Source organism: Oncorhynchus masou, chromosome 18 (genome assembly GCF_036934945.1).
Source record: "Oncorhynchus masou masou isolate Uvic2021 chromosome 18, UVic_Omas_1.1, whole genome shotgun sequence".
NCBI classification, from domain to species: domain Eukaryota; kingdom Metazoa; phylum Chordata; class Actinopteri; order Salmoniformes; family Salmonidae; genus Oncorhynchus; species Oncorhynchus masou.
Genome location: NC_088229.1, coordinates 54,110,699 through 54,225,441, shown reverse-complemented (window position 1 = coordinate 54,225,441; position 114,743 = coordinate 54,110,699). Strand labels below are relative to the sequence as shown.

At 42.9% G+C, this 114,743-nt stretch overlaps 1 protein-coding gene across 1 annotated transcript; it reads left to right on the top strand.

The window, feature by feature from the left end:
* Positions 1-1,643: 1,643 nt before the first annotated feature.
* Positions 1,644-93,090, top strand: LOC135559392 (zinc finger matrin-type protein 3-like). Its single transcript, XM_064993550.1, has 4 exons — positions 1,644-1,707; positions 67,858-68,006; positions 84,454-84,577; positions 92,960-93,090. Exons 1-4 carry the CDS (start codon positions 1,659-1,661, stop codon positions 93,088-93,090), a joined length of 453 nt encoding a protein of 150 aa, XP_064849622.1. The 5' UTR covers positions 1,644-1,658.
* The last annotated feature ends 21,653 nt before the right edge of the window (positions 93,091-114,743 follow it).

The window sequence follows — 114,743 nt, the reverse complement described above, 5'->3', positions numbered from 1 at the left end:
GTCCGTCTGTGCAAAGGCATCATGCACATAGGGGGCACGTGCCCCCTCAGATGTCTCCTGTTAAAAAAAAATATATATATATATATATATATACACACTGTATATATATATATATATATGTATAAAAAAAGATATGTTCATTTTTGTTGTTGTTTCTCTGAAATATTACTTGCTAGCTAGCAATTTTCTGAAGTTGGCTTTAGCTAGGTTCCCAATCTCCCAACCCCATACCTAGCTACGAAGAAGCCATTTCAGTTTATCAATAAAGTTAGAGTAGCTTGCTTGTGTATGTTAGCTGGTATGCCTGCTGGCAAGGTTGGTACACTTTAGAAAAGCAAGCAATTACTAAATGTACTGAATAAGACTTACATTTCAAAAAATAAACCACCAGTCAGGAGGAAACAGACAACTGAAGATGTATGCTTATAAATGCAGAAAAATAAACATATTTTTGACATAGATGTAAGAATAATGATTATGGCTCTAGATTGCAGGAAAAAGCTGTTCCAGGTGTTTCAAAAATGCCTAGCCCCGCTCCAGACCACCCCCAGCCATCCTCTTGTACTCTTTGCCCCCTCATATTTTTGGGGTGCATGACACCCCTGTGTGTGTGTGTGTGTGTGTGTGTGTGTGTGTGTGTGTGTGTGTGTGTGTGTGTGTGTGTGTGTGTGTGTGTGTGTGTGTGTGTGTGTGTGTGTGTGTGTGTGTGTGTGTGTGTTTGTGAGCTCTACACTCAGCTTTTATTTTTAGGGAGCCTTGTCGTTGGTCAAGCAGGGTGCCAAAGGACTTCCAGGGGAAGGACATAGCTAAGACTCCAAGTATGTTTCCACAGCACATCAATCACTGTCCGGCTGACAGCTGTCTCACACACACATGCCACAGCACACTGGGCAGAGCTCACACAAGCATATATCTGTGGCAAAGTCACCCACAGGCATCTGCTTTTGAACGTGGCCCAACAATTTGAATGAGGCCTACAAGGCAGAGGAGTGTTGGAGTGATACAACATGGTCAACATTTTCCCTTGACCCGCCAGCACATATATCTTCACAGAGTGACTGTTATTGGTGAGGGGTTAATAGTTGAAGTAAATATTGACAGACAGTGTTAGCTATGCCTGTAATTATTTAACAAATTTTTCCTTCAATTGGCCGCCTTAATTTTGTGTGGGATGAAAATGACCACAGATAAACAGAGTTTTTCCTTTGACCGAACTGAGATGGAGACTCAGATGTTTATTTAATGTCATCATGTGTTTTGAAGTTGAGTATTGAAATCGAAACATTGCTATTTCTAGATCTTGTAGATCTTGAAATAATGAGCCTCCAAATAGATATAGAGCACCTGTCCTATATAAGCTGTCCACAAATACATGTTACTAATTTTAAGAGTAGGCTAACAGAGTTGTAATATACATTTTAAAATGATAAACAACATACACATGCCATGTGTGACCAACATGGGCTCTGAGCAAAATTAATATCCCCCCCCCCCCCTTATAGTTGAATAGATGGAATTGTATCGTGCGTGCATCGGTTCAGCCTTGTTATGTCTCGTCTATGAGACCAGGTTAACCCGTGCCGCAGCGCGCGCCCATTAGCGTGGCTTTCTTTGCGCTCTCGTGAGACACAGCGGCGCAATCCGCAACCGGTAGAGCAATGTTCGGTACAAACGAACACGGAGCTATTTTGAAACAGTCCAGAGCAGGTAGGCGAACAATATATTACATACTTTTGCTAACGTATTGCCTATTGTTTTTGTGCATGAAGATAAAGCTCATCCGTTAGTACATCGACGAGTAGACTAGCCTACCTGTGGTAGATTAGCCGCCTATATGAATCTAAATCGACTTTTACATTCATGAGGGTTATGATATCGTGTAAAACTAGTTTACCCTTCTCTCTGGGAAAAAAAGTTTGTTAAACTGAATAGTCAGAACGGATACAATAGTGAGTCGTGGTTGGTGCGTTATTAATTCTGTCAACTTCAAGTAACGTTATGGTGCAACGTGATAGCACTCTGGAAATGCCGTTGTTGACACAATAATTTACTTCATTTCTAAAAGATTATTAATGTTATTTCATTACATAAGGAAACGTTTTTATGAAGTAAAACACATTATTTTGGTGATTAACACAAAGCCTATGTGTCTATAATGCCTGTGTTTTAACATGGTAGTTACACCGGCAGGTTCAGTGGTGGACAAAGTACCTGTCATATTTGGGTAAAAATAAAGATTCCTTAGTAGAACATGACTCAAGTGAAAGTCACCCAGTAAAATACTACTTGAGTAAAAGTCTAAAAGTATTTGGTTTTAAATATACTTACATTTAAAAAGTCAATGTAATTGCTAAAATATACTTAAGTATCAAAAGTAAATGTACACATTTAAATCATTTAAAATTCCTTATATTAAGCAAACCAGACTGCACAATTTTCTTGTATTTTTAATTGACTTCACATCATTTACAAAAAAATACATGAGAACTGATATTTTCTAGTAACAACATTACATTTACATTTTAGCCATTTAGCAGATGCTCAAGAGCAACTTACAGCAGTGAGTGGATACATTTTTGTATTGGCTCCCCATGGGAATTGATCCCACAACCTTAGCGATGCAAGCTCCATGCTCTAACAACTGAGCCACAAGTCACCATCAGTTGATTCTTGTAATGTCAATTCTGAAAATGCTTCCCTGTACCTACAGTTGAAGTCGGAGGTTTACATACACCATAGCCAACTACATTTAAACTCAGTTTTTCACAATTCCTGACATTTAATTATAGTAAAAATTCCCTATCTTAAGTTAGTTAGGATTACCACTTAATTTTAAGAATGTGAAATGTCAGAATAATAGTAGAGAGAATTATTTATTTCAGCTTTTATTTCTTTCATCACATTCCCAGTGGGAATGTTTACATACAGTCAATTATTATTTGGTAGCATTGCCTTTAAATTGTTTAAGTTGGGTCAAACGTTTCGGGTATCCTTCCACAGGTTTCCCACAATAAGTTGGGAGAATTTTGGCCCATTCCTCCTGACAGAGCTGGTGTAATTGAGTCAGGCCTCCTTGCTCGCACACGCTTTTTCAGTTCTGCCCACAAATTGACCCATTTGCGACCAAGCTTTAACTTCCTGACTGATGTCTTGAGATGTTGCTTCAATATATTTTTTTGTACCTGTGTCCTCCAGCATCTTCACAAGGTCCTATTGATTTGCACTTTTCGCAAATCAAGTCAACTTAGTGTATGTAATTTTCTGATCCACTGGAATTGTGATACAGTGAATTATAAGTCAAATAAACAATTGTTGGAAAAATGACTTGTGTCATGCACAAAGTAGATGTTCTAACCGACTTGCCAAAACTATAGTTTGTTAACAAGAAATTCGTGAAGTGGTTGAAAAACAAGTTTTAATGACTGTTTGTTGTTTACAACTGTGTTCCTTCCTCAGGGTGCTGAAATTCAGACTTTTAATTTAAAAAAAGATCGAATACAACCACCAACTTTTTCCTCATTTGGTTTGCTCAACTCAGCACGAATATACATGTGCCAATTGAATCTCAGTTTACATAGATTACATAGTTTACATAGTAACACACATTAGGTAAAATTCTGTGGTTGTATTTAATAAAAGTTTTTATTAAAAGTTTGAATTTCCACACCCCGTGGAAGGACCACAGTTGTACAGGAAAAACATAGGTACAGGTTAGCATTTAAAGAATTTACATTTTTAGAAGCGAATGGTGACTCAATGTCCCGCAACCAGTTACCAAAACTCAACTATGTATCAATATAAGAGAATGGAGTTGAGTGTTTCTCCGCTAGTTATAGGTGTGTATACAGTAGGATTACACATTGTTTCATAATAGCTGTAATACCTGGTTTTCCCCTGCTCAATTTCAAGGATTTGCATATAAATCCATATGAGGTGCCAACAGACCACCTCACATAACCTTTTGAGCTGTTTTCACAGAGGCTGCTAGTGGAGAAGACACACAGTCTACAGTGCTACAGAAACACTGCTGAATATTTCATTGAGCTTCCATTTGACAAGAAGCTCACATGAGGCCTATCAGGCCATTCCTCTTGCTTTTCCTTCGCAGAGAGGAGAGCTGAGCTAGGGCCACTAGATTCCCCCTCTCCCTGATACCTCAGATAATGGGCAAGAAAAAACATCTCAGGAAAACAATTAAGACTTCAGAGAGAAAGTTTTGAGACTGCCCAACGAGCCACTATCACATCGGGAACCCCCCCCCCCCCCTTTCCTTTATTTCCTTGTACTTAGCATTTGCTTCAGTGCAAGTGTGTAGTCTACCTATTAATTATTTTAAGGAAATAAAATATAGGCAAACGGGCGAATGATTAGAAAGATATACTGCAGTGACATAGTGAATAAAGACATTTATTTAAAGATTCTTATAGATAATCCCTGAAACTGAAACAGGGACTAGCTGGTTTCGTTTTTCCATCTGTGGTTTATTTATTAGAACCTTTTATTTCTTATCCACTTCTTAAGAGCACGGAAAGTAAAGGATAGGGTTGACTGTGGAACTCAAAAGTCAGACGGTAAGATTAGGGCTAGGCATCATCTCAGCTTCCATCCATGCACTTGCCCTCACTTATTTTACACCCTTCTGACTAAGGAGTTGTTGCATGAAAGTCTAATTGCGGGAACTGGCCCTTTAGTGTCATTGAATGCCGTCACTAGCAGTCACATTCCAGTATTTTATCTACATTGATATTTTAGGAGATGCAAACCATTGTTCAGGAGCAGGACTCTAATCCGGACACTTATATGAAATCCTGCTATGCCCTTAGACCAGGACTGCCCAACCCTTTTCCTGGAGATCTACTGTCCTGTAGGTTTTCAGTTTTCAGGAAAACCAGCCGCGAGCTGCTCAGGGGCGCGAGCCTACCAGAAGGGCTAAATGCCTTTTATGCTTGCTTCGAGGCAAGCAACACTGAAGCATGCATGAGAGCACCAGATGCGCCAAGTCTAGGTCCAAAAGCCTCCTTAAACTCTCTAGGGTAGGTGAGACGCTAACGTCCCACCAGGCCAACATCCGGTGAAACTTCAGAGCGCTAACATTCTAAATACTCCATTCGTTATATTAAACATTCTTGTAAACACATGTATCTTACATCATTTAAAATATGAATGTCATATTAATCCAGCCGCTGTGTCAGATTTCAAAAAGGCTTTACTGTGAAAGCAAACCATGTGATTTTCTGAGGACAGGGCCCCGCACACACAAGTATTACTAGCATTTTCCAACCAAGCATTAGCGTCACGAAAGTCAGAAAAAGCAATAAAATAAATCGCTTACCTTTGAAGATCTTCCTCTGGTGGCAATGCCAAGTGTCCTAACTACACAGTGAATGTTTGTTTTGTTTGATAACATCCATTTTTATAGCCTAACACAAAACATTTGTAACCCGCTGCGTCGTGATTTCCGTCTCATTCAACTTTGGACGAAGCATTCGTGGTAATTACACACACTAAACAAACATTTATCCAGTCATGGTTGGTTTCATTGCAATCCTCTGGTTGTTACTAACACAACCATACTTGATGGTTCTTTTCCCGGGACGTATTGACCAAAACAAACCGATTTGAAGACACCAATCAATGACCTTATTGCGCACCAATGGTAGGACCGGTCTATCGTTGATTGACTGTATTTTGTCCCAATGACCACTGATCATCTTAAAATCTAGATTGGAAGATAGCCAATGAGTTGAGGTAAACGGCAATATATAATGGTTATACGTTCGAAGACCAGCCTTTGTCGTAAACTCTGGCGTAAAAGAGGTTCATTCGCCATTGCAAATCCTACTTGACGGATCCACGAATGTTACGCATAGCCGTACATAGTCAATAGCATTTTCAGCAAGTTTATATGTTTAAATTATGGCGAGTAAATCAGGAAAAGCTAAAACAAAGTCTAGCTATACAGATTTAACCCAAATTATAGAGGAAATTGATATAGAAAGCGAGACTGAGTTGCTTCAGGAAGATGAATCTTTCAGTTTTGCTACCGGTAATGGACTGAGTTATGATTCTGTTATGGACTTAGTGGATTTTCAACTGCTGGGGAAGGGCTACAAACGGTTTGTGGACAACTTCTACACAAGCCCTACCCTGTTTACAGAGCTGAGGAAGGCGGGATGTGTGGGCTTGTGGCACCATTCAGACCAACAGAGTGGGCTTTCCAAAAACAAAGGTGAACGACATGCCTAAGCGGGCTGAGCGGGGTACCATGCAATGGATTTGTGAAGATGGCCTGCTCGTTGTAAAGTGGATGGATACCAGAGAGGTGGTCATGTGCACAACTATCCACAAGTCGTTCAGTGGCGATCACGTTGTCAGGCGTGTGGAGGACGGTAGCGGGGCATGGACCACAAAATGTCCCCATTCCAGCTGCTGTGAAGGACTACAACAAAGGCATGGGAGGTGTGGACCTGTCAGATGCACTGATAGGATACTACAATGTTGTTCACAAGACCATGAAATGGTACAAGACATCATTTTATTGACATTGTTGTGGTGAATGCCTTCATCCTCCAGAAGGAAATGGCCAAGAGCTGTGGGCAGCCCCCCATCTCACAGCTAGCCTTCAGGGAGCTGCTCATCCAGGAGCTTGCTAGCTACAGTAAGTCCACTACAGCACCTTCTGTCCCATCTACCTCTGTCCCTTCTGCTCCAACCAGTGGTGTTCACCTGCCCAGATTAATCTCTGCAGGCATGAATGTGCCTCAGGGCAAAAGGGCACAGTAGGGAGACGTTGTTGTGCCCTTTGTCACAGGAAATGCCCCATCACATGCACCACCTGTTCAGTAAGCCTCTTTACAGCAGAAAGAGACTGCTAAGGGCCATGGCACCAGCGGCACAATATTGTGTAGAGGACTGAGGGTCTTCACAATATTGTAAATAGAAAATGTGTAAATAGTTACCCTTGTTATTTGTTCATGTTTAATTATTATTATTTTAAAAATATTTTTTATATTATATATTTAGATATATATTTTTGGGGGTGTGTTAGAATAGCATTTATGTATTTTGTATGTTGTTCTTTCCTTCAAAATGTATCACTGTACCAATTCGGCCACTTGGATACATTTGGGTACATTTGTGTGGGACACCCGGAGGATGCTCAATGTCATGTAGCTCGCACATATTTGAAGTTATCTGTCTAAAACTTTGCTCAGCTATTCTTGCCATCTTATGTTCTTCATTCAAATCATCCCCAGCATCCTATCTGTATGTTTGGCTGTTCTTGTTCATTTGAAAGATGATGCAGCAACAATAAAAAACAGAAAACGTATGTTTATTTCCTTGTATTTTCTTCTACCAGATCTATTGTGTTATATTATCCTACATTCAATACACATTTCCACAAAAGTTAGAGTGTTTCCTTTCAAATGATACCAAGAATAAGCATATCCTTGCTTCTGGGCCTGAGCTACAGGCAGTTAGTTAGATGTTTCTAGGCGGAAATTGAGAAGAAGGAGAAGAAGAAAGAAGAAGTTCCCAAAGAAGTTAACAGCTTCTACCCCCAAGCCATAAGACTGCTGAACAGCTAGTCAAATGGCCAGCCGGACAATGTCATTGAACCTTCCCGTTTTTGTTTTTACACTGCTGCTACTCGCTGTTTATTACCGATGTATTGTCACTTTACCCCTACCTACATTACCTACTCATTCAAGGGTTTTTCTTTATTGTTACTATTTTCTACATTGTAGAATTAGTAGTGAAGACATCAAAACTATGAAATAACACATGGAATCGTGTAGTAACCAAAACAGTGTTAAATAAATCAAAATATATTTTATATTTGAGATTTTACAATGTAGCCACCCATCTCCTTGATGACAGCTTTGCACACACTTGTCATTCTCTCAACCAGCTTCATGAGGTAGTAACCTGGAATGCGTTTCAACTTCAGGTGTGCCTTCTTAAAAGTTCATTTGTGGAATTTATTTCCTTCTTAATGTGTTTGAGCCAATCAGTTGTGTTGTGACAAGGTAGGGGGGTATACAGAAGATAGCCCAATTTGGTAAAAGACCAAGTCCATATTATGGCAAGAACAGCTCAAATAAGCAAAGAGAAACGACAGTCCATCATTTCTTTAAGACATGAAGGTCAGTCAATACAGAGCATTTCAAGAACTTTGAAAGTGCAGTCGCAAAAACCATGAAGTGGAATGATGAATCTGGCTCTCATGAAGACCGCCACAGGAAAGGAAGACCCAGTCTTACCTCTGGTGCAGAGGATAAGTTCATTAGAGCTACCAGTCTCAGAAATTGCAGACCAAATAAATGCTTCACAGAGTTCAAGTGACAGACACATCTCAACACCAATTGTTCAGAGGAGACTGTGTGAATCAGGCCTTCATGGTTGAATTGCTGCAAAGAAACCACTACTGAAGGACACCAATAAGAAGAAGAGACTTGCTTGGTCCAAGAACACAAGCAATAGACATTAGACCGGTGGAAATTTGTCCTTTGGTCTGAGGAGTCCAAATTAGAGATTTTTGGTTCCAACCACCGTGTCTTTGTGAGACGCGGTGTGGGTGAACGGATGATCTCCGCATGTTTATTTTCCACCATAAAGCATGGAGGAGGAGGTGTTATGGTGGGTCGGTGCTTTGCTAGTGTCACTGTCTGATTTATTTAGAATTTAAGGCACACTTAACTAGCATGCCTACCACAGCATTCTGCAGCGAAACCCCATCCCATCTGGTTTGCTCTTAGTGGGATTGTCATTTTTCTTTCAACATAACAATGTCCCAACACACCTCAAGGCTGTGTAAGGGCTATTTGACCAAGAAGGAGAGTGATGGAGTGCTGCACCAGATGACCTGGCCTCCACAATTCCCTGATCTCAACCAAATTGAGATGGTTTGGGATGAGTTGGACCACAGAGTGAAGGAAAAGTAGCAAACAAGTGTTCAGCATATGTGGGAACTCCTTCAAGACTATTGGAAATTCCAGGTGAAGCTGGTTGAGAGAATGCCAAGAGTGTGCAAAGCTGTCATCAAGGCAAAGGGTGACTATTTGAGGAATCTCAAATATAAACTATATTTTGATTTGTTTAACACTTTTATGGTTACTACATGATTCCATATGTGTTATTTCATAGTTTTGAAGTCTTCACTATTACTCTACAATGTAGAAAATAGTAAAAATAAAGAAAAACCCTTGAGTGAGTAGGTGTTCTTAAACTTTTGACCGGTAGTGTACATGTACAAATGACCTCTACTAACCTCATTACAGAGAGTGTTGCCATGGCACACAAAACTGTAACTCAAGCCAAGTGCAGCCTCTCCACTCATCTACTAAGATAAAATATAATCTTCATTATCTTCATCTTCCCTTGTCCCCTACAAATGACCTTGGTCTGATACACCCTCAATACCCCAGCAGGGCTTTCAAATCTAAATCAGATCAAACCATTCCTGCAGTGGTGTGTGTCCTTCCTTGCTATTTGTGGAAGAGTTTCCAGCAGCAGAACCAGGCTATCATTCTCACCAAGGTGTCTCTCATCAGGTCCTTCCCCTGCCACCCACCCACTCCCTCGGGTGACACCATCATTTTCACCTGCCACTCGGTTGCCAGATTGAAAGTGGTGTTCGAACCTCCATTACCGCATGGTACTACGCGTGTGTCTCTACTGGGCTTTAGATGTGAAGGCAGCTGGGTCAGCTCTCTCCTGTGTCTGTCTATGCTTGAAAGGAGAGAGGTAGGCTCAGCGCTCGTTCTGCTCTCCTCCATGACCCTGCATATCCTTCATTCTACAGCTTGCTTCTCCTCCTGTCTTAGAAGCGTGTTCTCTCAGGCTGGATTGAGCTCAATGTGGAAAAACCATCTGCTGTGAAATTGAGAATAATCACGTGGAATGGGATTTGTGTGGAGCAGCTCTAGCTGGAGTCTTCAATATCATTTGACTCATGGCAGCACTGATGATGGACTCAGCCCAGGAGCTCCACAATCCAAACAAAAATGTCCTTTAAAATGTCGCCATGTTTCTCTCGTATTATTTACCAGTAGATAGGCTAGGTTTTGCTATTTTGGTATCAAATCTGACCATTCTGACTTATGATGATGCCAAGGAAAGCTCTTCAAAACCTAGACGTATTTATATGTTTTGTTGATCTTAGAATGCCTCATTGTTTACCTTTCTAACATAGTATGTTACTCGTTAAGTCATTGAGTCTACGAAATACGTATACGTATGTTCACCGTGCTCCCTGATGATGAGGGCTGAGAGGGCGTCTGCTCTGCATACGCTCCAGTTATCCCGTGATGCTTTGCGTTTCCCAGTCAAAGTTCTAGAGGGCATGATGTCGCTGTGGAATGAGGTGATGTGGGTGTGGTGGACTTGGGCACAGATGGGGGCACCACCTGTCCTGTGGCAGGGCCTAAATCCTACATTTGTCAGGGCTACTCACCACGACCGGTGCCCCATGGCAAGTGCCCCTTCAGACGGATCTCATGTCAGACAGTTACACTGCCCATCTTTAGCTCAGTGGGAACTGGTAATCCAGCGGATAAAAGCCCCAAAAGACTGTTGTGCACTTGTGCCCTTTTGCCTAAAATCATGAAACTTGGTACACTCATGCTATATTTAGGAACATTTTAATGTTTTCTCATGTACCATTAGCTATCAAGTAGTGGGGAAAATGCTTAAACAGTCACTAGCCTAATACCGGGAGGTATGGTATGGTCCTTCTGGTCAACAGTTCTAAATTGTGTGCCAGTGAATCATATCAATCAGGATGGTAGTTGTGTGACTAAACTGATGACATAAACCTGAAGATTTAGCCTAACAACGGTAGTGTTTTTGTCTTAACTTTCATGACTCTGACTCTGTCCCTTGCCAGCTTGTTTTGGAAGGCTGTCACGAAATAATGCTTTTCTACAACTTTCCCTCATAGGCAGTCTCTCTTTTGACCGACACTTTCAGATTCAGGCTTAAATCACCCATCAGAGAGTGCGAGGGGATGAGTGAAATACATTTCTTTGGCGGTGATTAAAAGTCAGCAGACAGCCAATCTGTCCCAGTCTCTGTGTAATTCTTCCTTTCAATTGATAACCATGACCTCTCCATGACTGCTCTGGAGTGGAGAGAGCCGGGCAAAGCATCCCCCCCACCCCAACCACACAGTTCTCTGTAAATCTCCAGCAAACTGTAATATCTCAAGCTGAAGAAAGAAAACACATATTTAAGGCTCTGTTGAGATGTGACAATTGGCAGGGAAAGATCAATAAATGGGTGAAATGACAAATTGACCAATGCTGGGCTGTGATTTAGCCTACTCCGCAGAGAAACTATAGTTCATTGGTCCTAAGCTGGGTTTACAGTCTACATGTTGGCTAGTTGATTAAATGGGTTCCTTTATCTCTCTTATTCACCTCTGATATACTGAACATCTCTGTAAATGAGTTTCCTTTTAAAGGTCAGAGTGATTTTCTGGTTAGTGAAACCCGTGGAATAACTAGACTTGCCCTCAAGAAAATACCATCTCCGTGTTAGGCCATATAAAATGTTTTAATATGTGTAGTTTGGCAATATGTTTGATTTTAGTACGAGTTATTGCTTAGTATTGACCAAGTTATTTCAAACAAAAAGAACGTTAACCCCGATAACACTGACTGAAGACGGTTTCATCCGAAGATGATTCGCTATCTTTCCATTTTTCCATGTGATGACTGATATTGTGCCTATTAACATGACATTCACAACAATACTGTATAGCCTACACACATACACTATATACAAAAGTATGTGGACATCCCTTCAAATGAGTGGGTTCAGCTATATCAGACACGCTCGTTGCTGACAGGTGTATAAAATCGGGTACACAGCCATGCAATCTCCATAGACAAACATTGGCAGTGGAATGGCCTTATTGAAGAGCTCAGTGACTTTCAACGTAGCACCGTCATAGGATGCCACCTTTCCATCAAGTCAGTTCGTCAAATTTTTGCACTGCTAGAGCTGCCCTGGTCAACTGTAAGTGCTGTTATTGTGAAGTGGAAACGTCTAGGAGCAACAACGGCTCAGCCGCGAAGTGATAGGCCACACAAGCTCACAGAAAGGGACTGTAGAGTGCTGAAGCACGTAGTGCGTAAATATCGTCTGTCCTCGGTTGGAACACTCACTACTAAGTTCCAAATTCGTCTGGAGTAGTCTAAAGCTTGCCACCATTGGATTTTGGACCAGTGGAAATGCGTTTTCTGGAGTGATGAATCACCCTTCACCATCTGGCAGTCTGAATAATCTGGGTTTGGCGGATGACAGGAGAACGCTACCTGCTCGAATGCATAGTGCCAACTGTATTCGAGCAGGTGCAACATAATGCCAAAAGTTTGGTGTAGGAGGAATAATGAGACCCATCAGTACCATAGCTGTTATTGCTAAGCAGAACCTCCGTATGTAATAGCAGAGCCCAGGCCCCAGAAGTCCACATTATTTTCCCACTGTGTACACATAGTACAGAGAGCCTCTGTGTTTGAGTCTTCTGGAAACACCTATTTTAACCACACCCTATGAGGTCGCGTCTCAAATAGGCGAAGGGTAATAGATATAGCTGTAGTTTGACCGGCTTGACTGCTAAGCCCCGACCCCTACAGTAGTAACAGATAAAACTACAGATTGTTTAAATTGCATGTTGGTGGGATACAGAACATGACTTCCATATTCCCTCGGGTGGATGGTGGGCGCAGGTTCAGTACAGCAGGCAGATGGATGGGTATTAAAGCGGGGTGGGACTTTACCTACCCTCAGGAGGACTGCTAGCCTGACAACCCATCCAATTCCTTCCGGCTAAATGCCATGCCCACTAGCGTTTCTTCTCCATGATGAGTCTGGATTTGCTTTCCTCCCTGACTCCTGTAGAATGCAAACACATTCTGACCATTCTGATTGGTTCCAGATGCCGATGGGTTGGGCCAGAGCTGGACTACATGACGACATTATCAATATTTGATACTCTGATTGGTTAGAGACAATCCAATCACTGATGAATTAGTTTTGTACAATGGGATCTGTATCTATTTCATAATTATTTTACCAACATTTTCACAAAATTCTCATTACCATAACAGAGTTGGGAATCTCAAAAATGTATAAACAAATCAATATTTCTCTATTTTTTGACATTGCTCCCCTAATGAAAAGACCTGAGTTAAACATAACACGTTCAAGTTAAATTATACAATTATTATACAATGGAGTAAATGGGGTATTTGAGAATAAAAACCTGATTCTGAAGGCATATAAGCAAATAAATGTACTTAAACTTGTGCTCATCTAAGGACTACTCCTCTAGATGATGCATCATGGGTTAATGCAACTTTATTTAAAAGCTGATTTTTTACAGGAACTTGAAAAGGTGTTACAGTAATGTCCACAGACACTGTGTTTGTACATAATAAATATTACAGATTAATGTAAACTTGAACTAGTATACAATTTGTATGATTTAAGGACAAACTACAGCAACCTATTTTGTGTTTTATTTAAATAAGTTAGGTTTTTCAACAAAATGTGTATATAAAATGACCCAAGAGAATTTGGGGTGAAATTGTACTAAATTCTGGAGAAAATGTCAAATGTATTTAAAATAGTGATTCATCGATATGACATTTTTGGCCGATACCGATATCTGATATTTTCCTTGCCAAAAAACCTGATACCGATAACCCGTTATTTAAAATTTTAGCGGCCTTTTAAGCATTCTAGTACAGTTAAATACAGTGGGGCAAAAAGTATTTAGTCAGCCACCATTTGTGCAAGTTCTCCCACTTAAAAAGATGAGAGGCCTGGCCAATAACAACAGTTTATCTCAATACTTTGTTATATACCCTTTGTTGGCAATGACAGAGGTCAAACGTTTTCTGTAAGTCTTCACAAGGTTTTCACACAATGTTGCTGGTATTTTGGCCCATTCCTCCATGCAGATCTTCTCTAGAGAAGTGATGTTTTGGGGCTGTTGCTGGGCAACACGGACTTTCAACTCCCTCCAAAGATTTTCTATGGGGTTGAGATCTGGAGACTGGCTAGGCCACTCCAGGACCTTGAAATGCTTCTTACGAAGCCACTCCTTCATTACCCGGGCGGTGTGTTTGGGATCATTGTCATGCTGAAAGACCCAGCCACGTTTCATCTTCAATGCCCTTGCTGATGGAAGGAGGTTTTCACTCAAAATCTCACGATACATGGCCCCATTCATTCTTTCCTTTACACGGATCAGTCGTCCTGGTCCCTTTGCAGAAAAACAGCCCCAAAGCATGATGTTTCCACCCCCATGCTTCACAGTAGGTATGGTGTTCTTTGGATCAACTCAGCATTCTTTGTCCTCCAAACACGACGAGTTGAGTTTTTACCAAAAAGTCTTATTTTTGTTTCATCTGACCATATGACATACTCACAATCTTCTTCTGGATCATCCAAATGCTCTCTAGCAAACTTCAAACGGGCCTGGACATGTACTGGCTTAAGCAGGGGGACACGTCTGGCACTGCAGGATTTGAGTCCCTGGCAGCGTAGTGTGTTACTGATGGTAGGCTTTGTTACTTTGGTCCCAGCTCTCTGCAGGTCATTCACTAGGTCCCCCCGTGTTGTTCTGGGATTTTGGCTCACCGTTCTTGTGATCATTTTGACCCCACTGGGTGAGATCTTGCGTGGAGCCCCAGATCGAGGGAGATTTACAGTGGTCTTTTATGTCTTCCATTTCCTAATAATTGCTCCCACAGTTGATTTCTTCAAACCAAGCTGCTTACCTATTGCAGATTCAGTCTTCCCAGTCTGGTGCAGGTCTACAATTTTGTTTCTGGTGTCCTTTGACAGCTCTTTGGTCTTGGCCATAGTGGAGTTTGGAGTGTGACTGTTTGAGGTTGTGGACATGTGTCTTTTATACTGATAGCAAGTTCAAACAGGTGCCATTAATACAGTTAATGAGTGGAGGACAGAGGAGCCTCTTAAAGAAGAAGTTACAGGTCTGTGAGAGCCAGAAATCTTGCTTGTTTGTAGGTGACCAAATACTTATTTCCCACCATAATTTGCAAATATCAGAAAAATAGCGCACTTAGTCGTGTGTACCGGGGCTCGACCAGTTAGTGAAAGCCAACATCACCCACGATAGAGAACAGTTGATTGTCAAGGGCAATGAATTCCATTGGCGTTAATTGATTTCGCCTTTGAGTTGTCTCACTGAAATGTTCTTACTCTTTCAAAAGACTGCTCGACTGGTTGACTACTCGATCCACACAGCAGACACTAGGTTACGAATGATGAGTTCCACGTGTAGCGCAAAATTTTACGTGGCCTCATTACGTCATGTACCTACGTTATAGGCCGTCATTGTAAATAAGAATTTGTTCTTAACTGACTTGCCTATTAAAATAAAGGTAAAATAAATAAAAAATAGGTATGCACGTCAGCTTTGACATCGGTTTTGGTATTTTTAGCTAATATCGTCCGATTCCGATATGGTCACCGATATATCGTGCATCCCTAATTTAAAATAAGAAACTTCCCCAAAAACTAGATATCTTTGTCCTCCAAATGACCGTTGAGGGTTCGCAGCACAAGGTGCTTGAGGTGCTCAAAGTACTTGAATTTGGAAACCTTGAAAATCTGAAATTTTCTCAAGTTGGTACTTTAAAAGTACTTGAATTAAAATGGGAGGAGAAACGAAAGTCATCAAATATGTTAATATGAAATATATTTGAAAAATGTATTGGTCATGCGAATTCATTTCTAGGCAGACTACCAGACTATTTCCTCATGTGTTTCTCGTTCTGGTTGCCAGTCGAGCTCGCTCATTCCACCCACACTGCCACTCAGCCAGGCAGGTACAAAACTGACTGAATAGGCGCCACCAAACGTTACATCTATAGTTAAAACGCAGGGTTTTGCCAGACCCATCCAGGGATGTAGTGGAGGGTAAACGCAACCTTTTATATGTGAAATAGCGTTTACTCAACCTTTTTATTTTGTTAATGATTATTTACTCACTTATTATTGCGTTGATCAATGCTCAGAAGGCTTTTTGATCTGAGTTCTAATCGCGCATACCTCTGCGAACGAGTAGAATCATGAATGAGTCATGTATACTCGCTATGTTCGCCTGTTCTCCCCCAGATTTGCAGTGTTATTAGCGCATTCAGTCACCACTTTGTCCGATGGGAAACAAACTACCTCAAAAAAATCAAATCAAATCACATTTTATTTGTCACATACACATGGTTAGCAGATGTTAATGCGAGTGTAGCAAAATGCTTGTGCTTCTAGTTCCGACAATGCAGTAATAACCAACAATTAACCTAACTAACAATTCCAAAACTACTGTCTTATACACACAAGTGTAAGGGGATAAAGAATATGTACATAAAGATATATGAATGAGTGATGGTACAGAGCAGCATAGGCAAGATACAGTAGATGGTATCGAGTACAGTATATACATATGAGATGAGTATGTAAACAAAGTGGCATAGTTAAAGTGGCTAGTGATACATGTATTACATAAAGATGCAGTAGATGATATAGAGTACAGTATATACGTATACATATGAGATGAATAATGTAGGGTATGTAAACACTATATTAGGTAGCATTGTTTAAAGTGGCTAGTGATATATTTTACATCATTTCCCATCAATTCCCATTATTAAAGTGGCTGGAGTTGAGTCAGTGTGTTGGCAGCAGCCACTCAATGTTAGTGGTTGCTGTTTAACAGTCTGATGGCCTTGAGATAGAAGCTGTTTTTCAGTCTCTCGGTCCCAGCTTTGATGCACCTGTACTGACCTCTCCTTCTGGATGATAGCGGGGTGAACAGGCAGTGGCTCGGGTGGTTGTTGTCCTTGATGATCTTTATGGCCTTCCTGTAACATCGGGTGGTGTAGGTGTCCTGGAGGGCAGGTAGTTTGCCCCCGGCGATGCGTTGTGCAGACCTCACTACCCTCTGGAGAGCCTTACGGTTGTGGGCGGAGCAGTTGCCGTACCGGGCGGTGATACAGCCCGCCAGGATGCTCTCGATTGTGCATCTGTAGAGGTTTGTGAGTGCTTTTGGTGACAAGCCGAATTTCTTCAGCCTCCTGAGGTTGAAGAGGCGCTGCTGCGCCTTCTTCACGATGCTGTCTGTGTGGGTGGACCAATTCAGTTTGTCTGTGATGTGTATGCCGAGGAACTTAAAACTGTGGATAGGGGGGTGTGGATAGGGGGGTGTTCCCTCGGCTGTTTCCTGAAGTCCACAATCATCTCCTTCGTTTTGTTGACGTTGAGTGTGAGGTTATTTTCCTGACACCACACTCCGAGGGCCCTCAGTGGCAAGTAGCAGAGAGACGCACGCCACTGACAGTTGGAGTTCTTTTAACATCCCTCGACTCTTGCAGTGTCAACAGACATCCCCTCCAGATTTGCAGTGTTAATAGCGCATTCAGTCACCACTTTGTCCGATGGGAAACAAACTACCTCAGCTCAGACCTACAGTGGCAAGTAGCAGAGAGACGCACGCCACTGACAGTTGGAGTTCTTTTAACATCTCTCGACTCCTGCAGTGTCAACAGACATCCCCCAAACAAACTCCCTCTGACTCTCGGAGAATGAGTGTACAATTGGTAAATAGTAGTTGATATTTCAGCCAGATGTCCATCTAGCTAGGTAGCTCAATGGCTCTGGCTATTAGCTAGGTAGCTAGCTATAACTAGCTGGCTTGAAGGATGAAGTTAGAAGTTAACGTTGAACGGAGCCTGACTTCAGCAGGAGCAATTGACTGAAATTAAGCGAACTATAATCAAAATATGGGCTACTATAAGTTCTCATAACAAAATACCTTTTCTTTATAGAGAGTATTGAGACAGACAGTGGTGAGTCAGGCTTCAATGAAGGAGGCAAAAGAGATACACAGAGAGGAAGCATTGAAGCAAGCAGGGAGAAAGGTTAGTAGTAAAGTGGTTCCCAAACTTGGGGTCCTGGACCCATGTGGGGTCCCCTAATATTTAAATAGGGACCCCTGATAGGGGTTTTAATCTTTTCAAACACATTAATAACTTGTTTCTCTTCAAATGGGTATAGAATACACCATTTCAGAGTCAACTAAGGGCATTTTACACTGTCAGAATTCACGTTCATGTCATTATGTGTTGGAACAGCCTGCGGGACCTAAAATTGAGTGAAATACAGTATAAAGACAATTTAAATATAAAGACAACTTAATATTATGTACACTGAACAAAAATATACAGTTGAAGTTGGAAGTTTACGTACACCTTAGTCAAATACATTTAAACTCCGTTTTTCTGACATTTAATCCTAGTAAAAATTCCCTTTTAGGTTAGTTAGGATCACCACTTTATTTTAAGAATGTGAAATGATTTATTTCAGCTTTTATTTCTTTCATCACATTCCCAGTGGGTCAGAAGTTTACATACACTCAATTAGTATTTGATAGCATTGCCTTTAAATTGTTTAACTTGGGTCAAACATTTTGGGTAGCCTTCCACAAGCTTCCCGCATTAAGTTGGGTGAATGGCCCATTCCTCCTGACAGAGCTGGTGTAACTGAGTCAGGTGTTTAGGCCTCCTTGCTCTCACACACTTTTTCAGTTCTGCCCACAAATGTTCTATAGGACTGAGTTCAGGATTTGTGATGTGATGGCCACTCCAATAGCTTGACTTTGTTGTCCTTAACCTCTCTGGTACAAGTGGGACGCTACCTCGACAACAGCCAGTGAAATTGCAGGGCGCCAAATTCAAAACAACAGAAATCCCATAATTAAAATTCAAACATACAAGTATTATTCAAAAGGCTTTACTGCGAAAGCACACCATGCGATTATGTTAGGTCAGCGCCTAGTCACAGAAAACCATACAGCCATATTCCAGCCAAGGAGAGGGCTCACAAAAGTCAGAAATAGCGATTCAATTAATCACTAACCTTTGAGGATTTTCATCAGATGGCACTCCCAGGACTCCATGTTAGACAGTAAATGTGTGTTTTGTTGGATAAAGTTCATCTTTATGTCCAAAAACCTCATTTGAAATCGGCGCGTTATGTTCAGAAATGCATTGTCTCAAACAAACATCCGGTGAAAGTGCAGAAATCCACATCAAATTACAGAAATACTCATCATAAACATTGATCTAAGATACAAGTGTTTCACATACGATTAAAGATAAACTTCTCCTTAATGCAACCGCTGTGTCAGATTTCAAAAAGGCTTTACAGCAAAAGCACACCTTGCGATTATGTTAGGTCAGCTCCTAGCCAAAGAAAACCTTACAGCCATTTTCCAACCAAGGAGAGGTGTCACCAATTTCAGAAATAGCGTTAAAATTAATCACTTACCTTTGATGATCTTCATCTGATGGCACTCCCAGGTCTCCATGTTAGACAACAAATGTTCGTTTTGTTTGATAAAGTTCATCTTTATGTCCAAATACCTCCGTTTTGTTGGTACGTTTAGTTCAGAAATTCAAAGGCACAATGCGCGCTCTCAACATCAAGACGAAAAGTCAAAAAAGTACAATAAAAGTTAGTAGAAACATGTCAAACGATGTTTAAAATCAATCCTCAGGTTGTTTTTGTCATAAATAATCAATCATATTTCAACCGGACAAATGCTTTGTCAATAGAAAAGGAGAAACAAGAAAGGTGCGCTCCTGATCACACGCTTGGCTCATGTCTGGAAATTTCCACTGTCCACTCATTGAATGTGCTGTATCTCCCTAATTTTTCAGAGTAAAAGCCTGAAGCAATGCCTAAAGACTGGTCACATGTAGAGGAAACCATAGAGATCGTGAACTGGGTCCAAAGGCTTTGTATGGTGGATAGGCTTTCAATGGAAAAACAGTCTTTCAAAATAATAATATTTCCTGGTTGGATTTTCCTCAGGTTTTCACCTGCCATAACAGTTCTGTTATACTCACAGACATTATTTTAACCGTTTTGGAAACTTTATAGAGTGTTTTCTATCCAAATCGTCTAATTATATGCATAACCTAGCTTATGGATCTGAGTAGCAGGCAGTTTAATTTGGGCACGCTTTTCATCCGGAGGTGAAAATACTGCCCCCTACCCAAGAGAGGTTAAGCCATCTTGCCTCAACTTTGGAAGTATGCTTGGGGTCATTGTCCATTCTGAAGACCCATTTGCGACCCAGCTTTAACTTCCTGACTGATGTCTTGAGATGTTGCTTCAATATATCCACATTATTTTCCTACCTCATGATGCCATCTATTTTGTGAAGTGCACTAGTACCCTCCTGCAGCAAAGCACCCCCACAACATGATGCTGCCAACCCCGTGCTTCACGGTTGGGATGGTGTTCTTCGGCTTGCAAGCCTCCACCTTTTCCCTCCAAACATAATGCTGGCGAAACAGTTCTATTTGTATTGCATTAAACCAGAGTACATTTCTCCAAAAAATGCAATCTTTGTGTAACGGCGTTCTTCGTTTGTTGAATGAGAGTCGGACCGAAATGCAGCGTGTTGGTTACTCAAGTTTTTTAATGAAACAAATGAATCGCGGTACATGAAATAACTGATATAAATAAATAACAACAAAACGGAACGTGAAACCTAATTACAGCCTATCTGGTGAAACTACACAGAGACAAGAACAATCACCCACGAAATACAAAGTGAAACCCAGGCTACCTAAATACGGTTCCCAATCAGAGACAACGAGAATCACCTGACTCTGATTGAGAACTGCCTCAGGCAGCCAAACCTATGCAACACCCCTACTCAGCCGCAATCCCAATAACTAAAAAACCCCACTATGAAATACAACAACATAAACCCATGTCACACCCTGGCCTGACCAACTAATTAACGAAAACACAAAATACTAAGACCAAGGCGTGACAGAACCCCCCCCCTAAGGTGCGGACTCCCGGACGCACCTCAAAACCATAGGGAGGGTCCGGGTGGGCGTCTGTCCATGGTGGCGGTTCCGGCTCGGGACGTGGACCCCACTCCATAAATGTCATTGTTCCTCCCCTTCGCGTCCTGGGATGATCCACCCTCGCCGCCGACCATGGCCGAATAGTCCTCACCCAGAACCCCACTGAACTGAGGAGCAGCTCGTGACTGAGGGGCAGCTCGGGACTGAGGCAGCTCGGGACTGAGGGGAAGCTCGGGACTGAGGGGCAGCTCGGGACTGAGGGGCAGCTCGGGACTGAGGGGCAGCCCAGTACTGAGAGGAAGCCCAGTACTGAGATGAAGCCCAGTACTGAGATGAAGACCAGCCAGGCAGTAAAATCCGGCAGATCCTGGCGGATCTGGAAGAGTCTGGCTGACTGGCAGATCTGGAAGAGTCTGGCTGACTGGCAGATCTGGAAGAGTCTGGCTGACTGGCAGACCTGGAAGAGTCTGGCCGACTGGCAGATCTGGAACAGTCTGGCTGACTGGCAGATCTGGAAGAGTCTGGCTGACTGGCAGATCTAGAAGAGTTTGGCTGACTGGCAGATCTGGAAGAGTCTGGCTGACTGGCAGATCTGGAAGAGTCTGGCGGACTGGCAGATCTGGAAGAGTGGCTGACTGGCAGATCTGGAAGAGTCTGGCTGACTGGCAGATCTGGAAGAGTCTGGCTGACTGGCAGATCTGGAAGATTCTGGCTGACTGGCAGATCTGGAAGAGTCTGGCTGACTGGCAGATCTGGAAGAGTCTGGCTGACTGGCAGATCTGGAAGGGTCTGGCTGACTGGCAGATCTGGAAGAGTCTGGCTGACTGGCAGATCTGGAAGAGTCTGGTTGACTGGCGGATCCTGGCAGACTGACGGCTCTGGCTGCTTCATGCTGACTGACGGCTCTGGCTGCTTCATGCTGACTGACGGCTCTGGCTGCTCCATGCTGACTGGCGGCTCTGGCTGCTCCATGCAGATTGACAGCTCTGGCGGCTTCTTGCAGACTGACAGCTCTGACTGTTCCATGCAGACTAACAGCTTTGGCAGCTCCTTGCCGACTGGCAGCTCCTTGCAGACTGGCAGCTCTTTGCAGACTGGCAGCTCCTTGCAGACTGGCAGCTCCCTGCAGACTGGCAGCTCCATGCAGACTGGCAGCTCCTTGCAGACTGGCAGCTCCTTGCAGACTGGCAGCTCCATGCAGACTGGCAGCTCCATGCAGACTGGCAGCTCTGGCTGCTCCAAGCAGACTGACAGCTCTGGCTGCTCCATGCAGACTGGCAGCTCTAGCTGCTCCATGCAGACTGGCAGCTCTGGCTGCTCCGAACAGGCGGGAGACTCCGGCAGCGCAGGAGAGAAGAAAGGCTCCGACAGCGTTGAATAGGCGGGAGACTCTGACAGCGCAGGAGAGGGAGAAAGCGCTGGCTGCGCTGAACAGGCGAGGCGCACTGAAGGCCGGGTGCGTGTTACTGGAACTGGTGGTACTGGATCGAGGACACGCACAGGAAGCCTGGTGCGGGGAGCTGCCATCGGAGGACTGGTGTGTGAAGGTGGCACAGGATGGACTGGACCGTGAAGGTGTACTGGAGAGCCTGAGAGCAGGACTGGCACAGGACGTGCAAGGCTAGGTAGGTACACAGGAGGCCTAGTGCGTGAGGCTGGCACATTTTTCACCAGCCGACTAACACGCACCTCAGGACTAGTATGGAGCGCTGACCCAGGTGCCATTAAATCCCCGACACGCTCCGTCGGACGAATCTTGTACCTAAAGCACCAAACTAGCAACTCCCTCATTACTCTCTCCTCCAATTTCCCCATTAACTCCTTCACAGTCTCTGTTTCGCTCACCTCCAACACCGGTTCTGGTCTCCTCCTTGGCTCCTTAAGATAAACAGGGAGAGTTGGCTCAGGTCTGTCTCCTGACTCAGCCACTCTCCCTCTGAGCCCCCCCCAAGAAATTTTTGGGGCTGATTTTCGGGTTTCGCTCTGCGCCGCCGTGTCTTTCTTTTCGACTCCATTCTCCTATAGTCCTCTTCGCACTTCTCCAGCGAATCCCAGGCGGGCTCCGGCACTCTCTCTGGGTCGGCCGCCCACCTGTCTATTTCTTCCCACGTCGTATACTCCAATCCTCTGCTGTCCATAACGTCCTCCCTTCGCTGCTCCAGCTGCCTGTTAACACGCTGCTCGGTCCGTGTGTGGTGGGTGATTCTGTAACTGCGTTCTTCGTTTGTTGAATGAGTCGGACCGAAATGCAGCGTGTTGGTTACTCATGTTTTTTAATGAAACAAATGAATCGCGGTACATGAAATAACTGATTTAAATAAATAACAACAAAACGGAACGTGAAACCTAATTACAGCCTATCTGGTGAAACTACACAGAGACAGGAACAATCACCCACGAAATACAAAGTGAAACCCAGGCTACCTAAATACGGTTCCCAATCAGAGACAACGAGAATCACCTGACTCTGATTGAGAACCGCCTCAGGCAGCCAAACCTATGCAACACCCCTACTCAGCCGCAATCCCAATAACTAAAAAACCCCACTATGAAATACAACAACATAAACCCATGTCACACCCTGGCCTGACCAACTAATTAACGAAAACACAAAATACTAAGACCAAGGCGTTACACTTTGTCCCCATGTGCTGTTGCAAACTGTAGTCAGGATTTTTTATGGCAGTTTTGGAGCCGTGGCTTCTTCCTTGCTGAGCAGCTTTTCAGGTTATGTCGATATAGGACTTGTTTTACTGTGGATATAGATGATTTTGTACCTCCAGCATCTTCACAAGGTCCTTTGCTGTTGTTGATTTGCACTTCTCGCACCAAAGTACGTTCATCTCAAGGAGACAGAACGCGTCTCCTTCCTGAGCGGTATGACGACTGCGTGGTCCCATGGTGTTTATACGTCCGTACTATTGTTTGTACAGATTAACGTGGTACCTTCAGGCGTTTGGAAATTGCTCCCAAGGATGAACCAGACTTGTGGAGGTCTACAATATTTTTATGAAGTCTTGGTTGATTGCTTTTGATTTTCCCATGATGTCAAGCAAAGAGGCACAGAGTTTGAAGTTAGGCCTTGAAATATATCCAGAGGTACACCTCCAATTTACTAAAATTATGTCAATTAGCCTATCAGAAGTTTCTAAAGCCATGACATCACTTTCTGGAATTTTCCAAGCTGTTTAAAGGCACAGTCAATTTAGTGTATGTAAAATTGTATGTAAAATTCTGACCCACTGAAATTGTGATGCAGTGAATTATAAGTGAAATAATCTGTCTGTAAACAATTGTTGGAAAAATGACTTGTGTCATGCACAAAGTATAGTTTGTTAACAGGAAATTGGTGGAGTGGTTGAAAAACAAGTTTTAATGACTCCAACGTAAGTGTATGTAAACTTCCAACTTTAAATGTAAATGCAACATGCAACAATTTCAAAGATTTTCCTGACCACTCATGTATGTAGTAAATAAGTAGTCAAACACATATTATTGAGTAGGTAATGATGAACAGTAAGTTTGTCATTTTTTTCACGAGGTTGTGGTGATATACTGTCATCTGTTGGCGACTAGAAACAATTGCATAGTAGGAACTATTACAAATTGATGGGTCTTGAAAATAAATTTTAGTGTGTGGAAAAGTACTTGAAAGTCCTTGAATTTGACCTGCCAATGTCTGTACAAACCCTGTGGTTTATTTTTGCAGATGCATCATGGTTTTGTAACTAAATTTGCTACAGACCTTTTAAAACTGGTTTCATGAGATTCCCCCTGTTGTCCTTCACAGAAATGTGAATGAGGTGGCTTTAGAAGGAACATGTGGTTGGTGCAAGCCACTAACCCACTTGGGCCATTTAAGATTAGGCCTACAGGTATTTTTGACAGCTGATTTTTTTGTATTTTTTAAAAGAGAAGGAAACTAATAACATCATTTCAGAAGGTGTTTAGGCCTGGGACACAGGGGTGGCATGACACACATGTATGTCCCCATCCTTTCCACCCCACTGTTTTTTATCTGTCCCTATACGACTTGAACATCCTACGCCAGTGTTTGTGAATGAGTGTGTGTGTATGTGTGTGTTTTTGCGTGGAAGAATCAGGACAGAAGGGGGTGGTTTAAAAGACTGTGTTCTCCCAAGTCCAGAGAATATGTTTTTTTCCCTCCCTCTGCAGATCTCTCGCCTACTCTAATACTCGACTGCTGTGTTTGTGTAGTTTTGTCCTGAGGGAAGGATGTGATGTTTTAATCCCTAGTTGAGTCAACTGTCATTTAGATTTAAAAATGAAATGGAGGTATTCCTGCAGTGTCGAGGTGAGCCTGCTAGGGTTAAAGCAGGGATGATCAGTATAGAGACAAAGTAGAGTCGCAATTCAACGGCTCAAACACGAGACATATGTGGCAGGGTCTACAGTCAATCACAGATTACAAAAAGAAAACCAGCCCTATCACAGACATTGACATCTTGCTCCCATATAAATGAAACAACTTCTTTGCCCGCTTTGAGGACAATATAGTGTCACTGACATGGCCCGCTACCAAAGCCTGTGGGCTCTTCTTCTCCGTGGCCAACGTGAGTAAAACATTTAAACGTGTTAACCCTCGCAAGGCTGCCGGCCCAGACGGCATCCCTAGCCACGTCCTCAGAGCATGCGCAGACCAGCTGGCTGGTGTGTTTACGGACATATTCAATCTCTCCCTATCCCAGTTTGCTGTCCCCACATGCTTCAAGATGGGCACCAATGTTCCTGTACCCAAGAAGGCAAAGGTAACTGAACTAAATGACTATCGCCCCGTTGCACTCACTTCCGTCATCATGAAGTGCTTTGAGAGGCTAGTCAAGGATCATATCACCTCCACCTTACCTGTCACCCTAGACCCACTTCAGTTTGCTTACCGCCTCCATAGGTCTACAGAAGATGCAATCGCCATCACACTGCACACTGCCCTATCCCATCTAGACAAGAGGAATAACTATGTAAGAATGCTGCTCATAGACTACAGCTCAGCATTTAACACCACAGTACCCTCCACACTCATCATTAAGCTCGAGACCCTGATTACCAACAATGTTTAGACGGCCTACATGGAGGAGGTGAGGACCCTCGGAATGTGGTGTCAGGAAAATAACCTCTCACTCAACATCAACAAAACATAGGAGATAATCGTGGACTTCAGGAAACAGCAGAGGGAGCACCCCCCCATCCACATCAACGGCACAGTAGTGGAGAAGGTGTAACGTTTTAAGTTCCTCGGCATACACATCACGGACAAACTAAAATGGTCCAACCACACAGACAGCATGGTGAAGAAGGCGCAACAGCGCCTCTTCAACCTCAGTAGGCTGAAGAAATGTGGCTTGTTATCTAAAACACTCACAAACTTCGAGAACATCCTGTCGGACTGTATCACCGCCGGTACGGCAATTACACCGCCCTCAACCACAAGGCTCTCCAGAGGGTAGAGAGGTCTGCACAACGCATCACTACCTGCCCTCCAGGACATCTACATCACCCGATGTCACAGGAAGGCCATTAAGATCATCAAGGATAACAACCACCTGAGCCACTGCCTGTTCACCCTGCTATCATCCAGAATGCTAGGTCAGTACAGGTGCATCAAAGCTGGGACAGAGAGACTGAAAAACAGCTTCTATCTTAAGGCCATCAGACTGTTCAACAGCCATCACTAACATTGTGAGGCTGCTTCCAACATACAGACTCAAATCTCTGGCCACAATAAATTGACTTATTAAAGGTATCACTAGTCACTTTAAACGGTGTTACTTTAATAATGTTTACATATCCTACATTACTCATCTCATATGTACAGTGGGGCAAAAAAGTATTTAGTCAGCCACCAATTGTGCCAGTTCTCCCACTTAAAAAGATGAGAGAGGCCTGTAATTTTCATCATAGGTACACTTCAACTATGACAGACAAAATGAGAAAAAATTGGTCACCTACAAACAAGCATGATTTCTGGCTCTCACAGACCTGTAACTTCTTCTTTAAGAGGCTCCTCTGTACTCCACTCGTTACCTGTATTAATGGCACCTGTTTGAACTTGTTATCAGTATAAAAGACACCTGTCCACAACCTCAAACAGTCACACTCCAAACTCCACTTTGGCCAAGACCAAAGAGCTGTCAAAGGACACCAGAAACAAAATTGTAGACCTGCACCAGGCTGGGAAGACTGAATCTGCAATAGGTAAGCAGCTTGGTTTGAAGGAATCAACTGTGGGAGCAATTATTAGGAAATGGAAGATATACAAGACCACTGATAATCTCCCTCGATCTGGGGCTCCATGCAAGATCTCACCCCGTGGGGTCAAAATGATCACAAGAACGGTGAGCAAAAATCCAAGAACCACACTGGGGGACCTAGTGAATGACCTGCAGAGAGCTGGGACCAAAGTAACAAAGCCTACCATCAGTAACACACTACGCCACCAGGGACTCAAATCCTGCAGTGCCAGACGTGTCCCCCTGCTTAAGCCAGTACATGTCCAGGCCCGTCTGAAATTTGGATGATCCAGAAGAAGATTGTGAGAATGTCATATGGTCAGATGAAACCAAAATAGAACCTCAACTCGTCGTGTTTGGAGGACAAAGAATGCTGAGTTGCATCCAAAGAACACCATACCTACTGTGAAGCATGGGGGTGGAAACATCATGCTTTGGGGCTGTTTTTCTGCAAAGGGACCAGGACGACTGATCCGTGTAAAGGAAAGAATGAATGGGGCCATGTATCGTGAGATTTTGAGTGAAAACCTCCTTCCATCAGCAAGGGCATTGAAGATGAAACGTGGCTGGGTCTTTCAGCATGACAATGATCCCAAACACACCGCCCGGGTAATGAAGGAGTGGCTTCGTAAGAAGCATTTCAAGGTCCTGGAGTGGCCTAGCCAGTCTCCAGATCTCAACCCCATAGAAAATCTTTGGAGGGAGTTGAAAGTCCGTGTTGCCCAACAACAGCCCCAAAACATCACTGCTCTAGAGGTGATCTGCATGGAGGAATGGGCCAAAATACCAGCAACAGTGTGAAAACCTTGTGGAGACTTACAGAAAACGTTTGACCACTGTCATTGCCAACAAAGGGTATATAACAAAGTATTGAGATAAACTTTTGTTATTGACCAAATACTTATTTTCTACCATATATTGCAAATAAATTCATTAAAAATCCTACAATGTGATTTTCTGGATTTTTTTTTCTCATTTTGTCTGTCATAGATGAAGTGTACCTATGATGAAAATGACAGGCCTCTCTCATCTTTTTACATTTACATTTAAGTCATTTAGCAGACGCTCTTATCCAGAGCGACTTACAAATTTTTAAGTGGGAGAAATTGCACAATTGGTTGACTAAATACTTTTTTTGCCCCACTGTATATACTGTATTCTACACCATCTACTGCGTCTTGCCTATGCCGCACGGCCATCGAGCATCCATTTATATGTACATATTCTTATTAATCCCTTTACATTTGTTTGTATTTGTGTGTATAAGGTAGTTGAATTTGTTAGATTACTTTATAGATATTACTGCATGGTCGAAACTAGAAGCACAAGCATTTCGCTACACTCGCATTAACATCTGCTAACAATGTGTATGTGACCAATAAATGGTTATTTGATTTGATTGAAGAGAACTCTATGCTACACTGTTTTTTATAGGAAGGTCAGGATGGTCTTGGTCTTGTTTGTATTACGTGTAACTCCAGTGACTCAAAACCACGACTTCTTTACCTCTTTTCTCTTTAATTTAGCATGGGAAAATAACAGTGCACTCATCATTACTAGGTTCATAGCAACCAATAGATACATACTTAATATGTAGCCTAGTAGTATGTTAGAGTGGTTTTCACATTTTCAACAGTAGTAGTAAATTCTGTCCTGTTGAGACATGTCAGAAGCACTTCAGTAACACATTTTAATCAGTGCAGCTGCAGCTTGAGGACCTCAGGTTTTTCAATGTTCAATTTAGCACAGGGACAAAGGGACATGTCTATTTTGAAGTTTATTTGGCCTCAGGGTGTTTCTTCTCCTCTGATGACTTTGCTTAGTTAGCACCTGAATTTATGTTTTGTCTTTCTCATTTAGTCTAACAAACATTTTGTTCTGAAAATACTAGGCCTACTTCCATTCCTTTTTATTAGACTTTTGTAGTTGATCCTTTTAGTTCTCTCAGTACCCATATGGGAAAAAATACATTTCAAAATATTTAAGCTCTTGTAAAACGTATTTCAAATACATGTAGATACATTTGCATCTTTGCTCAAATGCATGTAATGCCTGACAATATTCTTGAAATGCATGGCTATGACATCTGGTCTACAGGGTGGCCAAAGTGGTTCCTAATTCGGTTTCTTAAATGACACTTTACGTATTGATCAATATAAATAATTTTTGGGGCCACTAAGCCAACACTTTGGCAGTGATATCATGTTAATTGTGATGGTGCAAGGCAGTTAAAAAGAACATGATTTGAGTTTGAATGATCAGTTTAAACAAAAACTATACGTCATACAACGCTCCACAATATGCCAAAGTGTAGGTATAGGAGTGTAGGTCTAAACCTTGCGCTTCAAATGAGTGGTATTATACAGCTCTACAGTGGATGGTTAGCGGTGTTATGGTGCATTTGTAACCAAGTGGGAAGTGGGAATTGACCACATCTGGGAAAAATCCCTGATTGGCCCTCCAACTGGTAATTATTAGGTAGTTAAATCAGCCTTGAATCCCCTTGTGACAGGGGGAATGAAACCTTGTTGTGTGCAACAGAGAGAGGCAATTAAATGCATGTTTCACAAAAATTGTTGAAGGCCCAAAAACTAGATTTCCCTGTGTTTTATAAGTATATCCACACTGTGAGGCTGCAATAATACTGTGAAATTGTGAAAATTATAAAATTATGATAATGCCCCTTTAGTTTAAAGGTCCCAAACAGATAATGATTCCGATGTAAAATAGTCTGTATAGGGTGACTAAAATATCACCCATAATATTTTTGGGTATAGTAATGCTCACAATTTGATGGCTAACTACCAGGAAGTTTGAAAAAAACCCAGCCTGAGTGGATTGGGAGGTTATATTCATGAGCTCATCTTGACTGACACCTCTTTGAAAAGCCTATGTCAAGAAACTTGGATGCAGTGAGCTGTGTTGCAGTAAAATCATCTCAAGCTAATTTGGTGATACACAAAGCAACTCAAACCATATTGAAATTGCATCAATGATATAAAACAAATTTATACAGCTCCCGTTTGGCATATCTCTTGTGATGAGGTTCACAGCAGCACTGATGGAGGTGTTGACATGACAACTCCGTCACAATTTTGAATGACCCTTCCCCCCTTTTGTTCCATGTTGGCTGAAACGAGTAACTAGCTAACACCAGACACAAATGAAAGGGGAGACGTAAAAATACATGCATCTTGACCTTTAAGAGCTGTTTGAGAGACCACCTGAGACCCCCGGATTGTAATGCCAGTTAATGTGTTATGTTGTGTTCTTTTATTAAAGGTTAAGCTTCCCTGTTCTGTAGTCTTATTGAGACTATTCTTGTGATACCAAAGAGCCTACTAAAGTGTCATTGTTAAGAATAGTCATAATTTTGTGAAAATATGATTTGCCCAAATACATTTTAAAATGTATTTACCACATATATTGAAAATACATTTGTCCTTAAAAACATTCTTTCATGTATTTCAGAATGTTTTTTGAAGTACATTAAATACATTTTCTGATGCATTTAACATATATTGTGATATACATTTTACATACATTTATATATGCTGTACATCTGCTATTGCAGACCATTGATTTTCTACATGACAAAATAATAGGACACTGACGATGTGGCGGAGTAGCTTCTGAACATTCTGTACATTGTATAGTGACCCACTCAGGGAGTGTGTGTCGGTGAGAGAGAGAGAGTGAGAGCGTTGTTGTCTTGCTGTGAGTTTTACATTTCACTCCAAACCTTCACACTATGAATTGTGTCCCCTTGAGCATTCTGTAGCTATATTTGGAAAACAGATTCACCTTTGTAATTTTCAGTGTTTGGCCCAATGGGGCGGGCAGCAAAGTCAAAGTTGTGCTGAAGAATAGCATCAACAATGCCAAAAATAGATCTTGCTTTCACCTCGCCCCGTTTCTCTGGGTCTTTCCTAAATATTGCATTTTAGATATGGAACACTGAATGTGTGTGTGTGGATGAAATTGGATCTTTCAAAGGGGGTCAAATATCCACATTTCCCCTGTATTAGGCTTACCCTTCGATTAGTCACCCAGTTAAGCTGTCACTGTAAAATAATATGTAATGTGAGAGTTGTGCTGACTCCCTTCGTATCATTTCTGGCTGCCGTAGAGGACAAATCAATTCAGCAAGCTCAGGGATTATTATTATCTATATTCTTTTATTAAATACATTTGAAATTACAGATGTGAGAAAACAATGGTGGTTTGCTTTTGCAATATAGTCCTCTCTGTTTAAATGCCAGTGTTATATTTAGTGCCTTCAGAAAGTATTCATACCCTTTGACTTATTCCACATTTTGTTGTGTTACAGCCTGAAATCAAAATGGATTAAATATACATTTTTTTACCCATCGATATGTTTTTAGAAATGTTTGCACATTTATTGAAAATGAAATACAGGAATATGTAGTAACCAAAAAAGTGTTAAACAAATCAAAATGCATTTTATATTTGAGATTCTTCAAAGTATCCACCCTTTGCCTTGATGACATCTTAATGCTGAAGTCACCTGGAATGCATTTCAATTAACAGTTAATTTGTGGAATTTCTTTCCTTAATGTGTTTGAGCCAATCAGTTGTGTTGTGACAAGGTAGGGGTTTGGTATACAGAAGATAGCCCTATTTGGTAAAACACCAAATCCATATTAAGCTAGAAAAGCTCAAATCAGCAAATAGAAATGACAGTCCATCATTACTTTAAGACATGCAGGCCAGTCAAATTTCAAGAACTTAAAATGAAAAATTAAAGTGCAGTTGCAAAAATCATAAAGCACTATGATGAAACTGGCTCTCATGACGACCGCACCAGGAAAGGAAGACCCAGAGTTACCTCTGCTGCAGAGGATAAGTTCATTAGAGTTACCAGCCTCAGAAATTGGCAATTAACTGCACCTTTGAGTAACAGACACATCTCAACATCAACTGTTCAGAAGAAACTGCATGAATTAGGCCTTCATGGTCAAATTTCTACAAAGAAACCACTACTAAAGGACACCGATAAGAAGAGACTTGCTTGGGCCAAGAAACATGAGCATTGGACATTAGACCGGTGGAAATCTGTCCTTTAGTCTGATGAGTCCAAATTTTAGATTTTGGTTCCAACCGCTGTGTCTGACGCAGAGTAGGTAAACAGATGATCTCTGCATGTGTGGTTCCCACCGTGAAGCATGGAGGAGGTGGTGTGATAGTGTGAGGGTGCTTTGCTGGTGACACTGTCAGTGATTTATTTAGAATTCAAGGCACACTTAAACTGCATGGCTACCACAGCATTCTGCAGTGATATGCCATCCCATCTGGTTTGTGCCTAGTGGCACTATCATTTGTTTTTTGACAGGACAAGGACTCAAAACACACCTCCAGGGTGTGTAAGGGCTATTTGATCAAGAAGGAGAGTGATGCAGTGCTGCATCAGATGACCTGGCCTCCACGATCACCCTACCTCAACCCAATTGAGATGGTTTGGAATGGAGCCAAATACAGGCAAGTCCTTGATGAGAACCTGCTTAAGAGTGCAAACAACTTTAGACTGGGGGCGAAGACTTACATTCCAAAAGGACAATGACCCCAAGCATACAGCCAAAGCAACACTGGAATGGCTTCAGTTAGATGGGATTTGGCTGGGCCATTCAAATCATTGAGTGGCCCAGCCAAAGCCCATCTAACTTAGCAGAGCTTGAGAAAATCTGCAATGAAGAATGGGAGAAAACCCCAAATCCAGATGTGCAAAGCTGGTACAGACATACCAAAAACTGTAATTGCCAACAAAGGTGCTTCTACAAAGTATTGACTTAGATGTGTGAATATTCATGCTAATTAGATACTTCTGTATTTCATTTTCAATACATTCGCTAACGTTTCTTAAAACATGTTTTATGGGGTATTGTGTGTATACTGTGTGCACAATTATTAGGCAAATTGTATTCCTCATGATTAATTTTATTGTTGAACAAACACAATGCTCTCAGTCAATACAAAATATTATTGAACCTCAAACCTAAATGTTTAACAAAGGAAAAGTAAGTTTTGTCTTTCTCAGGGAATATATAAGTGTGCACACTTCTTAGGCAACTATTAGTGTGCAGAATTATTAGGCAACTAAATTACAAAAATAATTTTTCCCAACTCACTTGTTTATTCTAAATTTTTAGAGTAAGTGTAACAAATAACTAACACAAAAAGACAATTAAATAAAAATGTTGGCCTTTCAAAAATATTCGGTGACCAATATAGCAATCCTTCTTTTCAATAACTGACATGAGCCTTCCATCCATGGAGTCTGTCAGTTTCTTGATCTGTTCACAATCAACTTTCGCTGAAGCAGCAACCACAGCCTCCCAAATGCTGTTCAAAGAGGTGTATTATATTCCTTCACTCTAAATCTCACGTTTGAGAAGGGCCCACAAGTTCTCAATAGGATTTAAGTCAGGTGAGGAAGGGGCCCAGGCCATTATTCAGGTATCTTTGAGGCCCTTGCTGTCTAGTACTTGGATTCATGTAATGGAGCATTGTCTTGCATAAAGATCATGGCCTTCTTGAATGCTGAGGAATTCTTCCTGTACCACTGCTCGAAGAAAGAATCTTCCAGAAACTGGCAGTAGGTTTGGAAGTTGAGTTTCAGTTCATCTTCAACCCGAAAATGTCCAACTACCTCATCCTTAATGATAGCAGCCCATACCAGTACCCCTCCACCTTGCTGGCGCCTGAATCGAAGTGGTGCCGTGCTGATCCAGCCACGGGCCTCTCCATCTGGTCCATCAAGAGTCACTCTCATTTCATCTGTCCATAATACCTTTGAAAAATCTGTCTTCGGGTATTTCTTTGCCCAATCTTGACGCTTCATCTTGTGAATCTTATTCAGTGGTGGTCGTGTTTCAGCCTTCTTGACCTTGGCCATGTCTCTGAGCACTTGACACTTTGTACTTCTGGACACTCCAGGTTGGTTGCAGTTCTGGAATTATGGTGGCACTGGAGGATAATGGGTTCCTGGTAGCTTGACGTTTAATTCTTCTCAAGTCTTTTGCCGTTAATTTGCGCCTTTTCTTCTCCATGCGTTTTTTGCGCCCCAGTTGACTGTTTGCAAACAAAACGATTGATTGGCGGGTTGTCACACCTCAATAGTTGAGCTATTCCAAGAGTCTGAAAGGCATTTTACAATTTTTAGACTTTTCAGTGTCAGTTAAATCTGTTTTTTGGCCCATTTTACCTGAGGTAATGAAGCTGCCTAATAGTTATGTACACCTTGATATAAGGTCTAATTCACTTTCTCCACACCCTCCCTCATTACACAAATACATATCACCTGAAAATGATTAAATCCAATAAGCATTCAAGTTTATATGGTTTGGAGTTGGAAAATGTGCATAGAAATAATGATAAGATCGGAATACTCACTTGCTTAATAATTGTGCACGCAGTGTAGATGTGTGAAGAAAATATACATTTAATCCATTTTCAATTCAGGCTGTAACACAACAAAATGTAGAATAAGTCAAGGGGTATGAATACTTTCTGAAGGCACTGTATATGGACATCCCCAGAACTTGTTTCAGTTTGGCACAGTGAAAGACGTCATCCAGGTCATGGTGGTTATGAAAAGCAGCTTGAATGAATACATGATGACCAGATTTGTTATGAATTTGGATATTGACACAATTAGGCTACATTACGTAAATAAAGAAAAATAAATGTACCTTGCGAGGCAACACTTTAGTGCTTTACAGATGAGTTAGCCATCATGACATCTCCTATCTTACTCAATCAAATGTACTTAGAAATCCCTTTTTACATCAACAGTTGCTTGTTCCGTTCCTCAAAGGCACTCTCAGTCACACACACTCCGATATAGCCTGTCAATGGAAAGCTGTCTCTAGACCCCTGTCGAAAGCCCCCCCCCATTACCTAGAATCCCAGTCTAGCTCTTTCTCCTCGTTAGTGGTTACTGAGAATCCCTGGCAAGAGCCGGGCTCCTGGGCTCAGTCCAGACTGAAAGGCCACTGGGCTGCTGAGCAGGTGTAACCCCTCCACTGACTGTCACTGGCATGTTAATCAGCTAGGATTAGATCTAGCAGTGTGTACAAATGGGATGGAAAACCATCTAAACGACACATCGTAGTCATCCTCTTAGTCATCCTGCGCTCCCAGGCGCGTTAATGTTAATGTCTGACCCCTAATGCAAGCAGAATACGCTTCCCCTCGAAACGGAGGGAAACAAGCTAGTGCATTGTTGGCTTGTGCTGCTTGTTTGAAGCCCTATGCTAATGGTAAGATGGAAAGGCATAGGTAAGGGGTGTGTGGAGAATGGGGGAGGCATATTGTGGTATGGCACTTTGATTGGGATGTCGTCAGGGCATCTGTCGTCTGATGCTGTCTTTGGCTTTAGACCACTTAATCAGTATTATCCAAGGGCAATTACTGTCTGTGCTCTTTAGCAGAATCAAAATACACAATGGCGTCTTATATTTCTGGGTCTGAAGTTAGGTATGATAACTGAAAAAATACTTTTTTGGGTTCACCTTGTAGTGTTTTTTTAATGCTCACTGCTTTGCTATCTCGCATCCTAACAGTTGATACACATTGCTCACTACATTCAGCTACCTTTTTGCTGAAATATACCCTTGTGGGTGTGTCGTTTTTGTAGCTCGTAGTCGTGAGCTACACCCACTTGTTTTTCATGTCTTGAGTATGATCTATTACCAAAGTGTCCAGACAGAGAGTGTGTCTGGGAAGGCTTTGCCTTGATCAGGGGTATCAAACAAATTTTTCCCAGGGTGCCGCATTTGTTCGTCAATGAGGTCCGGAGGGTCACATTGAAAATTGGTTCTATTTCCTCGCCATAAAAAATGGCATCTATCCATCGTTTTTTAAATGTTCTATTCTCCCTGACTGTCTAGCTTTTATTTCGGTGATTATTAGCGAGCTGGACACAGTCAAGAAGCTGTATGAATGTAGGTCCATTATCATTACAACAGTTTACGACACTATATTGAGTTCATTCCCCTGGTCTAGATCCTTCTAAAGCTTTCAGTTAATCGGAGGGCTTTACGCACAAGCACCGTTTAGTTTCCTATACACGCTCTCTCAAACTAAATATTACATCTCAAATTCACATCTGAAAATGACATTCATCTGTTTATATAGGGTATCATTTGATAAAGCTTTTTCAATGACAGTGATTAATAAAACATATGCCACTTGAGGGTTACAATACACATGGAAAGTGGATATGCATGGATGCGCGTCACAATCGTGAACATGTGATCACAACTGGGGTGACCTTGTCATTTTTGGAGTTAGCTGGCAAAATAGTGTAAGGGGGGCTTGCTAACTAGGCTAAGCCAAAACAACTTCTGCTAGCTATCTAACCATCTTGGCTAACTGTGGGTCGAAACGCTTCCCTTATTTACGGTTAGCTTTGCACTGCTCTTTGCTAGCAAATATAAAGCTGTCTCCAAAACTAGTGTATCCAGTTTCGTTCACATATTGCAGTTTGTGATGTCTCCACGTTCCCAGTGTATTGTAACGACTTGTGATGAATTTCGGCCTACAGTATTGAGGCTGAAAGGGGATAAAGGCTCTTGTACCCCCCCCCCGCCCTGTGGAGGAGGAAGAGGAGGAGAAGGATTAAATTGGTGTGACTCTTCGTCACATCAGTGAGGTGGAATCCCATCCAGAGCTAGCCAACCTCTTTCTGGCAGCCAGAGCCCACAGCAATTCTGATCTTCCCATTCAAACGTAGCATCATCTCACTCTCCCACTCCTTTTATATCATTCCCCATATTACCATCACACACATGACCTACATTTTGGTTGAGTTACCGGATTAGGCTGGTGGTGGGATTTATAGGAATGAGTTTATGCAACTAAGCCATTGAAGGGTGCCAAACATACGTAGCGGTTGTTTTCAATGAACTGTGAAGACTCCAGGTTATTTGGGGATGGTTGAACTAGTCAAAGTGAAACCAGGTTTCAGAGTGTGTTCGTGGGTTATATGTCACCATGCCTAAGATTTCTCAAGGTTGTGAAACCTAAGATTACTTTTGTAACCCCTGTTCTCTGACAGTGGTGAAAAAAGTACCCAACTGTGAAGATACCTTAATAGAAAATTACTCAAGTAAAATGTAAAAGTCACCCAGTAAAATTCTACTTGAGTAAAATATACTGAAGTATCAAAAAAGTATCCAAAAATAATTTTAAATTCCTTATATTAAGCAAACCCGATGGCACCATTTTTCTATTTACGGAAAGCCATGGGCACGCTCCAGCGTTCAGACATCATTTACAAACGAAGCATGTGTTTAGTGTGTCCGCCAGATCAGAGGCAGTAGGGATTATCAGGGAAGTTCGGTGGATAAGTGCGTCAATTGGACTATTTTCCTGTCCTGCTAAGCATTCAAAATGTAACAAGTACTTTTGGGTGTCAAGGAAAATGTATTGAGTAAAAAGTCCAATATTTTCTTAAGGAATGTAGTGAAGTAAAAGTAGTCAAAACTATAAATAGTAAAGTACAGATACCCCAAAAAACTACTTAAGCAGTACTTTAAAGTATTTTTACTTAAGTACTTTATACCACTGTTCTCTGATAATAGAGTAAGGGTCTCACATCGCAAACATGCTCTCCAAAGCATAGTAGTCCCAACAGTATCATCCCTCAGAGCTTTGAGATAAAACAAGTTCCTTTATCCCGACCGGAAAATCAAGGAAATCGGCCTTTTCTCTCCCCCAACACAGCAAGGTTCATGGTGAGCCCACATCCTTGAATGACGCCTCTGGAGGCCCAGCGGTTGAGAGCCGCAATGATGCCATTGATCCTCCTCTAACTCTACCAGTACCTGACCTAACCACATCCCCTCCCTGTTCTTCCTCCTCTCTTCCTCTGGTCTCCTCTCCAGTCCCTGTATCATTTTGTTTGTCCCTATTTTCGCTCTTTTCCACTCCCTGTCTTAATCCTGCTTAGTCCATTCCTTACTATTTCCTCCTCTCTTTATCCCCCTCCTTGTCCCTCTTTCCTCCTCTCTCCTATAATCACCAAAATATTCCTACAATCGGCACTAGCATGCCTGTCCTTGGCGTGGTCCATGTCCTTTCCTATACGATCGTCATAGTGGCTGGATGCTTACCAAGTACTTTGGCCACAATAGGTTGCTTGCTAGCATCCTTTATTTCCTGTTGCAATTTTTTTACACCAACACCAATCACAGGCTCTCCTTTTTTGTCATTAGTTGATTACCTGTACTGGACACACCTTTCCAAAAGGGTTATTCGGCTATCCTCCATAGGAGAACCCTTTTTGGTTCCAGGTAGAACCCACTGTGGAAAGGCTTCTACATGAACACAAAAAGGTTCTACCTGGATCCAAAAAGGGTTCTCCTTTGGGGACAGCCGAAGAACCCTGTTAGATTCTAGATGACACCTTTCTTTCTAAGAGTGTAGTTGTGAAACACGTTCAGCATGGCTGTTGAATTCAACACTTCTGTGTTTTGTTTATACCTGGTAGTTACTTGCACTCACCTGGTGTCGTTACAGGTCTTAATTAGTCTACCAGATTAGATGGAAAAGATGAAAACCAGAAGCATTTTGGCATTCCAGGATCGCAATTGAACAGCCATGAAGTACAGTATAGAGCTGTTTAAAAAAAAAAATGTTTGGGGCCACCCAGAGATTTTGTAAAATGTTCAGGGAAACTTCAGAGCTGTCTACTTCAGGTCCTTTGTGCTCTGTCAGGAAATTAAAACTTGGGAAAAACGGTGTATTTTGTCATTCTGTGTGAATGTCAGCAGCAAATGCCACCAGATGACAAACAGCTACCTGTGTAAGTTTACTGCCATCCTTATGAGAGGGAACAGAACCTGTGTGTCTGCATGGCTACGCTGCCAATTGAAATAACGAGGGGATCCGTGTAGGAGAGGAGATTGTGTTTCTTCTTACATCTCACATTTGTTTTATGGAGCAGTAAAAACAACCTTTTGCATGAAAACCCTCTCAAAGCCTTACTCTTAGGAGTTACAGGACAAAGTTTTCAGGGTCCCAGAAAATGTCACCCCAGTTGCTGAAAGACTAAATTGCATCAGATAATTTGGCTATATTCTGGCGAGTGTTGACAATCAATGTATTGTTTTCCTTTGCCTTTACAAGAGCTGTTATAAGGAGCCAAGCTGACATGAGTGGTTTTCTACCATGTCTTACAAGGGTATCCGGCATTGGGTGATGGAAGCGACCATTCATAATGCTCTACACACAGGAGGTTGTGACATAGACTGCATTAGACTCCACTTTCCACCTGATCTGTCTTTCCTGTGCAACACTTACACAAATAACAGCAGCTTAACACGGAGGTGCAGCGTCTCCTGACATCAGTAGATACCGATAGCCAAGGTCGTAGGTCAACCGGAGGAGGGCACCTGCTCTGTCTCAAAGTGCCTTTGTAAAGCCTCGAACCCGGGCTGGGTCGCTGATGAATGGAGTGGCTGCATGAGTTACAGGGGTCTGAGGTGTGGAGGAACGCAGTGCAACATAGCAACTGCTGCCCACACATCATTAATCACCATGGAGAACTATGAAGGCCCATAGAGCTGGGGATAGACAATCAGGGCCTCGGTTTATAATGGGTCTGGCTTTGTCAGAGCAAAGTTCCCTAAGAGGTTGCTTTTACTTGAGTGTGCTTTGTTAGTGTGTTTGGGGGGATGCTTGAGTATGTTTTTTGTGTTCGTGCATGAGCGTGTGTGTCTGTGCCTACAGTAGGGTAAAGGTTTGCACTTTGTCTAAGTATAGTCTGATGTACCCAGAGAAGAGGCATGGAACAGATTGCCTGCTTATATCACATCTATCTCAGCCAGCTTGTCATGTCAGCCACTGGAGTGACAAAGGGCTGCGGGTGCGCGGCAGTGAGTGGGTCGCACTCCAGTAGAGTGTATGTGTGTCCAAGGCTAAAGTCTGTGTGTGTGTGTGTTTGTCAAAGGCTAGTGTGTGTGTGTTGTTAAAAGCTAGCTAGACTGTCTACGTGTGTGTGTCTGTGTATGTGTGTGTGTGTGTGTTATCAGCTCTGAGTGCCACAGACACAAGTGCCATAATTAAAGAGCTGGTATGTTTCTGACCCTGTGCAGCCTCTGCTCTGCTGTTAAATGCTGCTCCATAATCTGTGTGTGTGTGTGTGTGATTGTGTGTCTGTCAGCACAATCCATGCCAGACCACTGCAGATGTTTCAGTACTCAAGTCAAGGTTTGTATTAGATAACTAATAATTTTGTGTATCAGAACAACCAGTAGGTAAAACAACCAATAGCATTTCCCCCCAAAAATTATTTCAACCCGTTTCGCGCTAACATGTGAGTACAAAATGACTTCCTTGAGAGTACTCGAATGCAGACATGTTTTTAACAATGAAAAAGCTTTGTCTACATTTCAAGTAAATTATACTTGTGACATTGTTACCTACATGGATATACCATGACACTTGAAATTCTTAATTGAACAAACTTTTGAGTGCAACTGTCAGATCTCCCCAAGGAGATGTGAGTGTGGAGTCAGGCGCAGGAGAAACAAGTCCCAAAGAAAAGGAAGTTTTATTTAACTACCTCAAAAACCAACAGAACACCGGACTACAGTAATAGCCACGAAAACCCCCACTCAGACACAGTCCAGGGAAAAACCACCTGTAAAACATGAGCTAATAAAACGAAACCCAAACTCACTGACAGTTCAAACGAAAACAATCCCGCACAAACACCCAAAGGAAATGTCAAATTAAATACCCCCCTAATTAACCAAAATGAAACCAGGTGAAACACAAAACAGACATAACCAAAAGAGAAGGTAAAAGGATCGGTGGCAGCTAGTAGACTGGTGACGACGACTGCAGAGCGCCGCCTAAACAGGGAGAAGAGCCACCTTCGGTGGAAGTCATGACAGTACCCCCCCTGACGCACAGGCTCCCACAGCGTGCCGACGCCGGCCTCGAGGACAACCTGGAGGGAGAGGCGCAATCAGGATGGAGGCGGTGGAACGCACCCAGCAGTGATGGGTCCAAGATTTCCCCAACCGGCACCCAGCACCTCTACTCCGGACCGTACCCCTCCCAATCCACGAAGTACTGCAGGCCCCCCACCCGACGTCTAGAGTCCAGGATGGACCATACAGTGTACGCCGGACCCCCCTTGATATCCAGGGGGGGCGGAGGGACCTCCCGCACCTCAACGTCCTGTAGTAGACCAGCTACCACTGGCCTGAGGAGAGACGCATGAAACGAGGGGTTAATACGATAGTAAGAGGGGAGCTGTAACCTATAACACACCTCGTTTATTCTCCTCAGGACTTTAAATGGCCCCACAATCCGCGGACCCAGCTTCTGACAGGGCAAGCGAAGAGGCAGGTTTTGGGTCGAGAGCCAGACCCTGTCCCCCGGTGTGAACACGGGGGCCTCACTACGGTGGCAGTCAGCGCTCACCTTCTGTCACCCACCGGCCCGTTTAAGGGATTCGTGGACGGCTCTCCAGGTCTCCTTTGAGCGCTGCACCCAATCCTACACCACAGGAGCCTCGGTCTGACTCTGATGCCACGGGACCAGGACCGGCTGATAGCCCAACACACACCACTGAAACGGCGACAAGTCCGTGGAGGAGTGGCGAAGTGAATTCTGGGCCATCTCGGCCCATGGGACGAACCTCGCCCACTCTCCAGGCCGGTCCTGGCAATACGACCGCAGAAACCTGCCCACATCCTGGTTCACTCTCTCCACCTGCCCATTACTATCGGGGTTGAAAATCAGAGGTCAGGCTGATTGAGACCCCAGACGTTCCATGAAAGCCTTCCAAACCCGGGAAGTGAACTGGGGACCCCGATCAGACACTATATCCTCAGGCACCCCATTGTGCTGGAAGACAGGGCCTCCGCAGTCTGTAGGGCCGTAGGGAGACCGGGCAAAGGGAGGAGACGGCAGGACTTAGAGAACCGATCCACAACGACCAGGATCGTAGTGTTCCCCTGTGACGGAGGAAGATCGGTAAGAAAGTCTACAGACAGGTGTGACCAAGACCTCTGTGGAACGGGGAGGGGCTGTAACTTCCTTTTAGGCAGGTGTCTAGGAGCCTTACACTGAGCGCACACCGAACAGGAGGAAACATAAACCCTCACATCCTTAGCCAACGTGGGCCACCAGTACTTCCCCCTAAGAGCCCGCACTGGCCTCTCAATCCCAGAGGAGGGTAGCGTGTGGGCCCACCTGATCAATCTATCACGAACACCAAGCGGGACATACCTCCGATCCGCTGGATACTGAGGTTGAGGAGGTTCTAACCGAGACGCCCGCTCGATGTCCGTGTCCACCTCCCATAACACCGGTGCCACCAGACAAGAGGCCGGAAGTATGGGGGTGGAATCGACGGGCCGCTCCTCGGTATCATAGAGATGGGACAGTGTGTCGGCCTTCGCGTTACGGGAACCTGGTCTGTAAGAGATAGTGATGAGAAATCTGGTTAAAAAAAACATCGCCCACCTTGCCTGACGAGGATTCAGTCTCCGGCCGGATGTACTCCAGATTACGGTGGTCAGTCCAGATGAGAAAAGAGTGTTTCGCCCCCTCAAGCCAACGTCTCCACACCTTCAGAGCTTTTACCACAGCCAGCAACTCCCAATCCCCCACATCATAGTTTTTCTCCGCCGGACTGAGCTTCCTCGAAAAGAAAGCGCAGAGGCGAAGCTTGGGGGGCATGCCCGAGCGCTGTGATGGCACGGCTCCAACACCAGCCTCGGACGCGTCCACCTCCACTATGAATGGCAAAGAGGGGTCCGGATGCGCAAATACGGGAGCGTCAGTAAACAACGCCTTCAGACGACTAAAAGCTCCTGGGAAGTGCTGCGTTTACCTGGAGGTTTATCGCACAATCCCATCGTGGATGTGATGGTAATAGGGTCGCTCTCTTTTTACAGAAGGCGATTGCCAAATCGGCATATTCATGGGTAATGCACCGATGGAAACTCCCACACACCTACCTGAGCACTCCTCTGACCACCCCTTAAGAGCCCCCTGTTTCCACAAAATTTTGGGATTGTGATAAGCCAACCAGGGAATACCCAGCACCACTGGAAACGCAGGAGAATCAATGAGGAAGAGACTAATCCGCTCCTCATGACCCCCTGCGTCACCATGTCCAGTGGAACCGTGGCCTCCCTGATCAACCCTGACCCTAACGGTCAACTATCTAGGGCGTCACGGGGAATTGTTGGTCTATCTGCACCAAGGGAATCCCTAACTTACGCACGAAACCGCGGTCCATAAAACTCCCCGCTGCGCCTGAATCGACTAGCGCCTTATGCTGGGAATGAGGGGAAAACTCAGGAAAGGAAATCAACACATACATATGACCAACAGGGGGCTCTGGGTGAGCCGGGTGCTGACTCACCTGAGGTGTTCGAGCCGTGTTCTGCCTGCCCTCTCGACTCCCAGACGAGCTACTCCAGCACCTGTCAGCAGTGTGTCCTCTCCGACCACAGCTGGTGCAGGAAGAGGCTCCTCCTCCGGTGGCCCTACCAGCAGCACCCCCTAACTCCATGGGTGTCGGTGCAGGAGCGCTGGGAGGTGGAACGAACAGACCCTGATCAGGACGCCCGCGAGCAGCCAGCAAGTTGTCCAGCCTGATAGACATGTCTATTAGCTGGTCCAGCGTAAGAGTGGTGTCACGACAGGCTAGCTCCCTGCGGACGTCCTCCCGCAGGCTACAGCTATAAAGGTCCATCAGGGCCCTGTCATTCCACCCCGCGCCGGCGGCCAGGGTCCGGAACTCCAGTGCAAAATCCTGTGCACACTTTGTCTCCTGCCTTAGGTGAAACAGCCGTCCACCCGCCGCTCTGCCTTCTGGTAGGTGATCACACACCGCCCGGAAGCGGCAGGTGAACTCTGGGTAATGGTCCCTCGCCGAGTCCGGGCCCTCCCAGACCACGTTGGCCCATTCCAGGGCTTTAACCTCAAGACGGGGAGACAACGACGTTGACACTCTCCTCTCCCGAGGGGGTTGGGTGAACGGTCGCCAGGTAAAACTCCAGCTGGAGCAGGAACCCCTTACACCCGGCAGCCGTCCCATCGTAGTCCCTCGGGAGAGCGAGCCGAATCCCGCTGGGGCCGGACGCCGCCGGAGAAGGTGGTGGCGCAGGCTGGAGAGTGGCTGAAGACAAGGTAATCTCTCCATTCTCGCCAACACCTGATCCATCGCTGTCCCCAAACAGTGTAATACCGCCGTGTGCTATTGAACACGCTCCTCCATGGACGGGGTGGGCGCGTCCGCTCCTGCTGACTCCATGCTATTTGGTGCGGGATTCTGTCAGATCTCCCCAAGGAATGTGGGTGTGGAGTCAGGCGCAGGAGAAACAAGTTCCAAAGAAAAGGGCGTTTTATTTAACTAGGACACCGGACTACAGTAATAGCCACAAAAATAAACACTCAGACACAGTCCAGGGAAAAAACACCTGTAAAACATGAGCTAATAAAACAAAACCCAAACTCACTGACAGTTCAAACGAAAACAATCCCGCACAAACACCCAAAGGAAATGTGAAATTAAATACCCCCCCCCACCTAATTAACCAAAATGAAACCAGGTGAAACACAAAACAGACATAACCAAAAGAAAAGGAAAAAGGATCGGTGGCAGCTAGTAAACCGGCGACAACGACCGCCGAGCTCCGCCCGAACAGGGAGAGGAGCCACCTCCGGTGGAAGTCGTGACAGCAACCTAATTTTTTATAACGGTGCATTGACCTACTGCTGTGCATTTAGCCCTCCAGTCTGCCCTGAATCGGTATGCTATTTCCCCACTTTAAATAGCAATTACAGGCGCACACTTAACAGATTTTACAGATTAGAAAATGACGCCGACAGATAGGGAAACCATCCTTCTAGCTCCTAAGCAACATTGCAGTATTTTTTTAATGTGTTATCTCTTCTTACATTATTAGCCCAGAATTTTTTTGCTGTTATTACATACAACCGGAAATAACTTTTGGATATCAGAGCAGCGAGAACTCACCAGCATTACCAGTATTACGACCAGGAATATGACTTTCCCGAAATGGATCCTTTATTCGTACCCCTCAGGGAAATTGAACTGATTCCAGAGTCTGATCCAAAATACTGCTGGTGGAGAAGAGGTATTCAGAGTGGACTCCTAGTCTGACTCAGGAGGCGTGCACATCAACCACCGCTTCCGAGTATATTACTTGCTAGTGTTCAGTCTCTGGATAATAAAGTTGATGAGCTCAGGGCTAGGATCTCCTTCCAGAGAGACATCAGGAATTGTAACCTACTCTGTTTCACGGAAACATATCTCTCGGGATACACTGTCTTAAGTCCGTACAGCCAGTTGGGTTCTATAGTTCATTGCGCAGACAGGAATAAAGATCTCTCTGGGAAGAAGGGCAGGGGTGTATGTTTTATTATTAACTACTCATGGTGTGATTGTGATAACATACAGAAACTCAAGTCCCTTTGTTCACCCACCCTAGAATACCTCACAATCAAATGCCGACCGTATTACTTCCCAATGGAATTCTCTTCGGTTATAGTCACAGCCGGGTATATTCCCTCTCAAGCTAATAACATGACGGCCCTCAAAATACTACACTGGACTCTATGCAAACTGGAAACATCATGTTCTGAGGACGCATTTATTGTAGCCGGGGATTTTAACAAAGCTAATCTGAGGAAAACGCTACCGAAGTTCTACCAACACATTGGCTGTAGCAATCGCTCTGAGAAAACATTGGATCACTGCTACTCAACTTTTCAAAATGCCTACAAGGCCCTCCCCCTCCCTGATCACGATTCCATTTTGCTCCTCCCTTTCTATAGTAGTAACTCAAATAGGAAGTACCCGTGCTACGGACTATTCAACGCTGGTCTGACCAATCGGAATCCATGCTTCAAGATTGTTTTGATCACGCGGACTGGGATATGTAGCCTCTGAAAATAATTTCGACAAATGCACGGATACGGTAACTGAGTTTATCAGGAAATGTATTAAAACCCACCCAAACCAGAAACTGTGGATAGATGGCAGCATTCGCACAAAACTGAAAGCGTGAACCACCGCATTTTACCATGGCAATGTGGCAATGTGGAATATTGCAGAATCCGAAGAGTGTAGTTATTCAAACAGTCAAATCCACTGTGTCAGTTCAGACACAGTGGATTTGCAATTCAACAGCTCAGACACAAGACGTATGTGACAAGGTCTACAGACAATCACAGACTACAAAGGGAAAACCAGCCACACTGATGTCTTGCTTCCAGATAAGCTGAACACCTTTTTCGCCGGCTTTGAGGATCGCACAGTTTAAAAATATATATATTTCACCTTTATTTAAGCAGGTAGGCCAGTTGAGAGCAAGTTCTCATTTACAACTGCGACCTGGCCAAGATAAAGCAGTGCGACCAAAACAACACAGAGTTACACATAAACAAATGTACAGTCAATAACACTATAGAAAAATCTATGTACAGTGTGTGCAAATGTAGACGATTAGGGAGTTAAGGCAATAAATAGGCCATAGAGGTGAAATAATTACAATTTAGCATTAACACAGGAGTGATAGATGTGCAGATGATAATGTGCAAGTAGAGATACTGGGGTGCAAAAGAGCAAAAAGATAAATAACAATATGGGGATGAGGTAGTTGGGTGTGCTATTTAGAGATTGTCTGTGTACAGGTACAGTGATCAGTAAGCTGCTCTGACAGCTGATGCTTAAAGTTAGAGAGGGAGATATAAGGCTCCAGCTTCAGTGATTTTTGCAATTCGTTCCAGTCATTGGCAGCAGAGAACTGGAAGGAAATGCGGCCAAAACAGGTGTTGGCTTTGGGGATGACCAGTGAAATATACCTGCTGGAGTGTGTGTTGCTATGGTGACCAGGGAGCTGAGATAAGGTGGGGCCTTACCTAGCAAAGACTTATAGATGACCTGGATCCAGTGGGTTTGGCGATGAAAATGAAGTGAGGGCCAGCCAACGAGAGCATACAGGTGGCAGTGGTGGGTAGTACATGGGGCTTTGGTGACAAAACGGATGGAATTGTGATAGACCACATCCAGTTTGCTGAGTAGAGTGTTGGAGGCTATTTTGTAAATAACATCGCCAAAGTCAAGGATCGGTAGGATAGTCAGTTTTACGAGGGTATGTTTGGCAGCATGAGTGAAGGAGGCTTTGTTGCGAAATAGGAAGCTGAGTCTAGATTTGATTTTGGATTGGAGATGCTACATGTGAGTCTGGAAGGGGATTTTACAGTCTAACCAGACACCTATGTATTTGTAGGTGTCCACATATTCTAAGTCAGAACCGTCCAGAGTAGTGATGCTAGTTGGGCGGGTGGGTGCGGGGAGCAATCTTAAAAGCAGTTGGAGGCCACGGAATGAGTTTTGTATGGCATTGAAGCTCATTTGAACATTTGTTAACTTCTCTAGGGTAGGAGGCTGCATTTCGAATATTGGATGAAAAGCATGCTCAAATGAAACTACCTTCTACTCAGGCCCAGAAGATAGGATATGCATATAATTAGTAGATTGGGATAGAAAACACTCTAAAGTTTCCAAAACTGTTTAAATAATGTCTGTGAATATAACAGAACTGATTTGGCAGGTGAAACCGTGAGAAAAATCCATTCAGGAAGTAGGATTTTTTTGTTGTTGTTGTAGTTTTCTACATTACAGTATCCATTGCCTTAGGACTCCAATTGAAATATTGTTGATTATTTAGGCTAAAAACAACCTTGAATATAAACATCGTTTGACATGTTTCTATGAACTTTAAGGATACAATTAGATTTTTTTGTCTGCCTGTTGTGACTCCGTTTGAGCCTGTGGATTACTGAAGAAAACGCGCAAACAAAACGGAGGTTTTCGGATATAAAGAGAGAGTTTATTGAACAAAAGGAACATTTATGGAATAAATGAATGTCTTCTGAGTGCAAACATATGAAGATCATCAAAGGTAAGTGATTAATTTTATCTCTATTTCTTACTTGTGTAACTCTTCTACTTGGCTGGTTACTGTTTGTCTGCTGGGCTATGTTCTCAAATAATTGTAAGGTATGCTTTCGCCGTAAAGCATTTTTAAAATCTGACACCGTGGTTGGATTCACAAGAAGTTCATCTTTAAACCTATGTAAAATAGTTGTATCTTTTCTGAATTTTTTCTGTATTTTTCTGTATTTTCTGTATTTGAATTTGGCTGTATTTAAATCTCACTGGATGTTGGCCAGGTGGGACTCTAGCGTCCCACATGCCCTAGAGAGGTTAACACAGTGTCCACAGAAGGGCCAGATGTATACAGAATGGTGTCATCTGCGTGGAGGTGGATCAGAGAATCACCAGCAGCAAGAGCGACATCATTAACATATACAGAGAAGAGAGTCGGCCCGAGAATTGAGCCCTGTGATATCCCCATAGAGACTGCCAGAGGTCCGGACAACAGTCCCTCCAATTTGACACACTGAACTCTATCTGAGAAGTAGTTGGTGAACCAGGCGAGGCAGTCATTTGAGAAACCAAGGCTGTCTGCCGTTAAGAATGCAGTGATTGACAGTCGAAAGCCTTGACCAGGTCGATGAAGACGGCTGCATAGTAGTCTTTATTGATGGCGGTTATGATATCGTTTAGGACCTTGAGTGTGGCTGAGGTGCAACCATGACCAGCTCGGAAACCAGATTGCATAGCGGAGAAGGTGCGGTGGGATTCAAACTGGTCGGTTATCTGTTTGTTAAGTTGGCTTTCGAAGATTTTAGAAAGGCAGGGAAGGATGGATATAGGCCTATAACAGTTTGGGTATTGAGTGTCTCCCCCTTTGAAGAGGGAGATGACCCCGGCAGCTTTCCAATCTTTGGGGATCTCAGACAATACGAAAGAGAGGTTGAACAGGCTAGTAATATGGGTTGCAACAATTTCAGCTGATAATTTTAGAAAGAGATGGTCCAGATTGTCTAGCCCAGCTGATTTGTAGGGATCCAGATTTTGCAGTTGTCTCAGAACATCAGCTGGATTTGGGTGAAGGAGAAGCGTGCGGGGCTTGGGAAAGTTGCTGCAGGGGGTGCAGAGCTGTTGGCCGGGGTAGGGGTAGCCAGGTGGAAAGCATGGCCAGCCAGAGAAAAATGCTTTTTGAAATGATCAATTATCGTAGATTTATCGGTGGTGACAGTATTTCCTAGCCTCAGTGCAGTGGGCAGCTGGGAGGAAGTGCTCTTATTCTCCATGGACTTTACAGTGTCCCAAAATGTTTTTGGAATTAGTGCTACAGGATGCAAATTTCTGTTTGAAAAAGCTAGCCTTAGCTTTCCTAGCTGACTGTGTATATTGGTTCCTGACTTCCCTGAATGTTGCAGATTGCGGGGGCTATTCTATGCTAATAAAGAACGCCATAGGAGGTTTTTCTGCTGGCCAAAGGCAGTCAAGTCTCGTGTGAACCAAGGGCTATAACTTTTCTTAGTTCTACATTCTTTGAATGGGGCATGCTTATTTAAGAAGGTGAGGAAAGCACTTTTAAAGAGCAACCAGGTATCCTCTACTAACGGGATGAGGTCAATGTCCTTCCAGGATACCCGGGCCAGGTTGATTAGAAAGGCATGCTCGCTGAATTATTTTAGGGAGCGTTTGACAGTGATGAGGGGTGATCGTTTGACCGCAGACCCATTACGGACACAGGCAATGAGGCAGTGATTGCTGAGATCCTGGTTGAAGACAGCAGAGTTGTATTTAGATGGCAAGTTGGTCAAGATGATATCTAAGAGGGTGCCCATAGTTACGGATTTAGGGTTGTGCCTGGTAGGTTCCTTCATAATTTGTGTAAGATTGAGGGCATCTAGCTTAGCTTGAAGGACGGCCGGGGTGTTAAACATTTCCCAGTTTAGGTCACCTAACAGTACGAACTCTGAAGATAGATGGGGGGCAGTCAATTCACATATGGTGTCCAGGGCACAGCTGGGGGCTGAGGGGGGTCTAGAACAAGCGGCATCAGTGAGAGACTTGTTTCTGGAAAGGTGGATGTTTAGAAGTAGAAACTCTGCAGGCTATCTCTGCAGTAGATTGCAACTCCACCGCCTTTGGCAGTTCAATCTTGTTGGAAAATGTTGTAGTTGGGGATGGATATTTCAGGATTTTTTGTGGCCTTCCTAAGCCAGGATTCAGACACAGCTAGGACATCAGGGTGTGCTAAAGCAGTGAATAAAACAAACTTATGGAGTAGGCTTCGGATGTTAACATGCATGAAACCAAGGCTTTTACGGTTACAGAAGTCAACAAATGAGAGGGCCTGGGGAATAGGAGTGGTGCTGGTGGCTGCAGGGCCTGGATTAACCTCTACATCACCAGAGGAACAGAGGAGGTGTAGGATAAGGGTACGGCTAAAAGCTATAAGAACTGGTCGTCTCGTGCGTTTGGAACAGAGTGTAAAATTAGCAGATTTCTGGACGTGGGAGAATAGATTCAAGATAGAATGTACAGACAAGGGTATGGTAGGATGTGAGTACAGTGGACGTAATCCTAGGCATTGAGTGACGATGAGAGAGGTTTTGTCTCTAGAGGCACCAGTATTCCAGGTGAGGTCACCGCCTGTGTGGGGGTGGGACAAAAGGCTATCTAAGGCATATTGGGCAGGCCGGGGGCTCTACAGTGAAGTAAGACAATAATAACTAACCAAAACATCAATAGACAAGGCATATTGACATTTGGGAGAGGCATGTGTAGCCGAGTGATCATAGGGCCCAATGAGTAGCGATAGGTGAGTCAGGGAGCCGTTCAGTAGTCACTACTACTCTAGGCTAGCTGTAGACACCATGATTCAGACAGCTAGCGGGCCGGGGTTAGCAGATGGGCCTCCGGCGACATCGCAACGGAAGAGCCTGTTGAAACAACCTCGGACGATTACGTCGGCAGACCAGTCGTGATGGATCGGCGGTGCTCCGTGTCGGCAGTAAAGGGTCCAGGCCAATTGGCAAAATAGGTATTATAGCCCAAGAATTAGCTGGTGGACCTCTTCAGCTAGCCGGGAGATGGCTCTTGCTTGATGCTAGCTCAAGGCTAACTGGTGGTTGCTTCAGGACAGAGCCGCTAGCTAAGAGTAGCCACTCGGATTGCAGCTCGCTAGCTGCGATGATCCAGTGTAAAGGTTCAGAGCTTGCGATAGGAATCTGGAGATGTAGAGAAAAAGCAGTCTGATATGCTCTGGATTGATATCGCGCTGTGCAGACTGGCAGGTATTGACCGAGCTGAGGCTGGCTGATGTAGCGAGTTAATAGTGAAGACCGCTAGCAGTGGCTAACTGACTACTAGCATTTCGCTACACCCGCAATAACATCTGCTGAACATGTGCATGTGACCAATATCATTTTATTTTATATTATTTTAAGACCTGACACAGATCAATGCAAAACACTCACCAGTAAACCTTTTGGTATCAGAATCTGTTCTGTCTTGGCGAAAATTAGACTTCTCCTTCACTGTTGCTGTTAGTGTTAGTCAAAAATATCAGCGAAAAGTAGTCTGTCTGTCTCTGTTTACTTCTGCCAAGGCACACTTCATACAGTAGAAATCAGTGTATTAAGTGTATCAGTGAATGGCGCCTCGGTGGATGACCTTGTTATCTAATAACCTTAATAAAGCAGCCATTGTGTGTGCGTGTGCATGTGTGTGTGCGGGTGTGTCAAGTACTGTATATAGCCGCCTCTCTGTCCTGACTCATCTGTCTCTTTGGGACTAGCCCTTTGTCTATCAATCTGTTTGGTCTGGCTGTCCGTCCGTCCTTCCACTTATTTGAGCTACTTGTTGTGCTTCCGAGTGGCGCAGCGGTCTAAGGCACTGCAACTCAGTGCTAACGGTGTCACTTCAGACACCCTGGTTCAAATCCAGGCTGTATCACAACCGGCTGTGATTGGGAGTCCATTGGGTGGTGCGCAATTGACCCAGCTTCACCCGGGTTTAGCCGGTGTAGGCCATCATTGTAAATCAGAATTTGTTCTTAACTGACTAGACTGGTTAAAGAAAAGAAAATAATGAATAATTAAAAACCCGTCCTGGATAAAAACATCTTTACGCTGTTTAAGACCTTGTGTCAGCTTCCTGTTAACAGCCATGTTCCAAAATATTTCGGAGGAGATGTGGGAAGTCTGAGCCCCTCCACACCCAAGGAGGATTTGATGTTTTAATTACCCCGATGATCACAGATCATTCACCTCTGGCTGTCTTTCTCCCGTTTTCATTTTGTCTCTCTCTTTCGTGCTTTTCTCTATCTGTCCCCTCTTCACATCTCCGTTGTTCTTTTCTCTCTCTCTTTCACTCTCTCTCTTGTTCTCATTTTGTCTCTTATTATTTTGTCTCTCTCGTTCTTTCACTAGGTCTCCCTTTTCTCCTCCCAATTTCTCCCTCAATCTCTCTCTCTCTCTTTTCAACACATATCAAAGTTATGTGATCAGAGAGGGCAGCACCAGCGGCAACACAATATTTATATTTGTAATTACAGGAAGCACATTGGATGGTGCCTTCGCGTGGTTCATCAGTGTCCTGTCCTGTACTGTCTTGTCCTGTCTTGTCTGTATCTAAGTTGGGGCTGCTGCTAACATGCTGCTATCACATGGCCTCCCTATCCGTCTTTGTAGTACTATGGGTTAACTTTTCACTGCATTGGGCTAAATCAGGGTTACACGTAGTGTTTCTTGGTAGTCTTAAACAAATCTACTTTGAAACAAAAGCATATACCTCACACAGATGGTTATTGGCTTAAAAAAAGAAGACACCTGTACCATATCATATATGGAGTTTGCATCTCAGTATTACATGTTATATACATCACTGAAAACTGAAATATATCAAAACCGTTTGAAACACCAGATTTTCAGTTTTTATTAATTATGAAATTTTGAAAAATATTAAGAACATTCCATCTATGAGGCCACTGGGTAATTTGACTGCAGGAAAGGGCTACGGTGTTGACAATGGAGTAGTCAGTTGCTGCTTTCTGTGGAGCAAAGCCCATGTTTAACACCTGCTTCCTTCCCTCAATCATACCTGTAGGTCTATTCTTGGGCGCTTGACTTGTATAAAAGTGGGGGTGCATTTCTAAAACCATTTTAATTCAACTCTGTATTGTTTCTCAACAGGGAATTCATGTTTACATGACAGAATAAACTAGTCTATTGAAAGAATAGACTAGATTTTGTTTTTGCCACAATGAATTAAATAGAAAGAGTAGACTAGACTCGTTTTCTGACTAGATTACTTATCTACCACCATTCCTCAAAGTCCCACTAGGGCGACATGATATGGGCCCCAAAAAATGCAATCATTGAAACATTTTTATTTTATTTTATTTTATACAAATATTGCAGTTGCGATTTTTTGTGCAATTTATATAAAAAAATACTTGGGTGAACTGTTAGAATCATACAAATACAATGATTATTCAAATTCTATGGTTGATGTTGTTTAGCATGAAAACAAATGAAAAAGACAGTACTGTATGATGATAGGCTAAAACTGCTTCTCCAATAGAAATCCCCAATCACACTTGCAGGCGATGTCATGGCGATGTTGGCTAGCTAAGCTCATGCATAGAAACACGTCATCGGGTATGAGCAGGCCATCAAAGGCACTCATTCGATATAAAGTTGTTTTTGACAAAAATGAAAACGTGTCACTTTGTCACTTTCACAAGGTTAGAGTAATAACATATTCAACTACTTAAAACCTTGGTCGAGACTAGATTGTGCTTTTAGATTTTGAGAAAATTAACAACAAAGGAAGAATTTTTCACTTCACTCATTGACTTCTCAAACCCCCCCGGCTCTGTTTGGTCTGTTTCAGAAGCGATCCCGGAAGTCTCGAGATGTTGCGTTTCTGGGTTTATAAACTCTGTGGTAGGAGTTTTTGTGACCAGGTAGGATCCAAATTGTTGGTTAGCGTTAAGTGTATTAAAGTTGTCAAAAGTTTAGTATATTGTCCCATATTCCTAGCAAGAAATGATTACAGTAAGCTTGTGACTCTACACACTTGTTGAATACATTTGCTGTTTGTTTTGGTTGTGTTTCTGATTATTTTGTGCCCAATTGAAATGAATAGTAAATAATGTATTGTGTGATTTTGAAGTCACTTTTATTGTAAATAAGGAAATTATATTTTTCTAAACACTTCTACATTGATGTGGATGCTACCATGATTACTGAATGAATCGTGAATAATGATGAGTGAGTAAGTTATAGATGCACAAATACTGTATCATACCTAAGACTTACTAACCAATTAATCTGTAACTTTCTAAACTATCGATGCCAGCTGCCCAGCAAAGGGCTACCTGTCATCAGCATCTGGCTCCTCAGAGAAGAGGCCATACCCCAAACTATATAATAAAATACTATATTGCATTCCGTCTCAGTTGTTAATTCAGTTAAGCCTGAAATTACAGTACAACAGAACAGATGAACAGGGATTACATTTACTTGCAAGGGTGGCCTAAAAAGAGCCTCATGTATGTGCGTGAGGCTCTCAGGTGTTCCGTGTCTGGCTGCTCTATTCATAGAATGTTCCCCTGGACTCTATGAGTCCCTTGAGAGACATAAATAATAACAATGCCTTTGTAGGGCGTATTTCATTTGACCGCTCATGTACAGTAGGTACATGTCTAGGTCAGCCAGTTAAGTTGATCTTTCCCAAGTTGGTTAATCCTATTGGAGCAGTGGTTAGCGAGTTTGCCTACAGGCTTGGAAACCCAGGTTCAAGATTTCGGTTCGAGACCCTCAAGGGGCATTGCTGTCGTTTAAGTTATGCTTAAATGACTGGTAGGTTACAAAACACACAAACATGTGAAAAGGGTTACATAATGCAAGTTTCAACCCTTTATGGAACTGCTGTCAGTCCCTTGTTCTGTCAGTGGGTTGTTCCAATTACCAATTATACGATGCACAGCCCTCATTTATCAAATCCCATTGATAAACGAGGCACCCTGCCTGGTGTGGAAAGGATACAGTCAGCCCATCAAACAGATGGAGAGAGCAGGTGGAGAGAGAAAGAGGAGAGAGAGAGAGTGGAAGAGAGGGAGAGGGAGGGGGAGGGAGGCAGGGAAACTACGAGAGTGAGAGAGAGAGGAAGGGAGGGGAGGGAGCAAGAGAGAGAGAGACAGGCAGAGACAGAGAGAGACACTGCAAGAGAGAGAAAGAACAAACAGGGAGAGAGAAAGAGAGAGTGAGGGTCTGTAAATTTCCCCTGGCACTGTGTAGAACAAGGAGCCAGTTTAAAAACTTCCCATCAGCTCTCTCTCTCGCTCTCCTGTAATTTGGCCCTGGCGGGGTCGCTCATTCACGGGCCACCACCGCACGCCCTAATCGCTTTCCCAGAAGGCCTGTGTGAACGGCTGAGGGGCTGCACGAGGTGCTGACTGTTCCATTGCATGCAGCTGTTGAAGACTGTAAAAGATGACTGTATTCTGATATAGTCGTCAGGGCAGAGGAAATGTGAGTGTGTGTGTATGTGTGTGTGTCTCACCATGGATTATACCAGCAGTTGACAGACAGGCCCTTTAACTGTTTTGGTACATTGTTCCCTCAACAACTGGTGGAGGGTCAGATGTGTTGATCATAATCCTAGATCATTTATTAAGGCCCTCAGTTGTCTACATGTATGTGCTCATGTATTGCAAAGCCTACTAACTAGCCAATGCAACTTGTGAATCAGCCCCTGACAGACAGGCCCTTAAAGACCCAGTGTAGTAAACGAAATTGATTTTTTTTTATTTAAAAAAATCCAAATATGAGGTTGGAAGAATACTGTGCAATTGTGATAATCCTGTTTTAGTGTAAGAACGGTTTGAGAAGACATTTAAGATATTTCAGCCTGTTTTCGTGGGGTGGAGTTTTGGCCGTCCATGGTGACATCACCATGCTCTAAATTAGTTAATAGATCAATAAGAAATAGAGTTCCAAACCTCTCCGCCAATAACAGCTAATTTTCAGTTTCCCCCTCCCCACTCCCAGACAGTCCTAGCAAAATTCTTGCTTAAGAAAATTATTTGATATTGAGATAAAGCCATCCATATGCCAAAGTATATAGTTATCCCTGTTTCTGACCCCACTCTCTGAGGGTTTCTCATGGGGAGTGGGATATGCAAAAAACACATTTCCTATTCACACATGCACATGTGTGAAATAGGACAAATGTAAGCACCAACCTAATTATCTTATTTTATATTATAGCTACTGTAGTAGGTAGGGTTGCACATTTTGGGGAATATTCAGAGGTGGAAACTTTACTTGGGAATATACGGGAATTAATGGAAATATATGGGCATTTATGGAAATATATGCAAATTAATATTAATACCATTTAAATGTGAATGTTTTTTGCATTGGATATACAGTTGGTCGGAAGTTTACATACACTGAGGTTGGAGTCATTAAAACTCGTTTTTCAACCACTCCACAAATTTCTTGTTAACAAACTATAGTTTTGGCAAGTCGTTTAGGACATCTACTTTGTGCATGGCGCAAGTAATTTTTCCAACAATTGTTCACAGACAGATTATTTCACTTATAATTGTAACGGTTTTCATGCGGTGAAGGAGAGTCGGACCAAAATGCAGCGTGTAGATTGCGATCCATGTTTAATGAACAAAACGTAACACAAATCTAAATACAAACACTACAAAACAAAGAACGTAACGAAAACCGAAACAGCCTATACTAGTGTAAACTACCACAGATACAGGAACAAGGACACTAAGGACAATCACCCACGAAACACACAAAGAATATGGCTGCCTAAATATGGTTCCCAATCAGAGACAACGATAATCACCTGCCTCTGATTGAGAACCACTTCAGACAGCCATAGACTTAACTAGAACACCCCACTAAGCTACAAACCCAATACCAACACACCACATACAAAAACCCCATGCCACACCCTGGCCTGACCAAATAAATTAAGATAAACACAAAATACCTCGACCAGGGCGTGACAATAATTCACAATTCCAGTGGGTCAGAAGTTTACATACACTAAGTTGACTGTGCCTTTAAACAGCTTGGAAAATTCCAGAAAATTATGTCATGGCTTCAGAACCTTCTGATAGGCTAATTGACATCATTTGTGTAAATTGGAGGTGTACCTGTGGATGTATTTCAAGGCCTACTTTCAAACTCAGTGCCTCTTTGCCTGACGTCATGGGAAAATCCAAAGAAATCAGCCAAGACCTCAGAAACACAATGGTAGACCTCCACAATTCTGATTCATCCTTGGGAGCAATTTCCAAACGCCTGAAAGTACCACGTTCATCTGTACAAACAATAGTACACAAGTATAAACACCATGGGAACACGCTGCCGTCATACCGCTCAGGAAGGAGACGCGTTCTGTCTCCTAGAGATGTACGTACTTTGGTGCAAAAAAAACTCAATCCCAGAACAACAGCAAAGGACCTTGTGAAGATGCTGGAGGAAACAGGTACAAAATCATCTATATCCATAGTTAAACAAGTCCTATATCAACATAACCTGATAGGCCGCTCAGCAAGAAAGAAACCACTGCTCCAAAACCACCATAAAGAAGCAAGACTACAGTTTGCAACTGCACATGGGGACAAAGATCATACTTTTTGGAGAAATGTCCTCTAGTCTGATGAAACAAAAATAGAACTGTTTGGCCATAATGACCATCGTTATGTTTAGAGGAAAAAGGTAGGTTGCAAGCCGAAGGACACCATCCCTACCGTGAAGCACGGGGGTGGCAGCATCATGTTGTGGGGGTGCTTTGCTGCAGCAGGGACTGGTGCACTTCACAAAATAGATGGCGTCATGAGGACGGAAAATTACGTGGATATATTGAAGCAACATCTGAAGACATCAGTCAGGAAGTTAAAGCTTGGTCGCAAATGGGTCTTCCAAATGGACAATGACCCCAAGCATACTTCCAAAGTTGTGGCAAAATGGCTTAAGGACAACAAAGTCAAGATATTGGACTGGCCAACACAAAGCCCTGACCTCAACCTTATATAGAACATTTGTGGGCAGAACTGAAAAAGCGTGTGCGAGCAAGGAGGCCTACAAACCCTACTCAGTTACACCAGCTCTGTCAGGAGGAATGGGCCGAAATTCACCCAACTTATTGTGGAAAACTTGTGGAAGGCTATCTGAAACGTTTGACCCAAGTTAAACAATTTAAAGGCAATGCTACCAAATACTAATTGGGTGTATGTAAACTTCTGACCCACTGGGAATGTGATGAAAGAAATAAAAACTGAAATAAGTCATTCTCTCTACAATTATTCTGACATTTCACATTCTTTAAACAAAGTGGTGATCCTAACTGACCTAAGACATCATTTTGTTACTCAGATTAATAAATGTCAGGAATTGTGAAAAACTGAGTTTAAATGTATTTGGCTAAGGTGTATGTAAACTTCCGACTTCAACTGTACACATAGAGAAGACGCGCTCAGAGTAGACACACACAATACGCACACACACACTCAACCCTGCTCCTTCTCTAGTTTCCCAGCTGCCAGCTGATCTGGGAACAGCATTCTGTCACCATCTTTATGAGGGGCAGCGAGAGAGAGGGAGGGAGGGAGGAAGAGGGAGGAAGGGGGAGAGAGAGAGAGAGAGAGAGAGAGAGAGAGAGAGAGAGAGAGAACACGTGGGGCATAAACCATCCTTTACGGCCTGCTTTTATGTGCCTGTCTGAGACACATCATGGTTTTATTCTCTTTCCCCACTCGGGACAGACTGATGAGTGCTAGTATTTACAGGGTAGAGATATGCTGGGCCATCATCTGGGGGTTGTCTACTGTATAGTGATGGGCACATAGCCTCATACTGTGTGTGTGGTGCTGGGTACATAGCCTGTTTTTAAGCTAATTTCCCATTTTGCCATGGAGCAGAGAAAACATTTTATAGTTTGTATGTGTATAATTGCAGGAAATTAGTTTTTAAACATTTTCTCTCAGCTCCAGGGCAAAATGTGTATAATTACAGGAAATTAGCTTTGAAACAGACATTTTACACTTTTTTCAATGGAGCTGAAAGAAAATTATAAGTTTTAAAACAAATTTCCTGCAATTGAAACACATTTTGCCAAGCCTTGGGCCAGGTGCTTATGCGATCTGAGTGACTCAAACATGACAAAATCAAAGGGGGACACATGCTTCCTCACCATTTTAGATAAGCATGCTCCGTTCAAAAAATGCAGAACTAAGAACAGATACAGCCCTTGGTTCACTCCAGACCTGACTGCCCTCAATCCTGGCGGATTGCAATAGCATTGAACAGTCCCCGCGATATGCAACTGTTCAGGGAAGTCCGGAACCAATACACGCAGTCAGTCAGGAAAGCTAAGGCCAGCTTCTTCAGGCAGAAGTTTGCATCCTGTAGCTCCAACTCCAAAAAGTTCTGGGACACTGTGAAGTCCATGGAGAACAAGAGCACCTCCTCCCAGCTGCCCACTGCACTGAGGCTAGGGAACACGGTCACCACCGACAAATCCATGATTATTGAAAACTTCAACAAGCATTTCTCAACGGCTGGCCATGCCTTCCGCCTGGCTACTCCAACCTCGACCAACAGCTCCGGCCCCCCCGCAGCTCCTCGCCCAAGCCTCTCCAGGTTCTCCTTTACCCAAATCCAGATAGCAGATGTTCTGAAAGAGCTGCAAAACCTGGACCCGTATAAATCAGCTGGGCTTGACAATCTGGACCCTCTATTTCTGAAACTATCCGCCGCTATTGTCGCAACCCCTATTACCAGCCTGTTCAACCTCTCTTTCATATCGTCTGAGATTCCCAAGGATTGGAAAGCTGCCGCAGTCATCCCCCTCTTCAAAGGGGAGACACCCTGGACCCAAACTGTTACAGACCTATATCCATTCTGCCTTGCCTATCTAAGGTCTTCGAAAGCCAAGTCAACAAACAGGTCACTGACCATCTCGAATCCCACCGTACCTTCTCCGCTATGCAATCTGGTTTCCGAGCCGGTCACGGGTGCACCTCAGCCACACTCAAGGTACTAAACGACATCATAACCGCCATCGATAAAAGACAGTACTGTGCAGCCGTCTTCATCGACCTTGTCAAGGCTTTCGACTCTGTCAATCACCATATTCTTATCGGCAGACTCAGTAGCCTCGGTTTTTCGGATGACTGCCTTGCCTGGTTCACCAATTACTTTGCAGACAGAGTTCAGTGTGTCAAATCGGAGGGCATGCTGTCCGGTCCTCTGGCAGTCTCTATGGGGGTGCCACAGGGTTCAATTCTCGGGCCGACTCTTTTCTCTGTATATATCAATGATGTTGCTCTTGCTGCGGGCGATTCCCTGATCCACCTCTACGCAGACGACACCATTCTATATACTTACGGCCCGTCATTGGACACTGTGCTATCTAACCTCCAAACGAGCTTCAATGCCATACAACACTCCTTCCGTGGCCTCCAACTGCTCTTAAACACTAGTAAAACCAAATGCATGCTTTTCAACCGATCGCTGCCTGCACCCGCATGCCCGACTAGCATCACCACACTGGATGGTTCCGACCTTGAATATGTGGACACCTATAAGTACCTAGGTGTCTGGCTAGACTGCAAACTCTCCTTCCAGACCCATATCAAACATCTCCAATCGAAAATCAAATCAAGAGTCGGCTTTCTATTCCGTAACAAAGCCTCCTTCACTCACGCTGCCAAGCTTACCCTAGTAAAACTGACTATCCTACCGATCCTCGACTTCGGCGATGTCATCTACAAAATTGCTTCCAACACTCTTCTCAGCAAACTGGATGCAGTTTATCACAGTGCCATCCGTTTTGTCACTAAAGCACCTTATACTACCCACCACTGCGACTTGTATGCTCTAGTCGGCTGGCCCTCGCTACATATTCGTCGCAAGACCCACTGGCTCCAGGTCGTCTACAAGGCCATGCTAGGTAAAGCTCCGCCTTATCTCAGTTCCCTGGTCACGATGGCAACACCCATCCGTAGCACGCGCTCCAGCAGGTGTATCTCACTGATCATCCCTAAAGCCAACACCTCATTCGGCCGCCTTTCGTTCCAGTACTCTGCTGCCTGTGACTGGAACGAATTGCAAAATCGCTGAAGTTGGAGACCTTTATCTCCCTCACCAACTTCAAACATCAGCTATCTGAGCAGCTAACCGATTGCTGCAGCTGTACATAATCTATTGGTAAATAGCCCACCCATTTTCACCTACCTCATCCCCACAGTTTTTATTTATTTACTTTTCTGCTCTTTTGCACACCAATATCTCTACCTGTACATGATCATTTATCAATCCAGTGTTAATCTGCAATATTGTAATTATTCGCCTACCTCCTCATGCCTTTTGCACACATTGTATATAGACTCCCCTTTTTTTCTACTGTGTTATTGACTTGTTAATTGTTTACTCCATGTGTAACTCTGTGTTGTCTGTTCACACTGCTATGCTTTATCTTGGCCAGGTCGCAGTTGTAAATGAGAACTTGTTCTCAACTAGCCTACCTGGTTAAATAAAGGTGAAAAAAAAAAAAAAAATGCCAGCAGTGGTGTGCCACTGCTAAATGCATTTAGGGGAAACACTGCATATCCTTGTGTGTGGTGCTGGATACCTAGCCTTATGTGTATGGTGCTGGGTACATAGCCTTGTGTGTGTGTCATACTGGCTGGCTGTACCAGACAAACTGTTAGTGTGTTTCTACTCAGCGACTGTTGGCAGTTTGAGTCACACTCTGTCACCAGGAGATCAGCCAATGATTGGCAACCTCTAATGGGCTGCCTCGAGGGAAATCCAAAAATGTTACCGGTAACTTTCGAAATCATCGAAAAGTTTCAAGGACTTTAGGTCATTTTCATAACATGCTAAATATTAAATAATAATATACATTTTTTAATTATGAAAAATAGAATGACAAAGCAGCAAAACATTATTCTAAATATAGCCTAACCCATCAACTTGGTGTTTAATTTGGGGGTTTCAGCATGGAACATCCTTTATATTTTTACACGCTTTTATTTATTTTACTATGTCAATATGTCTTTGTTGTAAGTGTTTTGATGCCGAACTGGTGGCAGTTGTGAAAAAAGTACATCTTTGGAGTTAATTGCAAATTCTGTCATTGTTGATAAAAAAATGTTTTTCTTAATTAATTACCCTTCCAAAATATCACATAAAAAATCACATTCCAGCAACATAGCACCCTGCATCCCACTGCTGATTTGCATCTGAAGCTAAATGGGGACGGTCCTTGTTGGTCCCTGGATGGGAGCCCAGATGTAGCTGTAAGTGGTAAGAAATATACGTGTGAGAAAAAAAGGTATTGTATGGGAATGGGAAAAATTAACGTCTAATCAAATAAATAATAATAAGCTTCAAGTGAAGTTTTTCACTCGTGTCCAAAAACAAATGACATTCATTTTTCCCTTGTGAATTATTATACATTTTTACTCACATGTTTATTTTCCACCACTTCCAGCTACATCTGGGAGTCCAGGGTCCTATCCTGCTTAGCTTCAGAGGCAGACCAGCAGTGGGATGCAGAGTGCTATTTTGCTGGAATGAATGTGCCAAAACATACAAAAACTATTTTTTTTTGCATGCATTTAAAAGGTATTTGTTCTCGCATTTAAAAATGATTTCCTTGCAATATTCTGTTTTGTTATCAATACTTTTGGGTTAATGTTTTGTTTTCAATATCATTATTTTTGTTTGAAATGCTAAGAATTCTGTTCTTGACTTCAGAAGTTTTACTTGATAAATTGTACAAAAGTAACTCACTCACTAGAGGATTGCACCATATAACAACACTATGACTCTATTAAAGGTGTTTAAAGTGGCAGTTTCTTATTGAAACATTAACAAAGAGGACTCCCAGCCACAGTTTCTGTAAAAAGCTGAGGGATGGGCTGGAGAAATAGAACCACTCTCAAATCCATAGACTACGCAATGGATGCAAGACTGACCATCCATGATACAAAAAATATAGTTTTAACCATATTTTAACAGTGGTTATTTACATTTACTTTGTTTACAAACATTGGAGTTAAAAAGCTTATATTATGAGTTCTGATGGGGTATAACAGTTGAACTAAGCTCATGAGGCATTTATACGTTATGTTCTTCAAGAATCAATGGGTACATATCATGAATTTCAAAATGATGTAGCAACTATGGATAGCCCCTTTAACAGGCAGTGACCATCAAACAGCAAAACGATGTCGCTATTTGAACGTTATCCATTATCCTGCTCCAGAAAATGTATTCTGTCCACTGTTCCGCAAATGTCCCGCAAAATGTTTTCCTTGTCCCACATTTTGGCTTTTTAGATGTGGTCACCTTAATTCCACCGGTAGAAACATGGTTACTGCTACATGTTAATGCCATCTTTTCACATGTGAGGAGAATAGTATTATTTCACCTCACATGTGAGGTGAGTCTCAGCACACTCAGGATCGATACACAATTCAATTGATTTAGGCGGAGCTTTCGGTCGTCAGACCTCCTCAAGTGAAACTGCAAACTTGCAAACTTTACCCTTTTGTAAGAGTAGGCTATTTTCTCTTGAACACTACAGTACTATAGGTCTGTTTATAAACTAGATAGACTCATGGACAATATGGACACAGATAATTATCTGTAAATTTGGTAATTAACAGATTTATATATATATGTATATATATATATGTATATATATTATATATGTATATATATGTATTTATGTATTTTTTTATTTTTTTATTTTTTTTAAAATATATTTTATATTAATACTTTTAAAAAAGTTATTCAAGAATAAATTACCAAGATTTTCATAGATTTACAAAAATCTATTAATTACCAAATTTACAGAAAATTATGGCAACTTTGCGGTAGTTTTGCAACCTTAATTGTGCTGGAGTATGTATGCTTCTGTGTGTGCATGTACTTGCTTGTGAATGATTGTGTGTGTGGGGGTGATTGTATGAGTACACTTGCTTGCATGTGTGTTTTTGGTAGACACCGCAGTCAATAGAACATGCTCTGGGTGGCACAGCTGGCCCTCTCCTGTGCCAATCACTGATCCCACTTTAGAGCCACCCATTGCTCAACGTTCACTCACTACAGGGCAGGCAATACCCAACTACCCACACTTGCCAGGCAAAGAGAGTGGACAACCATTGCCAGGGGAAACTGCCAAAACTTAACCAAACTGTCCGAAAACCACTTTGTTAAGTGGTTTGTGGTGTTCAGATGGGTTGGTCCTCATTCTAAAAGCCTCCTGTGTATTATTATATGCAGGTTTTCATTTGAACTGATCCCATAATGATAACTTACTATCTGAGCTGCTGAGATAATGGTTATGTGGATGGGACTGCCATATTTGTGTCCACATATTTAACGGTTTAATGTAACGGTCCAGTTATTTCCCCGAAAGCTACAAAGTAGCAAGGTATTGTCGAGCTCTCTCTTTGTGGGTGTTGTCACGTTGCCTTTTAAGCATGTGGTCAAAGCTAGCTAGCAACACCCTCCCTTTGCCGATTTGCATAAAAGTGGGATTTTCTGATCTCTGGTCGCCGAGCTCATACTTTCCAACTGTTAAGTCGCTTAATGTATCCTTGTGTCTCCTCCCCCCACTGAAAATAAATGGTTTCCAGTTGTGAGTTTGCTAGAGGTAATGCTTTCTGGTTTTAAATGGGACACTTTTTAATACAATATAATATATGGCATTAAGCAGATGCTTCTATCCATAGTGACTTAGAGTCATGCGTGCATACATGATTTTGTATGGGTGGCTGAGTGGGAATTGAACCCACATCCCTTGCAAGCTCCATGCGCTACCAACTGAACCACATGTTCTACCAACTGAACCACACAAGACTACTTCTTAGAATGAATGATTCATGCAGGGCTAAAATACAATGCAGTGTTTACCCTGCCATTGTATAGGGCTCTGTTCCCTCTGCCTAAAATGGATTGGCTTCGATTGGTTTCAATTGAACATTTTGGTTAAGGTCCTAGATGCTGATTTGGGGGCCTTTGTGCCCCGTCCTGGAAAATAATCTAACACTTGCATAAGGCTATTCAGCTTACTCATACAGTAAGTGTTCATTCAGTGCCAGCACGGCAACCTAATAAAAACATCTAGGCTACCCTAGTTGTCACACAACCTTGAAAAGCCTCTCTTTGTCATTAATTTTCATTCCATGACTTAGCTTCTTTCATAATATTCCTTCACTCATTTCATGACTACAGTGAATTTTAGCTGAGCTTCAAGTACAACCTCCACAACTGTAACGAGTGCGCTGAGAGTCGGGAAGCAAGTTCAGGGAGTGAGTGTTTTAATAAATAAAAGAAACAATGAACACGAAACACAAACAACGCACCGACATGAACAGAGACAATAACACCTGAGGAAAGAACCAAGGGGAGTGACAGATATAGGGAATATAATCAAGGAGGTGATGGAGTCCAGGTGAGCGTCATGAGGCGCAGGTGCGCGAGACGATGGTGACAGGTGTGGGGGAGGGAGTATACGTGACAACAACTAAATCATTATCATGTTAGTTATGGCGCTATTATCGTTTGAAAAGCACAAAGTAAATATTAGTATTTGTATTAATTATGGATCCCCATTAGTTCCTGCCAAGGCATCAGCTACTCTTCCTGGGATTTCTAAAACAGAGTTGAATATCATCCAACCCACCTCTTTTTAGTTCCACAATAATTAGTGCTGTAGTACATTAAGTACATTAAGGCTATGTGAATTAAGAGTTATTTTTGACCAAATTAAATGTTCAAACTAGCTTACAAGCCCCTTCAAAATCTTTAATCGCACATGTACTATCTCTGATCAACTTATCCTAAACCAACATTGCAGCATTACAGTACCGACTACCAAGTCGAGACACTGCAAGATAATAATCATCTTTCGGCTTATTTCTAATAGATCAGATTATTCCTCAGACGAACAAACCAGGAATAGCTTTCTGTTGATAGCACGTTAAGTAACACCTGTTATAGCCCCCTGATTACACAAGATTGACAGACAGCAAAGATGTGGAGCGTATGTTATGAAATTAAATCAAGCTTGGTACAAATGTCGCAGAGTCATCTGTGTATACTCTGATCACCATATCTCAAACCAACATCGCACCATGGATTGTAAACTGTCATGATCAAAACATATTGATGCAACAGTAGCTAAGATGGAGAGTCTGTCCATAATAAAGCGCTGCTCTGCCTTCTTAACAACGCTATCATCAAGGCAGGTCCTACAGGCCCTAGATTTGTCGCACCAGGACTACTGTCCAGTCGTGTGGTCAGGTTCCACAAAGAGGGATTACAATTGGCCCAGAACAGGGCGGCACAGCTGGCCCTTAAATGTACACGGATAGCTAATATTCATAATATGCATGTCAATTTCTCCTGGCTCAATGTAGAGGGAGAGATTGATTTCATCACTACTTGTATTTGTGAGAGGTATTGACAGGTTGAACTACTAGCACACAGGTCAGACATCCATGCATACCCCGCAAGACATGCCACCAGAGGTCTCTTCACAGTCCCCAAGGCCAGAACAGAGTATGAGAGGCACACAGTACTAGTACACAGTACAGGCGCATGACTACAAGAAACTCTATTCCACATCAATTAACTCACGCAAGCAGTAAAATCTGATTTAAAAGAACAAGTAAAAATACACCTTATGGACAGCGGGGACTTTGAAGAGACACACACACGGGGGACAGACACATGCATACACACACACACGATAACATACTTACTATACACACACGTACACATGGATTTTGTGTTGAAGATATGTGGTAGGATAGTAGCGGCCTAAGGGCACACACTTTATGTGTTATGAAATCTGTTGTGAAATGAATTGTAATGTTTTTTAAATTGTGCTGGGATGGAACACAAGACTGCACATCCAGGTGCTCTCCAGGGCTGGAGATGGAGATTGTTGAGAAGTAATGGAGAGGTTGTGAGATTTCCTCTTCAACTTCCCGCCATAAAGATGAACTGTGCACTTCTGCCCCCTTGTGGTTGTTCTGGAAATATTCACAGTAAGGCTTTAGAAGCATTGTGTGGCCCACTTTTGAGTTCTATTACCATCGTGCACCCTACTCTCCCCCACCACTTCAATCTATATAAAACTCAATCGAATGTAAACACATTTAAGAGCCATTTAGTTGTTGCACATATGCGTTATAAAGACTGCTCCTTTTAGAAATTATTCATTGCACGGGGCAGTATAGCATTTTGTAAGAATTTGTGTATATGCATATAAGGCACATATACTTTTCTTTATTTTATCAACAAAATATTAAACAAGTACCTGATATAGTAAGAAAATGTATACATGTGTGCATTATTAAATTAAGATTTGAAAATAAATCATCCCTGAATTCTCTCCAAAATGCCTGAACTCCATTCATTATGTTGTCCATGCCAGGGCAATGTTTTATGCGCTATAATTCAGTCAATATCTGATGGATTTTAACAAGTGTAAACGTTTGAAGTGTCTTTATCCATTGCCCAACTGTTACACTTATCAGTATTGTACTTGAATCTTTTAACAATTTTGACGACCATTGCTGCAATAAAGGAATATTAATCTGGTTGATGCTAAAATCGATGTTGTGTTTCAGCCTTAACTGATCATAATTTATTTACCTTTGGTTGAACTCTCCCAGGGATGAAGAGGCCCAGGAGCCCCGGGCTGCTGGAGAATGTCCTCCTGCCGAAGGCCGAGGAAGAGGAGGAGGACGAAGAAGAGGAGCGAGCCGCCCCTGGGCGGAGGCCTAAGCGGGAGAGGAGACAGAGCAGTGTGACTCTGTGTGAGGTGTGTGATATCCATAGGAAAAATAAGTACATGTTGGGCTCTGTGTGTGTGTCTGCGTGCGCACCTTTGTGTGTATGCGCGCCTATGTGCGCCTGTGTGTGTCTGTATGTGTTAGGGATACATGGGCTCCAATGCGATACAGGAATGATACTTTTAGTTTAAAACGATTCGGTGCGATTTGGTATAATTAGTGGAATGATTCAATACGATTCGATTTGATTTGATGTGCTAACATTTTTTGCAGGAACATATTCATTTTCCATTTTAAATTCAAATCTGATACTGTTTGAGCTCAGGACCTCGGCCTTCAGAAAGTATTCATACTCCTTGACTTAATTCACATTTGGCTGTGTTACAGCCTGACTTCAAAATGGATTGAATAAATATACATTTTTATCCATCTACACACGATACATATATATTTCATTTATCCTAAAAACTCCTTAGTCCATGCCGATGACAAGCATACCCATAACATGATGCAGCCACCACACGACAATGCTTGAAAATATGAAGAGTGGTTCTCAGTGATGTGTTGTGTTGGATTTGCCCCAAACATAACGCTTAATATTCAAGACTAAGTTCATTTCTTTGCCACATTTTTGCAGTTTTACTTTTGTGCCTAGTTGCAAACAGGATGCATGTTGTTGAATATTTTTATTCTGTACAGGCTTCCTTCTTTTCACTCTGTTATTTAGATTAATATTGTAGAGTAACTACAATGTTGTTGATCCATTCTCAATTTTATCCTATCACAGCCATTAAACTCTGTAACTGTTTTAAAGTCACCATTGGCCTCTTGGTGAAATTTCTGAGCGGTTTCCTTCCTCGCTGGCAACTGAGTTAGGAAGGACGCCTGTATCTTTGTAGTGACGACTGGGTTTATTGATACATCATCCAAAGTGTAATTAATAACTTCACCATGCTCAAAGGGATATTCATTATACATTATTATTATTCATTATTTGGGGCGGCAGGGTAGGCTAGTGGTTAGAGCGTTGGACTAGTACCCAAAAGGTTGCAAGATCGAATCCCCGAGCTGACAAGGTACATATCTGTCGTTCTGCCCCTGAACAGGTAGTTAACTAGTTCCTAGGCCGTCATTGAAAATAAGAATTTGTTCTTAACTGACTTGCCTAGTAAAATTCAGTGTCTGCTTTTTTTACCCATCTACCAATATGTGCTCTTCTTTGCGAAGCATTGGAGAACCTCCCTGGTCTTTGGGGTTGATCTGTATTTGAAATTCACTGTTCAACTGTGGGACCTTACAGATAATTGTATTTGTGGGGTACAGAGATGATGTAGTCATTCAAAAATAATGTAAAACACCATTATTGCACACAGAATCCATGCAATTTATTATGTGACTTGTTAAGCAAATGTTTACTCCTGAGTTTATTTAGGCTTGCCATAACAAAGTGGTTGAATACTTATTGACTCAAGACATTTCAGCTTTTCATTTTTTATTCATTTGTTAAACTTTCTAAATGCATAATTCCACATTGACATGATGGGTATTGTGTGTAGGCCAGTGACACAACATCTCAATTTTATTTCAGTATAAATTGAGGCTGTAACACAACAAATGTGGAAAAGAGGTGTGAATACTTTCTGAAGGCTTTGTATACAGGTGGCTACACACACCTGTATGCTGTGTGTAGCCACCTGAACTAAGCCATAGGGCAGACAGCATCTACCACTATCAGATTAGAGAGGGCAATTTATGCATTTTGTCGTCCCCCCCCACACTTATTATCTGAAATTCCAATCACCCACGGATTAACCTGTCATTTTAGCAGATGAAAAGTGTTTTGAGCTAGTAATGTATCAATATTTATCTTTAGAAATTAGCAAAGGCATAACCAGTTAATATAACGGCGTTTGCTCTTCTCCTGCTCCAACCGTAGGCCTACAGTGCGGCGGGCAAAAATGATTGCCGTCCATGTTATGAAATTACAACTTTAACCTGTTCATGTGAAAATTACCAAATACACTGACTGTTTAAAACTTTTTCATACCCAGGCAATCCCTGGGTGAAAAACTTGAAATTCACTACTTTAATTGATCTACTCGCTCTGCCCTCATATTTAGCCTCTGGAGTTTGGTGTTTTTGACTGCAACTATGTAAGTTTATTACAGTATTATGTGCAATTATTGTGTCTGATATTCTATGTAGAACCCTTACCTTTTAACAACTCTTGTGTGGTCTGTGAGCTTCATAGAACAAAACAGATGTGCATGTTCATGAGAGTCTCAACTTTTCATAGTATGGTCATTATAGTTTGACAAACCGTTCAGACTTAACAGACATTTGTGAGAAGAACCTTTTTCGGGATCCGCCCTTGTCTCACAAACACAGTTGTAGTTCAGCCCTCATCAATCGCACAGGCTAATGGTTGGTATTGGCAGATGCAGAATAAATATACAAAATTCAATGCAAAAAATATGTCTCTAATAGAGATGATCTTTCAACACCGATACCGATTATTGAAGGACCAAAAAAAGTCGAGTCCGATTAATCGGGTGATTTTTAAAATTTATTTGTAATAATGACAATTACAACAGTACTGAATGAACACTTATTTTAACTTAATATAATACATCAATAAAATCAATTTAGTGTCACGCCCTGGTCTTAGTATTTTGTGTTTTCTTTATTTATTTGGTCAGGCCAGGGTGTGACATGGGTTTTGGTATGTGGTGTGTTTTGTCTTGGGGTTTTTCATAGGTATTGGGATTGTGGCTTAGTGGGGTTCTCAATCAGAGGCAGGTGTTTATCGTTGTCTCTGATTGGGAACCATATTTAGGCAGCCATATTCTTTGAGTGTGTCGTGGGTGATTGTTCCTGTTCCTGTGTTAGTTTGCACCAGTTTAGGCTGTTTCGGTTTTCACGTTACGTTTCTTGTTTTGTAGTGTTTGTGTTTAGTTATGTTATTAAACATGAATCTAAATAGCCACGCCACATTTTGGTCCGACTCTCTTTCACATAAAGAAAGCCTTTACATTTAGCCTCAAATAAATAATGAAACATGTTCAATTTTTAATGCAAAAACAAAGTGTTGGAGAAGGACACGTTAGATAAACTAGTAATATCGTCAACCATGTGTAGTTAACTAGTGATTATGATTGATTGATTTGTTTTTTATAAGATAAGTTTAATGCTAGCTAGCAACTTACCTTGGCTTACTGCATTCGCGTAACAGGCAGGCTCCCCGTGGAGTGCAATGAGAGGCAGGTGGTTAGAGCGTTGGACTAGTTAACTGTGAGGTTGCAAGATTGAATTCCCTGAGCTGACAAAGTAAAAATCTGTCGTTCTGCCCCTGAACAAGGCAGTTAACCCACCATTCCTAGGCCGTCATTGAAAGTAAGAATGTGTTCTTAACTGACGTGAGTTGTTTTCACTTTGGTAGCCTACACAATTTCCTACTGCTCATTTACTAACAATGACCCAGCAAATTACATTGGTTGTCACCCAACTAATAAAGCCAATAATTTGACATTGCAAAAGCCATTTTACAAGCATTTGAATACTGAAGATGTTCGAATATTAGGTCAGGGAAAGGCTCTTTTTGGTGCGAGCAGCTGTGTCCTGTAAGCACAGTTGTTATCTGCCTTGGACATCAATGACTGTCATATACATTTACACATTTGCGTGCTTAGTTCGATAGTTACTGAAGGAGAGGACGCATCTTCTCATCCAAGATGGCATAGCAGTTCAGACTTCTTTTGTCCTCGTCTTGTTTTGTCCCGTATATATATATATTTACAACTTTACAACACTCTCCTGCAACGCACCTCACCAATTTATATTTATAAAAAAGTATTATTTACCTCAAATCTGTAATCCTCCAAGAAGTTAGCCAGAAACTCCAAGAAGCTAGTCAGAAGCTAGCCAGAAGCTAGCCAGGAGCTAGCCAGAAGCTAATCCAGAAGCTAATCAGAAGCTAGTTAAAGCTTTCGTCGATTCCGGAGCAAACATCAGTTGTTCCGGAGCTAGCCAGCTGAGGAGTTCCATCAATCACTCCTGGGCTGCGGTCACCTATCCAGACCCGTTTTGCTACCTACGCGGAGCCCCACCGGGCCTTCACGGCTGGACTGCCGATGTTATCTACCCGAAGGAGTTATCCGGCTGGCTCCCCCGTCGCGATGTTGCCTGGGCGCCCATCTGCGGCCTGCTAGCCATTAGCTGTCTTATCGGCTGCTATCTGAATAGACAATCGGACAATTTATTTATTTTTATTGTTATTGGTTGTTTTCTTTCTTGGGCCTCTAGCTATATCTATTGTTTTTATTTTTTGTTGTTGTTGTGTGATTTGGATTAATTGTCATGTCTTGTTATGTCTGTTCCTGTCCTTTCTCTTCACTCTGTCTCTCTCTGCTGGTCTTTTTAGGTTACCTTCTCTGTCTCTCATTCCTCAGCTGTTCTACATCTCCCCTAACTAGCTCATTCACTCTTTCACACCTGTTCTCTCTTCCCCCTCTGATTAGGTCTCTATTTCTCTCTCTGTTCCTGCTACTTTCAGTGTCTGATTCTTGTTTGTCTTTTTGATGCCAGAAGCAAGCTGTCGTCTCGTTTGCTTCCACCTTGTCCTGTCCTGTCGGAGTCTGCCTGGCAGGTGCATCCTGCACTATACTAACGTTCTTTTTGTTCCGCTGACAGCGTTGGAAGAGGATTTATGCCATTCCTGTTTTTTCATTAAAGAACTCTGTTTTCTGTTAAAACCGCTTTTGGGTCTTCACTCAAGTTCATAACAGAAGAATCAGACCAAGAATGGACCCAGCGGCTCCGGACCCTTTTCACTCCGCCGTCGAGATCCAGGGAGCGATGCTAGGCAGACACGAGGAGGAATTGTCTGCTGCTCAACATGCCGTTGAGACCCTGGCCGTCCAAGTCTCCGACCTCACAAGACAGGTTCACCAACTCCACCTCGATCTACCGCCCACTTCCAGGGTTTCCGAGTCTCCGGAGCCCAGGATCAACAACCCGCCGTGTTACTCTGGGGAGCCCACTGAGTGCCGCTCATTCCTCACTCAGTGTGATGTGGTGTTCTCTCTCCAGCCCAACACTTACTCCAGGAGCGCAGCCCGCATCGCCTACGTCATTTCTCTCCTTACCGGACGGGCGCGTGAGTGGGGCACGGCAGTCTGGGAGGCGAGGGCTGAGTGTATTAACCAGTATCAGGACTTTAAGGAGGAGATGATACGGGTTTTTGACCGCTCTGTTTTTGGCGAGGAGGCTTCCAGGGCCCTGTCTTCCCTATGTCAGGGGAATCGATCCATAACGGATTATTCTATTGAGTTTCGCACTCTCGCTGCCTCTAGTGACTGGAACGAGCCGGCTTTGCTCGCTCGTTTTCTGGAGGGTCTCCTCGTCGAGGTTAAGGATGAGATCCTCTCCCGGGAGGTTCCTTCCAGTCTGGACTCCTTAATAGCTCTCGCTATTCGCATAGAGCGACGGTTTGATCTTCGTCGCCGAGCTCGTGGAAAGGAGCTCGCGTTCTCCGTTGCTCCCCTCTCCACATCACTGCCACCTGCCGCATCACTGCCACCCTCCTCCGCCGGCTCGGATGCTGAGCCTATGCAGCTGGGGGTATCCGCATCTCGGCCAAGGAGAGGGAACGGAGAATCACCAATCGCCTCTGTCTCTACTGCGGCTCCGCTGGTCATTTTGTCACCTCATGTCCAGTAAAAGCCAGAGCTCATCAGTAAGAGGAGGGCTACTGGTGAGCGCAACTACTCAGGCCTCTCCTTCTGGATCACGCACTACCTTTCCGGTCCATCTCCGCTGGCCCGGTTCATCTGCTTCCTGCAGTGCCTTGATAGACTCTGGGGCGGAGGGCTGTTTTATGGACGAGACCTGGGCTCGGGAACATGACATTCCTCTCAGACAGTTAGGGAGCCCACGGCCTTGTTCGCTTTAGATGGTAGTTCTCTCCCCAAGATTCAGCGTGAGACGCTGCCTTTAACCCTCACTGTCTCTGGTAATCATAGCGAAACCATTTCTTTTTTAATTTTTCGTTCACCTTTTACACCTGTTGTTTTGGGTCATCCCTGGCTAGTGCGCCATAACCCTTCTATTAATTGGTCTAGTAATACTATCCTATCCTGGAATGTTTCTTGTCATGTAACCTGTTTAATGTCTGCTATCCCTCCTGTTTCCTCTGTCTCTTCTTCACAGGAGGAGCCTGGCGATTTGACAGGGGTGCCGGAGGAGTATCACGATCTGCGCACGGTGTTCAGTCGTTCCAAGGCCACTTCTCTCCCTCCACACCGGTCGTATGACTGTAGTATTGATCTCCTTCCGGGAACTACTCCCCCGGGGTAGATTATACTCTCTGTCGGCTCCCGAACGTAAGGCTCTCGAGGATTATTTGTCGGTTTCGCTCGACGCCGGTACCATAGTCTCCTCCTCCTCTCCCGCCGGAGCGGGGTTTTTTTGTTCAGAAGAAGGACGGGTCCCTGCGCCCATGCGTGGATTATCGAGGGCTGAATGACATAACAGTTAAGAATCGTTATCCGCTTCCTCTTATGTCTTCAGCCTTCGAGATCCTGCAGGGAGCCAGGTTTTTCACCAAATTGGACCTTCGTAACGCCTACCATCTCGTGCGCATCAGGGAGGGGGACGAGTGGAAGACGGCGTTTAACACTCCGTTAGGGCACTTTGAATACCGGGTTCTTCCTTTCGGCCTCGTTAACGCTCCAGCTGTCTTTCAGGCACTAGTTAACGACGTCCTGAGAGACATGCTGAACATTTTTGTTTTCGTTTACATGGACGATATCCTGATTTTTTCACCGTCTCTCTCGATTCATGTTCAGCACGTGCGACAAGCGCCTTTTGGAGAACTGTCTTTATGTGAAGGCTGAGAAGTGCATTTTTCATGCCGCCTCTGTCCCTTTTCTCGGTTCCGTTATTTCCGCTGAGGGCATTAAGATGGATCCCGCTAAGGTCCAGGCTGTCATTGATTGGCCCGTTCCTAAGTCACGCGTCGAGCTGCAGCGCTTTCTGGGCTTCGCTAATTTCTATCGTCGTTTCATCCGTAATTTCGGTCAGGTGGCAGCTCCCCTCACAGCCCTTACTTCTGTTAAGACGTGCTTTAAGTGGTCCGTTTCCGCCCAGGGAGCTTTTGATCTTCTTAAGAATCGTTTTACATCCGCTCCTATTCTTGTTACACCTGACATCTCTAGACAGTTTGTTGTTGAGGTTGACGCGTCAGAGGTGGGCGTGGGAGCCATTCTTTCTCAGCGCTCTCTCTCTGACGGCAAGGTCCATCCTTGCGCGTTTTTCTCTCATCGCTTATCGCCGTCCAGAACGTAACTATGATGTTGGTAATCGCGAACTGCTCGCCATCCGCTTAGCCCTAGGCGAATGGCGACAGTGGTTGGAGGGGGCGACCGTTCCTTTTGTCGTTTGGACTGACCATAGGAACCTTGAGTACATCCGTTCAGCCAAACGACTTAATGCGCGTCAGGCTCGTTGGGCTCTGTTTTTCGCTCGTTTCGAGTTTGTTATTTCTTATCGTCCGGGCTCAAAAACACCAAGCCTGATGCTTTATCTCGTCTCTTCAGTTCTTCTGAGGTCTCCACCGACCCCGAGGGGATTCTCCCTGAGGGGCGTGTTGTCGGGTTGACTGTCTGGGGAATTGAGAGGCAGGTAAAGCAAGCACTCGCTCACACTCCGTCGCCGCGAGCTTGTCCTAGGAACCTTCTGTTCGTTCCCGTTCCTACTCGTCCGGCCGTTCTTCAGTGGGCCCACTCTGCCAAGTTAGCCGGCCACCCCGGCGTTCGGGGTACGCTCGCTTCCATTCGCCAGCGTTTCTGGTGGCCCACTCGGGAACGTGACGCGCGTCGATTTGTCGCCGCTTGTTCGGTCTGCGCGCAGACTAAATCTGGGAACTCTCCTCCTGCCGGCCGTCTCAGACCGCTTCCCATTCCCTCTCGACCGTGGTCTCACATCGCTTTAGATTTTATCACCGGACTGCCTTCATCAGCGGGGAAGACAGTTATTCTTACGGTTGTCGATAGATTCTCTAAGGCGGCTCATTTCATTCCTCTCGATAAGCTCCCTTCTGCTAAGGAGACGGCTCAGATCATTATCGAGAATGTTTTCCGAATTCATGGCCTTCCGTCTGACGTCGTTTCCGACAGAGGCCCGCAGTTCACGTCTCAATTTTGGAGGAGTTTTGCCGTTTGATTGGGGCTTCCGTCAGTCTCTCGTCCGGCTTTCATCCCCAGTCTAACGGTCAAACGGGCCAATCAGACTGTTGGTCGCATTTTACGCAGTCTTTCTTTCGTAACCCTGCGTCTTGGTCAGAACAGCTCCCTGGGCAGAGTACGCCCACAACTCGCTAACTGCTACCGGTCTATCCCCTTTTCAGTGTAGCCTCGGGTACCAGCCTCCGCTGTTCTCATCTCAGCTCGCCGAGTCCTGCGTCCCCTCCGCTCAGGCTTTTGTCCAGCGTTGCGAGCGCACCTGGAAGGGGTCAGGTCGGCACTTTGCCGTAATAGGGCGCAGACTGTGAGGGCCGCTAATAAAGCGTAGGACCAAGAGTCCTAGATATTGTTGCGGTCAGAGAGTATGGCTCTCCACTCAGAACCTTGCCCTTAAGACAGCTTCTCGCAAGTTGGCCCCGCGGTTCATTGGTCCGTTCCGTATTTCTCAGGTCATTAATCCTGTCGCAGTGCGACTTCTTCTCCCGCGCTATCTTCGTCGCGTTCACCCGGTCTTCCATGTCTCCTGTGTTAAGCCCGTTCTTCGCGCCCCCGCTCGTCCCTCCCCCCATCCTTGTCGAGGCGCACCCATCTACAGGGTTCGTAAGATTTTGGACATGCGCCCTCGGGCCGTGGTCATCAGTACCTAGTGGATTGGGAGGGGTACGGTCCTGAGGAGAGGAGTTGGGTTCCCTCTCGGGACGTGCTGGACCGTTCGCTGATCGATGATTTCCTCCGTTGCCGCCAGGTTTCCTCCTCGAGTGCGCCAGGAGGCGCTCGGTGAGTGGGGGTGGGGAACTGTCATGTCTTGTTATGTCTGTTCCTGTCCTTTCTCTTCACTCTGTCTCTCTCTGCTGGTCTTTTTAGGTTACCTTCTCTGTCTCTCATTCCTCAGCTGTTCTACATCTCCCCTAACTAGCTCATTCACTCTTTCACACCTGTTCTCTCTTCCCCCTCTGATTAGGTCTCTATTTCTCTCTCTGTTCCTGCTACTTTCAGTGTCTGATTCTTGTTTGTCTTTTTGATGCCAGAAGCAAGCTGTCGTCTCGTTTGCTTCCACCTTGTCCTGTCCTTTCGGAGTCTGCCTGGCAGGTGCATCCTGCACTATACTAACGTTCTTTTTGTTCCGCTGACAGCGTTGGAAGAGGATTTATGCCATTCCTGTTTTTTCATTAAAGAACTCTGTTTTCTGTTAAAACCGCTTTTGGGTCTTCACTCAAGTTCATAACATTAATCCCCTCTACCACACGGAACCCCACTAATCTACTGACAGAACGCAAGAGGTGGCTAATAACAGACGTCCATCCTATGCTAGCTTGCTACCGATGGCCTGGCTAGCTGTCTAAATCGCCGTGACCCCCAACTAACCTCTCCACTCTCCGGACCCTTTTGATCACTCGACTAAGCATGCCTCTCCTTAGTGTCAATATGCCTTGTCCATTGCTGTTCTGGTTAGTGTTTATTGGCTTATTTCACTGTAGAGCCTCTAGTCCTGCTCACCATACCTTATCCAACCTATTAGTTCCACCACCCACACATGCAATGCCATCTCCTGGTTTCAATTATGTTTCTAGAGACAATATCTCTCTCTTCATCAAATCAAATCCAAATCAAATCAAATGTCATTTGTCACATACACATGGTTAGCAGATGTTAATGCGAGTGTAGCGAAATGCTTGTGCTTCTAGTTCCGACAATGCAGTAATAACCAACAAGTAATCTAACTAACAATTCCTAAACTACTGTCTTATACACAGTGTAAGGGGATAAAGAATATGTACATAAGGATATATGAATGAGTGATGGTACAGAGCATCATAGGCAAGATACAGTAGATGGTATCGAGTACAGTATATACATATGAGATGAGTATGTAAACAAAGTGGCATAGTTAAAGTGACTAGTGATACATGTATTACATAAGGATGCAGTCGATGATATATAGTACAGTATATCCGTATGCATATGAGATGAATAATGTAGGGTAAGTAACATTATATAAGGTAGCATTATTTAAAGTGGCTAGTGATATATTTACATCATTTCCCATCAATTCCCATTATTAAAGTGGCTGGAGATGAGTCAGTGTCAGTGTGTTGGCAGGAGCCACTCAATGTTAGTGGTGGCTGTTTAACAGTCTGATGGCCTTGAGATAGAAGCTGTTTTTCAGTCTCTCGGTCCCAGCTTTGATGCACCTGTAGTGACCTCGCCTTCTGGATGATAGCGGGGTGAACAGGCAGTGGCTCGGGTGGTTGATGTCCTTGATGATCTTTATGGCCTTCCTGTAACATCGGGTGGTGTAGGTGTCCTGGAGGGCAGGTAGTTTGACCCCGGTGATGCGTTGTGCAGACCTCACTACCCTCTGGAGAGCCTTACGGTTGAGGGCGGAGCAGTTGCCGTACCAGGCGGTGATACAGCCCGCCAGGATGCTCTCGATTGTGCATCTGTAGAAGTTTGTGAGTGCTTTTGGTGACAAGCCGAATTTCTTCAGCCTCCTGAGGTTGAAGAGGCGCTGCTGCGCCTTCTTCACGATGCTGTCTGTGTGAGTGGACCAATTCAGTTTGTCTGTGATGTGTATGCCGAGGAATTTAAAACTTGCTACCCTCTCCACTACTGTTCCATCGATGTGGATAGGGGGGTGTTCCCTCTGCTGTTTCCTGAAGTCCACAATCATCTCCTTAATTTTGTTGACGTTGAGTGTGAGGTTATTTTCCTGACACCACACTCCGAGGGCCCTCACCTCCTCCCTGTAGGCTGTCTCGTCGTTGTTGGTAATCAAGCCTTTCCACTGTTGTGTCGTCCGCAAACTTGATGATTGAGTTGGAGGCGTGCGTGGCCACGCAGTCGTGGGTGAACAGGGAGTACAGGAGAGGGCTCAGAACGCACCCTTGTGGGGCCCCAGTGTTGAGGATCAGCGGGGAGGAGATGTTGTTACCTACCCTCACCACCTGGGGGCGGCCCGTCAGGAAGTCCAGTACCCAGTTGCACAGGGCGGGGTCGAGACCCAGGGTCTCGAGCTTGATGACGAGCTTGGAGGGTAATATGGTGTTGAATGCCGAGCTGTAGTCGATGAACAGCATTCTCACATAGGTATTCCTCTTGTCCAGATGGGTTAGGGCAGTGTGCAGTGCAGTGTGGACCTATTTGGGCGGTAAGCAAATTGGAGTGGGTCTAGGGTGTCAGGTAGGGTGGAGGTGATATGGTCCTTGACTAGTCTCTCAAAGCACTTCATGATGACGGAAGTGAGTGCTACGGGGCGGTAGTCGTTTAGCTCAGTTACCTTAGCTTTCTTGGGAACAGGAACAATGGTGGCCCTCTTGAAGCATCTGGGAACAGCAGACTGGTATAGGGATTGATTGAATATGTCCGTAAACACACCAGCCAGCTGGTCTGCGCATGCTCTGAGGGCGCGGCTGGGGATGCCGTCTGGGCCTGCAGCGTTGCGAGGGTTAACACGTTTAAATGTTTTACTCACCTCGGCTGCAGTGAAGGAGAGACCGCATGTTTCCGTTGCAGGCCGTGTCAGTGGCACTGTATTGTCCTCAAAGCGGGCAAAAAAGTTATTTAGTCTGCCTGGGAGCAAGACATCCTGGTCCGTGACTGGGCTGGATTTCTTCCTGTAGTCCGTGATTGACTGTAGACCCTGCCACATGCCTCTTGTGTGTGAGCCGTTGAATTGAGATTCTACTTTGTCTCTGTACTGACGCTTAGCTTGTTTGATAGCCTTGCGGAGGGAATAGCTGCACTGTTTGTAATCGGTCATGTTACTAGACACCTTGCCCTGATTAATAGCAGTGGTTCGTGCTTTCAGTTTCACGCGAATGCTGCCATCAATCCACGGTTTCTGGTTAGGGAATGTTTTAATCGTTGCTATGGGAACGTCATCTTCAACGCACGTTCTAATGAACTCGCACACCGAATCAGCGTATTCGTCAATGTTGTTATCTGACGCAATACGAAACATGTCCCAGTCCACGTGATGGAAGCAGTCTTGGAGTGTGGAGTCAGATTGGTCGGACCAGCGTTGGACAGACCTCAGCGTGGGAGCTTCTTGTTTCAGTTTCTTTTTTTTCCCAATACCTAGGTTTACCTCCACTGTATTCACATCCTACCATACCTTTGGCTGTACATTATACCTTGATGCTATTTTATCACCCCCAGAAACCTCCTTTTAATCTCTGTTCCAGACATTCTAGATGACCAATTCTTATTGCTTTTAGCCGCACCCTTATTCTACTCCTCCTCTGTTCCTCTGGCGATGCAGAGGTGAATGTAGAGGTGAATCCAGGCCCTACAGTGCCTAGCTCCATTCCTATTCCCCAGGCGCTCTCTTTTGACGACTTCTGTAACCGTAATAGCCTTGGTTTCATGCATGTTAACATTAGAAGCCTCCTCCCTAAGTGTGTTCTATTCACTGCTTTAGCACACTCTGCCAACCCGGATGTTCTAGCTGTGTCTGAATCCTGGCTTAGGAAGACTACCAAAAATTCTGAAATTTTAATTCCAAACTACAACCTTTTCAGACAAGATAGAACTGCCAAAGGGGGCGGTGTTGCAATCTACTGCAAAGATAGCCTGCAGAGTTCTGTCCTACTATCCAGGTCTGTACCCAAACAATTTGAACTTCTACTTTTAAAAATCCACCTCTCTAAAAACAAGTCTCTCACTGTTGCAGTCTGCTATAGACCACTCTCTGCCCCCAGCTGTGCTCTGGACACCATATGTGAACTGATTGCCCCCCATCTATCTTCAGAGCTCGTGCTGCTAGGCAACCTAAACTGGAACATGCTTAACACCCCAGCCATCCTACAATCTAAACTTGATACCCTCAATCTCACACAAATTATCAATGAACCTACCAGGTACCTCCCCAAAGCCTTAAACACGGGCACCCTCATAGATATCATCCTAACCAACTTGCCCTCTAAATACACCACTGCTGTCTTCAACCAAGATCTCAGCGATCACTGCGTCATTGCCTGCATCCGTAATGAGTCAGCGGTCAAACGACCTCCACTCATCACTGTAAAACCCTCCCTGAAACACTTCAGCGAGCAGGCCTTTCTAATCGACCTGGCCGGGGTATCCTGGAAGGATATTGATCTCATCCCGTCAGTAAGAGGATGCCTGGATATTTTTTTAAATGCCTTCCTAGCCATCTTAAATAAACTTGAATGCCCCATTCAATAAATGCAGAACCAGGAACAGATATAGCCCTTGGTTCTCCTCAGACCTGACTGCCCTTAACCAACACAAAAACATCCTATGGCGTTCTGCATTAGCATCGAACAGCCCCCGTGATATGCAGCTGTTCAGGGAAGCTAGAAACCATTATACACAGGCAGTTAGAAAAGCCAAGGCTAGCTTTTTCAAGCAGAAATTTGCTTCCTGCAACACTAACTCAAAAAAGTTCGGGGACACTGTAAAGTCCATGGAGAATAAGAACACCTCCTCCCAGCTGCCCACTGCACTGAAGATAGGAAACACTGTCACCACTGATAAATCCACCATAGTTGAGAATTTCAATAAGCATTTTTCTACGGTTGGCCATGCTTTCCACCTGGCTTCTCCTACCCCGGTCAACAGCACTGCACCCCCCACAGCAACTCGCCCAAGCCTTCCCCATTTCTCCTTCTCCCAAATCCGTTCAGCTGATGTTCTGAAAGAGCTGCAAAATCTGGACCCCTAAAAATCAGCCGGGCTAGACAATCTGGACCCTTTCTTTCTAAAATTATCTGCCGAAATTGTTGCCACCCCTATTACTAGCCTGTTCAACCTTTCTTTCGTGTCATCTGAGATTCCCAAAGATTGGAAAGCAGCTGCGGTCATCACCCTCTTCAAAGGGGGGACACTCTTGACCCAAACTGCTACAGACCTATATCTATCCTACCATGCCTTTCTAAGGTCTTCGAAAGCCAAGTCAACAAACAGATACCAACCATTTCGAATCGCACCATACCTTCTCTGCTATGCAATCTGGTTTCAGAGCTGGTCATGGGTGCACCTCAGCCACGCTCAAGGTCCTAAACGATATCTTAACCGCCATCGATAAAAAACATTACTGTGCAGCCGTGTTCATTGATCTGGCCAAGGCTTTCGACTCTGACAATCACCACATCCTCATCGGCAGACTTGACAGCCTTGGTTTCTCAAATGATTGCCTCGCCTGGTTCACCAACTACTTCTCTGATAGAGATCAGTGTGTCAAATTTGGAGGGTCTGCTGTCCGGACCTCTGGCAGTCTCTATGGGGGTGCCACAGGGTTCAATTCTTGGACCGACTCTCTTCTCTGTATACATCAATGATGTCGCTCTTGCTGCTGGTTAGTCTCGAGATCCACCTCTACTCAGACGACACCATTCTGTATACTTCTGGCCCTTCTTTGGACACTGTGTTAACAACCCTCCAGGCAAGCTTCAATGCCATACAACTCTCCTTCTGTGGCGTCCAATTGCTCTTAAGTACAAGTAAAACTAAATGCATGATCTTCAACCGATCGCTACCCGCACCTGCCCGCCTGTCCAACATCACTACTCTGGACGGCTCTGACTTAGAATACGTGGACAACTACAAATACTTAGGTGTCTGGTTAGACTGTAAACTCTCCTTCCAGACCCATATCAAATATCTCCAATCCAAAGTTAAATCTAGAATTGGCTTCCTATTTCGCAACAAAGCATTCTTCACTCATGCTGCCAAACATACCCTTGTAAAACTGACCATCCTACCAATCCTCGACTTTGGCGATGTCATTTACAAAATAGCCTCCAATACCCTACTCAACAAATTGGATGCAGTCTATCACAGTGCAATCCGTTTTGTCACCAAAGCCCCATATACTACCCACCATTGCGACCTGTACGCTCTCGTTGGCTGGCCCTCGCTTCATACTCGTCGCCAAACCCACTGGCTCCATGTCATCTACAAGACCCTGCTAGGTAAAGTCCCCCCTTATCTCAGCTCGCTGGTCACCATAGCATCTCCCACCTGTAGCACACGCTCCAGCAGCTATATCTCTCCAGTCACCCCCAAAACCAATTCTTTCTTTGGCCGCCTCTCCTTCCAGTTCTCTGCTGCCAATGACTGGAACGAACTACAAAAAGCACTGAAACTGGAAACACTTATCTCCCTCACTAGCTTTAAGCACCAACTGTCAGCTCACAGATTACTGCACCTGTACATAGCCCACCTATATTTTAGCCCAAACAACTACCTCTTTCCCTACTGTGTTTAATTTATTTATTTATTTTGCTCCTTTGCACCCCATTATTTTTTTTATTTCCACTTTTCACATTCTTCCATTGCAAATCTACCATTCCAGTGTTTTACTTGCTATATTGTATTTACTTTGCCACCATGGCCTTTTTTTGCCTTTACCTCCCTTATCTCACCTCATTTTCTCACATCGTATATAGACTTGTTTATACTGTATTATTGACTATATGTTTGTTTTACTCCATGTGTAACTCTGTGTCGTTGTATGTGTCGAACTGCTTTGCTTTATCCTGGCCAGGTCGCAATTGTAAATGAGAACTTGTTCTCAACTTGCCTACCTGGTTAAATAAAGGTGAAATAAATAAATAAATAAAAAATCAATTCAGTCACAAAAACATAGAGCTATTTTCAGCAGAGGGAAATAAAATTATATGAGAAAAAACATTAGCGACCGTCGGTTCGAAACGCTTGAATCGATTTTCGGATTGATTCATTCTACATTTGGTTCGTTTTGGGCTGGGGACATTTTGTTAGTCCCCACACGGTCAAATGCTATTTCTAGGGGTTTAGAGTTAAGATTAGAATTTGTGTTAGGGTTAGAATTACGTTTAGGGTTAGTTTTAGGGTTAGGGTTAAGGTTAGGTTTTTGGGTTAAGGTTAGGGTTAGGTTTTTGGGTTAAGGTTAGGGTAAGAGTACAGGTTAGGCTTAGGGTTAGAGGTTAGGGTTAGGGAAAATAGGATTTTGAATGGGACTGAATTGTGTGTGCCCACATGGTTAGCTGTACAAGACTGTGTGTGTGTGTGTGCGTGTGACAGCGAATAGCCATGCAGTATCCTACCTGCTGGGAGCACCATAGTGAACGGACATGACCTAAAAAAAATTGTAATGTTTTTTTTGTCCAGCCTCTGTGTCAAGGTGGATACAAAATCACATAATTAAATATCACATATCATTCTAATAGTATTAAAAGTACAGTGTACATAGAATGTATGTCTATGTGTAAAACCATCTTTCTTTTCCAAGGTGTGTAACATCCAGCTTAATTCATTGGCCCAGGCCCAGATCCACTACAACGGCAAGACTCACCAAAGAAGGCTTCGCCAGTTCAATCTCGCCAAGGCCTCCAATGCCACGCACACACACACAGGTACTGAACACACACACATACAAACATTTCAGTGGTCTAGCTTGCATCTAGGTTGGTGCTCCTCAAATATGTGTGTGTGTGTGTGTGTGTGTGTGTGTGTGTGTGTGTGTGTGTGTGTGTGTGTGTGTGTGCGTGCGTGCGTGTGCGTGTGTGTGTGTGTGTGTGTGTGTGCATACTATGACCTTGCTTCTTTGGGGAAGAGCACTCGAGTCTCAGTCACTTTAAATTAGACTAAAGACAACTGCACCCTTTAAACACTAGGTTAAAAAAACAAGGGAAAACAATATATAACTTATCTTTGAGATAGATAAATATGCAAAATAAATGTGTAGGTTGGCTCACTGCAAGTAAAAATCCTAAACAGAACAAGTATTTGAAGTAAAATAAAAGGCCATTTATACTTCAAATTGCTGACCACCGACAGCAAAAAGAGGTGTTTTCGCGGTAGCTTATTTCTTATTTACATCATATCCCAAATTATTCTGTGACAAGCCATTAATTAACTGAAATCATCTCCCTGTGTTGCTCAGTCAGCCATACTGGGTACGTTCACATGCACACAGTAATGCAATTATGGTGAATAGTCAGATTAATATAATAGTTTGCATGCTTTGCAAGAAGAACGATTTCCCTAAATAAACCTGTTTACATGGACACGTGAAATCATGCTACCGATGGGACTTTGATAAATGCAGAAAATCGTCAATCAAAATAAACGTTCTACCACAGCGACCATGTTATTTTTGGGAAGCCTATTTGATTCTGAGTCCGGACATATAAAGTTTGTATGTGAAAACAATTAGCATACTTTCAGTTTTTACGAACTCACTTCACTTGCGGATACGATTGAGGCTTGCCCTGCTGTTGTTGGCACATGTGCAGATCAAATACACTGCTGGAACTCACACTAAGGCATTAATGTGTCCTAATAATTTGAAAGATTGCTCAGAAAACCGGGTGTTTTAATCGGCGTATGCTTACTTAGATTATGACCGATTAAGATAAGCACAGTAAGGTGTTTACATGATTAATACCATACTCGGCCTACTGCCATAATCAGTTTAATATGTAGCTATTAGTGTGCATGTGAACATACATTACCGGTCAAAACCTTTGAACACCTACTCATTCAAGGGTTTTTATTTATTTTTTACTATTTTCTACATTATAGAATAATAGTGAAGACCTCAACACTATGAAATAACCCATAGTGGTCATGTAGTAACCAAAAAAAGTGTTAAACAAATCTACATCTTTTTTATAGTATCTATAGTATTCTCTCAACCAGCTTCACCTGGAATGCTTTTCCAACTGTCTTGAAGGAGTTCCCAAATATGCTACACTTGTTGGCGGCTTTTCCTTCACTCTGCAGTTTGTCTCATCTCAAACCATCTCAATTTGGTTGAGGTCTGGGGATTGTGGAGGCCAGGTCATCTAATGCAGCACTCCATCACTCTCCTTCTTGGTCAAATAGCCCTTACACAGCCTGGGGTGTGTGTTGGGTCATTGTCCTGTTGAAAAACAAATGATAGTCCCACTAAGCTCAAACCAGATGGGATGGTGTATCGGTACAGAATGCTGTGGTAGCCATGCTGGTTAAGTGTGCCTTGAGTTCTAAATAAATCACAGACAGTGTCACTACCAAAGCACCCCCACACCATAGCAGCACCACCTCCATGCTTTACAGTGGGAAATATACATGCAGAGATCATCCGTTCATCCACACTGCGGTTGGAACCAAAAATCTCCAATTTGGACTCCAGATCAAAGGTCTAGTAGTGTTTTTTTCTTCCAGCAATTCGACCATGAAGGCCTGATTCACACAGTTCCCTATGAACAGTTGATGTTGAGATGTGGAGAAACTTTCAAAGTTCTTGAAATTTCCCGTATTTACTGACCTTCGTGTCTTAAAGTAATGATGGACTGTCGTTTCTCTTCATTTTGCATCAAAAATTATACTGTGGCAAGTGACACTGCTTCTTGAACGTCCAATATCTTGAAAACTTGACTGCTGAACTCTATCAACAGTGGACGAATAAAAAATATAGTTTTTTTGTGGATTTTTCTGTTAATCTCTCTCTCTCTCTCTCTCTCTCAGTGTAATAACTGTCATAGGATTTTTTCCGTTGTACTGAATTATGGCTTAACATTCATTACCTCCGGTGCATATTTGAACCGTTTCAAGAACCATATACTGTATGTGCATTTTCAGATCATTACTGATTTTGTATTTTATAAGTTCATTGTAATGCCCAGAGTTGTCAACTGACATGGAAATGTATTTGTACCTGTTGTCTTTCTATAGTCTGCATGTAATACTGTATCAAGACTTTGCATGATTCATATCCACTAAATCAAATCAAAGTTTATTGGTCGCGTACACAGTTTAGCAGATGGTATAGCGTATGCAAATACCCCCCCCCGACAATATAGAATAATAACAAAATCAAGAAATGTCAGAACTGATCCAATTAGCAACCAAATAGCACTGTAACAGTAATCCAAATGCAATCTATATACAACAGATTAGTTTACAGTAAATATACTAAAAATGATATGCACAGCAGTATATATATTAGGGTGAAGCTATGTCAAGAATCCAGTGGATAAAGAAATATGCGGTGTGTATAAACAGTGTAACTACTATAAAAAGTAGTAGTAGAGTAGTAGTAGAGTACAAGGAGCTATGTCAAGAATACAGTATTTAAATATACAGTGTGAAACAGGAAGTGTCCAGTGGTTTAATGTCTCTATAACATGAGACAGCAGCATTGGCTCTGTGTGTGTGTGTGTGTGTGTGTGTGTGTGTGTGTGTGTGTGTGTGTGTGTGTGTGTGTGTGTGTGTGTGTGTGTGTGTGTGTGTGTGTGTGTGTGTGTGTGTGTGTGTGTGTGTGTGTGTGTGTGTGTGTGTGTGTGTGTGTGTGTCCGGCTCTGGCGCACCTTTACTGTCTCTGTCGAGTTAACAGTCCATAGCACGGGTGACTGAGGTCCTTAAATGATTTTCTTGGACTTTCTTTGACACAGAGTGCTGTTAATGTCCTGGAGGGTAAGCAGTGTGTCACCAGTGATGCGTCGGGCTGACCACGCCACCCTTTGGAGGGCCATATGTGACCCACCACCTGGATTCGGTCCTATGTAACAACATTTGAAATGGTGTTTTTTACATTGGATAAAAGTAGAGGCTCAGAGCTAGAAAATGGTAAATATGCTGCATTTGAGGAACAATGGGAAAGGATACAGAAGGTTGATAAACGTGTAACACCACTTTTGAAAAAATGGCCCGTGAATGTTTTGGAACATAATGGAGTCTTTTGTGCTAAACCCATTAACATCATTCAGTCCCATCTCTTTAATGAATTCACGTTAGGGCAAAACAACTGGGAATAACTGGTAGAATCTAAACGGACTTCAATGAGTTCAAAACAACTGGGAACTAGTAAAAAAAAGTACTAATAAAAATAGACTTTATCTAGTCCTTGGCCTCGGGAACTCAGGCTTCTTTCTAGAACTCAGACTTTCCAACCTGAAGATCACTGACATCATGATTTGACCTTGTATTTTTCAGAGTTCCCAGTTGTTTTGAAAGCGGCAATACTACCATGCTTGAATCTGCAGGTACAGTAGCTAAAGCTAACCAACTAGGTTCAATTTTAGCTAGCTAGCTAACATTAGGCTAAATTAGCAATGCAAATTGATTTTTGAGATAGTAATAATATTACTACACAGATCATACAAGTAACGTTAGCTAGCGAGCCAGCCAGCTAACATTACTTAGCTAGTTAACAGTAAGCTTTAACTTGCAATAAAATTAACTTTCTGACAAAATCGTTAACTTATAATATCTGAAAATGTAGCTACTCTTACATGTATGAACACTTCTCCCTCTCTGTCATGGATGCCATGGTTGCCCTTAGTTTGAAGATGCGGAGACAAGTGTTTAATAAGTGTTTTAATCTGGAGACAAGTGTTTTATAAAACAGCCTTCTGTGTTCTCTTTTTGACTCTCTCCATCATCTCTCTGATTCCACCGGGCATTAAACTGATTTCAAAACTTGGTCAACTTCTTCCGTGAAAACAACTCTTTCTTCCCGATCACTGTCATCAGAAGACTCTATAAGTGCAAGTGCTTAGGAGGATTATTTAAGAAACTGTTTGAAGAGGTAGGGTTTCATATGTTTTCGTAAGATGGGCAAGGACTCTGCTCTCCTAGCTTCAAGGGCAAGCTGGTTCCACCATTTGGGTGGCAGGACAGAGAAGAGCTCTAACCTCCTCCCTGTAGGCTTTCTCGTCATTGTTGATAATCAGGCCTACCACCGTCGTGTCATCAGCAAAGTTAGAGTCTTGCATGAGTTAGAGTCTTGCATGGCCACGCGGTCATGGGTGAACAGGGAGTATAGGAGAGGGCTGAGAACACATTCTTGAGGGGTCCACAGGTTGAGGGTCAGCGAAGGTGGAGGTGTTGTTGCCTACCCTCACCACCTGGGGTCGGCCCGTCTGGAAATCTAGGACTCAAGGCCCTGAGCTTAGTGATGAACTTAGAGGCCACTATGGTGTTGAAAGCTGAGCTGTAGTCAATGAACACAATTCTCACATACAGTGCCTTGCGAAAGTATTCGGCCCCCTTGAACTTTGCGACTTTTTGCCACATTTCAGGCTTCAAACATAAAGATATAAAACTGTATTTTTTTGTGAAGAATCAACAACAAGTGGGACACAATCATGAAGTGGAACGACATTTATTGGATATTTCAAACTTTTTTAACAAATCAAAAACTGAAAAATTGGGCGTGCAAAATTATTCAGCCCCCTTAAGTTAATACTTTGTAGCTCCACCTTTTGCTGCGATTACAGCTGTAAGTCGCTTGGGGTATGTCTCTATCAGTTTTGCACATCGAGAGACTGAAATTTTTTCCCACTCCTCCTTGCAAAACAGCTCGAGCTCAGTGAGGTTGGATGGAGAGCATTTGTGAACAGCAGTTTTCAGTTCTTTCCACAGATTCTCGATTGGATTCAGGTCTGGACTTTGACTTGGCCATTCTAACACCTGGATATGTTTATTTTTGAACCATTCCATTGTAGATTTTGCTTTATGTTTTGGATCATTGTCTTGTTGGAAGACAAATCTCCGTCCCAGTCTCAGGTCTTTTGCAGACTCCTTCAGGTTTTCTTCCAGAATGGTCCTGTATTTGGCTCCATCCATCTTCCCATCAATTTTAACCATCTTCCCTGTCCCTGCTGAAGAAAAGCAGGCCCAGACCATGATGCTGCCACCACCATGTTTGACAGTGGGTATGGTGTGTTCAGGGTGATGAGCTGTGTTGCTTTTACGTCAAACATAACGTTTTGCATTGTTGCCAAAAAGTTCAATTTTGTTTCATCTGACCAGAGCACCTTCTTCCACATGTTTGGTGTGTCTCCCAGGTGGCTTGTGGCAAACTTTAAATGACACTTTTTATGGATATCTTTAAGAAATGGCTTTCTTCTTGCCACTCTTCCATAAAGGCCAGATTTGTGCAATATACGACTGATTGTTGTCCTATGGACAGAGTCTCCCACCTCAGCTGTAGATCTCTGCAGTTCATCCAGAGTGATAATGGGCCTCTTGGCTGCATCTCTGATCAGTCTTCTCCTTGTATGAGCTGAAAGTTTAGAGGGACGGCCAGGTCTTGGTAGATTTGCATTGGTCTGATACTCCTTCCATTTCAATATTATCGCTTGCACAGTGCTCCTTGGGATGTTTAAAGCTTGGGAAATCTTTTTGTATCCAAATCCGGCTTTAAACTTCTTCACAACAGTATCTCGGACGTGCCTGGTGTGTTCCTTGTTCTTCATGATGCTCTCTGCGCTTTTAACGGACCTCTGAGACTATCACAGTGCAGGTGCATTTATACGGAGACTTGATTACACACAGGTGGATTGTATTTATCATCGTTAGTCATTTAGGTCAACATTGGATCATTCAGAGATCCTCACTGAACTTCTGGAGAGAGTTTGCTGCACTGAAAGTAAAGGGGCTGAATAATTTTGTACGCCCAATTTTTCAGTTTTTGATTTGTTAAAAAAGTTTGAAATATCCAATAAATTTCATTCCACTTCATGATTGTGTCCCACTTGCTGTTGATTCTTCACAAAAAAATACAGTTTTATATCTTTATGTTTGAAGCCTGAAATGTGGCAAAAGTTCGCAAAGTTCAAGGGGGCCGAATACTTTCGCAAGGCACTGTATGCATTCCTCTTGTCCAGTTTTCTTGTCCACTATATAACGAGAAATATACCATATCACCAACATTTTCCAAACTGAGAAATAGGGTTCTTCGGTTGAAGTGTTCATTTCACATACGCCCACACACACACACACACACACACACACACACACACACACACACACACACACACACACACACACACACACACACACTGAAGGGTATGTCTGTGAATGGAGCGGTGCTGGCAGCTGGCGTGGGGGGCACAGCTGCCCTGGCGGTCTGCCTCTCAGGGCTGCGATTGGTTCACTGACCCTGGCACCGTGATGCCAAATGACAGCAAGGAGCCGAAGCCCGCGAGGATGGAGAGAAGGAGCTGTAAGGCCAGGAAAGAGATAGCAGAAGGGGTGGCAAGAGAGTGGGTGGAGTGGAGAAGGGTTGTGGACAGATGCATGTACAATTGAAGTCGGAAGTTTACATACACCTTAGCCAAATACATTTAAACTCAGTTTTTCACAATTCCTGGAATTTAATCCCAGTAAAAATTCCCTGTCTTAGGTCAGTTAGGATCACCACTTTGTTTTAAGGATAATAGTAGAGAGAATGATATTTTCAGCTTTTTATTTATTTCATCAGTGGGTCAGAAGTTTACATACACTCAATTAGTATTTGGTAGCATTGCCTTTAAATGGTTTTACTTGGGTCAAATGTTTTGGGTAGCCTTTCACAAGCTTCCCACAATAAGTTGGGTGAATTTTGGCCCATTCCTCCTGACAGAGCTCGTGTAACTGAGTCAAGTTTGTAGGCCTGTAGGCTTTGTGATGACCACTCCAATATCTTGACTTTGTTGTCCTTAAGCCATTTTACCACAACTTTGGAAGTATGCTTGGGGTCATTGTCCTTTTAGAAGACCCATTTGCGACTAAGCTTTAACTTACTGACTGATGTCTTGAGATGCTTCAATATATCCACATCATTTTCTGTCCTCATGATGCCATCTGTTTTGTGAAGTGCACCAGTCCCTCCTGCAGCAAAGCACCCCCACAAGATGATGCTGCCACCACCGTGCTTCACGGTTGGGATGGTATTCTTCGGCTTGCAAGCCTCCCCCTTTTTCCTCCAAACATAATGGTCATTATGGCCATTTTTGTTTCATCAGACCAGAGAACATTTCTCCAAAAAGTATGATCTTTGTCCCCAGGTGCAGTTGCAAACCGTAGTCTGGCTTTTTTATGGCGGTTTTGGAGCAGTGGCTTCTTCCTTGGTGAGTGGCCTTTCAGGTTATGTCGATATAGGATTAGTTTTACTGTGGATATAGATCCCTTTGTACCTGTTTCCTCCAGCATCTTCACAGAGTCCTTTGCTGTTGTTCTGGGATTGATTTGCACTTTTCGCACCAAAGTATGTTCATCTCTAGGAGACAGAACGCGTCTCCTTCCTGAGCGGTATGATGTCAGCGTGTTCCCATGGTGTTTATACTTGTGTACTATTGTTTGTACAGATGAACGTGGTACCTTCAGGCTTTTGGAAATTGCTCCCAAAGATGAACCAGACTTGTGGAGGTCTACAATTTTTTTCTGAGGTATTGGCTGATTTATTTAGCTTTTCCCCTGATGTTAAGCAAACAGTCACTGAGTTTGAAGGTAGGCCTTGAAAAACATCCACAGGTACACCTCCAATCGACTCAAATGATGTCAATTAGCCTTTCAGAAGATTCTAAAGCCATGACATCATTTTCTGGAATGCTCCAAGCTGTTTAAAGGCACGGTCAACTTAGTGCATGTAAAATTCTGACCCACTGGAATTACGATACAGTGAATTATAGGTGAAATAATCTGTCTGTAAACAGTTGTGGGAAAAATGACTTGTGTCATGCACAAAGTACAACTTGCAAAAACTACAGTTTGTTAACAAGAAATTTGTGGAGTGGTTGATAAACGAGTGTTAATGACTCCAACCTAAGAATGTAAACTTCTGACTTCAACTGTATTGTTTTCTCATTCTGAAAAGAAATACTGAAAAGTGGATGAAAGAGAGTAATCATCTCTTTTTCACTTATTCTTCACTGCTTTAGGGTAAAAAAAAATAAATAAAAAATTGTTTTTTGTACCCCTTCCCGGTATCCCAAACATTTGCCATAACTTGTAGCCTTTACTTCCTATCTCTATATACCCAATAGACAGGTTGGCTGACAATGTCACGAAAATGATGTGCGAGCTTCGATGGGGCCTGAAGCTATCCATTGTTGTTATTCTGAACTGTCAGATAGCTATCAACAATGACAAGAAGCTGCCGTGTGGGAAATCGTAGTTGGCTTGTTTCAGCTAGTTTTAGCTTGTCCTTGATACCATGTGTTGTTTTGAGATGTTTTGACTGATTTCATGGCAATGCAAGTATGGCGACTCTAACAATCTGTTTGAGAGACAAGAAGTGCTCATTGTGCACAAGTATTTGTATTTTCAATAAACATTGGAGAGGAAATACAGTTTACATGTTGTCAACAATCTAAGCCAACCCCATTTGTTTTGCCCCATAATTGCACACTCGTTGGTTTTGTTGCTAAACAACCAACCCGTCTACAGTATATGTGGCTATCTTGGCAGGCCCACCCGTACTTAATTGATCTATTCCAATTCAAATCATAGGACCATAATAAGAGACTGCGTCAGAAAATTAATGCATAAACCACATTTATATGACTGTGGTGTGAGGTGGTGCAGAAGCTCGCCTTGTAGGGAGATTTTCAGGACTACTGCTGAGGTGTGGTGGTCTTACTGGCACTTTTACAATTGCCGAAGCATCACCCAGCTAGGTGGGTGCTACATGTCAGTAGTGGACGATCCAGCCTGATCTACGGAGGAGGAGCGTTGACAATGAGGTGCCCGATGAAGAGCTCCGGACCCTGTCTGTCAGATGTCTCTACTTCTCTGCATGGCCGTACCATCAATGCTCCCTCGGCTCAAGATACTACCTTTCTGAATTATCTATCACCTGAATCTGTGGAAGACCATCACCCAATAACTTCCAGATCCTCCTACATTTGTTAAAATAAATTGTTTTTGGTTTGTTTTGTTTTTAAGGTGACTTTGTGATTCAACGTGTAATGAAAAAGCGGCAAATTAAATAAATATATTATTATTATTCTATATAGATATGAAATGATTCTTGATAAAGAATAAGATTTAATAAGCAAATATTTGCATAACCTCTCTGGGAAAGGTGGGACGCTAGCCAACATCTGGTGAAATTGCAGAGCGCCAAATTCAAATGACAGAAATAGTAATAATAAACATTCATGAAAATACAATTGTTATACATCGGTTAAAAGATAAACATCTTGTTAATCCAGCCGCTTTGTAAGATTTCAAAAAAAGGCTTTACGGCGAAAGCATAACATGCGATTATCTGAGGACAGCATCCCGCACACAAAACACATACAAACATTTTCCAACCAAGCAGAGGAGTCACGAAAGTCAGAATTAGCGATAAAATTAATCACTTACCTTTGAAGATCTTCATCTGGTTGCAATCCCAGGAACACAATAAATGGTTCGTTTTGTTCGATAAAGTCCCTCTTTATATCCCAAAAACTCTGTTTTGTTGGCGAATTTTGTTCAGTAATCCACTGGCTCAAAGGCAGTCAAAACACGCAGACGAATTCATCCTAATAGTACCGGTAAAGTTCGTCGAAACATGTAAAACAATGTTTATAATTAATCCTCAGGGTGTCAATTATCTAAATAATTGATAATATTTCGACCGGACAATTCAATAGAAAGGAAAAACAACTAAGAGCGTGCACACAGTCACATGCGCAATCCAGTACTGCATGCTTCTCCAGTCCCCTGACCAAAAGGTTTCATTCTTCTTCATTTTTTAGAATACAAGCCTGAAACCATGTCTCAAGACTGTTGACATCTAGTGGGAGCCATAGGAACTGCAATCTGGGCCCTAACCCATTACATAGTCAATAGGTATTCAATGGAAAACCCACTCACATTAAAAAATTCCCACTTCCTGGATGGATTTTCCATGGGTTTTGCCTGCCATATCAGTTCTGTTATACTCACAGACATTATTTTAACAGTTTTGGAAACTTCAGGGTGCTTTCTATCCAAATCTACCAATTACATGCATATCCTTGCTTCTGGGCCTGAGTAACAGGCAGTTTACTTTGGGCACGCTTGTCATCCAGACGTCAAAATACTGCCCCCTAGCCCAAAGAGGATAACCAAGAAAATAGGAAAACCGTTTACAACAATGTTTATCATTCTTCTTTGGTGTATGGTAGATTGTTAGAAAGCTAAATGTCCTTCAAATCCCTGTCAACAATTATGAGATCCAGTTAAACCAAAAAGAGGAAGGCAAAAAAGTGGTGGGTGTTACTTTGATTCTTTGTGGACATGGGTATTGTTGACAATTCAGCCATAGCTTTTCTTGAGACAAGATGCAAGGTCATGAAATGACATTATTATCCTTGAGAGTTGAACCGATAGTTCAAGACAGTAGGAGAAACCTCACCTATTGACGAACCAATAAGAACAAGCTTTCTTCCCTTTTCTTGGTTGAACTGTTCTTGACACCCCTTCTTTTTAATTTCATCCCCAACTGGGGGGTCTTGAATTTGGATGCAAAATCAGACAACAAAAATCATTTTAGAAATTATGGGGACGATTTTTGCCTTTGCCTCAATTTCCTGGAAGGTTTTTACTTTCTAAAGGGGAAAATACCAATAGAAATTGGGGAGAAGCTTAAGAGGGAGATGTGTAATGTGTAATTCTCCTTTAGAAATAGAAATGGAGATATGGATTTTCTCCTCAACAGTTCCTAAAAAAAAGGGCTGCATGGTAGAGCAACAAAGTGAGGATGTAAAGCTTGCCTTATTTTCTCCAGATTGTGCCACTGCAATACAGACACATACGCTTATGCATACACTTACACACATGCACACACACATACATGCGCACACACACACACACTATATGAGTTGTGTGGCATGGAAATTAAGCTGGGCTGTGAAATAGGACATCTATCAGCTGGAGTTGAGGTGGTCTGGCCTCATTTCACGGTGGAGACTGGAGAGTGGTGGAAATTTTGAGGAGCTCCTTTGGGGAGCTGTCATAAGAAGCCATTCTCCACGGTTGAAGGCCTGGGGCGTAGAGAGTGATGGGAAGGTTCACGTTGTGTATGGAGGTTGCAATTTGGGTTCCAGCAGGTCATTTGTAGGTCAGATTATCAGTGTGCGTGTGTGTGACTAACTTTATATTTCTATGTACATATGGCGATGTTAGGCAAGCAGCAGGAGTACTCTCTCTCTTTTCTCCCTCTCTCTCTCTCTCTCTCTATCTTTCCCATCTCTCCATTCTCATTCCATCTGGCCTTTTATCTTGGTTATTTACATAGGAGATGTCCTTGTCCATATGGCTTCCCCAGTCAACCTCAACCGCTCCTGAAATACATGGATTTCCATACATCAGCAATTTACATTTTGAACACCCATACGACGTATGCATGGATACACGCACACATACACACACGCTGGTTTACATAATCGGTTGGAGATGTTTACCCATCCGCTGTGCGGTCCAGACCTCAGTGATGGCACGTGCGGAGTAAGGTTTCGGCTCTGGGGCAACTTTGCAGATTTATTTGAATCCAGTACCTTCAAATCAAGTGTATAACTGTCAGTGCGTGTCAGTGTCGGCCTCCCCAGCCGCCGTTATTTGGGTCGACAGGGAGCCAGAGCGAAAACACACAGGCTGAATCCACACACATATGCAGGCGCGCACACACATAACCAAACACACACACTGACTAAGTCCGCCCGGCGCTCACTGACATTTATGTTTGTGTTCCCAGGTCAATGAGGCTCAGGGAGAGCAGGGGAATTATTCAGCTTTATTGAAATTATTATAATGTGTTAAATTATTATGTGACTCAATGAAACACTAGCCTTGTCTGGAATCATTGTAATAGCCTTAAACAACTCTATGGCGAGTACAATACAGTAGCTGACCAACTATGGACTGAATCTGTCTTCGTACATGCCATGATAGTCATGCCATGATAGTCAATGTTTCTTTAAGGTAATTGATTAGCTATAAAGTACACACCTAGTTGTCCAGGTCTGAATCAGACTCACATTTAGGAAAGAACAACAACCGTGACAGCATGGATTTTTCTGAATTCATCTGTCTACGATTCCTTGCATCCCACCTCCTCAAGCTTTTTGGAGGCCATGAGATTTATTTGCTGCTAAAAGTTTTTTTTAAATTGACCCAAAACATGACTCGAAACCAGGGCCAGACTAACCAAATGTGACCGACCTCCCTGATTTGGTTTTATGTAGCAAAATTTGAAATTGTGTTTTTTTACATTAGATAAAAATAGCAAAAATGGTATATCATACACTGCAGTTGAGGTACAATGGGAAAGTAATTCTGCTTTGAAAGTTAATGAACTTGTAACCCCACTTTTGAGAAAATGACCCTGGAATGTTTTGGTACACCTACTAGAGAGCCCTTCTCTGTCTACAGCCATTCAGCATCGTTCGCACTCTCTTAACTTCTTTGATATAGGGGCGCTCTTTTTAATTTTTGGATAAAAAAACGTTCCCGTTTTAAACAAGATATTTTGTCACGAAAAGATGCTCGACTATGCATATAATTGACAGCTTTGGAAAGAAAACACTCTGACGTTTCCAAAACTGCAAAGATATTGTCTGTGAGTGCCCCAGAACTAATGCTACAGGCGAAACCAAGATGAAATTTCATACAGGAAATGCCCCAGATTTTGAATGCGCTGTGTTCCAATGTCTCCTTATATGGCTGTGAATGCGCCAGGAATGAGCCTACACTTTCTGTCATTTCCCCAAGGTGTCTGCAGCATTGTGATGTATTTGTAGGCATATCATTGGAAGATTGACCATAAGAGACTACATTTACCAGGTGTCCGCTTGGTGTCCACCGACGAAATTATTGCGCAATCTCCAGCTGCGTCCTCTTTTCCATTAGGTTCAGAGGAGAAAGGCATCTGCCACGAATGATTTATCATCGAATAGATATGTGAGAAACACCTTGAGGATTGATTCTAAACAACGTTTACCATGTTTCTGTCGATATTATGGAGTTAATTTGGAAAAAAGTTTGGCATTGTAATGATTTTTTTTGGGGGGGGGGAAACTGAACATTTGCTATCTAACTAAGAGTCTTGTCATTGAAAACATCCGGAGTTCTTCAAAGGTAAATTATTTTATTTGAATGCTTTTCTTGTTTTTGTGAAAATGTTGCCTGCTGAATGCTAGGCTTAATGCTATGCTAGGCTATCAATACTCTTACACAAATGCTTGTGTAGCTTTGGTTGAAAAGCATGTTTTGAAAATCTGAGATGACAGTGTTGTTAACAAAAGGCTAAGCTTGTGTTTGAATATATTTATTTCATTTCATTTGCGATTTTCATGAATAGGAAACGTTGCATTATGGTAATGAGCTTGAGGCTATGATTACGCTCCCGGATACGGGATTTCTCGACGCTAGAGGTTAAGCCACCCATCTCTCTAAGAATTCACATGTGAGGTCATGTGGTAAACACACACTATATCAAATAAAATCCAAGTTTATTTGTCACATGCACAGGATACAGAAGGTGTAAACGGTACAGTGGTTACTCGCATAGTAGCAATATCAAAAACAGAAATTGTCCATATTTTATAAATATTTTATCATTATTAGATGACGCTTACACGACACACTTGTCTAAATTGATGGGTCATGTGAAGGAAATGCTAGAACCGCATCTCGCTAAGTGGATGGGTCACGATTGTCTAGACATGTATGCATGTTCAAGAAATACAATAGATCGCTGTAATCCCCCCCAGACACACCTAGCTAATGTGATGGGTCATGTAATAACCCGGCCAAACTGGAGTCTTTTGTTTAGACATGTAGCTAGCTAGGTAGCTAGCTAGCTAAACAATGAACCGGCATAATCCCAGCTCATACTACAACCAATAAAAACATTGTCATAGCTGTAGTATGAATCTGCAGGTAGCTTAAGCTAACAAACTAGGTTCAATGTTAGCTAACTAACTAGCAATGCAAATGGATTTCTGATTCAAGTAATATTACTACACAGATCATAACGTTAGCTAGCAAGCCAGCAAGCTAATGTTTTTTTAATTATTTTTTTATTGAATATTTAAAACATACAATATACTTGCAGTGAAGCCACTCAACAACTACATCATATTAGTCATCCAACAGACTCCCATCCAGAGCGACACACAGAAGCAACCAGGGTCAACACCCTGCTCAAGGGCAGGTCGACAGATCTCCCACAAGGTCAAAAACAGGGACCCAAACCAGCGATCCATCAGCCACCGGCCCAAACTCCCAACCACCAGGCCATCACAGTGCCCCCCCCCCCGAAAAAAAATAATTATAATTCCAATCCCCACCCCCAAGACACCCGTCCTCAATGTACCAAAAATGAACAAAAGAGAGAGAAAAAAGAGACAAAGGAAAACAGAAAACAAAAATGCCAAAAACAAAAGACATCAATGATAACAAAAATCATAACAGCAAGGCCAACTGAATATGTTTGAGTGTATATATGGCACTATTTACACGTGTGTGTTTCCATGTATGGGCACACGTGTGCATTTTGAATGAGAGTGTGTGTATATGCATGTGCACAAACACCTGCACGACATCAGCATCAGGCAAACTGTTTTCTTGCGGTGAAGGACAGGCGGACCAAACGCAGCGTGGTTTCTATTCATGGTTCTTTAATGAATTAAACTATACATGAACAGACTAACAAAAACAAGAAACGTGAAAACCTAAAACAGCCCTATCTGGTGCAAACACAGAGACAGGAACATCACCCACCAACCAACACACAGTGAAACCCAGGCTACCTAAGTATGATTCTCAATCAGAGACAACTCATAACACCTGCCTCTGATTGAGAACCATACTAGGCCGAAACATAGAAATACCCAAATCATAGAAAAACAAACATAGACTGCCCACCCCAACTCACGCCTTGACCATACTAAATAATGACAAAACAAAGGAAATAAAGGTCAGAACGTGACACATACAGGCATTAGCTGTAACAACACTGCCCTTCAGTGTTTTATTTTGTCTTTATTTTTTTTACTTTTATCGTCATTCTATTTCCCACCCAGCAACTCCACTCCCACTTGTCTCCAATTCCACATCCCGAACCCTCTCTGCTGGCCAGCCTCTTCGGATTTCTGCGCACCATATATCTTTCAACTATGCTGTGATGTTTAACATACAATTTCAATCTATCTAATCAAATAGAATCCACAGATTGCGAGTTGACGATAGATGCCATTTAACTCAGTTTTGTTTGTAGCTACATCTTGTTTCACCAGCATTGTGTCAAGTCACTCCGGTTTACACTGACCGTGGCATGTGCAGAGAGTAACCCATCACTTTTTCCAATTGATCTGTTGATAGCGCCTGCTAAATTCAGGGCATCGACGTTGTTGAGAAAAGCAGCAAAACTTTGTAGTTCTCGATGGCCAACGTTATATCTTTAAAAAAAACGTCACGATAGAAAGGACAAACCAACACATACTAAACAGCTAACATTATAGACAGAAGCATGCTACATGGCAGACCAATCCAAACTCATCTCTCGGCGTGTCCAGCCCATCCATTATCTTAGCTAATCATGGCTAGCAGGGAGGTTCCTGTCTTTTTCCGTGGCTAAAGCAACTAGGCTCGTAATTTAACCATTTTATTTGTATTTATGGATGGAATACAAGTTTGTTATTAAGGCACATAAAACTTCACATGTTCCAGAAGGCATTTCTTCCAAAAAACATACTTTGATGAAAAAAATGTATATTTACATTCAAATGGCGCTCCTGTGAAGTAGTGACGTGCGACATATGCCTAGTTTCCTGAAACTAGTCACAAATGTGAAGTTCTGGGCAATAACCTTTTAGAGGCCCCCAGTCTTGGCGACCTAGACAAAATTCTCTTAATTTCCTGCAATTCTATATGATGTGGAGATACCTTCTTTTCTTTTAAGTTTTGCATTTTTACCCATTTTGCCATGGCTTATTAGTAGGGTTGCCAAATTAGTAGGGTTGCCAAATTCCCTGAATTTATTAATTCCTCGGTTTTCCCGAAACTCCGGTTGAAGGTTTCCCGGAATCATAACAAAATCTGTAATCCTCCAATCAGGATTTCTGGAAAATCAGGGAATTTATGAAAAGTTCCCCGAATTTTGCAACCCTACTTACTGTATGTGTGTTCATAAACTGTCTGAGTGACTCAAACATTATAACAAAATCAATGGGGTCCCTTGGAGTTTATGCTTGAAATAATCTCTAGTCATGCTTTATGGATAGGTCTGTCGGTAGACATAAAAAAAAAACTCCTGGTGCATAATAATAATTGTGTTTTGTGAATAAAAAAAGTAATAATAAACAGTGTGTGGTCCTCCTATAGTGCGAGCTAGCCCTGGAGGTAGAATGGAATGAATTGTGGAAAGATGAAATAAAGAGTCTAGGAGAGACTTAATAGCTCAAAAATATATATATATTTTTTTAAATTAATTATGAAATAAAATAAATGTTCAACCTCTTGTAAAAAATACTTAACAGCCTTAGTACAACACGCAGCGACCACACCAATAGATTTTAGCCTTTTGGTATGTACAGTGCATTCGGAAATATTCAGACCACTTAACTTTTTCCATATATTGTTACATTACAGGGCAGCAGGTAGCCTAGTGGTTAGAGTGTTGGGTCAGTAACCGAAAGGTTGCTGGATTGAATCCCGGAGCTGACAAGGTAAAAATGTCTCGTTCTGCCCCTGTCGCGCTGTTCCCTGGTAGGCCTTCATTGTAAAATAAGAACTTGTTCTTAACAAACTTGCCTAGTTAAATTGATTAAATATTTTTTTTTCTCATCAATACCCCATAATGACAAAGCAAAAACATGTTTCTACAACTTGATTGGAGTCCACCTGTGGTAAATTCAATTGATTGGACATGATTTGGAAAGGCACACACCTGTCTATATAACTTATTAGGGATAGCCCCCTTTTTTCAATAAAACAGTCTTATTCTAAAATGGATTAAATATGTTTTTTTTCCTCATCATTACCCATAATGACAAAGCAAAAATAGTTTTTTTTTTTACATTTTTGCAAATGTATTTAAAAAAACTAACACAGCTCAGTTGCAGCTTGTTTCCATTGATCATCTCTGACATGTTTCTACAACTTGATTGGAGTCCACCTGTGGTAAATTCAATTGATTGGACATGATTTGGAAAGGCACACACCTGTCTATATAAGGGCCCACAGTTGACAGTGCATGTCAGAGCAAAACCCAAGCCATGAGGTCGAAGGAATTGTCCGTAAAGCTCCGAGACAGGATTGTGTCAAGGCACAGATCCACAAGAATACAGCAGCCTCCATCATTCTTAAATGGAAGAAGTTTGGAACCACCAAGACTCCTAGAGCTGGCCGCCCGGCAAAACTGAGCAATCGGGAGAAGGGCCTTGGTCAGGGAGGTGACCAAGAACCTGTCACTCTGACAGAGCTCCAGAGTTCCTCTGTGGAGATGGGAGAACCTTCCAGAAAGACAATCATCTCTGTAGCACTCCACCAATCAGTCCTTTATGGTGGAGTGGCCTGACGAAAGCCACTCCTCAGTAAAAGGCACATGACAGCCTGATTTGAGTTTGCCAAAAGGCACCTAAATGACTCTCAGACCATGAGAAACAAGATTATCTGGTCTGATGAAACCAAGATTGAACTGAATGCCAAGCTTCACGTCTGGAGGAACGTGAACCTGGCAGCGGCAGAGACTTGTCAGGATTGAGGGAAAGATGAACGGAGCAAAGTACAGAGAGATCCTTGATGAAAATCTGCTCCAGAGAGTTCAGGACCTCAGACTGGGATGAAGGTTCACCTTCCAACAGGACAACGACCCTGAGCACACAGCCAAAACAATGCAGGAGTGGCTTCGGGCCAAGTATCTGAATGACCTTGAGTGGCCCAGCCAGAGCCCGGACTTGAACCTGATTGAACATCTCTGGGAGACACCTGAAAATAGCTGTGCAGCAACACTCCCCATCCAACCTGACAGAGCTTGATAGGATCTGCTGAAAAGAATTGGAGAAACTCCCCAAATACAGGTGTGCCAAGCTTGTAGCATCATACCCATGAATACTTATTTATTTACATTTAAAATGTAACCTTTATTTAACTAAGCAAGTCAGTTAAGAACAAATTCTTATTTACAATGACGGCCTACCCCGGCCATACCCGGACTACGCTGGGCCAATTGTGCGTCGCCCTATGGGACACACAATCACGGCCAGTTGTGATACAGCCTGGATTCAAACCAGGGACTACACTGAGATGCAGTGCCTTAGACCGCTGTGCCACTTGGGAGATTTGAGGCCGTAGTCACTGCCAAAAGGTGCTTCAACAAAGTACTGAGTAAAGTGTCTGAATACTTATGTATATGTATTAATTCTGTTTTTTTTTTTTTTAATAAATAATCAGAAATGTCTAAAAACCTGTTTTTGCTTTGTCATTATGAGCTATTGTGTGTAGATAGATGAGGGAAAAACAGCATTTAATTAATTTTTGTATAAGGCTGTAATGTAAAAAATGTGGAAAAATCTAATCAAATGTTATTAGTCACATTCGCCGAATACAACATGTGTAGACCTTACAGTAAACTGCTTTCTTACGAGCCCCTAACCAACAATGCAGTTTAAAAAAAATATGAGTAAAAATAAGAAATAAAAGTAAAAGTAATTAAAGAGCAGCAGTAAAATAACAATAGCAAGACTATACACAGGGGGGTACCGGTACAGAGTCAATGTGCAGCTGCACCGGTTAGTTGAGGTAATAGTAATGCATAGATGTTAACAACAGAGAGTAGCAGTGGTGTAAATGGGAGGGGGGGGGGGGGTAATGCAAATAGTCTGGGTAGCCATTTGATTACATTTTCAGTAGTCGCATGGCTTGGGGGTAGAAGCTGTTTAGAAGCCTCTTGGACCTAGACTTGGCATGGGTCTAGGGAGTGGGATAATGGTGTTGATGTGAGCAATGACTAGCCTTTCAAAGCATCTCATGGCTACAGACATAAGTGCTACAGGTGGCTCTCACAACTGGCTCTCACAACTATTCTGTATTTATTTCATTATTCACACCTGCATAATCCCTGCCAGATAGCAGAAACATCAGTCATTTACAATGGCTTTTTAAAAAGTAGTGTGCTTTTAAAAAGCCATTGTAAATAGACTGATGTTTCTGCTATCTGGCAGGGATTATGCAGGTGTGAATAACGAAGTAAAAACAGAATAGTTGTAAGAGCCAGTTGGATGGCAAGAGCGAGAGTGAAAGAAGACAGAGGGGTGAAGGGGGTGAAGAGGAAACAGTTGGTGCTGGCCAACACCAACTCATCTCCCACTCTTTTTCTCTTTCCCTCCCACTCCCTTCCTCTCCCCCTTGTCTCCACTCCTCTCTCTCTCACTCTTTATTCTCCCGCTTTCTCTCGCTCCCTCTCCCCCTAATCTCTGTTCCTTTCTCTCTGTCTCTCCCTCTCCCCCTGGCACACTGATCAGTGTAGCATGAAGCTTTTAATTGAGGCGCATGTGTATCATTCCTGTGAGCTGCAGCAGATTGGATTAGCAGAGCGATGTGTCATTGAGTTGACTGACAAAAGACTACCACTGCACAGAGGGAAGTAGAGTGAGAGAGGCAGGCGCAGAAGAGTGAGAGAGAAATAGGCTGCTCTTTTAGGTGGGTTTCTTTTGGAGAACGTTAGGGAACATTGTGGCAATATTTACCAGGAATCTGTAGCTTCAAAGGGATAGGAGTTTAAAAAACAAATCACAATACCCGGCACCATGCTTCTAGGTAAGTGATGTTTACTTAGTGGATGTCTGAGAAAGTGTGCTAGCAAACTTGTCATTTCATTTGTCTCGTAGGTTTCTTGATAGTCTGTAAAAAACAGTGATTGTTAGTACTGTACACATGTTGTGTTGCATTATTAAATATTGTTAGCCTATTTGAAATAGCATTCATAGCACTCTTACCGTCGGTTGTCATTTGAGACAGACACAGGGAATTTGTGTAGTATAGTTATCCCTGTCACTGTCAAGTGTCAATTTTCAACGGTAGAAATCAGTGTCTGCAGGAAAAAACACTCAAGAGTAAAGCATACTTGTTTTTCCCCGATTTGACCCTTTGAGAAGAACAAAAAAAAGAACAATTGTGTTGTCGTTTCAAGGGGAAGGACAGAATTGGTATCGCTGACCATATTGTTACAGACAATTATTGTGATCTCTGTGGTCCTGATTAGCTGATCTAGGCTAATTGTAGCCAATTGTTGATATACAAGTGTTTTTCTGGTAATATATAAAAAAGGGTTTTGTTTGAAATATCTTGATAAAAAACAAATTATCAAAATGTATTAAATATTTATTTATTTGTATGTACCATCACATATGTATATATGTACTTCACCTTCAGAAAGTATTCACAAAACCTTTACTTTTCCCACATTTTGTTGTGTAACAGTCTGAATTTAAAATGAATTAAATTGAGATTTTGTGTCACTGATCTAAACACAATCCCCTGTAATGTCAGTGGAATTTTGTTCGTAGAAATGTTTGAAATTAACAAAAAACAAAAAAACTGGTATGTCTTGAGTGAATAATTATTCAACCCCTTCGTTATTGCAAGCCTTGATAAGTTTAGGGGTAAAAATGTGCTTAACAAATTACAAAATAAGTTGCAATGACTCGTTCCGTGTTCAATAATAGCGGGTAAACATGATTTTTGAATAACTACCCCACCTCTGTATCCCACATATACAATTATCTGTAAGGTCCCTCAATTGAGTGGTGAATTTCAAGCACAGATTCAACCACAAAGACCAGGGAGATTTTCCAATGCCTCGCAAAGAAGGGTACCGATTGGTAGATGTGTTTTTTTTATGCAGATGCTGAATATCCCTTTGAGCATGGTGAAGTTATTAATTACACTTTGGATGGTGTATCAATACACCCAGTCAATACAAAGATACAGGCATCCTTCCTAATTCAGTTGCCGGAGAGGAAGGAAACTACTCTGGGCTTTCACCATGAGGCCAATGGTGATTTTAAAATAATTACAGAGTTTAATGGTTGTGATAGGAGAAAACTGAGGATGGATCAACAACATTGTAGTTGTACTAACCCAAATGAGAGAATGAAAAGAAGGAAATGTCTGAACATAATACAAATATCCCAAAACATGCACCCTGTTTGCAATAAGGCACTTAATTAAGTAATACTGCAAAAGATGTGGCAAACAAATTTACTTTTTGTCCTGAATACAAAATGTTATGTTTGGGGAAAATACAACACAACACATCACTAAGTACCACATATTTTTAAGCATGGTGGTGGTTGCATCATGTTATGGGTATGCTTGTCATCGGCAAGGAGTAGGGAGTTTTTTACGATAAAAATAAACGTAATACAGCTATAAACACAGGGAAAATCCTAGAGGAAAACCTGGTTCAGGTTGCTTTCCAACAGACACTGGGAGACAAATTCAGCTTTTAGCAGGACAAAAACCTAAAACACATCGCCATATCTATACTGTAGTTGCTTACCAAGATGACATTAATGTTCTTGAGTGGCCTAGTTACAGCTTTGACATAAATCAACATAAAAATCTATGGCAAGACTTGAAGATGGATGTCTAGCAATGATCAACAATCAACTTGACAGAGCTTGAAGAATTAACAAAAAATTGAATGGGGAAATATTGTACAATCCAGGCGTGCAAAGCTCTTAGAGACTTACCCTAAAAGACTCACAGCTGTAATCGCTGCCAAAGGTGCTTCTACAAAGTATTGACTCAGGGGTGTGAATACTTATGTAAATTAGATATTTATGTATTTTGTTTTGAAAATAATGTCCTAAAAGGATCGAGTTTTGTGTGTAAACACAGAACAAAATGTGGAATAAGTCAAGGGTTTTTGAATACTTTCTGAAGGCACTGTAGATGTTGAATAATATCAGCTAGGAATGAACACAGGCTGCAATGCATGCAGTACTCCATGGCGGCATAGCCCGAGCCCCACTCTAGTTTCTTTAAAAACAAGATTAGGGAGATCAAAGGGAGGTGGTTGTGAGGAGATAGTTCTGTAGTTGCCTTGTGGTGATGCTGCAGCTGTTTTTATTCTCCTGCCAGTATTCTCCTGCAGCTTGGGCTGCTGACAATCTTTTATGGAGAAATTGTTGGATGCGTTCCCTATTCCGTATTTAGTGCAGTACTTTAGAGAAGAAAATGGTGCCATTTGGGACACTTCCCTTGTCTGTGTCAGAGTGTTGAGCAATGGAACAGTGGTGTGGTGTGAATGCTCTCTGTTGTTGTCTTCAACCAAGTCAGTTATATCATCCATAATTGTGATTATAATATAGTTTCCTCATGTCTTAGATTTGTAGCTCCAAATTGAGGTTTCTCTCTGTTACAAAAAAGCAAACCGCTACCATAGCTGTATTCCAGAGAGAAAAATGCATGTTTTACATATGTTGAAGTCACTTTCATTTTCAGTTCTAAGTGGAAGTTGGAAATATGTATTTTATGACTTTGAAAATACATATTTTTATGGACATTGAAAATACGTATTTTATGGACAATGAGGGCTACTTTCATTTTCAGTTCTTAAGTTTACATATTTTACAGATGTTGAAAATGTGTATTTTACAGCCATTGAAAATGCATACTTTTTGGTCGTTTCTACGGCCAAATATCAATCGTACATAATATCACTTACATCTACATGTCACTGACTGTACGTAGATCTGGATAAAAGCATCTGCTAAATGACCGAAATATCAAAATGAACCACACAATGAGCTATGCCCCGAAATAAGACCAAATTTGGTCGGTCTGGACCGGACCAAATATGAATCAATCATAGATGTTTATGTTTCGGCCAAATCTAGACCAGACCAAATCTGAACCAAGTTTAGCCCAAACAAAGGCCGATCTGGACCAGACCAAATCTGAACCAATTCTGGGCCAAATCAAAGCTGGACCGGACCAAATCTGAACAAAGTTTGGACCCAACCAAAGCCGGTCCAGACCAAATCTGTTTGGGATAAGTCAAGGCTGGTCCAGACCAGACCAAATCTGAACCAAATTTGTTCCCAATCAAGGCCAGTTAGGAACGGAGCAAATCTGAACCAAGTTTGGGCCCAATCAAGGCTGGTCCAGACTTGACGTAATCTGAACCAATCATAGACTTCTATTTTGGGCCAAATCAAGGCCGATCTGGACCGCACTGGACAAATATTTTTTTCATTGGATTGATCCTAAATGCGAGTTTGACAAAATATAGACGATGATGTTGGGTTGTTGTTGTTGATGATAATAATGATTCTGATTACAGTGGCAGTAATGTTTGCAGCGATAATGCATAGCCACCATACCTTTTAACCAGCATCTAGCTCTATTCTCTATTCTCAATCCTTTTTTTCAGTTCTGGTCACATGTTTGCTACCCACAGTGTGTGGCGCATTAAGTCTCTGGTGTGCCAACGGTGCATCCCCCTGCTCCCCTCCCCGCTGTGGGCAACATTGCTGAGAGTGATGGCTAGCATTAGTCATTACAGAGTGGTGACAGCATGGGCTTGATTAGCCTGTCTGATAATGTCACTGGGAGTTGGCACACTGGCTGGTATGTTTGATGACCCCCCTGGGACAGGCATATGTACCGCCCACACCCCGGGGCTGCCCACAAGGGTTCTGGTCTATTGGATAGAATAACCAATACTAGACAATACTTCCTTAAAGGCTTAATGACATAATTTGTGGTTGTAAAATGGTTTGCTTGGTTGAGAATAGGTCAAATAGCTAACCTGCCTACCAGCTATTGGTCTCTGCTACAACTAGGTATTGGTGGCTTTTTAATTTCAAGATCAAGTCGTCATGGCAATGTTGTCATATTGTTAAGTCACTATCTGGATGCCAACCTGTATACAACCCAACTATGACATCATAATGACTTAATTCCAACCAGTTTTGCCCTCTGGGACAATCCATCATTTTTTCCCTCTATTGGCTAGGTCAGTGTTCTGGGTCAGTATTCCATTGTCAGATAGATTTGATGTATGAATCCACGAAGCCCATGGAAATTTGTTTTTTGGGCTAGATGTTAGGATTTGAGGAAGATACGTGTTAGGAGTGACATCTATCAGGGCTAGGGGCGTAGGAGCGACTCTGGCATTAAATGCTCATTTCTAGTGACTCTGTTACAGTCCAATCAGTCATTCATACTGTACTGAATTCCAATGTGACTGTTAATGTGGATACTGTATATTCAATTAAATAAACTGTATGATTAATTTCCTCATATTTTTCTCACTTCCCCTATGTCAGGTTGTTACTACTGCTTCTCACATACTGTATGGTTTGAAACCTAACGTAATATTTTCCAAGTTAAATACAGTTATTATACTGTATTATAAACGGGGTGGTTCGAGCCCTGAATGCTTATTGGCTGAAAGCCGTGGTATATCAGACCATATACCATGGGTATGTGTCACGGCTGCTCCCGCTCTCCCTCTCTGGCACTCGAGGGCTCCAGGCTGCCCTCCATTACGCACACCTTTCACCATCATTACATGCAGTTGTGCAATATTGGACTCACCTGGACTCCATTAGTTTGTTGATTACCCCTCTATTTCTGTCTGCTCCTGAGTTTGTTCCCTGTGTCAACATTGATGTCGTTATTTTTCCCTGTCCAGACGCTGTTCCTGTTCTGTTTCATGTCCATGTTTCATTAAATGTTCACTCTCTGTACTTCAAATCAAATGAAATGTTATTTGTCACACACACATGGTAAGCAGATGTTAATGCGAGTATAGTGAAATGCTTGTGCTTCTAGTTCCAACCGTGCAGTAATAACCAATTAGTAATCTAACCTAACAATTTCACAACAACTACCTTATACACACAAGTGTAAAGGGATGAAGAATATTTACATAAAGATATGAATGAGTGATGGTACAGAACGGCATAGAAGTGGCATTGTTTAAAGTGGCTAGTGCTACATTTTTTCATCAATTTTTCCATTATTAAAGTGGCTGGAGTTGAGTCAGTATGTTGGCAGCAGCCACTCAATGTTAGTGGTAGCTGTTCAACAGTCTGATGGCCTTGAGATAGAAGCTGTTTTTCAGTCTCTCGGTCCCTGCTTTGATGCACCTGTACTGACCTTGCCTTCTGGATGATAGCAGGGTGAACAGGCAGTGGCTCGGGTGGTTGTTGTCCTTGATGATCTTTATGGCCTTCCTGTGACATTGTGTGGTGTATGTGTTCTGGAGGGCAGGTAGTTTGCCCCCAGTGATGCGTTGTGCAGACCTCACTACCCTCTGGAGTGCCTTACGGTTGTGGGCAGAGCAGTTGCCGTACCAGGCGGTGATGCAGCCCGACAGGATGCTCTTGATTGTGCATTTGTAAATGTTTGTGAGTGCTTTTGGTGACAAGCCAAATTTCTTCAGCCTCCTGAGGTTGAAGAGGCGCTGCTGCGCCTTCTTCACCACACTGTCTGTGTGGGTGGACCAATTCAGTTTGTCCGTGATGTGTGCGCCGAGGAACTTAAAACTTACTACCCTCTCCACTACTGTCCCGTCGATGTGGATAGGGGCGTGCTCCCTCTGCTGTTTCCTGAAGTCCACGATCATCTCCTTTGTTTTGTTGACGTTGAGTTTAAGGTTATTTTCCTGACACCACACTCCGAGGTCCCTCACCTCCTCCCTGTAGGCCGTCTCGTCGTTTTTGGTAATCAAGCCTACCACTGTAGTGTCGTCTGCAAACTTGATGATTGAGTTGGAGGCGTGCATGGCCATGCAGTCGTGGGTGAACAGGCTGTACAGGAGAGGGCTCAGAACACACCCTTGTGGGGCCCCAGTGTTGAAGATCAGTGGGGTGGAGATATTGTTACCTACCCTCACCACCTGGGGGCGGCCTGTCAGGAGGTCCAGTACCCAGTTGCACAGGGCAGGGTCGAGACCCAGGGTCTCGAGCTTGATGACGAGTTTGGAGGGTACTATGGTGTTACATGCTGAGCTGTAGTCGATGAACAGCATTCTCACATAGGTATTCCTCTTGTCCAGATGGGTTAGGGCAGTGTGCAGTGTGGTTGTATGTCTGTGGACCTATTGGGGCGGTAAGCAAATTGGAGTGGGTCTAGGGTGTCAGGTAGGGTGGAGGTGTCATGCCTGCTCCGGCTCTCCCTCTGGCGATTGAGGGCTGTGTCAGCATTGATGTCGTTATATTTCCCCTGTCCAGATGCTGTTCCTGTTCTGTTTCATGTCTGTGTTTCATTAAATGTTCACTCCCTGTACCAGCATTTTGACGTAGTTTCACACCGTTATGTTGAAGAATTAGCGAAAATGACTACATTGCGTAAGTGGCCAGCTGAGGGCTTTCAGAGTGATTCTTGCGTAAAAGCCAATTGTCCCGGTTGATATATTATCGAATAGATATTTGAAAACACCTTGAGGATTGAATATAAAAAACGTTTGCCATGTTTCTGTCGATATTATGGATATAATTTGGATTTTTTTTCGTCGTTGTCGTGACCGCTATTTCCGGTGGATTTCTGAACATAACGTGACCAACAAACTGAGGTATTTTGGGTATAAAAATAATCTTTATGGAACAAAAGGAACATTTGCTGTCTTACTGGGAGTCTCGTGAGTGAAAACATCCGAAGCTCATCAAAGGTAAACGGTTAATTTGATTGCTTTTCTGATTTTCGTGACCAAGCTTCCTGATTGCTAGCTGGACATAATGCTATGCTAGGCTATCGATAAACTTACACAAACGCTTGTCTTGCTTTGGCTGTAAAGCATAATTTCATTGTGATTAACAAAAGGCTAAGCTTTGTTTCACTATATTTCACTTGTGATTTCATGAATATGAATATTTTCTAGTAATATTTTTTGACCGTTGCGCTATGCTAATTAGTGTAGTTGATGACAATTCTCCCGGATCCGGGATGGGTAGTTCCAAGAGTTAAATATGTATTTTTACTGCTCTAATTACGTTGGTAACTAGTTTATAAAAGCAATAAGGCACATCAGGCTTTGTGATATATGGCCAATATAGTGATATATCACAAAGTGCTATGTCCTAGCACTTTGCGTTGTGTCGTGCCTAAGAAAAGCCCTTAGCCGTGTTTATATTGGCCGTACACCTCTCCAACCTCGGGCCTTATTGCTTAAATTATAAATGAAACCTCAAACTGAAATGAATAAATCTCCACTCTACACAATTATCAAAAATACAATATAATCATGGCTGCCTCTCTCTTTCATGAAGTTAACACGTGCAATGCACTCAAGACTTAAAGACATGCTTCGGAACTTTGGCGACTACTAAGTATTTTTTAAACCTCCCGCTTTGGGCTGGATATGTCAATGTGTACATACATAATCTATGAGCAGAATTACTGACTTACCTCAACTCGCCACGAAGTCCCTAGTTTGAAAGTGACTGTTTTCTGGAAGCTGTGGGGTGCCATTTTCCCAAAATGTTTCTCCGTGTGGGCCAGCCTCTTAGCAATTCAAGTTTCAGCCAATATGCTTCAGCCCCTTGCCATTTGAGTCACAGCTAGCAAGATGCACACACAGCAGAGTGAGAGCGAGAGCAATGACGTTGTGCTCATACAGTGGGTCAAAAAATACTTTTTTCCACCATATTTTGCAAATAAATTCATTAAAAATCCTACAATGTGATTTTCTGGATTTTTTTTCCATTTTGTCTGTCATAGTTGAAGTGTACCTATGATGAAAATTACAGGCCTCTCTCATCTTTTTAAGTGGGAGAACTTGTGATGTAGTACGCAATTTTTGGGGACCACTTTTGTCTCGTGAGTACTACTTTCAGAACTACTGTCTAAAAACTATACAAAAGTACAGGAGAATCTCTTTAAGCTGCTATCATTTCAGAGATCATATATGATAATTCAGCTTGATTTACACTATGACAGATCATGAACTCTATGAGCTTGAGCTTGAAAGGCACTTCTCACTATTTTACCTGATGGTTTGTAGCCTCTCTCTCCCTCTCTGCCTGTCTGTCTGTTCATGGCTGTCACTCTCCTGCCATGATCATGATAGCACCGAACAAGGTCTTAAGAAATGGAACACCTCCATGACCCATACTCACTGTGATGAAGTTAAATCAAATCAAATGTATTTATATAGCCCTTCGTACATCAGCTGATATCTCAAAGTGCTGTACAGAAACCCAGCCTAAAACACCAAACAGCAAGCAATGCAGGTGTAGAAGCACGGTGCCTAGGAAAAACTCCCTAGAATGGCCAAAACCTAGGAAGAAACCTAGAGAGGTACCAGGCTATGTGGGGTTGCCAGTCCTCTTCTGGCTGTGCCGGGTGGAGATTATAACAGAACATGGCCAAGATGTTCAAATGTTCATAAATGACCAGCATGGTCCAATAATAATAAGGCAGAACAGTTGAAACTGGAGCAGCAGCATAGCCACGTGGACTGGGGACAGCAAGGAGTCATCATGTCAGGTAGTCCTGAGGCATGGTCCTAGGGCTCAGGTCCTCCGAGAGAGAGAAAGAAAGAGAGAAAGAGAGAATTAGAGAGAGCACACTTAAATTCACACAGGACACCGAATAGGACAGGAGAAGTACTCCAGATATAACAAACTGACCCTAGCCCCCGACACATAAACTACTGCAGCATAAATACTGGAGGCTGAGACAGGAGGGGTCAGGAGACACTGTGGCCCCATCCGAAGACACCCCCGGACAGGGCCAAACAGGAAGGATATAACCCCACCCACTTTGCCAAAGCACAGCCCCCACACCACTCGAGGGATATCTTCAACCACCAACTTACCATCCCGAGACAAGGCTGAGTATAGCCCACAAAGATCTCCGCCACGGCACAACCCAAGGGGAGGGGGGGCAACTTAGACATCTAAGCAAAAAGTACGTTTGCCAGCGGTGATGTGCGGGCAGTTGCCAAGAACCTTACTTACAGTCCTTTGCACTCCTTTGAAGAGAACTCTTATGTCCTCTTTTTTTCTCTTCTTGACTGGTGGTACATCCATTGCTAACTTGCTGACCCTATGATCCAGACTAACACAGTGATTGTGATTATGCAAGTCATTCTGTAGCTACAGTTGTACGTTTTTGCTGTTGTTACTCTGTTATTATCTATGCATAAGTCACTTTAATAACTCTACCTACATGTATATATTACCTCAATTACCTCGACTAACCGGTGCCCCGCGTGTTGACTCTGTACCGGTACCCCCTGTATATAGCCTCGCTATTGTTATTTTACTGCTGCTCTTAATTATTTGGCACTTTTATATCTTGTTATTTTAGGTATTTTTCTTAAAAATGCGTTGTTGTTCAAGGGCTTGTAAGTAAGCATTTCACTATAAGGTCTACACCCATTGTATTCAGCGCATGTGACAAATACATTTGGATTTGATTTGGTTTATTCTTGGCTTCAAAACATTCGCTATCAGTTTTTTCACACAGCCAGAACTACCCAGCCTTAGCTAGTTCGATAAAACCCAGCTAAGGACGTCACAAAATGGTCACCAGGACATTGTGTAATGGTCCCCAGGACGTTTTGTCTGGTTCCGAGATTTTTGAGGGGACGTCCCCAAGGACATTTTTAGGACATTGTATCATGGTCCCCTGAGGTTTTGTCTAGTTCCCAGTTTGTCCCAAGGATGTTTTTAGGTTGTTCTTGTGACATTGTGTCATGGTCCCCTGGAGTTTTTTGTTTAGTTCCCAGTTTGTCCCAGGGACATCTCCTGATGGTCTTGAATAAACATTCTCCCACCCCCCACACAGACCCTAGTTTCATTACACATCACCACTTGTTACTGTTGACAAGCCCAT

What these genes read in the sequence shown, in the direction of transcription:
- LOC135559392 (XM_064993550.1), top strand. Translation starts at nt 1,659, where the DNA reads ATGTTCGGTACAAACGAACACGGAGCTATTTTGAAACAGTCCAGAGCA. An exon ending in TTTGAAACAGTCCAGAGCAG is followed by an intron (nt 1,708 to 67,857) that starts GTAGGCGAACAA and finishes GAACTCTCCCAG; the next exon opens with GGATGAAGAGGCCCAGGAGC. An exon ending in GCAGTGTGACTCTGTGTGAG is followed by an intron (nt 68,007 to 84,453) that starts GTGTGTGATATC and finishes TTCTTTTCCAAG; the next exon opens with GTGTGTAACATCCAGCTTAA.